General features: G+C 46.2%; 2 protein-coding genes across 3 annotated transcripts; one reads left to right on the forward strand and one right to left on the reverse strand.

Annotated features, from left to right (window-relative positions):
• Positions 1 to 418: 418 nt before the first annotated feature.
• On the reverse strand, positions 419 to 70,799 carry SPHK1 (sphingosine kinase 1). Of its 2 annotated transcripts, none has more exons than XM_073563177.1 (5): positions 70,722 to 70,799; positions 30,532 to 30,678; positions 19,765 to 19,859; positions 19,563 to 19,678; positions 419 to 4,837 (listed from the first exon to the last, which is right to left on the reverse strand). In XM_073563177.1, exons 1-5 carry the CDS (start codon positions 70,729 to 70,731, stop codon positions 4,072 to 4,074), a joined length of 1,134 nt encoding a protein of 377 aa, XP_073419278.1. In that variant the 5' UTR covers positions 70,732 to 70,799; the 3' UTR covers positions 419 to 4,071. The 2 variants fall into 2 exon arrangements, with proteins under 2 accessions (XP_073419278.1, XP_073419277.1); XM_073563176.1 differs by lacking the exon at positions 70,722 to 70,799 and adding an exon at positions 44,021 to 44,596.
• LOC141075970 (uncharacterized) lies at positions 70,779 to 95,847 on the forward strand. Its single transcript, XM_073563178.1, has 4 exons — positions 70,779 to 70,947; positions 71,084 to 71,357; positions 84,597 to 84,781; positions 95,103 to 95,847. The coding sequence occupies exons 1-4, from the start codon at positions 70,914 to 70,916 to the stop codon at positions 95,408 to 95,410; spliced, it is 801 nt and encodes a 266-aa protein (XP_073419279.1). The 5' UTR covers positions 70,779 to 70,913; the 3' UTR covers positions 95,411 to 95,847.
• Positions 95,848 to 124,844: the final 28,997 nt, after the last annotated feature.

Here is a 124,844-nt window from a genome sequence, read left to right on the forward strand (position 1 = left end):
TGGGTACACATCGCTTTAGGTGCCATCCGTTTAACGGATCAGTTACTAAGCGGCACTAACGCAATGTAATGGATCTGTTAATGCACCCATTGCGATCCATTATCGTAACGCATGTCAAAATCGGCATGCGTTAGCGATGGTAGGTTACTTTGTGACGCACCGTTGAACGTGATCTACCGCGTTTTCGGGTACATTCGGTCTAATGCACAGCAAACGGACGAATGATGATGCAATTCTACCATGCGTTAGCGCATGCATTAACGCGATAGTAGAAAAAAAAAGATTTTGTGCATCATCATTAGCGCATCCGTTTAATGCAGGGGTCTCAAACTCAATTTACCCGGGGGCCGCTGAAGGTAGAATATGGGTGAGGCTGGGCCGCATCAGGTTTTCCACAAGAAAAGCTCCCACAAAAATATTCCAATGTTATCAAATGGCTTTATTTTTTCATCTTATTTTGTGTTAAAAAATAAATTAACAAAATCATAAGAAAAAAGTAAATCATTCAGTAATAAATAAAATTAAAATGATAATACAGCAGACATAGAAGACTGAAGAAACCACATATAGTTGCTGACTAGAGAAATGCAATTATTCTTCAGATTCAGATGACTGTATTAACAGTTCTTTAACATTTAACTATCTGAACATGAATGGAACATTGAACATAAACTATTTTGAACATGGCTTCTTCTGCCTACTTCTTGCTGCTAGAGATCTGGCAGTGCTCACTCTCGCATAGCCGAGCCACATTTGGCTTAAGGGAGGAAGCAGTTGAGACCCTCAGTAGGGCTTGAAAATGCTCATCAGTAAGTCTGGACCTTTACTTGGACTTATTGAAGTTCATGGTAGAGAAGAACTTTTCGCACAAGTATGTGCTCCCAAAAAGACACATGGTCCACTTGAACATTCGGGAAAGCTCAGGGAAGATGGGGGGCAATTCTCTCAAAAATTGCCCGAGCTTGTCTGCTTTTCCACTCACCTCCCTGAACTTGGCTTTGAGTTCAGAGTTGCACTGCAGGTCAATGAGCTCCATTTGAAGCACAGGAGGGGCATCATGCACATCAAAGGAGAAGGGGTCCGCAAAAATTTGAAATGTGGCTCTGTGCGTCTTGAAGTCTGCAAATCTGTGATCAAATTCCTCCTGTAGCTTCAAAATGACATCCATATACTCCTCACCACTGAATGGTGTGCCTGCTTCCATGAGTGCCTTGCATGATGGGAAATGGCAAAGGTTTGTCTGAGAAAGCTGGGCTTTCCATAACATAAGTTTTGTAGAGAATGCTCTCACGTTGTCATAGGCAGCACTGACAAGTTGCCCTTGGCCTTGTAACTTCTTGTTCAGTACATTAAGCTCATGTGTGATATCAACAAAAAAAGCTAAGTCCATGAGCCATTTTGGATCACTTAGCACAGGAACAGCAGCCCCATCTTTCTCCATGAGGCTTTCACTTCCGCTCTCAACTGAAAAAATCTCTTCAATATGTTTCCCCTGCTGAGCCAACGTACCTTGGTGAAGTAGAGGACATCCCCATATTCTGACTCCATTTCCTCTAAAAAGCACGAAACCTTCTGTGGTTTAAGCCCCTGGATCTGATTGGGTTGATGCATTTCACATCGAAAGACATCATTGTCAAACTTCAGGCATTTGCTGCAAAGGGCCTGCTGATGGATAATGCAGTGCAGAGCAATGACCTCCTTTTTTTAACAAGTGCCACCAGTCCATTTTTCCTCCGTCATTGATGGCGCTCCATCAGTTGTTATTCCAACAAACCTCCTCCAAGGTAAACCAGCATTCTCAATGGCATCACACAGCTGGTGAAATATCTCCTGAGCGGTGGTCTGGCCATGCATTGGAATCACTGTGAGCAACTCCTCTATGACTTCAAAATTGTCATCAACACCACGGACACAGATTGTGAGCTGGGCAGTGTCGGTGATGTCTGTGGTCTCATCAAGAGCGACTGAGTATACACGGAAACATTTTGCTTTCTCACACAGTTGATCATAAATGTCATTTCACAGGTAGAGATGCGCTCTGCTACGGTGTTGGCAGAAAGGTTGATGTTGCTAAACTGACCTTTCTTTTCTGGACAGACAATACTTGCAGCCTGTAGTATGCACTTTTTTACAAATTCACCTTCTTTGAATGGCTTTCCTGCTTTAGCAATCATCTCACAAACCACGTAGCTAGCTTCCACTGCTGCATCATTCTCTTTGGTTGCTTTCTTAAAGAAATCTTGTTGCCTCAGTAGATATCTTTTAAGATTAGCAAAGTTTGGCTCTTTCATCTCCCTGGTATTTTGCATCCTCCTCAGCATGTCTAGTTATGTAATGACGTTTCAAATTGTATTCTTTGTGCACTGCAACTTTCTCTGTGCAAATAAGACACGTTGAGATGCCCCTGTGCTCAACAAAGAAATACGATGTCCCGCCTCGGAGAGTAATATACCGCACCACCCCACCACTCATTCTGAACCCGGCGCACCCGAGTCTGTGGCGCGGTACGGTCCGGTGCCTGCTCGGCTGCTCCTGCTGCATGTGTTGTGAGTGTGACTCATACGCCTTGCCTGCTGACAGCAGGCTGTTGTGACTGTCTAGCCATCATCACTCACCTCCTCCTGCTGCAGCTACGATGGTCCAGCGCCGACATCATCTTCCTGTATGAGCGCGCGGTCACACATCACGTGGTACCGCTCATTAAGCTCATGAATATGGGTGCCACGCCTATGAGAGTGGCGTGGCGTCCATATTCATGACCTTAATGAGCGGTACTACGTGTGACTGGGATTTCACTTGCGAGACTTGGCCATGTTTCTCGCATGTGTGATCCCAGCCGAGGTGAGGGCCGCAAACTATTGTCCCGAGGGCCGCAGTTGGCCCGCGGGCCGCGAGTTTGAGACCCCCTGGTTTAATGGATCCGTTAAACGGATTGCACTAATGCGATGTGAACCTAGCCTTAGAAGGAGCTTCATAGACATACATTGAGAAAATGACCTCCAGTGTCCACAGAAGACTGAGTCGGCAAGTCACAAATACGGTCATGTGAACCTGGAGCGTCACTGAAAATGGCATAACACAGACCAGTAATTGCTATACATTCTACGCACACACACACACTGCGGATCGCTAACAGAAAGGACAATAAAAGTGGTTCTTTAAATTATAAAATTATATTTTCTGTTGCCGCCACTAGATGGAGCTCATTATAATACATTTACATATTGAATGTAATTTATATATATAAAAAAATTAAAAAAAACCACTAGTCATAAGCGGTAGCTGCAAACAGAATAGAAGTCCATTATTTAAAGGAGTTCACCCATGCACGAACAACTTGTGGCCCATGAATTGAGTGGTAGTCGCTCATGAGCACTACATAGTTATGTATTGTCTAGAGGACTAAGGAAGATGGCAGAGTACAGGGTTAGCCATTTCTGTTAGTACTATAGACAATGCAGTGGTAATGCACATACCTAACCACCACTCTATTAAAATAGATAGAAGTCATTTTAAATTTTAACAAAGATTGTATTAAAAAGCCTTAAATTAGAATGGTCTGTGCCAAAAGTAAAGCAGGAATGCCTTCCCACAATTAGTATTTCATCCTATATCTGTAAAAAATACTCCTGTTCATGAGACATTTCTGAAACCTAGACTGTGACGGGCTATCTGTAGAGAGGTTGGAATGGTGACTCCACTTGTAATTTTCAGGGGCACTTATGGTGCATGAATGCTGATTGGCTGTTTTAAGTAACACATCCGTGTGTGTCCGTTGCACCAGTTTTGGTAATTCTTCTCCTTGTGCCTTTAGTTATTAAAGATGTTCTGAAGTTTCCCTATAAAAGTCAGTAAATGGCAAACTAGACGGGTACTTGCATTGTCTACTCAAAGTACAAATTACCACCCACTCACAGCTATTTTATGTATCATTCTCCCTATAATTACTACTTTGTGGGTGAACATGGCAATAGAAGAAAACCTCTTCCTTTTTGTAACCTCATTCCCTTTATAGTAGTACATCTCTGGGGAAAAAAAAATATCTGAGTGTTATAGTTGTGAATCTATACATTATGCATTTTGTCCTATGGATATCACATTCCCCAGCCCCCGATGAATTTGCCCTTGCACTGGACTACATTCTATGACCTCCCCATCTACTGTCATAACACCAGCGCTTTCTGATGGCTCTATCCTAAATGAAACCACAGGTATATGGGTCAGGTGAGGTATCTCTTGGTCTAGATGAGTTCCTTTCTCCATTGCCATGAATAGTTTGATAAGAGATGTCCGTGATATTCTGGAGGTGGCATAGAACAAGTGAATATTACCTCCTGCTGGACCTTTGACCATAGGGGCTGTAAAGTGTTCAGCCCCTAGATGAGATTGATAGAGAGCAAGGACAAGAACAAATTGGTCTTCAATGGTGTGCCAGTGACTTGGGACAGGTTGGTCCAGTGGTACCAATAACGAGTCTTCCAGTACCTGTGGCTCTACCTTGTCTGATGAAGGACTATTTCCAAAGTTACTAGCCTCAGGAATGTTAGAGGCAGAGTCCTTCTCTTCTGAAACGAGGTATGAAAGTCGTCCTCTGTATGTTCTCAGCGCTGTCAGACGGACGAAAGTGCCAACAGAGAAGCGTGCATAACCCATAAACCTATACTTCTCACTTTCTATGTCAACATCTGAAATAAAGCCCCATGCCAAGCTAAGGAAAGAGAAGATCCTCTGCTGGGAGGCGGTGGTAATGGAGACAATGTCCAGGGGCATGGGATGACCCTTACATAATATGAAGGCACAATTAGTCAGAAGTTTGGTTCCTGTTACTTGCTGGTGCCTGCAACACAAAAGAAAAAAAAATGAAGGTAATATTAATTGAGCCAACTTATAAATGGGCTAGGCTGCAAATTCTAGAACATAAATTAATAGTCAATATTAACAGAGACCAGTCATTGGCATATAATATATATATATATCAAAAAAAAAAAAAAAAAGCAGCACCAAAATAGTAGTGGTATGAACTGTTTAATAGCCTAGTGGTGTGGCGACGTTTCGGATATGGCAATCCTTTCTCAAGCAGAAAAGATTGCCATATCCGAAACGTCGCCACGCCACTAGGCTATTAAACAGTTCACATCACTACTATTTTGGTGCTGCTTTTTCTTTTTTTTTACTATTATCTAAGGACATTGAGGTGTCTGGAGAAGCGTGCACTGCTTCAAGGTATTTTGTGCTGATCCTATTTTTATACACCAATATACACATACATGTATGTGTTAATTCATAGTTTTGATGCCTTCAGAGTGAATCTACAACTTTCATAGTCATGAAAATAAAGAAAACTCTTTGAATAAGAAGGTGTGTCCTAGCTAGATAGCTAGACAGCTATCTCCTCACACTGCATTGTAACAATGGCTGGTCAGGGCCCCCAACGTACCTTCTGCCTAATCTAGAGGGCACAATAGTGTATCTACTGATGTTTATTTCTCCAGAATAACAAGCAGGGATCACATACAGGAAGGAAGGTCCTCTACTGGTACTGGTTAACATCATTGCATCTTTAACCACCAAGGACAGAAGGACAACAAGTTCATCAAAATTCACACCACAAAAATGGTGTAAATTACGTCAGAAATGTACACCTTGTACTGAACCTGAGTACATTTCTTGCAGTGGTGCAAATTAACGGAAAAAAAGAAAAAACTAAAATATTAAAGCGGTGCACTGTTCTTTCATCTATGTTTTTCTCTAAAATGCTGCAGCATTTCAGAGTTTACCATACAATGGCTGGAATTATACAGCCAGTGCCTGATACATGCTGTCCGTAGATCAGACAGCATGTATCAGCCGTCAAATTCACTTTAACATAATGGAATACAATTAACCAACTACTACATGCAACATGTAAACTAGAAATGTCATCCATGTAACCCCAGTAAGTAACTAAGGCTGTGTCTACCATTGAGGCTTAAGTTTATGACAAGGCAATTGTACTCTGCTTGATCCTTGGTATGATGGCTTACATTGACTTATAAGACAGCCCATCATTTTAAGTAGAAGAAAAGTGCTGTGTGAAGTGATATTCTTTGGTTAAATGGCATGGGATTGGTGATAACTTGCTGTTTGCTGGGGGTCTGAGCACAAGGGCCACCACTGAGCCCGAGAATGAGGCTATGCCAACATGTGAATAAAGCCCCCATTACACACTGCGATATCGCTAGCAATATCGCTATAAAGTCACCGATTTTGTGATGTTGCAGCGATATTGCTAGCGATATCGCTGCATGTGATACTTATCGCCGACCGGCTCCCCCGCTGGTTATCGCTGATCGCACGAGAAGCTCCTGGATCATTTCTCGTCAGTCACTTCCTGCGGTGCTTCCTGCTGTGACAACGAGCGACGCGTGGAGCCGGGCGGGAGGACACAGGATCGCCGCGTCTGACAGGTAAGTAGCGACCCCCGTCCCCAGCGATGTTGCTGGTGAGATCTGCCTGTGTGGCAGCTCACTAGCGACTACCTAACGATGCACCAGCAATCCTGACCGGGTCATATCGCTGGTCGGGATCGCTGGTGCATCGCTAGGTGTAACGGTACCCTTAGTCTTTAAAAACAAAGACTGCTAGGGTGGAGACTCTCGAAGCCTATTACAACAGTATGAACAGAGCCTAAAGGAGATTTATATAGCTATCAAAGAATGAAGCTGTACCCAGTAAAGTGTAGGTATGTAGATAGATGACTAGATAGACAGATAGATGCCCATCGCCCTGCACGGTGTTGGGCTGTGAGCACAACACCCACTTGTGGAGGGTCAGGTCCTTAGTCTGTTTCTGACAGTTTGAGCAGACAATTGGATGTTCATGGCCTCGCTAGTGGTCATTTTGCAGGGCTCTGGCACTGTTCCTCCTGTTGCTCCTTGCACAAAGGAGGAGGTAGCGGTCCTTCTGCTGGGTTGTTGCCCTCCTACAGCCGCTTCCACATCTTTTGGTGTACTGGCCTGTCTCCTGGTATCTGCTCCGTGATCTGGACACTGCGGTGACAGACAAAGCTACCCTTCTTGCCACAGCTCACATTGATGTGCCGTCCTGGATGAACAGCACTACCTGAGAAACTTCTGTTGGTTGTAGACACCGCTTCATGCTACTGTACCTCTAGGGGTGAGAACAATGACAAAATGCAAACGTGACCAACCCAGCCAAAAAGGATGAGAACAGAGAAATGGTCTGTGGCCGTTTCTCGTCGGCGGCTTCCTTCTGGGCTTCCTGCTGGCGCCGATGGACACGGGCGGGAGAACGTCTTCATCGCCGCGTCTGACAAGTAAGTAACGACTGCTGCTACTTCGCTGGTGAGATCTGCCTGTTTGGCAGCTCACTAGCGACCATTTAGCGATGCACCAGCGATCCTGACCGGGTCGTATCGCTGTCGGGATCGCTGGTGCATCGCTAAATGTAACAGGACCCTTACATTGTGTTGTTTAAGTGTTCCGTTTATTTTTTGGAGACTTACATACATATTTCTGTGTGGCCTTGATTGACCTCAGACCTGCTCCTCGTCAAACCAACTCATTAGATAGAAATAGACATACAGCAACTATTGTTTGAATTAGTTTAGTAAGATTAACATTATATTCAAACATGCTGTACCTGTTTAATTCCATTTAGTACTGTTAATACTATGTACTAAGTATGTATACATTGCATATATTGAACACCAAAATCTTGTTCATTTGCCATATTATATATACTATATATATATATATATATACACACACACACACACATACACACAGAGTATATGTCTATATATCGCTGCTTATATAGGAGCGTGAACAGGAACATTGGATCAATTGTATGGTACATACTTGGCATATTTTCTTATAAAATCAGATTTTAATCCACCATTAACGACGCATCTAAAAATATATAAGCAAAAAAAATGGAGGATGTGATAGCTGTCAGTGCAAAAGTAAAATAGTCAAGCAGCACCATATTGTAATTGAAAAAAGTACAGTCCAAGCATTTCGAAAATCTGTTATAAGGTTAGAAGAAGGACCATATATTATGCACAGATGAAGAACATGCTGTAGAAGTGACCGGATTGTAATCTGGACACATACATTGTGAATCATATGATAAACCCTCAGTACTTTAAGATTATATGCTGTGTGTATAATGACCATCTATGTGTCAGATTCCAGCCATTATGAACATGGTGGTAAGGTGAAGAGTTCACAAACTGCTCAGTGATCAAGATTCAGTTGTCCCATCTGTTGTCAGCCACTTGAAGATCTGTCTGGGGATTTAGAGGAGGGAGGTATAGCCTTCATCTGGGAACGGCCCTAGAAGTCTGAAGGGGCTTTGTGTTCCTTATTGACTCAATATTAATAATGAATATTATATGGAGGATGCCGCAAACCAGGAAACAAAAGCAAATATGCCACCAAAACTGCCAAATGCTTTTAGACTTTTCTAATTATGTTAACTTCTAATCATCAGACAACATGGAAGACCCCAAAAAAGCATCCTAGTTACTACGTAGAAAAAACGCACCTCTTATTACTAAGAATAGCACCCCACTCACATAATAGTGCCTTCCTGTTATTTATTAATAGAATATGTTATAAGTTCTCCATCATCAACTAAGCTAAAAATTACTCATTTCAATTATATAGGTGGTTTGATTGCAGGTTAAAGGCAATTTGTATGTCAAACATCACAGCTTGAAAAGAAAAACCGTATTCCTTCAGTATCGATGGATAACAAACAGTCTTTTTCTTCAGGCAGAGTAAAATATAAATTTAGCAGCCTCACCAATCTCTGTATTCCCAGCCGCAGCTCACACTTGTATTAAACGTGTTCACCAAATAAGCACCTCTCTGGCTCTAGCACCCCTCTCTCATAACTCTGCCTTTCTCCAGTATCAACACACTCCACACTGCTGAGCTAAACCAGCGGCTGTTAATAGGCCTGTAACCCCCGGAATGGATCATAACTTTTCCCAGCCAAGTTCTTTTGGGTCCTCAAGAACCCAGACTCAAAATCCAGTCACATTAAACCCTCTCAGTAACCTAGTGTTACTGGTACAGTTTACATTACCAACACATATCTACCAACCATGACCTTACCTTCGGCTTTCCCACACAATATAATGGAGGGTGATACACTGAAACTGAACTCTGTTCAATGCAACAGTGCACTACCACTTGTGAGAATGAGAAAACCTTGCATTATGCACAGGGCCGCCATCAGGGCATTACTGCCTTTACTGGCACATGGGGTCCAGTGATCGGAGGACCCCCTTTCTTCTGCTCACCGGGCCCCTGCCGGCACAGTAACTGAACCTGCATCCGAGATGCAAGTTCAGTTAAAATCTATTGCGGGCCCGCATGATGCAGGATCATGGTGGAGGATGGAGACAGATGGGGCGATCATATGGACCAGGATGGGACATCATATGGGGCAGAACGGATACTCATGAGGGCAGGATGGGAGAACATATAGGGTCAGGATGGAAGGACAAATGGCAGGAGCCAGGAATGAGACACAAGGGGGCCAGGATGAGGGATATTACTGTAGGGGCTAATTAAGGGATATCATTACTGCAGTGATGCATTTTAATTTTGGAGGATACGGTTTTCAATGTGTGGGGTCCTGTTACTGTGCAGAACAACACAGTCACCTTTCTTTCTTCATCTGGTGTAGTGTATAAATTGGGAAAAAAAATAAGTAGTGTGTTCTGCAAGCAGTGCTCTAGATAACTTATTTCCTGCAAAGACTAGCACTGGCTGGAAGAAGTGATGGCGTTCTGTGTCGGATGAAGATGAAAAGCAAAGATGAAGGACTTCACATAGAGACGTCACTGGCAAGTCAGTGTATTACATGTACACGCACAGTATACACTGTATATCATGTACAGAGCTCCTGTGTACAATGCCACCAGTGACCACTGTATTACCTGTACATTGACACTGTATACAGCGCTCCTGTGTATAATGTCACTGGTGTTCACTATATTACCTGAACACAGACACTGTATACTAAGTACAAATCTCCTGTGCATAACAGCACTCATGGTCATATTAGTATTTTTTTTTTATTGATGATCAGTATTGTATTATTCGGTCACTATGTGGTGGTAGTATTTGTTCCTTGTATGTGGTATTATTCGATCACTATATGGTGGCAATATGTGGTCGGGTCATGGTGCGGTGGTATTTGTTCCTTGTATGTGCTATTAATCGGTCACTGTAGTGGTAATATGTGGTCTGGTCATGGTTCGGTAGTATTTTTCCCTTGTATGTGATATTATTGGTCATTTTAAAAGTTGAAAAATAAAAATATACCATATTGTATTGGACATTTTAACAAATAAGTTACAGTAGAGTAGAGCCCAGCCAAAAAAGAGTCTACAAAAGCTGCTGGCTATCTATGTGATCTGGTGATGGGAACTGTTAATGTGTGATTGCTGAGGATGTGGTGCAGAAGTGGAGGATTTATTCCAAGAGCGGTGGGACTATGGACAAATCGAGGGGTGGAGGCGGGGATGGGGTGGAGCCTGGGCGGAGTTTCAAGGGGGCCCCAAAAATGTTGCCAATATGGGGCATCGAAATTCCTAGTGGCAGCCCTGATTATGCATCAGGCTAGGTCTAAATTTCTACATGCATTCCGGGGACAGCAATTTTTGAGGCCAAATGTTTGTAGTAAGGTGGAATGGCTGTTGGCCTGTCTGCCCTCTGAATTGTTGACCTGCATTTTCAAATTGAAGTTCAGTTTTAAACTTGGCGAGTGCTACATCTTGTTAATTTCAGATGAGGTGTGTTGAACTTTGTACTGTCAAGCACCTCTGGAACCTGCCTTGCTGCTTTATTCCAGTTTGACACCAGCAAGATCAAATGGCAGCTTTAAAAATCTGTGATCAAAAATATTTTTGCAGCTTGTCTGTGGCTTTTTCGCAACTACTTTAGAACTGTGATAACTGACTCTTAAATATAAAAAAAAAAAAAAAAACACTGACCGGTCGCAGGTTACCCACCATAACAAAAAAGTCTACAAAAGGCAAAGTCGCTTGCAGATTGTGTATAAAAATGAAAACTATGAATGGATACCAGTCACAGTTGGACATACTGTAGGTTGTAGTGTGACCTTATTTACAATTCATTAGACACCATGTTGCGTATCATCTACAATGAATTAATGAGGTAACTGAATGAGAAGCCACAAGACACCAGACTAGCTACTGCAGGACTCTGCTGTCAAGAGAAGAGCGGTGATAGAGTGAAAACTGAGTAGAGACTGTGCCCAATTCAGAAGAAGCTGCTGAGCAGATCCAGCAGACTGTTACAAGTGCCAGTAAAGGGTCACAAAAGACCGTAAAGGGTCAGCATACTGTTGTATATACCAATTAACTACCTCTGTTCAAGTCAAGCTGTTACATCTTGTAATAATGCAGAAACTTCCAAGCGTATGGTCTCATGTGAGACTTTGTAACCATCAAGCTCATTGCCTCCGTTTGTGTAAAATTGTGAACTGTCTGTTTACACCTGAGTGTGGAACCATGGTACTGCCAAGTCACACTACATTCTATTATTTTAGGGTTACATCACCACCAAACCATCCCTTATAGTCTCACTTTGCGATAGTGGAAATCCATATCCCCTTTCATAGAATACAGTTCTATTTGCAGTAATAAACCTCGTACATAAACTCAGTCTGCATTAGAAATATATTTTTCTAGCTGAAGAGCCCGGCGCTGCCCGGGCATAGTAACTAACTACGGTTAGTTATAGCAAATGATAATATCCATCTATATATCTAAAATATCTATATCTACTGCTCAAAAAAATAAAGGGAACACTATTCCATTTGCAACAGGCTGTGTTTCCTTTATTTATTTGAGCAATATATATCTATATACACTCACTGGCCACTTTATTAGGTACACCTGTCCAACTGTGTGTTAAGACTTAATTTCTAATCTGCCAATCACATGGCGGCAACTCAGTGCATTTAGGCATGTAGACATGGTCAAGACAATCTCCTGCAGTTCAAACCGAGCATCAGTATGGGGAAGAAAGGTGATTTGAGTGCCTTTGAACGTGGCATGATTGTTGGTGCCAGAAGGGCTGGTCTGAGTATTTCAGAAACTGCTGATCTACTGGGATTTTCATGCACAACCATCTCTAGGGTTTACAGAGAATGGTCCGAAAAAGAAAAAAAATCCAGTGAGCGGCAGTTCTGTGGCCGGAAATGCCTTGTTGATGCCAGAGGTCAGAGGAGAATGGGCAGACTGGTTCGAGCTGATAGAAAGGCAACAGTGACTCAAATTGCCACCCGTTACAACCAAGGTAGGCAGAAGAGCATCTCTGAACGCACAGTGCGTCGAACTTTGAGGCAGATGGGCTACAGCAGCAGAAGACCACACCGGGTACCACTCCTCTCAGCTAAGAACAGGAAACTGAGGCTACAATTTGCACAAGCTCATCGAAATTGGACAGTAGAAGATTGGAAAAACGTTGCCTGGTCTGATGAGTCTCGATTTCTGCTGCGACATTCGGATGGTAGGGTCAGAATTTGGCGTAAACAACATGAAAGCATGGATCCATCCTGCCTTGTATCAACGGTTCAGGCTGGTGGTGGTGGTGTCATGGTGTGGGGAATTTTTTCTGGGCACTCTTTGGGCCCCTTGGTACCAATTGAGCATCGTTGCAACGCCACAGCCTACCTGAGTATTGTTGCTGACCATGTCCATCCCTTTATGACCACAATGTACCCAACATCTGATGGCTACTTTCAGCAGGATAATGCGCCATGTCATAAAGCTCGAATCATCTCAGATTGGTTTCTTGAACATGACAATGAGTTCACTGTACTCAAATGGCCTCCTCAGTCACCAGATCTCAATCCAATAGAGCATCTTTGGGATGTGGTGGAACGGGAGATTCGCATCAGGGATGTGCAGCCGACAAATCTGCGTCAACTGTGTGATGCCATCATGTCAATATGGTCCAAAATCTCTGAGGAATGCTTCCAGCACCTTGTTGAATCTCTGCCACGAAGAATTGAGGCAGTTCTGAAGGCAAAAGGGGGTCCAACCCGTTACTAGCATGGTGTACCTAATAAAGTGGCCAGTGAGTGTATAAAGCTGTGTGTATAGCCCCACCAACTCCACATAGCCACATTCACTATAATATCCCACATCATCCCATCAGCCAGAGCCACCGGACTACTACCCCTAATATCCCACATCATCCCGTCAGCCAGAGCCACCGGACTACTACCCCTAATATCCCACATCATCCCATCAGCCTGGGGTCAGAACCAGAGCGCTGAGTGGAACAGTAATAATAATCTTTATTTTTATATAGCGCTAACAAATTCCGCAGCGCTTTACAGTTTTGCACACATTAGCATCGCTGTCCCTGAAGGCTCACAATCTAAATTCCCTATCAGTATGTCTTTGGAATGTGGGAGGAAACCGGAGTGCCCGGAGGAAACCCACGCAAACACGGGGAGAACATACAAACTCCTTGCAGATGTTGTCCTTGGTGGGATTCGAACCCAGGACTCCAGCGCTGCAAGGCTACAGCGCTAACCACTGAGCCACCGTGCCGCCCAGTCCTAACTTCCATACCGGAGATCCCTTTAAGAGAGGCCTGGCGTCAGAACTTGAGCGCTGAATGGATTTTCCCTGACTTCCATACCAGGGATACCTTTAAGAGGGGCCTGGGGTCAGAACCATAGTGCAGAGTGGATTTGCTGTGACTTCCATACCAATAAACCCTTTAATAGAAGCCTGGGGTCAGTATCAGAGCGCTAAGGGATTTGCCCTAACTTCCATACTGGAGATCCCTTTAAGAGGGAAGATGTGCCTATGGGATGGAGGATGTGTGATGGGGATATGGGCATGGGAGGGGGTGATTCATTTCTGTCATGTGCTCTCTGCTCCTTTCTGGGGGGGGCAGACAATGGCTGGGAGCTTATGTTCCCGGGGATGCTAGATTTCTCCCACCTGGTCAGTGTCTGTTGTGGAGTGGAAAAACTGTTGCTCATAGCAACCAATCACAGCTCGGCTTCTTTTAAACAGCTCTGGTGAAATGAAAGATGCTTAGTGATTGGCTGGGGCTATGTGGAGTGGGTGTGGCTGATATTTATATATTTTAGGGTGTTTCATTTTTCCGAAGTTATGATTTTCGTACGACTTTGCTTGAATCCTTGGTCTAAGTCATATAAGAGATCCATGTTAAAATTTTAGCTAAATCGATTAATATTTAGGGGTTGCACACTTTGATCACTTTTATCTGAAAGTACTGAAATTCATGAAAATGTATCATCGACATCACACCAATGTGTATGTTGTGTTTCTATTATGTTTTGCAGGTAGTTAAACTGAAAGTGAGTACTAGAAAGGGAATTTGGTTACTTGAAAAGGTGCCTGGTGGTGAATTTTTGGGAGCTTGACTCCTTTCCAAGGAACCAGTGCTTTTAGTTTTTATTTACCATCACAAGGAAATGAAAGAAACACTCTCGTGTGCTGCTAAATCCACAAGGATTGTTATGGCAAGGATGCAGGAGAGGTTTTCTTGTGATGATTCTTCCATGAAGGCCATATTTGTGCAGGTGTCTCTGAACAGCAGAACAATGTACTACAACTCCAGAGTTTTCTGAGCACACAAATCTCCAAGGGTGCTCAAACTTTTGCTTTGCAATTTAAAATGAAAAAAAAAAAAAAAAAATATGACAGTAATTTTTCCCGGACTAAAATACAAAGGAAATGTGTCATCTTTAACTTTAGGCCTTTTAGAGATAATTTCATCTTCAGCTTGCTTAACTGTTCACAATAACAGTAACTTTGACCAGGTGTGCCCAAACTTTTGCATGCCACTGTATATTTTTATTGGGTTTTTTTCATGCAAATCTTAAACTATAGCAACTTTACATAGGCCAGAAAAATGACAATATATCACACTATCCTCTTATTGACACTTTTTATGCCACATTTGGACATGGCCCAAATTTTGCAGCACGTTTTTACCTCTTACAAAATGTGACTTTTTAGACAAAATTTTGCAACAACTCAGCATGACAAAGATCATACTGCATATAGAAAATCCACAGCCTTCCCCACCGTCTGCACAAATGTCTCCTGCCACCTAGAAAAGGGTTTTCCTAATACCTGGGTTACTAGCCTTATGATGTACTTGGGGGGACAATCTGAATATGGCCTCGGTGTCGAGTAATCAATATTTCCCCTTTCTTTTCTTTCCTAAAACAGATTCATACTCTTGTTCCCATTTAGCAGCTTTTATTATCCTCTCCATATCTTTTCAATTTTCTTTTTTTTGAACAAGGATGCAGGAAATAAAAAAACAAACTGGATTTTTAAAGGTGCTATAAAACGCGGAAGTTAAACAGAAGTCCTTGTACACAAAGGGGGATTGCATTAGAGTCAGTGTGTCTCCGGCAGAATTACGGGTGAAAATGAAGAACAACGCGTGAAAATGGTGGACTACCTCAACAATGTCTTGAAAGATGGCAGTCATCCAAGAGAAGATTACAAAGAGCCATTACAACTATCACTTCTATATCTTGGAGGTTGGGATGAAAACGATTTCGAATTTAGTGTTCCAGGGTGAAGCAAGGTGGATGGCAAAGGCCATATATGTCCTCAAAATTGTGCTCTTCACTAAACAATGGCATATGTCTAATACCGAATGGAAAGGAATAAGAAAAGCAGCATGTTTTGTCTGTCGGATATATGTCCACTTTTGGCACGAGGCAGTGGTAAGACGATGGGCTCCAAAGAATGATTTGGAGATGCTTCTGCAATATGGGCGGCACGGTGGCTCAGTGGTTAGCGCTGCAGCCTTGCAGCGCTGGGGTCCTGGGTTCGAATCCCACCAAGGACAACATCTGCAAGGAGTTTGTATGTTCTCCCCGTGTTTGCGTGGGTTTCCTCCGGGTACTCCGGTTTCCTCCCACATTCTAAAGACATACTAATAGGGAATTAAGATTGTGAGCCCCATCGGGGACAGTGATGATAATATGTGTGCAAAACTGTAAAGCGCTGCGGAATATGTTAGCGCTATATAAAAATAAAGATTATTATTATTATAATATTACCCAGATAAAGCTGTCAGAGAACGGGCCCTCACAGTGGCTAAGAGACACATCTGGTATCTGTCAGAAACTAACAGGAGTGGCATTTTTGGATGAACGTATCGGTCAGGCTCAGAAGGAGAAGATGTTGGAAAATTTAAGAATGAAACCTGAAAAGAAAAAGGAACTGAATCGATTGGAAGGTAAAAACCTCGTTTTTGAAGGAAAAGACCTCAGCGATTTTGTTACAAGTAAAACAAAGAATTCTTTGAATTATTTGGGATCCACGACATAGAAGAATATTGAAGTGATAGCCTTCTTAGTGTATGTACCCACATATGCAGACAATTCCTGACTGAAAACCAGTCTCCTTCCCAGAAAACGCGCATTTTTTTATGCGTTTTTTTTCCGGAGCGTCCCGTCTCATAGAAAATAGTTAGAAATGTGTATTTTTCCGCGAAATTAATGAGCATGCTGGGTTTCTAACCGCGATGCGTTTATTTTTGCGGAAAAAAGCGCATCAATATGCACAAAAAGTGCAGAATTCATTAACATGAATGGGATGCTTCTTTTAAGCGTTTTTAAAGTGTTTTTGCCGGTAACAACGCTTAAAAAACGCGAAAAAAACCGCTTACGTGTGCACATACCCTTAAGGTGGTGAATGGCACCGCAGAAAGGGGCAATGCTCTGAGAAAGAAGTTTAATAATTCAGAGATGAACAACAGAAACAGTTCTTGTTAAGAGTTGTCGAGTATCATAGAAAAGCCGTCACCAAGCGAACAAAAGAAGGAGCCGCATCTTTCACAGCACATTAGTGTCAATCATTTAGTACGTATGATACTGCCTATCAATGTTACTGTTTGTTGTCACTATTATTCTAAGTTTTTAATTGTTTGAATTTCTAATAAAAAATACTTAACATTGAAAATCTGGTTTTTTTTTTGCGCACTTTTATTAAACTGATAAAAGTGTGCAACCTCTAAATATTGTTCGATCGTCTTGAAATTATATATACTTTTTACATTAGTGAGACTCGGGGCGTAAGCAAAGTCTGCAAAAATTTGACATTTTAATTTTTACCATACAAAATGAAACACCCTAATATATATATATATCTGCTAATAGCAACTGATTACAGTTAAGCAGTTCGATATAGAAACTCCACTTAAATATACCCTATCCTGAGGTAAAACAAAACTCATCTAGAAGTGAGCAAATAAACTGGCAGCGAAGAGCATCTCGTACTTCCTACGACCCAGCATGTCCATACATTGTGAAGAAAAGACAGATTTTAGTGAGATGCTTATTGGTTTAAAGGGGTTTGTCTATGGACAGTGTCACCACCGGATGTTAACACTTTGGATGAAGCTGCTCTTTGCAGTACCATTCAATTTGTAGCTGCCATTACAGAGTACTGTAGAGCGGCTCCTATCGAAAAATACCAGTACCTGGTCATCACAGCTACACATTGAATGGAGACGCAATTTGCAGTTCCACTCAAAGGGTTTACATCCAGCAAATAACAGCTGTTCAGTGGGGGTTCCAGGTGTCGGACCCCAACAATCTGATATTGGTGACCTATCCTATGGAAATGTCATCAATATGTTGTGCTGCTGTGAAATAAAGTACAAGCTGGAGATTCCCCCCTAAAATTACAGCTTATTACTAGGGGTCCAAAAGAAACATCCTTCTAACAAGATAGGATGGTCAAAAGGGGACACCTAGTGATGAGCGAGTATACTCATTACTCGAGATTTCCCGAGCATGCTCGTGTGATCTCTGAGTATTTGGCGTGCTCGGAGATTTAGTTTCTGTCGCCATAGCTGCATGATTTGTGGCTGCTAGACAGCCTGAATACATGTGGGGATTGCCTGTTTGTTGGGTTGTGGTTGTCAAAAAGCTGTGAGACATGTAGCTATGGGGACTCGAACATAATATACAAGCACGCCCAAGATATTCGGACAGCACCTGAGCATGCTTAGATACCACCTTATCCAAGAACGTTCGCTCATCATTAGCTTTAATGATTTATTGGTCATGATCAAGTCTTAATGATAAAGGTGCAGAGCTGGTACAATTAAATATTACACTTCTTTGTTAGAACAAAACAACAGTTTCTCGATTTAACACATTTTAAAAAAAAATGCTGTGATGACATGACGTTGCCGTTACATATGAGAACACAAAAAAGGGCACACCAGAACAAGTATGTAACAGAAATATATAGATATGGAAGCATTTTTTATTATTTTCACACATTTATTTTGCTTTATTAAAACAAAAAAGTGGAATCTGTATATGCGGCGCAAGTAGTTAACATGATCATAGAAATTCACGACAAGCAGAGATGAAGATCATAAATATACCTCTAGTATATGAACTAAGATTTGCTGCAATAATCCAGAAAAAAAAAAAAAAATAAAGATTTTGAAAAGAGTGGTTCCCAGACATTTGGTCTCCAGTTTTTAGAAAAACTACAACTCTCAGCATTCCTTGCAAAATTGCAAGCTCAGCTCGTGTATGACAACAACTGTGGACCCACGGGTTGGAGAGCAATGATGTACACTCACATGTTGGGCATCAGCACCCATTTCCCCTTTAAGGCCGGGGTCACACTGGCGAGGAATACGGCCGAGTGAGAGGCGCTAAAAGCACGCATTACACACGGACCAATGATTCTCTATGGGGCAGCTCCCATCAGCCGTATATTTCTCATCCGTATTCTACGCTCCGTGCCACTCGCAGCATGCTGCGATTGTCAGCGTACTACGCCCGTAATACGCCAATGCAAGTCTATGGGTGCGCAAAAAATATGGATTACACACGGACCACACATGTGACTTGCGAGAAATACGCACCAGGTGTCTTTTAGAAAAGCCGGGAATTCAGTGCGCTATACAGTAAACTCACACTGACAGGTTTAATAAGGAAACGAAAGAATAGATATATACACATAGAAAATATATATATATGTATTCTATGTGTCTATATCTATTCTTTGGTTTCTGTTAGAAACCCTGTCATAGGGCTCCATTATATGTCCATTTTGCAAGCCTGCGAGAAAATCTCACCATACGGATGCCATACGGATTCCATACGGATGCTGACATGCGCAAAATACGCGACCACACCTTGATTACGGATGACATACGGAGCACTGTTTAGGGGTCTGTCATCCGTATTACGCCTGTAAACTACGGACCGTATTTTGCGTCGGCTAGTGTGACCCCGGCCGAAGGTGCTTATACGCATAGCAATTCTTGTCCCTGGACTTTCTGCTCTACAGTGAGAGGTACAGTCACATCTCCAGTGTAGCATTGAGATTAGGAGTAGCGCCCTCTAGTGCTAGGGTATGTTCCTAGACATCCACAAACCTTCCCGTAGGTTGCTGACAGCAATCATGCATTATACGGACCAAATGACAACTCTGACAAAAGTTGCAAACAATCAGAAATTCCACCGTCACTTACCCGGAATAGTGATTGATCGATGCAGCCAGCCCGTTCCCTGAGCCGCCTGGCAGGATAGCGAGGGGTTTTTTAATGGCTTTCGCCCAATCTGATCGCTCCATTAACCCGTTAATCACCTGCAATCAATAACAAGCATGTAGACATACAGACTTGAAGACACTATGGTAATAAGGAGTAGAGAAGCTAGGTTTCAGCCACTTACCTCAAACACGAGTCCGTCTCCTGACATCACCACTATGGCATCCCAGGTCGCCAGATCTTGTTCCTGCACCAGTTCACGCGCTTGATTGGGTCTCTCTGCAGGTGTAGGCAACAAATAAGCAAGAATGTATGGAAACCTTGTAGGATATCAGATACTTAGGACATAGTCATTTCATGTTGGAGGAATGGTCACATCTCAGGAGTAGTCATTGACTTAACATGAGGCCTCAATTTGTCCAGAATTCCTAAGACTTACATGTCTTTATCACCTTCAATTACCATCAAATTCTTCTAGGAATCGTGCAAATCACTAGCTGTCCTCCCATCATACAACAATTGGCCTTATCACCAGTTACTCATTTATCAGATTTTGTGCAATGTCATCACTAGAGTTGAGCGAAACAGGTTGGCCAGATTCGTTCGTTAGCGAGAGATAAGGGCCCGTTATACATAGCGATATCGCTAAAGCGTCACTGGTTTTGTGACGCAGCAGCGATATTGCTACATGTGACACTTAACTCTGACCGGACTCCCCCGCTGGTTATCGCTGATCACGCGGGCGGGAGGACGTCTTCATCGCCGCGTCCAACAGGTAAGTAACGACGGCCGCTACGTCGAGGAGGGAGGGAGGGAGAGGGAAAGAGTTTTCACGCACTTTAAAAAAGCAGTCCGGCATGTAGGTGTGTTTACTGTCCTACACTCCCTGCCGACTTTTCTTCTCCATTGACTTGCATTGGGTTTCGTGTTTCAGTCAGACCTTCGACTTTTCCCTATAGTCGGCCGATTTAGTTTGCCTCGACTTTTGAGAAAGTCGGGTTTCATGAAACCCTAAAAAAGGCAAAGTCGCTCATCTCTAGCACTGCAGCCTTGCAGCACTGGGGTCCTGGGTTCGAATCCCACCAAGGACAACATCTGCAAGGAGTTTGTATGTTCTCCCCGTGTTTGCGTGGGTTTCCTCCGGGTACTCCGGTTTCCTCTCACATTCCAAAGACATACTGATAGGTAATTTAGATTGTGAGCCCCATCGGGGACAGTGATGAAAATGTGTGTAAAGCGCTGCGGAATATGTTAGCGCTATATAAAAATAAAGATTATTATTATTATTATTATCTCTAGTCATCACTAAGACCATGGCTATATTAATCATTACAAGACCAACCTTAGTGGTGATCCTAGACCACAGTTACAGGAGAGGGTAAGAGGGGCAGTTCTGGGATGTGCCTCTGTCATGCTCACGTGTGACTGGACACACCGCCTCCAGCAGGGCGAATTTATATGACAAGCGTGACCCTGGATACATCGCCTCCAGCAGGGCGAATTTAAATAATAGAATGCGCAGCTGGATACACCGCCTCCAGCAGGCGAATTTCAGTAGTACACGTATGTCTGGATACACCGCCTCCAGCAGGGCGAATTTCAGAATAAAGGGGAAAACCAGGAAAACAATTACAATGGTGGCCCTGCGATAGGGAACGGGGACGTGGAGACCTCCTGCACTCCCCTGAGTCAGTGTCTCTACACTCCTAACGATCCCTAGGCCGGTTCCGCACCGGGCGCCGATCAGGATACTTGAAATCCCTAGCTCGCCCTGAACCAATCCCTTACTAGTGAAGTGGACGGTGCAGAAACTAATCCCACCACTGCACTAAAACACACATTGAAGAAAGTGACAAACAGGGAAACACCACTTAGCTTTGCTCTGTTGCTAATGCTCCAAGCAACAGAGTCCGACACCTGAGTGCATCTTTTCCTCCAACCGGATCCAACACCTGAGTGCAGCTTTCCAGCAACAGAGTCCCGCATCTGAGTGCAGCTTTCCAGCAACAGAGTCCAGCATCCGAGTGCAGCTTTCCAGCAACAGAGTCCAGCATCTGAGTGCAGCTTTCCAACAACAGAGTCCAGCATCTGAGTGCAGCTCTCTTCCAGCAACAGAGTCCAGCATCTGAGTGCAGCTTTCACCATAGCTGCCACTCCACCAAGCTTTGCCAGAACTCCTCGCTGACACCATAGCTGCCACTCCAGGATTCTGACTGAGCTGCCAGGAACTCTCTCTAGCTCCTTCCTTCACCAAGGATGGTTGGAAAACACCAATATCGCCAACCGTGAGTGAGAACACCTGACACACCTTTATAGTTAGGAGCCAGAGTCTCACACCTATTAGAAATTCCTGTGCAATAACGCTCACCACTACCGGGGGCAAACTAGAACAAAAGACACCACTGTGCAATAACCCCAATGACCACCGGGGGGCAAAACCAACTCCAAGCAACCAGCTCAATGGAAAAAAAAAGGTTACTTATTCAAAACCTGTCATATCCAACCTGGATCATGACAGCCTCTCTCAGGTCACAGTACCCAATTCCAAAATTGACATCTGAGGAGAGGTACACTGGCACTGAGACTTCTAACCTGTTTCCAACAGCTACAGAATTGGGAGGGTACGGACACCCTTTAGCACTGCAGGCAGAGAACAAAATCTAGAGCGTTTAGGTGGAATGCAAGTTTGAAATGAGCAACTTTGGGGAGTCTTAAAAAGGGATACTTCCAAGTTTAGCTAGGGGTCTGACCACTGGAACCCCATCAATCCTGGGAACTGAGTGAATGAAGTAGCGGTTGACAGGCCCGGATTGGCAATATAACCAACCGGGCATTTTCCCGCTGGGCCGCTGTCATGTGGGCTTGCCAGCTGCTGCGGCCACTGTTGCTCCTGCCGCCGGCCCTCTGCCGGCATGGCGGTGATAGTTTCAAGTTCCTCCCGCACTGCAGGGAGATAAGCCGCCACGCCCCCATCCTCACCTTAGCATGAGACCCCCTCCCCCCCGCAGCCACTCACAGCGTCACACTCGCTTGCCTGCTCGCTCTGTTCGCAGGACCTGTGATGAGGTCACAGGAGGGGAGGAGTCAGGGGGTCACATGATCAGGAGCCTTTGTCCAGACCCCCCGACATGTCACCCCTGACTCCGCCCCTCCTGTGACCTCATCACAGGTCCTGTGCGCTCAGCCTTGCCTCTACCGTCTGCAAGACTCTGCTTTGCTGTTGTCATGGTGCTGGTTGAGGTAAGTATGTGTGGGGTCAGGATTTACAGTGTGGATGTAGCAGAGCTGTGTACGAGGTGTACGGAGCGGAGCCGTGTGTGTACGAGGTGTACGGAGCGGAGCCGTGTGTGTACGAGGTGTACGGAGCGGAGCCGTGTGTGTACGAGGTGTACGGAGCGGAGCCGTGTGTGTACGAGGTGTACGGAGCGGAGCCGTGTGTGTACGAGGTGTACGGAGCGGAGCCGTGTGTGTACGAGGTGTACGGAGCGGAGCCGTGGGTGTACGAGGTGTACGGAGCGGAGCCGTGGGTGTACGAGGTGTACGGAGCGGAGCCGTGGGTGTACGAGGTGTACGGAGCGGAGCCGCGTGTACGAGATGTACGGAGCGGAGCCAAGTGTGTACGAGGCATACAAAGCGGGCTTTTCCCACGGACACAGGAGTACACGGCGGAGCCCCGAGGAGCATTTTAAAACACACACACATGACGTTCCACCTGAAGTAATGTGCTGGAAGCTGACCGGAAATGAGATAATTTCTTGAGGAGATTGTGACGGAACTAGGAGTGCTTCAGATCCATCACCGTGTCCTCCTCCGACAGCGCAGACAGCAGGATCGCCTTGGAATCGGGGATGCCGGCCATGTGAGCGGATCATGATAGGTCCTGCACCGGGAGGCTCAGGTGGGCACTACAATGGGAGCCGGGCTTCTATAGTATCTTTGTAGAATCTTTCTTTATTTCTTTCTCTCTTTTTCTTTCTTTCTCTCTTTTTCTTTCTTTCTCTGTTCTTTCATTCTCTGTTCTGTCTTTCCCTCATTTTCTTTCTCTCTCTGTTCTTTCTTTCTCTCTCTGTTCTTTCTTTCTCTAATCTTTCTTTTTTCTCTCTCTGTTCTTTCTTCCCTCTCTTTCTCTCTGTTCTTTCTTTCTTTTCTTTACTTTCTTTCTCTCTCTGTTCTTTCTTTCTTTCCATTTTCTTTCTCGCTCTCTGCTTTCTTTTTTCTCTCTCTCTCTCTCTGTTTTCTCTCTTCCTTAGTGCCAGTCAGTGTGCCCATAATGCCAGCCACTGTGCCCTTAGTACCAGTCAGTGTGATCAGCAGTGCTAAATGGGTGCGATTAGGTGTGGACATTGGTGTGACTAGTTGTAAAATGGGTGTGGCTGGGCGTGGCCAAAAATTTGCTTGCCAGCTGCTGCGGCCACTGTTGCTCCTGCCGCCGGCCCTCTGCGGGCATGGCGGTGATAGTTTCAAGTTCCTCCCGCACTGCAGGGAGATAAGCCGCCACGCCCCCCCACGCACCCCATCCTCGCCTTAGCATGAGACCCCCTCCCCCCGCAGCCACTCACAGCGTCACACTCGCTTGCCTGCTCGCTCTGTTCGCAGGACCTGTGATGAGGTCACAGGAGGGGAGGAGTCAGGGGTTCACATGATCAGGAGCCTTTGTCCAGACCCCCGACATGTCACCCCTGACTCCGCCCCTCCTGTGACCTCATCACAGGTCCTGTGCGCTCAGCCTTGCCTCTACCGTCTGCAAGACTCTGCTTTGCTGTTGTCATGGTGCTGGTTGAGGTAAGTATGTGTGGGGTCAGGATTTACAGTGTGGATGTAGCAGAGCTGTGTGTGTGTGTGAGGTGTACGGAGCGGAGCCGTGTGTGTACGAGGTGTACGGAGCGGAGCCGTGTGTGTACGAGGTGTACGGAGCAGAGCCGTGTGTGTACGAGGTGTACGGAGCAGAGCCGTGTGTGTACGAGGTGTACGGAGCGGAGCCGTGTGTGTACGAGGTGTACGGAGCGGAGCCGTGTGTGTACGAGGTGTACGGAGCGGAGCCGTGTGTGTACGAGGTGTACGGAGCGGAGCCGTGTGTGTACGAGGTGTACGGAGCGGAGCCGTGTGTGTACGAGGTGTACGGAGCGGAGCCGTGTGTGTACGAGGTGTACGGAGCGGAGCCGTGTGTGTACGGGATGTACGGAGCGGAGCCAAGTGTGTACGAGGCATACAAAGCGGGCTTTTCCCACGGACACAGAAGTACACGGCGGAACCCCGAGGAGCATTTTAAAACACACACATGACATTCCACCTGAAGTGATGTGCTGGAAGCTGACCGGAAATGAGATAATTTCTTGAGGAGATTGTGACGGAACTAGGAGTGCTTCAGATCCATCACCGTGTCCTCCTCCGACAGCGCAGACAGCAGGATCGCCTTGGAATCGGGGATGCCGGCCATGTGAGCGGATCATGATAGGTCCTGCACCGGGAGGCTCAGGTGGGCACTACAATGGGAGCTGGGCTGCTATAGCATCTTTGTAGAATCTTTCTTTATTTCTTTCTCTCTTTTTCTTTCTTTCTCTGTTCTTTCATTCTCTGTTCTGTCTTCCCTCATTTTCTTTCTCTCTCTGTTCTTTCTTTCTCTCTCTGTTCTTTCTTTCTCTCTAATCTTTCTTTTTTCTCTCTCTGTTCTTTCTTCCCTCTCTTTCTCTCTGTTCTTTCTTTCTTTTCTTTACTTCTTTCTTTCTCTCTCTGTTCTTTCTTTCTTTCCCCTTTCTTTCTCGCTCTCTCTGCTTTCTTTTTTCTCTCTCTCGCTCTGTTTTCTCTCTTCCTTAGTGCCAGTCAGTGTGCCCATAATGCCAGCCACTGTGCCCTCAGTACCAGTCAGTGTGATCAGCAGTGCTAAATGGGTGCGATTAGGTGTGGACATGGGTGTGACTAGTTGTGAAATGGGTGTGGCTGGGCGTGGCCAAAAATTTGCTTGCCAGCTGCTGCGGCCACTGTTGCTCCTGCCGCCGGCCCTCTGCGGGCATGGCGGTGATAGTTTCAAGTTCCTCCCGCACTGCAGGGAGATAAGCCGCCACGCCCCCCCACGCACCCCATCCTCACCTTAGCATGAGACCCCCTCCCCCCCGCAGCCACTCACAGCGTCACACTCGCTTGCCTGCTCGCAGGACCTGTGATGAGGTCACAGGAGGGGAGGAGTCAGGGGGTCACATGATCAGGAGCCTTTGTCCAGACCCCCGATCATGTCACCCCTGACTCCGCCCCTCCTGTGACCTCATCACAGGTCCTGTGGACATGGGTGTGACTAGTTGTGAAATGGGTGTGGCTGGGCGTGGCGCGCCGCAGTCTTTGTCCATCTTTCCCTTCTTCAAAAGTTGGGAGGTATGATAGGGGCGGCTATGACCAGGGGGTCTGGTTGCCCAATAGAGAGCAGTTCTGCCAGGAATTCTGTAATCATGCATACAAAAGGGGACAGAGATTTGGGAGGAGTACTGTACCTAAAAGCAATAAATAGGACTGAGCTGAAATACTGGGCGCAGCTCTGACTACATGTTATGTAGTCGTGTTAATCTCGTCTCACTTCTTGTAAACTACAAATGTACAAAGATATTATATAGTCACCATGTGACGAGTGGGCCTGTGTAACTTCAAATGCCAGGGCTGAATTTTAGTCCCAGTCCGGCCCTGGCGGTTGATCATGCAAACTGCTGGTCCATTTATTCTTATTGAACTGCTGACTACTGGCCCAACATGCCCACTGGACGGCCACGTACCCGCTCCATACACTTGTATGGAGAGAGGCCACGCCCACTAGACGGACGTGTACCCGCTCCATACACTTGTATGAAGAGAGGCCACGCCCACTAGATTGCCACGTACCCGCTCCATACACTTGTATGGAGAGAGGCCGCGCCCACTAGATGGCTCCTGCTTGGGAGTACACACATCACAGCCATTCCCGGCTCAGAAACCAGCGAGGCCTCGCAGCGCACAGTAAGTGCACTGGGGGGATTCAGAAGTCTGCAGTCACAGAGTGACTGCAGACTTCATTTTAGACCGGAAAACCCCTTTAAGCATATAAATTGTGATTCAGTGACTTCGGATTCGGGGAGTTCAGAAGGGAGAAATTTGCACCGAATCAGGGTTTGCATTTACTTGCTTATTTGCTTATTAATATTTCTGTCTTGTGCAATCCCCATTAGGAAAATGTGCTCAGTTATTGACAATGCCATCCAACGTACATCTTGTTGCATGTAGACAATCCTTGATGTTTGAGGGGGCATACTGCTGTGCGACATTGGTGCACGTTGTACATTTGGAAGCCAAGGTACTGGATCTAAATGAACAGTTGACAACACCGATTCATAGACAACAAGGAATGGAGTCTGCTGCTCACTGAGGAGGTGCTCAGGTAGATGTGGGGGAGGATCAGAGTATGGAGGCCAGGACAGTGAGGCAGCTAGCTGGGTGAGAGAAGGCAGGAAAGAGGAAAGAGTGCCAGGGAGGCTAGTCCTAATCTGGCACACATCAGCAAGATTGCTAAATTGGCAGATGAGGGGGTTTAAGTACTGTTGGCATATGCAACAGAAATGGACTTATTGTTTATGTAAAGGAGGACTTTACCCTAGCCTGACAGCAGATGGCGATGGTGTGAAGTTATATGTTTGCTGTATTGTGGGGAGGTGTTGTGAGTTCATTTTCCCCTTCGTCACTGAGGTCTGGTGAACTCCCTATTCTGGTAAAGGAAGGTAATGAGCCTGATTATCAGGCACCTGAAGTCTAATGAGGATGACTGGCTGAGTGGAGTCACTGACTGGATATAAGGCTGCCGACGCCCTTCTGCCCTGCGGGTGATTTCTCTGTGGACGTCTAGGACACCAGTCTGATTCCTGCTTCCCTAAAGCTAAGTTTCTGCTTTGCCTGTTTGCATTTTTGTTTTGTGTTTGTTTTCCTTGCTTTTCTGGATTCTGCCATTCCCTGCTGGGATGAGCTGAATCTCCTTTTGCCAGTTGCTCTGTCTTCAGAATATTCCTGAGTACTGACATAGCTTTTTGAAGCCTAGCGTCTTCAGGGCCTTTTTCACTGTCAGTCTGTTGGCTCTTATTTTCATAGGGTTTTTCACAGATTGCAGATAGCAGCCTTCCTGTCCTTTCCTATCTAGGTAGTTTGGGCCCCGTCTTTGCTCAGTCTATCTTTCTGTCTGTGTTAGTGTTTTCATCTTGCTTCACCGTCATTATATGTTGGGGGCTGCCTATTGCTTTGGGGTCTGCTCTGGGGCAGTTTAGATTTCCCCTTTCTTTCTTTAGGCCTATTTAATTCTCCGGCTGTGATCGAGGGGTCTAGGGCATCGTAGGAACCCCCCATGGCTACTGTTAGTTGTTGTGATAGGATCAGGGGTCTGCAATCCGATAGCTGCCAACCTCTCTGGTTTTCTGGACTTAGCTAGCATTTTTGTTTTTGCCTCCTACGGTGACTCAGGGATGTTCTCTATTGTTGTTGTTACTTTTACCTTCGCTTTTGAGTGTATTATGCCAGCAGCACGGGCTGTGTGCTTCTGAATTCTTATCTCATGTTTACCCATATAAAGTAAATACTGTTTACTCAAGATAACTTGCTCTGTGAAGGTCTCGGTGGTCATACTCAGAAGATACACTCTGCTACAAGTACTAGAGTAGCACTGCTGCAGCAAATAGTAGGAGCGCAGTGCAGGCGAGACAGGTGCCTATAGTGGGGGACTGCATTAATAGTCACAAAAGATGGAGTTTAGCACATCGCTGATCAAATTGACAGATTACTGGGAGGTGATGATGAGGACTCAGAGGTCATAGTGGACATTCACACCAAACAAAGAGGTTAAAGGTAGGCGGAAAGTCCTGTAAGACGATTTCCGGGAAATAGACTGTAAGCTTAAAGCAAGGACTTAGTATTTCAGAAAATATTGCCTTCTGAGAGTACCACGTGCCACACCAGTGAGGTAGTGGGGGATTAGTGAAGTGAATATGGGGCTCTAGAACGAGGGTTCTGGGTTTCTGGAGACTTCTCTATTGGGTACAGTCTGTACGCTACTGATGGACTACACCACAAAGGGGCGGGGAAAAAAAAAACAACAAAAAGCTTGGAGGAGTGTTTAAACTAGGGACTAGTTGAGGGACACTTACTATACAGTTGGGGAAGGTAGTGGAGGTAGTGACCTGGGCATAAGTAATGAAATTGGTGTGTCATGGGAGGAGAGGTTGGACAGGTAATAGACTAAGCAGGAATAGAAGTACAAAGAAATACATAAAGTGCATGTACACTAATGTCTGAAGCCTCATCAGCAAGATGGAGGCATTATAATTCATAATGTTAGAAAAAAAATGATATGGTGGGGATAACTGAGACATGGCTGGACGACAGCTATGACTGAGCTGCTAACTTACAGGGCTATAGTCTGTTCATAAATGACATTCGTTAAAACCTCTCTCTATCATACGTCACACCAGTAACTCACATCTTAACCCCATTCTATTCACTGCGCTCACCGCTCTGCCCCCCTTAGTCTCAGGCCTTCACGCACAGACTCTTGCAGCAATTCCAGCCCTGCTGCATCCTCCTCTTGCTGTTAATCTTCACATGGATATAGGGAGGCAGTCTGTACAGGGATTTAACCCTTGTCTCCTGCAGAGTTTAACTCCTTGGTCCATCCTTTGCCAGCAGGGGTTATATTGATGATGATCTTTATTTTTATATAGCGCTAACAAATTCCGCAGCGCTTTACAGTTTGCACACATTAGCATCACTGTCCCCAATGGTGCTCACAATCTACATTCCCTATCAGTATGTCTTTGGAATGTGGGAGGAAACCGGAATACCCGGAGGAAACCCACGCAAACACGGGGAGAACATACAAACTCCTCGCAGATGTTGTCCTTGGTGAGGTTTGAACCCCGGAATGACCACTGAGCCACCGTGCCGCCCTTTTGAAAGCTCTGCTCTCCATGTCGTGCCTGAACTTAGGATCCTAGCGGGAGTATGTCTAAGCGAAAGTTTGTATTGACTCTTATTGACCTGGTTGCATACCTGTTCTGTCTGACCTTGGCTGCATATTTAGATCCTATTACACAAATCCAAAACTGTCCAAATAACTATGGCACTTCAATAAACACATAATCCAATACGGACTTACAGTTGTGGCCAAAAGTATTGACACCCCTGCAATTTTGTCAGATAATACTCAGTTTCTTCCTGAAAATTATTGCAAACACAAATTCTTTGTTATTATTATCTTCATTTAATTTGTCTTAAATGAAAAAACACAAAAAGAATTGTCCTAAAGCCAAATTGGATATAATTCCACACCAAGCATAAAAAAGAGGGTGGACAAAAGTATTGGCACTGTTTGAAAAATCATGCGATGCTTCTCTAATTTGTGTAATTAACAGCACCTGTAACTAACCTGTGGCACCTAACAGGTGTTGGCAATAACTAAATCACACTTGCAGCCAAATTGAGCATGCATGTGTATATTAGAGAAACAGCTATTAATCAAAAGCTATCTTTGGTGGATGGGCATCATGAAGGCATTGGCACTTTTCACCACTTATGAGGGAATCTGCAAATTTCTCCTAGGCTGCTTGGTTTGGAGATGTCAGAATGCTTGTTCAAATTTGACATTCCTGTGCCATTTCTCCTGATCAAATTCTAAAGATCCTGCAGTCACACACATCAGCATGCTGACATGATAAATGCCCAAATGAGCAGCATTGATTAACGTGGTCTTAGATGCTGGAGACTCATAACAAGTGGAGATGCAACATTAGTGATCTTCATGATGACCTTACTGTCATGGTGTGTACAAAGGTATCTATACCCCCAGCACAGGAGTAACAAACTAACCTCAAGGTCTTTCACCCTGTTCCAGGTCAATGTCCAAAAATGCAATGATTTAACCCGTGAGTCACCCACCACAGCCTTGTAAAAACCTTACCTGTCACCAGCAGAGTGAAGTGGGCATTGGCCTCTGTTAACATGGGCATCACGTGGGTCTCAAAGAGATTGAATGCTTTTCCAGTTCCTCCACGGGGATTGAGCAGCACTAAAAAGCGAGCTGGGGAGGGTAATAGGGGTGGGTGATCTGTGATAGGAAATAAGGACATGATCAGTTGTTAATATATAACATTATCCTGTAGATACACTAGGATTGCAGTTTTTTAGATTTTAAAGCCCAACATTTTCTTTTTTTTTTTGAATCAGATCTTTTTTATTAAACATTCAGGAATCAATACAGAAAGAATATGACATCTTATATAGCTAGTAAAATTTACATTGAGAGCAAATATTATTTAAAGGGTAAAACTCTTCCTGTGTAAGAATAAATAAAAAGAAGAAATCTCAAAACACAGATATTTGCATAAAATTGAGCCTATAAACAACATGGCTCCACAAATAAACAAAAATCAAAATTATACATCAGTGCCTCATTTCAGCGGGAAAACCATCCCCGCCAGCCGCGCCACTCCGCATCATATTTCGCCCCCCCCCCCCGCCCCCCACGGATATCAGGTCCAATCCACCCCAGCTCCCTCCCACCGCGCCACTCAAAATCTACTTCGCCACAAAGGGCACTAGAAAGCCCAACATTTTCTAATCAAACGTTGTAATATACTTTATATTTCACTTTCTCACTGCTTTGCATTGGGGATGTTTCGATCACAGATCATTGCCTAGACTTGTTATCACTTTACCCACTTCTCTGATAACAGCAGGACTAGGTCAATGAGGAAAGTATATTCCTATCCCAAATCTTACATGTATTTACAGAAGGTTCAGGTGTAAAAAATACGCAGCAAATGCGTCCCATTCTGTAAGACAATTTGCCTCATTGTGATCCAATAGGGGTAACCAGGGGCTTTTCTGGGCAGATTCTGAAACAAGATTTGACACAAATTTTATTCTCCTAGATGATTTTTTCCCAAGGCACAGACAAAGCTGTACAGATTTCTTTCCCCTGAGCAGGTGAATGGGGTAAAGAATTTGACTAATTTATCCAAATTATGCACTGGATACAGAACATTAGCGGATTTGAGGAGAGCTTAGGATTTGATAAGGATAATCTGCACCTGAAGCCTACTCAAATGCTAACCGTGTCAAGATGGACCTTAGGGGTGGGGGGGTATGGTGTTCAGCCTCTGCATGTATACAAAAGTGTAAACTAATATGAACATGGAAAGTACGGTAATTGAGAAACTGGTTATTAAAAAGTTGTAGCAGATTTCATATACACAGTAATTAAGGGGTCATTCCCAGCTTGTCGGCCCTCAAGAACAGGACTCTGAAATGTGCCATAGTCCTGATTGGGGGCTGTACATACACCCCATTCAAAGTCATCTCCAGCAGTCCCAGTGACTGGAGTACTGGTCACTCTACATTTCAGGACCGCATTCGCAGCTCTAGGTTAGAGGATCTCTCTCTGTAGGACAGGTGATAGTTGTATAATATCATTATCTAGTTATTATATGCTATATAATTCTATTTAATTTATGCACGGACGCACACATGCATAAACTTACAATATATATTAAGTCCTTTTAATTGCATATAGAGACTGTTATTCAATATTATTTTTCTTATAACCTAATGGCAAAGCTCTATGTAGCCCCGGGAAGCTTTATCTGGTTTCAGACTATGTTCTTAGGCCAAGCTCACATATCCAGTAAGCGGAAAAAAAAAAAAAAAAGACAAAACTGATCTGTTAAATGGAACAAAAATGTATGACTGTTTACTGGATCTGTTTTCCAAAGACTCCAATATTAAAATAGGATCCAGTTGCAGTAGGTTTTTTGTTCAGCTGGACAAAAAAAAAAAAAAAAGTTGTGTCTGTGTATAAGTGGACAGCTATACTGTTGAGTCCCTGCCCCTGAAGACAACAACAGCACCAAAAGAGGACTTAAAAATATATGTATTTTCTGCTTTTCATTTTTCGAGATGCAGTTGGGCCCATTTGATCTTGTAAACTGTGGTGTCTGTTCACATGGCATGCATTTTGATAGCGCTGGGCAGCCCGCCTGATCGAATAGTATGGGCATCACTAATAGGCTTGTAACTTGGATGCTATGCATCACCTGTATGTGAACAGTGCCCCATACAAAACTTTATTGTGCATTAATATACCAAGCAACCGCCCCCACCATATATTGGCAGTGGTTGTCTCATCGGTATTTTTGCACCTGTGTTGCCGCCATCTTAACTCATGGGTCCGCAGCATCCTGATAGTGCATTTGTTTGGAGGCCTGGGCAGGTAAACATCTCTGCCTTTTTTCTGCCCCTGAAGACAACAGTCGATGATGTTACGCGTTTCTAACATATGTTGCGTCATGTGAAGTGTGAACTGTGTACTCCAGTTTTAGGTGTATACGTTGTTATTATAATATGTAATGTATGTGTGGCGCCCCCAGGGGTATGGTCGCCACACTGGCCTTGCCTTCCTCCAGGGGAGGGTAATGCCAGGCTTGGAAGCAGTGATGGGTCTCTCCAGCAGTTAACCTAATGCATGCAACACAGTTCCACTCCAGGCCAGCAGGGGGAACTCTGAACCAGGATGAAGGGGAGGGGGTGCTCCCTGAGGGCCAAGTGGAAGGGGTGGTCATATAGTCTGCGGAGGGTGAAGTGTGCAGACGGGTGGAAAGAAGCTGAAGGTGTTTGAGCTAGGAAAGAGAGCTCCCTGAGCTTGAGAGCGCACGAACTGGAGCCTGGTCTCCACAGCTGTACGGATACTAAAGGTCCTACAGCAGATACCAGAAGAGTACTCGGGTGAGTCGCATACCCTGAGTGAATTTAAAGAGAGACTGTGCAGTTTGTTTAAAGTATACCCTTTAACTGAGAACCAGAAAGTGAATATCCTGATTGGACAGCTAACGGGTGCAGCACAGAGAGAGGTGAAAGCCTGGCAGGACACTGATAAAGAGACTGTTGCAAAGGTCCTGGCCAAACTGAAGAGTACCTTTGACACTCGCACTGCAGCTGAAATCAAAATGAGGTTCTTTGGCTGTAAACAGAAGGCATAGGACAGTATCAGGGACTATGCTCTCAACCTGCAGGAGGCGCTGCGAGCAGTCAAGCAAGTTGATCCTGACAGCGTAAAGGAAGAAGATAAACTGTTGAAGGAGCAGTTCATTGAAGGACTCCTGTCCAGTACCCACAGAGGACAGTTGCGTATCATCACCTTGCAAAACCCTGATCTGGACTTTGCTGAATTTAAGGACAGGGCGATTCGGGTACTGCAGGAGTCCACTGACAGCCATCCAGCGCCCCCTAGGCGCCTAGCGATCACCTATCAGGAAGCAACATCTTTTCCTTCCATCCCTGTGGAGGCTGATGCACAGACTCTGGATAAAGATCCAACCGAGGAGCTGCGTCTTCAAGTCCAGGAGCTGACGAACGGGATGGCTGCACTTACCAAAACTGTGCAGTCCCTACAAGTGTCCTCCAAAGACAAGGTCCAGCTTGCTTCCAGTCCAGAGGGTCTCCCGTGGCTCCGGAGGAGGAGAACGCCACCACTTCGAGGAAGGAACAACGATCGCTATGACCAGGACGGACGTCCCATCTGTCGGCACTGCTACAAGGCAGGTCATCTGGCCAGGTACTGTCCTTTAAACGAGCAACCCCTGGGGCAAAGGGCCAACCCCCAGGAGTAGGTTCAGCAGGCCCAAAGAACTGGAGAGCCATGTATGTGGGAGGGAGACCAATCCTTCCTGTGGTGATTGACGGCATCCCCATGAACGCTTTGCTGGACACTGGCTCCCTGGTGACCACTATGCCGTACATTCTGTACAAGAGATATTGGGCTGATTCCGAGCTTACCCGTGGCCCAACTGATGAACTAACAGTAGTTGCTAGTAACGGTCATACCTTGCCGCAGATTGGGTTAAAAGAAATTACTGTTAAGGTGGGGCGGGTAGAGTTAAAGTTTCAAGGTTTAATAGTTGTTGATATTGACCGACGTGAATGCAATCCCATGATGACTCTTGGTACAAATGTAATTGAAAACTGTCTGTCCGAGGTTATTGTCTTGTTGCAACAGGTGGCTGAGACTGCTGGTTCCGGAGAACAACGAGTCCTGCAGAAGGAGATCCGAGCCCTGATGCAAAGGCAACAGGTAGAACTCTCTGGCGGAGAGATTGGCAGCGTCAGAGTGAGTGATGCTTTTCCCATTGTAATACCCCCCAGGAGTGAAATGTTGATATGGTGTCGGGCAGCTATAGGCCTTAGAGGGAGGGATTACCAGGCATTGGTGGAACCGGTACACTCCGAAAGCAGGCCCACTGTCCTGACAGCCAGAGGGGTGGTTGATGTACAAAATGGGAGAGTACCTGTACGCCTTTTAAGTTGTGGGGAGGAGGAAGCCACAATACCTCGGTACGCCACAGTTGCAAAGCAGGCAGCAGAGCCCTTTGTCTCATCCGACCTGGGGAAGGACAACGGCTCTGGAAAGCAGCTAGAAGAGTGGTGCCAGCAACTGCAGGTGGGAACTGACTCTACACCTTCATACCAGAGAAATGGGGTCTACAGAGTGACACAAGAGTATGAGCAGGTATTCAGCAAACACCCACTAGATTTTGGACAGGCAAAAGGGGTTCAACATCATATCCCCACGGGAGACCATCCACCCATAAAAGAGGTACAGACCTATACCCCCAACACAGTACCAATGTGCTAAGAGTATGCTGAAAGAGATGAAGGAAGCTGGGGTTATCAGGGACAGTTGTAGCCCATGGGCAGCTCCCATAGTTTTTGTAAAGAAAAAGGATGGTACCATGAGAATGTGTGTTGATTACAGAAAAATTAACAGCATTACACATAAAGATGCCTACCCATTACCTAGGATTGAGGAATCCTTAGCTGCACTTAAAACTGCTAATTACTTTTCCACTTTGGATCTCACCAGTGGGTATTGGCAGGTTCCCGTAGCAGAGGCAGATAAGGAAAAAACAGCATTTACTACCAATGGGTCTCTGTGAGTTCAATTACATGCCATTCGGGCTCTGCACTGCTCCAGGAACATTTCAACGGCTGATGGAGTGTTGCCTGGGACACATGAACTTTGAGACAGTCCTGTTGTACCTGGATGATGTCATTGTTTTCTCCAAGACCTATGAAGAACATCTGGAACACCTGGCTGAAGTATTTGAAGCTTTGTCCAATTTTGGCCTGAAGGTGAAGCCTTCCAAATGCCACCTCCTGAAGCCTAAGGTACAGTACCTTGGTCACGTGGTCAGTGCAGAAGGTCCAGATCCTGACAAGGTCACGGTCATCCGGGACTGGAAGAAGCCCAGCAACCTCCACGAGGTACGCCAATTCCTTGGACTGGTAGGCTACAACCAGAGATTCATCAAAGGCTTTACTGAGATAGCTACCCCGATGCAAAACCTTCTAGTGGGGCAGTCCAAGAAAGGCAAGCAGAAGAATTCCACGTTTGAATGGACTGAAGAATTGGAGAAGTCCTTCACCAGATTGAAGATGGCCTTCACCGGTGACGAAGTTCTGGCCTACCCAGATTATGACCAACCCTTTGTGCTGTATACGGATGCCAGCAACGTGGGATTAGAAGCAGTACTGTCGCAGGTACAGAATGGAAAAGAGAGCGTGATCTCCTACGCCAGCAGGAAGCTGCGTCCCACTGAGAGGAGCCCGGATAATTACAGTTCTTTCAAGCTGGAGTTCCTTGCCATAGTCTGGGCTATCACCGAAAGGTTCAAGCATTACCTAGCTTCGGCCAAGTTTACAATCTTCACGGACAAAAATCCGTTGACCCACCTGGACACTGCAAAACTGGGTGCCCTGGAGCAGCAGTGGATGGCTCGGCTGTCTAACTACGAGTTTACTATCAAGTACCGAGCAGGGCACAAGAATGCCAATGCGGACGCGCTATCCAGGATGCCTAATTTGCCAGATGCAGGAGAAGACCCAGAGGCTCTGGAAGAGATAGAGTTGCCTCCCTTCCACCGACCACTGGAGGCCCAGCGTGCTCAGGGGGTGAGAGACAGGTGGTCTGGCTTGAAGGAGGTCACTCTGAATCCATTGCCCCATCATGACTGGGCTGAAGCGCAAGATAATGACCCTGCAGTCCACCTGGTGAAGGAGCTACTGCTACAAGCTGACTCACGCCCAGGTTCGAGTGCTCCTGAAGAAACCCAGCAGTTGTGGAAGGAGAAAGGTCGGCTGTTATATATGAAGGGAAGCTATGTCGGAGGAGTATCAATGCCCGCACTCATGAGCTAGTCTGGCAGGTGGTGGTCCCAAAGAGAGATGCATCAATGGTCCTGGAAGCATACCACAATGGAGCTGGACACTTCGGATGGAAGAAGTTGGAAACGTTGCTCCGAGAGAGGTTCTACTGGACTGGCATGAGGAAAGCCATTGAGAGGTGGTGCTGGGAGTGTGGACAGTGTAACCTGCGCAGACAGGATAGAGACCCTGGACCATGGACCATGTGAAGCTGGTTCCTAGCCGGTCAGGTTACCTCTATGCCCTTACCATTGTGGACCACTATTCAAGATTCCTGGTGGTTGTGCCTGTCAAAGATCAAACTGCCAGAACAGCGGCCAGAGCGTTCCAACTGCACTTCTGTAGACCACATGGGTACCCTGAGAGAGTGCTTACTGATCAAGGTCCGGCTTTCGAGGCAGAAGTGTTTCATGAATCCTGTAACCTGTATGGTTGTAAGAAGATCCGGACAACACCGTATCACCCACAGACCAATGGCATGTGCGAGAAGATGAACCAGGTAGTGATTGACCTGCTGAAGACATTGCCCTTTGAGGAGAGAAATCTGTGGCCCGAAAAGTTGCCTGATCTGGTAGACCTCTACAACCATATTCCCGTGAACTCTACCAACTGTACTCCAGCATACCTGATGAGAGCCAGACCTGGTAAGCTGCCTCTTGACTTGGACATGGGAGTCCTGACACCTGAAGTGGCATCCCCAGATGCTGATTGGGACATGGGGAGGCAGCAACAGTACAGAAGAGTTCAGGAATGTGTGGAGAAGAGTTTGACCCAGGTAAGACAAAAGCAGGAGAAGCTTTACAACCAAAATGCACCTGCTGTCCCTTTGTCGCCGGGAGAGCAAGTCTTGAAAAGAAAGAGAAGATTGCACAAATTGGATGATCAATGGGAAGCTGAACCTTATACCTTTCTGCCCTCAAATTTCGATAATACTAAGGTGTGCCTTGTGAGTAAAGATGGAGGAGAGACCTCAGCAGCGGTATCAAGAGATCATTTGAAGTTGTGTCTTGACCAGTTGAAAGAAAGAAGAGAAGAACAAGATAACATTCAGCCCATCGTGGAAGAAGAGAAGGTCAGCACAGTGCTTGGAGAATTCCCTGCGAATTGGACTAAAGTGAACGATGCTATAGTGTGCCAGTGTTTCCCCAAGCGGTAGCACAGGAAGATGTGACTCAGGAGAATCGGGTAGCAGATGCCACACCAGCAGTGGAGCCAGAGAACCCTCGCCCTGCCAGTGGTGAACCTGTTGTACCCATGGTGAGTCTAAGAGTCCATAGGAGAATGCTACCCAGTTTACCCACATTAGAGTTACGCAGGTCTACCCGCACCACACAAGGCATACTACCAGTTAGATACCGTATATAAAGTAATGTAAATGTGGAAATTGTTGAAATTATGTAAATATGTAACCGTTTTTCAAGTTTTGTGCCAACAGGTAACCTGTAAGAGTTTCCTTTGGAGATTTGTTTCATGGACACTGAACCACAGGACTTGTGTGTGGTCAAAAACTTTATTTGTAAATAATTTACCATTTGCCAGGAATGGACCATGGACATTGATGCTGGACTTATCATCATAGGACCATTTTTGAGCTCTTGGTTTTTGTACATTTTTTCCCTTTTTCAAATCTTGTACAAATTATTATTGTCCAATTGTTTATATGTTATTCAGGTTTTTCTTTTGTTCAGCCCAGGAGTGCTGACTTGCACTAGGGGGGAATGTGGTGCCCCCAGGGGTATGGTCGCCACACTGGCCTTGCCTTCCTCCAGGGGAGGGTAATGCCAGGCTTGGAAGCAGTGATGGGTCTCTCCAGCAGTTAACCTAATGCATGCAACACAGTTCCACTCCAGGCCAGCAGGGGGAACTCTGAATCAGGATGAAGGGGAGGGGGTGCTCCCTGAGGGCCAAGAGGAAGGGGTCCCCGAGAGAGGAAACAGCTGTCTGTCATACAAGTATAGTTCTAGGAACATCCGAAGAGAGGCATTCCGGAGTAACTAAGTACTGGGGTGCTTCACACCACAAGGCGCTAGGAAGGAGACTGCACAGCCCTTCTGCTGAGAGAGAATCCTGATCTGCTTCCAGGCTAAACTGCTCCAACACCATCTGTAATCAGGACCCTGGACTGCATATACTAAGTAAAGGTACAGAAACTGCAACCGCTGTGTCTTGTCTGTTCCCTACGCTTCCAGCACTACTACATCCCCGTGCTGGTTACATCTACACTGCCCTGGGACTACAGCTCCACCTGTGGGGAGCTTTTACATCTTTGCTGCACCCTACCATCAGTCCCAGCGGATCTGTATGCAGCGTTGGCCTAACACCATACTTGCCAAACACCACGGGTGGCGTCACGAACTATTCTACCATTAACTACATTTCTCCATTGCTTGGGCGCCCAGGGCCACGGACCGGGTCACTGCTGCTGTGACACATCCCCCTGACACCGGCCCGGTACCGAGTACCCCACAGCCCTGGGAGGATGACCCATATAAGTAATGATTTGTGTAAAGTATAGAGTAAGACATACTGTAGGTTAGGGCAGCTCGGGAGCCACATGTGGCTCGCAGTCCCATGAATTGTGGGTCGCGGCTATCTGCCAAAATAGTGATTTACTTGAGTAGCCCTGCACAGAAGAGCAGATCTGGATGCACATATACTGGGGGGGTTAGAGAGAACTTAAGTGGTACGCTGGAGACAGGGCGATACTACCTGTGAGAGGTGGTGCCTGAAGCTGGATGAGACAGTGTGGAGGGAGTGCTGGATGGGAGAATACTGAATGGCAGTATTGTGGGAACCCCTGGATCTTGTTATACTGCTTCGGCGTGATTTCTGTGGAAAAGCTTTGGCTATCATACCCATAATGGGGACTTTGGTTGCCACTACTGTGAGTGGAGCTGAATGTGGCTCGCGACAATCTCTCAGAGCTGAATGTGGCTCTCTAGGTAAAAAAAAGTTGGGGACCACTGGGTTAGGGCATAAGGTAGTGATTATAGGGAATGTGAAATATAAGATAAGTGACATAATATATAGTGTTATGAGGGTGATCTGCCAGCTACATATTGTAGAGACAGACATAGGTAAAGTTGAGACTAGCTCCAGTAAAAAGGGACTGCTTCCCAATAGAACCTCAGATAGGGAAGTACAGGAACTAAGGTCAAGTTCAAGTTGCAGTGGGTGAGCATCTATCGTTCCGGGCAGTGGGAAGCCTTACTGGAATCCCTTGCTGACGTTCCTGCAATGTCCAGTGCTCAAGGTTCGGTACAGGTACTACAATGAGTGCCTGATCCTCTGTCATATAAGGTACGTTGGACTTGGAACTGCGTGAAGGGAAAGTAATGGATCACGAGTGCACTGGAGGACTCAACAGGGAATCCCTGGGGCTGACAGGAACAGTAAATATAGGGATAGTCCAAGAGGAACGGATAGTAATGCTGAAGATCTACTATACTAAGGAAACAAGGAATAAGTGTTGTGCCCAATACTGTGTGTTACAATCTGATGAACTTGAACTGTCCAATAAACGTTAGTTAAAACGAACAGCGTGTCCCCTGAATTTTGTGCGGCGGCTCCTGAAGATGGAGGCCTGTGGCCTACAAGTGAGTGTGATGCACCCTACACCTTGTAGCACATTGGGGCTGGGACCTGATTTTTCTGTAAAGTACCAGGGCTTTAAGGAGAAGCAGCTCGTCCACGACTACCGCCCTTGGTCACTTTACATCTACACAACTTTTATTTTAAGATACTCTATTGCTGCTCGATGATAGATGCAGATGATTACTGGACATGTGAAATTTATATCTTGTCATGTTCTAAACACGTACAGTATATAATCCCAATGTCTGTGACACAAGCTGGTCAGTACAAATATTTCTAATAAGGTACACAAATATTATGCATTGAAAATCTTAAGTAAGGTTTGGGGGATCTGCAAAGTCTACTTTTCCTTATCAGCTGCACACAGCTTGGTTCTTGCCATGATCAAAACAGCCCCTGCAAACCTAAATGGGAAGCCCTTTCTATTCCCTCTGAAAGAGCACTTCAGCCCAAGGTATCGTTACATACACGTTTCCACAGGGTGTCCTGCCGAGCAGTTTTCTCCCACCATTGTAAACCATCATTTGGATCTGCACAACAGCCCCAGCTCCCAGTTTCCTTTTGCGTTGAAGATATGGAGACATGACCAAAATATCTAAATGGGTGAATGCTTCATCGAGGTGCAGAATTGGATTATTTCCCAAAACTAATTAAAAGATCTACAATGGGGAGCAGTGTTGCGGAAAAGCAATGCCTGTACTATTACTGTAGGCAGCATTATGTTGCTGGGAAGAGGCAGATGCTTAGAACAAAGTCCCTGAACTGAGAAAAACAACAAAAACTTTAAAGATCAGGTTTAGACAAGTGTGTGAAAGATCATCTGATGGGCATACTGTTTCCTATGTTAAGAATTGCCATGTATCTGGAAAAATCAGACGCTATATGGATGATACATATGGAATCCAGGTGTTCAATGACTAGGTTAGTCTCATCCAATATACAGAAAAGACGAGTGCATGCTGTGATTATTAGGCCTCTTTCACACATCAGTATTTCATCAGTATTTGTATGCCAAAACCAGGAGTGTCTCCAAAACAAAGAACAGGAGTCAGTCTTTCAATTATATTTTTTCTCGATAAGTTCCATTCCTGGTTTTGACATACAAACACTGATGCAAAATACTGACCAAATACTGACGTGTGAATGAGCCTTTATTATTATTTTTTGTCATACGGACACTAGATCTAGGTGAAAAAAACAAACTGATCTCAACAGCCCAATTAAATAACATTGGCCTGTGCTGTGTACATGCTATCTGATTATAACAAGCACAACACTCGTACGTACAATACACTTTACTTAGCACTTAACATAGCAATTTACTGGGCGATTTTACCGATTAGCAAGAACAGGTCCCATAGAATACATCGAGGAGTTTAACTTTCTTTAAAGGGAACCTGTCACGTCACTATTAAGGGGACTGTCAGCATTGAATGACTGTGCAAACCAAGTCTTGCCACTCGTTGCATCATGGGATGGCCAATCTTTTAAATACATCTTCCTTCTATTTCCACCCTTCCCAGGCTCTATGAAGCCAGACCTGTCAATCAAAGAAGGGGAGTGGAGATAGAGGGGAAGCCAAGCAGGTGGAAAGGTATAGTTAAATATTTGGCCACGCCATTATGCACCGAGTGCCCGTACTTGGTTTGAACAGTCATTCTTTGCCAACAGAGGCCCGTCAAAAAAAAAAAAAAAAGTCAGGGACCATGTGTCTTGGATGTCAAATCCAATTGGCTGGTCCCTGGCGATTTCTCCCAGTCCACTCCGCGTGACCGACAGGTCTCTCCCTCTGCATGTGTATATATGATAACGTGTCAGTTTAGGCTGATTCTGGACAATTGTTCTATCAGACTCAGTATGTATGAAGCATTGCTCCTAGGGGAGATGATCTTTGTACACAGTCCAGCAGAGACTTTATGGAAGTGCACCTAGGCTAGAGATCTGTTTTACAGGTGCCATAGCGTCCCCTGCAGTGTGTGCGCGAGTCCCAAGGCGGCCGGCTGAACAATGAAATGTCGCTCTGCTTGGAATGTGCTCGAACCTGTCCCACCTGTCTGTTGTCCACTTGATACAAGTTACACCTGGTGTTTGTTACCAGCGCACAGGGCAATGATCGGGAAGCAGGTCATTGATTCACTGGTGTGCAAACAAAGCTGTCTGTGGCGGTGTGACACAACACATGACAAGCTAGTGCGGATTTGTCATTGTTTAATATTACATGGAAAACAACAGTTCAGCATTGCAAAAGTGCATCCAAATGAGAGATAATATACCTATTATAAAAACACGAGCTTGTCTATAGTGACCCTCTCCCAGTTCTCCTAGAAATATCTATTAAAAAATATTGGACACCGATAAATAACTCCGAAAGCTCATCGTTTCAGATTTGCTGGATAAAATAAGCCACATATACTGTAATATTCATCAGAGTTTCTAGACCCGACCTTTGAGCTGCGGGATAGGTGATAAATTGCAGATCGGTGGGTGTCCCACTGCTGGGATCCACAATGATTGGCATAATGAGGGAATCTTTTTTTTTTTTTTTTTTAACCCTCATAAAATGGAGCGGCAGCCTGGCAATTCAGGACGAGATGGCTGCTCCATTCATTCTCTAAGGGGCTGCCGAATAAAAAACAAAACAAAACAAGTGCATTCTCGGAAGCACAATAGAGAATGAATAGAGTGTCATTACTGATCCACTCTACCATTATAATGGGGATACAAGTACCCCTTTCTGCAGATTTGTGCCGCTTCCAGCAGTCACCCCCCAATCAACAAGTTATCACCTCTCCTGTGCATAAGTGATAACGTCTTCTCACCAGACAACTCCTTTGAAGTCCACAATTTCACTTGTGTTTACGCAACTTTTGGCACCGAGGAAGCGTTTAGGATTATGGAAAAGTGTCACTAATCTACACATGGGGCCCATGAGGTGGCCTCTGATAAGGCGGCCTACTCCCATACAGGAGTGTATCCATAGCAACCAACCACTTTATAGCTTTCCTTATTTTTATATTGGATTACGATATTATAACATGGATTATTAATGAGACTAGACATAATTTGATAGGGACATCTCTAATTCTTAATCAATCTTACATTTGTAACGCTATACATTGGGATGGGCAGATAAATGATTTAGACTTGAAGGGACTTTGGCTACCATTCCATGTATCTACAGGAGACTGTGGCATCTACAGCTGGCGACATGTGGCAGATGTAGCAAAACTGGGTAAATGAAAAGTGGACTGGTTGCCTATAGCAACCAATAAGATTTCAGTCTACAATTTCCAAAAAGGCATTGGAGAATTGAGAGATGGAATCTTATTGGTTGCTTTGGGCAACTCCATCGCTTTTCCATTACCATACTGTTCATAAATGACTATTATATAAAAAACATAATTATCTTAAATTTCAGATCTGTACGATTCCTCCGAGAGGCATTTTATTTACGATGTATAATATTGGTCCCATATATTTCCTTGATATGTAGCACATTTGGCTAATAAGTCGATCTCAAAACCAGGTGACTCGTTTGCTACACACCTGGCACAACTTCTACATCCTGTTGGCTTATGCCCTATGTAAGTAGGACTTACCATGCTCATAAGACAGCTGGCATATCTTCTGTGCCCAGGTCTTTGCCAGGTTCAGGTTCTGCTCTCTATCCCTTGATGCCACTGTCCGGAATGTCCTGGATATTCGTTGCCGGTAGGCGGTGGCCCCCAACATCCCTCGAAGAGGATAAAATATGACTTTGCAGTAGCCTCCTATATCTTTGGGGTCTTTACCCCTGAAAGCACGACAACTAATGCAGTCAGAAAGCTGGAAGGTGGTCTGCATGGACCCCGCGGAAGCAGCTGACAGGCTCTGGATGAACAGCTGTGTTCTGGTCAAGAGCAAAGATAGGGCATTGCCATCCTCAGGCACCTGAGTGAAGGTGTCACAGAGGAGAATGTCAGTTGGGACATTGGATAAGTCTGGGGCTTCTCCCATATTTTTTTGGACCCTAAATAGACTTAAAGAGCATAGGTAGAAAGTATATAGTGCTCAGGCAATGAGCTTAATAGAGAATCAGAGGGAAAGGCACCAGTATGGCATAGAAAAAGAAAAGCAGACTGCAGAGGAAAGCGAGCACACCCTACCCCTCGGCCTGTCAGTTCATATCTGACTCCTGTGTGCCTCTGAGGTCGTAGTTGTAGTCTGCACCTTCTGCTCCCTGCTGCCCCCTAGTGCCAGTATTGCAGACCATCCAGTGGGCACACAGAAGACTCTCACCTGTGCTGCAGGCGAAGCTTAGCTCATTGCACCATGGTGGTAATGATATAGTAGTTTTGCACGGCTATATTTGCATTCTTTTTTCCTATTTGTCTTTCTTCAGTTTGTCAAATAAACACGTTGAGTTAATAGTAGAAAAACAAATATGGACTACAAATACAAATATACACTTTAGAGCATCGATCTTTAACCTGTGGCTCTCCAGCTGATGCACAATTCCACCTAACAGCATGTACTAGCAGCTTTGGGGTATTTCAAACATATTTTATTGGATGGGTCAGATGCCGTCGGATTTTTTCACAGACCCATAGACTTGAATTGCCAATTTATATCTGACACTCGGCTTAAAATCGGGCATTTTAACTGTGGATTTTCCCGATCTCATGCAATTCTTTGGGGAAAATCCTCACATAAATGTCAACATACCCACAAAAGAAATTGATGTATTACAGATTGAAAAATGCACCACAGCTCAGTTTATACTGTATTAAAAAAAAGCATGTAAGGAGGAAGACCGGGCTGCGGGTACATGCGTTATGCCGGGTCCGGAACTGTCGAGGCTGCGTCCAGTGTTGCCGAGGGGAAAGAATGGGGGACTGGACAGGTCCCATGACCTGGGAAGAGTGGGCGTGGCTAAGCCGGGCAGTGAGCAGGAAGCGCGGGAAAGAGCCCTCAGTTTCCCACCGGCGGTGAGAGTAGAGAGAGGAGTGCGGTGCGGAGCCGTGCCCTGACAGAACTTGCGTGAATGCTCTGGTGAGACAGTGTGTGTGCAGAGCGCTGTGCGCCCGGCTAAGCAGATTGCAGTGCCAGGTGCAGGACCCTGAGGTGCATTCCCCATTTCTGATAGACGCGCAGCAGCACGTGTGTTGGACAGAGACTCTTGTAGCGATCCTCACTTTGGCTTCATAGATTTATGGACTAGGAGCGCAGCGGGTTAAACTGGTGACCGCACGTTGCCGCCAGAAGCTGTACCATGATTCTTTGGGATCCATCTGAGGACACCACACCAGCTGTTGCCGGTACTCCAACTCCCATCAGACTGTATGTGGATGAAGATCAGAAAAAGCTACAATAAGTGTCATTTAAATATCAGACTGTCTTGTTAACACTTTACTTCCCTTGAGTCTTGTTTATTAACTCGGGGTTATCAAGGAGCCTTACAAAAGCATAGATATATGATAAAATATAACCTTTATTCACATCTAAATAAAAAGACACCACAACCACACATATGTAAACATATAACCGTGCCACCTACTAGGCCCTACAATGGGACCTACTAACAGCCCTACCTCACAGCGGAGGTTGGCACCCTAAACAGATACGAGATTGGCGCTCCTCGGCGGCTGTTCCCTAAATCTCCTAGATGCCCCTGGATATGTGCAACAAGCAATCTATCATTTAGCCAGGCCCGTGTAATACATTACCTTTAGCCGCTCATGTGACCGGAAGGCAGAGGGAAATCCCTCATGACGTCAAGAGCCTCCCGCGCCACTGCCAGCCGCCGGGGAAATGTAAAAAGGACCCTGCCGCACTGGGCATGCGCGCGCGCTGGGAGCACCATCTTAAATGAAGGCAAAGAAAGGGGCAAACACACTGCAGCGAAAAAAAGGGGCAAAATTGAATATAAAATATTAATATAGATGCAAATATAATACCTTTGCAGGAAATAAAGTAACATGTGCAAAAAAATTTTTTATATATATATAAATCTTAAACGTGCAAAAAAAATATTAAAACAAGTGACAATAAAAAATACAAAAAAATAAAAATATAATGAAATATTTAAATATTATAAGACGCTGCAGAGGGAAACCCCAATAAATAGAGATAGATGAGCTTCATCATTAGGACGGAAAGGTACTTTCAAGAAGATACAGCAGCATCACACATCTTTATAGGATTATTATCTCTCTGTTCCGTCCAAAGTTCTCCAATTATGGACAAAAGACAGCCAGGACATCAGACATTGATGGAATAAAACGATGAGCAGAAATAACTAATAAAAAACAACATAAACACACAGGATTAAAATCCAAGACCAGGGACATAAATATAAATATTTAAAGAAAAGACGCAAAACTTAATTGCTCATTCAAACCGGATGGACTCAGGCTAAGTGCAGACGTACTTTTTTGCCCTGCGGATTTTTCCGCGCAGAATTGAAGAAATCCGCAGGTCAAATGACCTTCATTTTTCCTGCGGATTTCTTCCTTTTTTCTTGCGGTTTTCCCCTGCGGATTTGGAGAATGGAGCACGTGGAAAACCGCACAAAAGAATTGACATGCTGCATATTTTGAACCACAAGAAAACTGCGCGGAAAAATCCGCAGCGTCTGCACAGCATTTTTTTTTGTCTAGTGACTAACATGCTACTGTACATCACAATGCGGATATGCAGCATTTCTGCGTGGTAAAATCCGCTGCGGATCCACTGGATATCTGCATCGTGTGCACATGGCCTCATAGTTCCCAACACTGTTATCCAGCGACATTCCAATTGCGCCAGAATACGCTTAGTGTCACCACCACGTGTGCCACACCTAACCCGATCAATTCCAAAGACCTGTAGGTCCTTTGGATTACATCTATGGTGCAGCCTAAAATGACGCAGTATGGTTTTTAAAATTGAAATGTCCTCCACATCCTTTGCCACCTGAATGTCTCTGACATGTTCATGGGTACGTACCCTTAGTTCATGTGAAGTCAGACCTACATAACAGAGATTACATGTACATTTTGCCAGATACACCACAAATGTGGTGCTGCATGAGATATAATCCGTAATCCTAAAATTTCTACGGCCATCAGCAGAGGCAAAGGATGTGATCCGAACATGATTCCGGCATGCAAGATAATCACTGCAGGGGTTAAAGCCCAATTTCCGTTTACCAGCTCCAAATGGATCAGGTGTTTTGGCAACAAAATGACTTTGTACTAAAATATCCCTCAGATTCTTGCTCCTCTTAGCCGTCATAAGGGGCGAATCCGAGAGATATTTAGACAGAGTATGATCTTTTTTTTTTTAAATAGAAAAAATGTCTATTAAGAATATGTCTCATAGTCCCCCATTAGTGATTGAATGGGCAGCACTCATTGCTATCCGGCTATGACAACCTGCAAACCCTGGGTTGTCATGCCATCCCATTGGCGACCCGCTATCATGTGATATGGGCGCTGATGGGAGGAGGTAATGACTAGAGTTGAGCGACTTTGGTCGGATCGGGTTTCGTGAAACCCGAATGAAACAAAATAAGTTTCAGATGAAACTCGTCCGACTAGAGCAAAACAAAGTCGGAGTTTCGTCCGAAACCCGACCCCAATGCAAGTCAATGGGAAATAAAAGTCGGACGAAACTCCGACTTTTTTTGCTCTAGTCGGACGAGTTTCATCTGAAACTTATCTTGTTTCATTCGGGTTTCACGAAACCCGATCCGACCAAAGTCGCTCAACTCTAGTAATGACGCACTACCTGTGTGTGCATGTTAAATGCCGCTGTCAGAGTTTGACAGCGGCATTTAACTTGTTAACAGCCGCAGGTGAATCACGATTTACCCGCGGCTGTTCCGGGCACATGTCAGCTGATCAGATCAGCTGTCATGTGCTGGAAAAGGTGCAGGCTCATCACTGGAGCCCGCACCAAACGAGGAGGCGTCCAATGACGGATTCTGTCTGTCATTGGATGTTAAGGGGTTAAAAAAGAATTAGAAGCAAATGAAACACAGGCGGATAGATTTAAAAAAAAGGCTCAAAGATAATAGACAATGCCCTTCCCTTAATCCAGGGTGCCGTAATTTTTGTGGGGATCTAAATGTTACTCTTGACACGATGTTGGATAATTCTAAAGGTAGATCGCATCTCTCTTATGTGGTTATCAAGCGTATCAGTAGAGCCTTTTTGCGAATGCAGCTTTATGACATCTGGAGGCTCCAGTACCCACCCATCAGATAGGGACTATAGTTATTACTCCCATCCGCATGATTCTTATAGTAGGTTAGACTATATCCTCCTCCAACAAAATGCCTTACCTTGGCTTTCAGATTTTAGTATGGGTAACATAATGTAGTCAGATCATGCCCCTGTATATTGCTCACTAAAATATTACAATCATTTAATTCCATATCAGAGTCTGCTTTCTTTCCTTTCCATTCCACAATGACACATGTTGCAGTCATCCCTAAACCAGGGAACGACTCCAGCTCATGTAGTAGCTATATGCCTATATCTTTATTAAGGGGAACCTGTCAGCAGGAGTGTGCATAGTAACATACACACAGAGTCAGATCGGCGCCTTTACACTGAATAAAATGGTACTTTGATTAAATCCGTCTTGTGCCCTAAGGTGTGGCTGTGGTATGTGGTGCTCTGATTAGGTACACATAATGCAGACTGCTGACAGGTCGCTGATCCCTCACTGATCTGCCCCCTAGTTTACATAATGAATACCATCACATGCTGAATAAAAAAAAATGCTTCTGCAGGCAGGTTTCCGGCCGTGGCACCTGCTCTGCAGTATAATCGCACTAGATGGTGGCCCGATTCTATCGCATCGGGTATTCTAGAGTCTCTGTTAAAATAAAAATAGTGATATACTCACCTTCCGACAGCCCCCAGACTCTGTCCCTCCTCTCACCACGCTCCCGGCATCTTCCAGTCCCAGTAATGCTTAGCGCGAAACACCGCTAATGACGTCGCGCTCTCGCAAGAGTGACGTCATCTTCGGCCCTTCTCACTAATCATTACTGGGACCGGAAGATGCCGGGAGCGTGGTGAGAGGCAGGACAGAGTCCGGGGGCCGTCGAAAGGTGAGTATATAACTATTTTTTTTTTTAACAGAGACTCTAAACTACCCGATGCGATAGAATCGGGCCACCATCTAGTGTATTATACTCATGTTACACCCGGAGCTTCTGTCACCTAATGCATTGTTCTCCAGTTACAGCCAGAGCTGCAGTCACTGTTCTGCTGTTACCTAATGTATTGTACTCCAGTTACACCCAGAGCTGCTGTCACTGTTCTGCTGTTATCTAATGTATTGTACTCGTTACTCCCAGAGCTGCAGTCACTGTCTGCAGTCACTGTTCTGCTTTTACCTAATGTATTGTAGTCCAGTTACACCCAGAGCTGCAGTCACCGTTCTGCACTTACCTAATGTATTGTACGTAAGTTACACCCAGAGCTGCACTGTTCTGCTCTTACCTAATGTATTGTACGCAAGTTACACCCAGAGCTGCAGTCACCGTTCTGCTCTTACCTAATGTCCTCCTGTTACACCCAGCTCTGCAGTCACTGTTCTGCTGTTATCTAATGTATTGTACTCCAGTTACTCCCAGAGCTGCAGTCACAGTTCTGCTTTTACCTAATCTATTATACTCCTGTTACAGCCAGAGCTGCAGTCACTGTCCAGATCTTAGCAAATGTATTGTACTCAAGTTACACTAAGAGCTGCAGTCACTGTTCTGCTCTTACCTAATGTACTCCTGTTACACCCAGAGCTGCAGTCCCTGTTCTGCTGTTACCTAATGTAGTGTACTCCAGTTACACCCAGATCTGCAGTAACTGTTCTGCTGTTACCTAATGTATTGTATTCCAGTTACACCCAGAGCTGCAGTCACTGTTCTGCTGTTACCTAATGTAGTGTACTCCAGTTACACCCAGATCTGCAGTCACTGTTCTGCTGTTACCTATTGTATTGTACTCCAGTTACACCCAGAGCTGCTGTCACTGTTCTGCTGTTATCTAATGTATTGTACTCCACAGTTACACCCAGAGCTGCAGTCACCGTTCTGCTCTTACCTAATGTATTATACTCCTGTTACAGCCAGAGCTGCAGTCACTGTTCAGATCTTACCTTATGTATTGTACTCCCATTTACACCCAGAGCTGCAGTCACTTTTCTGCTGTTACCTAATGTATTGCACTCCAGTTACACCCAGAGCTGCAGTCACTTTTCTGCTGTTACCTAATGTATTGTACTCCAGTTACACCCAGAGCCGCAGTCACTTTTCTGCTGTTACCTAATGTATTGTACTCCAGAATATGTACAGGACTGTGCCTGTGTAATGAGCGATGCAGCAGTGATACCTTTAACGGCTGTAATGTGCCTGTACAATAAGCAATGCAGCCGTGTTGCCGTGACGACTAAGCAACTGTCGCTGATTGGTCGCGGCCTAACTGCCGTGACCAATCAGCAAGGCAGGATTTCCATTACAGACAGACAGAATTAGACAATTATATAATCGCATAGTTACTTTGCACTTAAACTCTTTTGCAGGTTTACTTGAGCGAGGAAAAAAAAAGAAGTCATTTTTAAAATGGCACCCACCGCGCTTGCACAGTAGCAGCTACCGGTTTGTACAGAGATCCGATAGCTGCTGTCACGCAGGTGCCGGTGGCGCCGTCTTGCTGGAGAAAAAAAACATGTCCTCCACCAAGATGGCACTGCCCGTGCCTGCGCAGTAGCAGGTCTCAGAGATCGCCAACAGCTGCTAACACTTTGAAAATATTAGATATTATTAATCATGTACACACCCAAAAAAAATGTTTAACCGCTTAATGATTGCCAATATGCCTTTTAACAGCGGTAGTTAAAACGGCGTAACGGCGCTGTGGAAAATGTGTATAGCACCCCCTAGAGTCGGATTTTCTTTGGAGTCTCGGCTGCCGGATGTAGCCGAGACCCCACAGTGAACATGATTCGAGTCGGTTTTTACTGATCCCGCTTTTGCCATCGTCGTTATTAACCGTATAACGGTGACCGCAAAAAAAAAGCAGCGATTTTGCTTTCACTTTCTCTTCTGATGTGATCGCACATCATACTAGAGAGAAATAGGGTCCCTGATCCCCCCGGTACCTCACGGTGGTCCTTGGGCCCTCCTGCCTCCTCCGGTGGGCGCCGCCATCTTGGTCCGGGAAGAAAATGGCGGGCGCATGCGCAGTGCGCCCCCCAAATCTGCCAGCTGGCAGAATCCATTCATTCATTGTACATTTTGATCACTGTGATAAACCCTATCACAGTGATCAAAATAAAAAAATACGAAATAACCCCCCCCTTTATCACCCCCTTAGTTAGGGAAATGCAGTATAATGAAATAAAGAAAATATATTTATTTTCATTTTTCCGTTAGGGTTAGGGTTGGAATTAGGGTTAGGGTTGGAATTAGGGTTAGGGTTGGGATTAGGATTATGGTTAGGGATTAGGGTTAGGATTAGGGTTAGGGGTGTGTTGGGGCTAGGGTTGGAAGTAGAATTGAGGGGTTTCCACTATGTAGGCACATCAGGGGGTCTCCAAACACGACATGGCCCCACCATTGATTCCAGCCAATTTTGCGTTCAAAAGTCAAATGGTGCTCCCTCCCTTCCAAGCCCAGACGTGTACCAAAACAGTGGCTTACCCCAACATATGGGGCATCAGCGTACACAGGACAAATTGCACACCAGCTTTGGGGGTCTAATTTCTCCTGTTACCCTTGGGAAAATAAAAAATTGGTGGCTAAAAAATCACTTTTGTGGAATTTTTTTTTTTATTTTCACGGCTCTGCATTGTAAACTTTTGTGAACCATTTGGGGGTTCAAAGTGCTCACTACAGATCTAGATAAGCTCCTTGGGGGTCTAGTTTCCAAAATGGGGTCACTTGTGGGGGGTTTCTACTGTTTAGGCATATCAGGGACTCTGCAAACGCAACATGACTCCCACAGAACATTCCATCAAAGTCTGCAATCCAAAACAGTGCTCCTTTCCTTCCGAGCTCTCCCATGCGCCCAAACAGTGGTTCCCCCCACATATAGGGTCTCAGCATACCCAGGACAAATTGCACAACAACTTTTTTAGTCCAATTTCTCCTGTTACCCTTGGGAAAATAAAAAATGGCAAGCTAAAAAAATCATTTTTGAGGAAAAAAATGATTTTTTATTTTCACAGCTCTGCGTTTATAAACTTCTGTGAAGCATTTGGGGGTTCAAAGTGCTCACCACACATCTAGATATGTTTCTTAAGGGGTCTAGCTTCCAAAATGGGGTCACTTCTTGGGGGTTTCCACTGTTTAGGCACATCAGGGGATCTCCAAATGCGACACGGCATCCAATCTCAATTCCAGCCAATTCTGCGTTGAAAAAGTCAAACGGCGCTCCTTCCATTGTGAGCGCTGCCATGCGCCCAAAAAAGTGGCTACCTCCACATATGGGGTATCGGCGTATTCAGGAGAAATTGCACAACAAATTTTGTGGTTCATTTTCTCTTTTAACATTTGTGAAAATCAAAAAAATTGGTTCTCAAGTAAATTTTTTGCAAAAAAAGGTAAATGTTATTTTTTTCCTTCCACATTGCTTGAGTTCCTGTGAAGCACGTAAAGGGAACGTAAACTTCTTGAATGTGGTTTTGAGTACCTTGTGGGGTCCAGTTTTTAGAATGGTGTCACTTTTGGGAATTTTCTGTCATGTACACCCCTCAAAATTACTTAAAATATGATGTGGTCCCTAAAAAAATGGTTTGTAAATTTTGTTGTAAAAATGAGAAATCGCTGGTCAACTTTTAACCCTTATAACTTCCTAACAAAAAAAAATGTATTTCCAAAATTGTGCTGATGTAAAGTAGACATATGGGAAATGTTATTTATTAAGAAATTTGTGTGACATATCTCTCTGATTTCAGGGCATAAAATTTAAAGTTTGAAAATTGCAAAATGTTAAAAATTTTCACCATATTTCCTTTTTTTTCAAGTCATATAGAAGAAATGTTACCACTAGCATGAAACAAAATATGTCATGAAAAAACAGTCTCAGAATCAGCGGGATCCATTAAAGCGTTCCAGAGTTATAACCTCATAAAGTGACAGTTGTCAGAATTGTAAAACTTGGCCTGGTCATTAAGCTGCAAAATGGCTCTGTCACTTAATGATCCTATTGCTTGATGCCGTAAAGGCTTTTGATAGTATCTCATGGTCTTCGCTCTCTCAAACCCTGAGCCACATCGGTTTAGGTCCTGTATTTACTTCAAAAATCTTAGCCCTCTACCACTCCCCTTCAGCCCAGCTAAAAATTAACAGCTCCCTTTCGGCGCCCTTTTCTATAAAGGTTGCCCCCTCTCCCCAATGTTGTATATCCTGATAATGGAGCATCTTATGGAGGCCATGTGTGCTAATCCTGAAATACGGGGAATCAAAATAGCGGGTTCAGAGTATAAGTGTTCTGCATTTGCTGATGACCTGCTAGTTTTTTTTAACTGATCCACATACCTCGCTTCCTGTCCTGATGTCTGAGCTGGCACATTTTAGTAGTTGGTCCAATTTTAAAGGGGTTGTCCACTACTTTAAATTAACCCCCCAATGTATCCACCGGGGCCCCTAATGAATTTTGTAAATACCTCATGTTGCCTATACTGCCTGTGAGCGGCGCTATCGCTGGCCGCTCACAGGCAACACGTGACCCCCGGCTGCAGCCAGCTCTTGCTTCCGACAAGTGCTGGCAGCAGCCAGGGGTCCCTCTTCCTCCTTCTGCGCTGGCTGCCAGTGTGACGTGGGGGTAAACCCGCCCACAACCCAGCAGCCACCGTGGGGACCCAGCGCTGAGTCATTCCTCATTTGTCGTGACGTCAGTTCTGGGTCACGTGCTGCCTGTGAGCGGCCAAGGATAGCGCCACTCACAGGCAGTATAGGCAACTTAAGGTATTTACAAAATTCATTAGGGGCCCCGGGGGATACATTGGGAGGGTTAATTTAAAGTAGTGGACAACCCCTTTAAGCTCAATCTCAAAAAATCTGAAGCTATAAATATTTCCCTACCCTTGCAAATGGTGAATGTTCTGAAATGTAATTGTCTATTTAAATGGCCCTCAAATAATCATACTAAATACTTGGGCACCATTATTTCAGTAGAATTGTTTGACTTGAACCTTGGTTGACTTTTGTCCATGCGATGTTGTCCTCCTGCTTGCTTCGTGTCACGCTCCTGCGCAGGCATACTGTTCTACCCTGTTGAAAGTTATTTTTCTTCTCTTGCAGGTCGGACCGGGGGCTTATCTACAGCATTATAGCATGCTGTAAATAAGCCCTGAAAGGCGGTGGCCGTATCTTAAGGCCCCGTCACACACAGCGAGATTGCTGATTTTGTGACGCAACAGCGATCTTGCCAGCGATCTCGCTGTCTGTGACACACATCAGTGACCGGCCCCCCTGCCGGGTATCACTGATTGTGCTTGAACGTCCTGGGCCATTTTTTTATCGCATTTTTTGATCGCTGTAAGCAGACGCTGGGAGCTGGTATCTTGTGGCATGTTCACATTCCTTTTCTTTGTTTGTCTTTCTGGCATAGATCTCATAAACTGAACACAGTTCTCCTAGGTCTCCCTCTAGTGGTAGTTCCAGAGAATCAGGCTGGGAGATGCTGTTTAGTGACTCAGCAATTTTTGCCATAAGACTGATAGAGCACAAGAAAGTTCATTTTTAAAGGGAACCTGTCACCTGATTTGGCCGCTATAAAGGCCCCGTCACACTATACTATGCACCAGCGATCCCGACAACGATACGACCTGGTCAGGATCGCTGGTGCCTCGCTACATGATCGCTGGTGAGCTGCCAAACAGGCAGCTTCACAAGCGATCAGGACCAGCGAGTAAAGATCGGGTAACTAAGCATGCGCGTCACTTAGTTACCCGCTGTGTACCTTAGATACCTGCGTGCTTGCGCTAGAAAGCTGGTATATAAGGTAAATATCGGGTAACTAAGGGCGCAGAACTTAGTTACCCGCTGTTTACCTTGGATACCAGCTCCCAGCGCGAGCACGCAGGTATCTAAGACCTCTTTCACACATCAGTTTTTTGCCATCAGTCACAATCCATTGTTTTGTGAATAAAACGGATCCAGCAAATGATGCTGCTGGATCCGTTTTTTTCTCATAGACTTGTATTAGCGACGGATCGTGACGGATGGCCACACGTTTCATCCGTCTTTCGACGGATCCGTCGGAATTTCTGTGTCCGTCGACTGGATACAACGGACATAGCAACGTTTTTTGTGTACGTCGAAAAGTTGGTCATCTACGGATCCAGCGCCATCCGTCGTTGACTATAATGGAAGCCTATGGGCGCAGGATCCTCGCTCTCTCTCGACTGATGTGTGAAAGAGGCCTAAGGCAACAGGATGCAGATCGTTCACCAGAATCCTGTATTCAAGGTCAATATAACACGTTGTCAACCTCCATCCTGAATCTCCTTCATGCACCAGAATGTACCAGGCCCCTGAACTTCACCATCCCTATACACAGAAGCGCACATGCAAGCACGTTCCAGTCAGCCATGCAGTTCCAACTCCATGCTTGGTAGAAATTATGCACATTAAATCGGTAACTGGACTAAATGCCTATGCTGCGCCTTTCTGTCCTGTGTTCCTAGGTCAAAACGCCACAGACGATATGAACAACACTACACAACAAGCAACAGTCTTTCCAAAATCGGCAAAAACTGACATGTCTGACTTTAGAAGGTACATGGTTCACTGCAAACTTACTAAGACTGGTCACACAACGTTCGATGATCAACCTGAAAACTACAGAGGTTGGAAATGTGCCTTGCCTTTAGAACCGTAATTAGTGACCTTGCATCACTGCTGCAGAAGAGCTATATCTGCTGATCAAGTGGCTAGGGCCACAATCCACTGAACGAGTCAAGAGACTTGGATATGTCCACATTAATAATCCAGCGGTTGGTCTCATGGCTGCTTGGGAGAGACTACAAGGAAGCTATGGAAGTCCTGAAGCCATAGAAAATGCACTGTTCACGCTGGATTTTCCAAAAAAATCAGTAAGAACAGTTCAAAATTCCAAGAGCTTAGTGACCTCCTGTTAGAGCTCCAGTTCTAAAGCATACATATATGGGTCGCCCTCCCTGGGCTGTGGGGTACTCGGTACCGGGCCGGTGTCAGCGGGATGTGTCACAGCAGCGGTGACCCGGTCCGTGGCCCTGGGCGCCCAAATCGATGGGGGAATGTAAATGGTGGAATGTAGTTAATGGAATAGTTTGTGACGCCACCTGTGGTGTTCGGCAAGTAGGATGCCAGGCCGACGCTGCATGCAGATCCTCTGGGGCTGGTGGTGTGTTGCAGCCTAGATGGTGTAGCTCCCCACAGGTGAAGCTGTAGTCCCAGGGCAGTGTGGATGCAATGGAAGAGGAGAGGTGCAGGCGGTGTGGAGAATGGTACCCAGCTGTAGCGGTGCTGAATGTGTTAGCGCACAAATGAATGGAGGACACCGGGGCTTGTAGTTCCAAAGCTTTACTCACAGTCCGTTGTACACACACACAGGTGCCTGCCTCTGGGCCGTGTCCTCTGGGTCAGAGACTCAATCAACCTCCGGGCAAGTTAGGATTCTCCCCTCCAACACTCCGCCAACATGTACCTTTCTGAACGACTCCTCTATAGCGCCTTAAAGTGTGAAGATCTCCTAGTACTGAGTTACACTGGAGTTCCTCCTGACTGATGTTCTTAAGAACTCTACTTGAACGGCAGACAGCTGTAGCCTGCTTCGGGGACTCCCTTCTCTTGAGTCCCGGCTCTCTATCCAATTGATGTTGTGCCCCAAGTCTTAGATGGGAGTAGTGCATTTACAGCCAACTACTCCACCGGTGTCTGCTGTAGAACCATAAGTGTCCATACAACCTCGGGGACTGGGCCCCGGCCTTGCGCTGAGAGCCTATAGGCAGGGTTCCTCTTCTAACCCACGTCCTCTCTGTTCTCTCTACTCCTTCGTTCCTTACTTGTCTCTCTTTCTTATGGAAGCTTAGGTTTCAGTCAGTTCTACGTCTTTCTCCTTCTTTTCCTTTCCCGTGCCAGCTGGCTCAGATCACTGAGGCAGCTGCAGCACTCCTTCCTCCATCCCGTCTTCCTGGGATCCTCACTCCTGTCTGAGTGACTTCCTACCCGACTGACCTTCTGTCAGACTGCCCCTGTCAACCTACACTTTCCCACTCTTTTATGTATCTTAACTCCACCCACCTCCCAGCATGTCCAGTGTTCCAAGCAGGGAACCACCAAAGGTGCTCTGCTACCCTCTGAGCAAGGAGCCGCAATGTGGTTGTGCAGAACTACCCTGTTGTGTGGGGTGCGAGTGTTGGAGTGTGGAAAGGAGCTTACCCGGATGGTGGGGCACTACACCATAGGAGGTGCAGTACCTCTGTGGCGACTGAGCCTCAGGGGCGCCACATATACCTACCTAGCTTCAGCTAACTGGACACTGCCTGTGAGGTAAACCCAATTGTTTCTAAGCTACAGTACAATATTCAAGAAAAGTGGACCACACTTGGGTCAAGGTACAAAATAGAAAACCAAGTCTCCTTTCCTCCATTTTACTACTTCTGTGACTTTATCAAAAAATATTGCAGAGTGTAAGACTGACCTAAGCTTTTCCTACGGAGAGCCCAGTGACCCTGGTTTATCATCTCCTAAATATGAAAGTCCACATCCTAATAACAGAAATCGCAGAGGTCCAGTGTCAGTCAAGAAGACTGATGTTCTTCCCACACCACCATCATTTCCAGACAAGAGCAGCAAGTTGAAAAGGTTGAAAACCCTAATCGAATGTGTCCCATTCACAAGAAGCCACATACCCTAAAGAAGTGCATCGGCTTCAGAAAGAAACCATTCCAGAAACGCACAGAGATTCTAAAGAACTTTGGGGTATGTTACAGATGTTGTGCTTCTACTGAGTACTTTGCTAAAGACTGTAAAATTGCTATTAAGTGTTTGGAGTGAAACAGTGAGGACCACGTACAAGCGCTCCATCCATCCTAACTTAACTCTGCAGCGTCTACACCTTCTCACACCACAAGGCATGGTGAAGAGGATGCAGATCAAGCAGTGAGTCCTACCACAATATTTTCTTCATGCACAGAATGTCTGCAGAGATTGCCTCGGGGGAAAAATTGTGTGCAAAGATATGTCTGGTGAACGTACCGGGGACTGGTTAAAGCTGCAGCGAAACGCGCGTTGGGCAAGGCGGTGAGAGCGAGAAAGCAGCACTATATCACCCTATGTCACTTTATTCTTTGATCATCTAGTTTTCTACCTCTTGCAACTTGGCACTTTATTATTATTTATCTTTTTCATTACTTGAATAAGCACAGGCCACTTTAATTGGCACTACAATTATTTTATTTTTGTGCATTACTGGTCAGCTGGTTATATATGGTTATATAAAGAAGGTGCTTTTATACTATTGCCCAAATATCATTTTTATGTTAAACCACTGCGGACCTTGACATTTTTTATTAGAAATGTTGTGATGCAGTGACCCCTGTGACAGCTAGGGGGTGCTGTATGGGACATGCATGCAGGTGTTCCTTCATTGTAATAGGGAAAATGGTGAGATGGGTGGGACCAGTCACCTACAAACCCACCCAGGGGCGTGTCTGAACGCCCAGGATAAAGCCTGTGTGTGTGTGGCTGTGTGAAATAGGACTTTTAGTGAGGTCATAACCATGTGATCCATACCTCACTTGTGGGTGTAGTTATGGACCATATAATGTGCCTGAGGTCTGGTCACATGGGGAGAGTGTATGGACCTGATTGGTTCATGTGGAAGGTCCTGGAAGGCCTATGTGTTGGAAGGTGTGCTACCTCCCTGAAGAGCACATGGAGGCTTTGGACCTGGTGGCCTGTGTGTTGGACTGTTCCAAGTGGGGACAGAAGTCCTGAACAGCAGACAGAGAGGCCGTGTTTCCAGAGTCAGTGACGGCTCTGCATTGGGAAGCTACCGCCCGGCTGAGAATCTGAAACTGTTAGGAGGCCTAGTAAGCAAGGCGTTGTCTGGGATGGTGATCCCAGTTCGGCAGCTTCCCTGACAAACGTGAGTGATACTGACTGAGGTCAGAAAGAGACTGGGTTCAGACTATGGAGTCGGCATCTGGAGCAGGAGCTCCTAAGGGTATGTGCACACGCCGCGGATTCTGCTGCGGATCCGCAGCGGATTTGGCTCTGCGGGTCCGCAGCAGATTCTGCTGCGTTGAATAGTACCTATATTTTCTATGGAAATAAAGAAACGCAGTGCACATGCTGCAGATTTGCTGCGGGTTACAATCCGCAGCATGTCAATTCTTTGTGCAGATTTTGCTGCGGTTTCCTACCTTCACCATTGTGAGGTGAGAAACCGCAGGGCAAAACCGCAGGCTAATCTGCAGGTAAACCGCAGGTCTTTTGACCTGCGGAGTTACCTGCGGATTTTACAAAATCCGCAGGGAGAAATCCGCAGCACTAAAAACTACGTGTGCACATAGCCTATGAGTTAAACCCGGACAGGGGGAAATAACTGTGTTGAGGCTATAGAGCCTGTTTACTGGACATGGCACAGCCTGTGTGGCCACAGGTCTGAGAGAGCGGAGCCCTAATATGAACACTGACCTGTCTGATGTAAGATTGTTGCGTTTTATGGTTTATGCTGTATAATAAATCACATAGATTGTTTAAATGGAAAGTGTTCCTGTGTGCCGTGAATCCGCTGCCAAGTGAGTGTTCCCCAACACTAACAATAAGCGCTACCTTACAATGTATACAAACATCTATTTTTGTTATTAATAAAAAATTACTTTATCATCTAAATATTTGATAATTATTAAATATGAGGCGTCAAGGTTCACACTGGGTTCACCTATGGCATAATTCCTGAATATTGATTATTATATTTTATTATTTATATAACTTTTGATACTTGGACATTCTTATTATTATGCTGCCTTTTACTTACCTTAAAAAACAATCATGTACATCCTTGTAATTCCCATTCTGTTTCTTGTTGAGAGAAGTTTTTGTTATTTGTCCTGTTATATGTTGTATTTTCAATAAATATTAAACATATATTCGGTTTTGCACTGTTGGTTTGATAATTTGATTAGTGTCTCTTTTGGGGGATCAGAGTCCCCCCAAAAAAATTTGCGGACACGGTTGATACTTTTTGATTTGTTAATTTTTATTGAGTCCAAAATCTGATCGGGAAGTATTGGATCTTAGTGGTGTTCATAACATAATAAATCACGCACTAAGATCCAATATACACCAATAGTGGGTGTATGGTTATTAATTTTCATAATTGCACGATTAATAATAAAATTTAATTTTTAATTCACATTTCCTTCCCCTTTTCCCCCCTTTGTCCAAAGCAGGAAAAAAAAACAAAACGGTATACAGTCTGTTAAGCTGCGGAAATCCACCCACTCAGGATTAGCAAAACACACGGTTCAGTTTAGCACAAAAATGAGAACCACTCTGGAGTTAGCCTCTCCAGACAAACTGAACACTTAATGACTCAAAAGCTGGCTATTTATATCCCAGACCACACCCTGGGTTGGAAATATGGAGAACAACCTCCCACCCGCTCTATGGTTGTTCACAAAAAGCTAGCCCTTTAAATGGCGGATTAACCTCGGTCAACACATAGTTTGCTGTAGCAAACTTCTAGGTTTCAAATCACTGAAGCTAACAGCCTCAGTGAAACATATCTCCTCCACTACCTTGACAGTGACTTTGTGAAATGTAACCCCCCCCCCACACACACACACACACACACTCGCCACATCTGCCCAAAGCCTGGGGTTTTGTCGCCTTCAGTCACCAAACTGGGAAATCTAATCTGGGTATCTGCATTACCGTTTAGCTTCCTGGGCCTGTGCTCAACATGAATACTAAAGTCCTGGAGCGCTATAAACTGCATAGTCACCCGGGAATTCTTCTCCTTTCTTTCCCTCATCCATCTCAGGGGCGCATGATCTGACACAAGCCTGAACTTCTGACCTAACAGGCAAGGACTCTTTTTCTACATTGGTGTAGTGTTTCTCACAGGTAGAGAGTTTTTCTGCTTAGATATAGGATGAAATGTTCCTCCACATTTACTTCTTTGGACAACACGGCTCCCAACCCAACCTCAGAGACGCCTATTTGGACCCCAAATTCCTTACTGAAGTCAGGTTGCATCAGGACTGGCTGCTTACACAGTGCGAGCTCCAACTCTTAGAATGCCATCTCGGCTTCAGTAGACCACATGGCTATCGATGTCTTTGTGCCCTTCAGAATGTTGGTCAGGGATAGTGTTATCATGGCGAAATTCATGATAAATCTCCGATAGTATCCCACAATTCCCAGAAAGGCCTGAACCTGTTTCGTGGGAGATTGGTTGTGGACAATTTTGGAATGCCTCCACCTTATTCACTTGCAGCTTTATTTCGCCCCTTTCAACAATGTAGCCCAAGTATTTTGCCTCTTCTTTCCCCATGGCACACTTATTTGGGTTTATGGTAAACTCTGCCTTCCTTAGCGCATCCAGTACTGCCTGGACCTTCTGCACGTGACTTCACCAATCCGGCCTGAAGATCACAATGCCATCCATACTTTTTGTGAGAGGCTAGGATCCGGTCCATGGCCTTTTGGATGGTAGCTTGGGCTCCCTGCACACTGAACGGCATCTTGGTATCCTGAAAGCACCCGTCAGGTGTAGAGAAGGCAGTCTTCCCCGGCAATTGGGGACAGGAGAATTTGCCAGTGCCCTTTCATTAGGACCAGGGTGGTGATGTATCTGGCTGGCCCTAGCCTCATAATGAGTTCATCGGCCCCGAGCATCAGATATGCATTGAATTTGGACAACTCATTTAGCTTCGTGTAGTCGTTACAGAAGCGTCACTCTCCATCCGGCTTTGGCACAAGGACAATGAGGCTGGACCAGCTACTCTTTGACTCTTTGATGACACCCAGGCTCAACATTCTCCACACCTCCTTCAAGATCACCTTGCAGCGGGCTTTGGGGATTCGATGTGGCTTTTTTTTCACACGTACATGCGGTTTCATCAAGATCTTATGCTCAACAACCTGTGTATGTCCTGGCAACTCCGAAAACAGGTCTCGGTTTTGCGGAAGCAGTTCTTGGCACTGTTCTTTCTGGGCCAGTGACAGTGTCTCTGTCACTGTGATATCTTCGACCTTAGTTTCAGGATTGGCCCCCAGGCACTGAGCTTCATCCGGGTCCCTGTCTCGCCACGTTTTAAGCAGGTTGATGTGGTATACCTGGTATGGCTTTCTTCTCACTGGCTAGTGGAGCTTGTAGTTGACATCACTCAACTTTTCAACCACGTCGTATGGCCTTTGTCAGTTGGCCAGGAACTTACTTTCCACCGTGGTGATCAACACCAACAACCGGTCTCCAGGGCTAAACTGTCTCAGTCTCGCAACCAATTGTAGACCCTTGTCTAGGCTTCGTGTGCTTGAAGGAGGCTCTCCCTCACAATCGCCATTACCTTCACGATCCTGTCTTGCATCTGGGCCACATGCTTGATGATGCTCCAGTGGGGTGTTACTTCGACTTCCGAGGTCTCCTTCACAATGTCCCTGAGGGTGCCGTCCATATAGCAGCTTGAACGATGAGAATCCCTTAGAGGCCTGTGGAACTTCCCTAATAGAGAATAACAGGTATGTGAGTAGCCAATCGCAACCTTGGCCATCGCTCTCCATGACCTTCTTAAGCATTGACTTTAGGGTCTTGTTGAATCTCTCCATCAGGCCGTCCATCTGCGGATGGTACATTGACGTCCTGAGTTGAGTGTTCTGGAGAGACTTACACAACTCTCTCATCACTTTGGACATAAAAGTACCGTATATACTCGAGTATAAGCCGACCCGAGTATAAGCCGACCCCCCTAATTTTGCCACAAAAAACTGGGAGAACTTATTGACTCGAGTATAAGCCTAGGGTGGGAAATGCTCCATAGATTGTTCCCCCATATGGTGTCCCCATAAGAAGCTCCATAGATTGTTCCCCATATGCTGCCCCATAAGAAGCTCCATAGATTGTTCCCCCATATGCTGACCCCAGAAGAAGCTCCAGATTATTCCCCCATATGCTGACCCCAGAAGAAGCTCCATAGATTGTTCCCCCATATGCTGACCCCAGAAGAAGCTCCAGATTATTCCCCCATATGCTGCCCCCATAAGAAGCTCCATAGATTGTTCCCCCATATGCTGAACCCAGAAGAAGCTCCATAGATTATTCCCCCATATGCTGCCCCCATGCTGCTGCTGTTGCATGTAAAAATAAAAAAATGACATACTCACCTCTCCGTCGCTGGGTGTCAGGTGCCGGTGTCACTGCTGGCACCTGAGATACTCACCTGTCCTGCGTCCATGGCTGCTCACCGCTATCTGCCACGTCATCAGTCAGTGACGTTCAGACTGCAGGGGGCGCGGCGCGCACTAACCACGTCACCGCGCCCTCTGCTGTCTGAAGTCACTGACCGATGACAGACAGCAGCAAGCAGCCATGGACGCAGGACAGGTGAGTATCGCTATACTTACCCGTCCTGACGCTGTGTCTTGAGCCCCCAGCTTCTCCCCGTGCTCTCTCTTCCTGCCTTCAGCGGTCATGTGGTACCGCTCATTAAAACTCATGAATGTGCGCATATTCATGAGTTTTAATGAGCGGCACCACGTGACCGCTGAAGGCAGGAAGAGAGAGCACGGGGAGAAGCTGGGGGCTCAAGACACAGCGTCAGGATGGGTAAGTATGACCTGACACCCCCGCCCCCCCTCCCCCTCTGACCCCCTTTGTATATGACTCGAATATAAGACGAGAGGGGGACTTACAGCCCAAATTTTTGGGCTGAAAATCTAGGCTTATATTCGAGTATATACGGTAGTTCTTTGGTATGTTAGAATCTCCTTTGGCAGGCCCGTCTGGGAGAAAATATGGACTAGCTCTCGAGCTATACTCCTGGCAGAGTAGTTTCTCAGTGGTACTGCCTCACATCTCTTGAGCAACCTCGTTTATCACAGTAAACAAGGAGAAGAACTGTGTAAACATGGTAAGCATCACTGAGAAAATGTAAAGAAAAATGAATTTATTAACATGCACATATACAAAAAAGACATTTACAATTTAAAAACAATTAAAAAACCAAAAGGCTAAAAAATGTGTGATTGCTGGAAATCCGTATAGGGATCATCCAGATTCCTCCACTGTGTAGACTGGGGGGTAAACCAGATATGGTAAGCAATCAAGTAACCCTGGGAAGTCAAGTGTTAAGGCGAACCTGTCACCAGGTTTGGTCATTACAATTTTACGGCCACTGCCTTTAAGGGCTTATCTACAGCATTCTATAATGTTGTAGATAAGCCCTCAATCCCGACCTGCAAGAGAAGAAAAATAACATTTATTATAGTCTCCTGCGGGGCGGTTCGGTCCTATGGGTATTGCAGGTCTTGGTCCAGCGCCTCCCATCTTCTTGCGATGCTCCCCTCCTGCTTGCTTCATGTCCCCCCGGCATCGCGCTCCTGCACAGGCGTACTTATCTGCCCTGTTGACGGCAGAGCAAATTCCTGCAGTGCGCAGGCGATGGGCCTCTCTGACTTTTCCCGATGCCTGCGCACTGCAGTACTTTGCTCTGCCCTCAACAGGGCAAATAAGTACGCCTGTGCAGGAGCGCGATGTCGGGAGCCTGCGTGGATGACACAGGGACGCGTCATCCACATGATGCAAGCAGGATGGCGGCAATCATAAGAAGATGGGAGGCGCCGGACCAAGACCTGCGACACCCCTCAGACCAGAGTGCCCCACAGGTAAGTATAATAAAACTTATTTTTCTTATCTTTAAGGTCGGATCGGGAGCTTATCTACAGCATTATAGAATGTTGCAGATAAGCCCTGAAAGGCAGTGGCTGTAACTCGTATCAGCCAAACCTGGTGACAGGTTTCCTTTAAAGCAGTATTGCAAACAATGCACAAATATAATGACACAGTGCTTGAGTGAATAGACAGGCACAAATAACTATGACATCTCCAGCAGCGCAATTCTTTATCTGCAGCCAGGGTCGGACTGGCCTGGCGGGGTGTGAGCAGGTTGTGGGATGCAGTGACGGACAGGAGGCAGAGCAAGGGTTAACAGATTTATTAACAGAGGTATACTCCATGCAGCGAGATAATGGGTTAAGCAGGGGGCCATTTTACTATGTGCGGATATGAGGAATCTTTATTTTTTCTCAATCTCTGTGTGCATGAAGCCAGGACAAGGGGCCAGGATGGATATATGGGGGGCAGGACAAAGGACCAGGATGGATACATATGGGGGGGCCAGGATGGATACATATGGGGGGCCGGGATGGATTTATGGGGGGCAGGACAAAGGACCAGGATGCATATATATGGATACATGTGGGGGGCCATGTTGGATATACAGTATGGTGGAGCCAGGATACATATATATGGGGGAGCCAAGATGCATATATATGGATAGCTAGGATAGATATATGGTAGAGCCAGGATGTATATACAGCTCTGGCAAAAAATTAAGAGACCACTGCACAGTTTTATAAAAATCAGCTTCTCTACATGTCTGACAGCCATTCCATTCCAGTGTCCGTTGAATTCCAACCATAGCACACCTCATTCTACTTGATGTGCTTCTGATTAGGTGATCACCTGAACCAAATCTTATTTAACAAAAGGAAGTATAAAAAACCCTGCTGTGGTGTTCACAATCCTCTTGCAATAGGACAAGCTGGATGGCAAAACAAGTGCTAGTGTCATGGCTGAGGACAGGATTTCTTTGTCCCGTCCTCTCAGGGTTAATTTTGTGTGGCCTCCTTTTGCTTTGGGGAGGGCTATATTTACCCACCTATTTACCCACCTCTGTCTGGTGTGCTTGCATACTGTTTAGTCCGTTTGCCTTTCAGTGTATGACCCATTCTGTTTCCTCATTCTGTGCATTGACTAGCGACTCCATGCTTATTGTCTGTCTCTGGCTCTGACCTTTGGCTTGGTAATCGTACTTCTCACCTGTCTGCCCTATTTGTACTGTACCGCTAGTTTCAACTTTCTGACCTTCGGCTCGTCCTTATCATTCTCTGCGTCTCACCCTTTGGCACTCCATCTACCTTCCTGGCTTGACTTCGGCTCGTTAAGACTACTCTCCGGCATCGCCAGTCACCGCCGCTACTCGGTGTCTGGCTCCGCCTCCAGTCATCTCCCCAGTGGTCACGTGCTTCAGGTCCTGCGCGCCGGCAGGTACGCTTTCCGCATCTCCCCTCACACGCTCTCGGAACACGTGCGCAGACTCCTGTTATATGTCTGCAGCTAGATTCTTGATAGCTAGTAATATCCCAAAAGTAATAGAAATTAAAAAATAACTTTTAACCATGCCAAAGGAGTTGAAAAGAAATGTCTTGAGATATTATGGACAACAAAGCTACAGACCGGCAGAGGGCGCAAAACAACTCTCCACTGACTGAGATGACCGTCATCTTATTCGAATGTCACTCAGCAACCGCAGGATGACATCAAGTGACCTACAAAAGGAATGGCAAATGGCAGCTGGGGTGAAGTGCACGGCAAGAACAGTTCGTAACAGGCTCCTAGAGGCAGGGCTTAAGTCATGTAAAGCTAGAAAAAAGCCTTTCATCAATGAGAAGCAAAGGAGAGCCAGGCTGAAGTTTGCCAAAGACCATAAGGATTGGACCATAGAGGACTGGAGTAAGGTAATCTTCTCTGAGGAGTCTAATTTTCTGCTTTGCCTAACACCTGGTCGTCTGATGGTAAGATGGAGACACAGAGAGGTGTACAAGACTCAGTGTCTTGCACCCACCGTGAAATTTGGTGGAGGATCGGTGATGATCTGGCGATGCTTCAGCAAGGCTAGAATTGGGCAGGTTAATCTTTGCAATGGACGTATGAATCAAGCCGCATACAAGGTTATCCTTGAAAAAACCGCTGATTCCTTCTGCTCAGGCAATGTTCCCCAACTCTGAGGACTGGTTTTTCCAGCAGGACAATGCACTATGCCACACAGCTAGGTCAATCAATGTGTGGATGAAGGACCACCACATCAAATCCCTGTCATGGCCAGCCCAATCTCCAGATCTGAACCCCATTGAAAACCTCTGGAATGTAATCAAGAGGAAGATGGATAGTCACAAGCCATCAAACAAAGAAGAACTGCTTAAATTTTTGCGCCAGAAGCAGTGTGAAAGACTGGTGGAAAGCATGCCAAGACGGATGAAAGCTGTGATTAAAGATCATGGTTAGTCCACGAAATAATGATTTCAGAACACTTCCTGAGTTAAAACATTAGTATTGTTGTTTCTAAATGATTCTGAACTTGTTTTCTTAGCATTATTTGAGGTCTGCAAGCACTGCATTTTTGTGATTTTGACCATTTCTCATTTTCTGAAAATAAATACAAAATTTAGTGCTTGGAAATTCGAAGACATGTTGTCAGTAGTTTATAGAATAAAAGAGCAATTTACGTTTTACTCAAAAAATATGTCAATAAAGAGAAAAATCAGTCAAACTGAAAATATTTTGCACTGATCTCTTAATTTTTGCCAGAGCTGTATATGGAGGGGCCAGGATGGATTTATGGGGGAGGCTGGGGGGCAGGACAACGGACGAGGAGGCATATACAGTTGTGCTGAAAAGTTTACATACCCCAGCAGAGTTTTTGCTTTCTTGGCCTTTTTTCAGAGAATATGAATGATAACACCAAAACTTTTTTATCTGTTTCCTGGGGGCTGGCCAATTGGATCTGAGCATGCGCAGACTTAAAAAAAACGGATCCGGTGGCTGGATCCGTCTTTTTCTGGATCCGGCGCATTCCGGCGCCCATAGACTTTCATTGTGGCAAAAAGCCGGAAGCATCGGACCCTGCGCTTCCGGCTTTTTCGCCGGAGACAAAAAACGTCACAGTAGCCGTTTTTTCCAGACGCCGGAATGAGACAAGTAGCCGGATCTGGCAAAAAACGGATGAAACGCAATGCCATCTGGCGCGATCCGGCGCTAATGCAAGTCAATGGGGAAAAACTGGATCCGGCATTGCATTTCGCCGGATCCGGTTTTACAAAAAAAAAGCCGGATCGCGCCTGACGACGAAAAACTGATGTGTGAAAGAGGCCTAATCTGGTGACCTACCTTCTTCAACTACCTGCGTATCTACGGATTACAAACGCCCTCCATGTTTTGCTACAGAAGCCAGTGGTCTTGAACCTCAAACTACTTCTGCTACTGCTTGTTCTAAGGGTCCCTCGGATGTCTTCAAGGTTAAGGACATCCTAGATACAAAAGAGGTTCGGGGGAGGACCTTCTATCTGGTGGACTAAAAGGGCTTTGGACCTAAGGAGAGACGCCGGGAACCTGCAGAGAATATCTGTGCCCCTGTCCTGAAGAGGTTTCTCCATCGGAGCGGCTGAGAAAGAAGCAAGTAGTATCCATCTAGCCTTAGTAGGCGTGGACGGCTTCTGCAGGAACTTAGCCTGCCACGTCCTGCAGAGATTAGGTTCCCTGGCCTATCCTATCCTGGCAGGACCTTTATTAGGCAGCTCCGCCTACCACTTCCCACGTGAACATTGGTTCGTATTACTATAGCACTCGTTCTTGCCTTGTCTGTATCTCGTTAATGACCCGGCTTGCATGACCACTCTGCTCCTGACCTCGGCTACAAGTATTGAACCTGTGTTGCCTGCTGCGACCTTGTACCATCTGACCACGTTTTGTCTTTGCATTCCTGTACCGCGTACCCGTGCGTCTGCCCCTCCGGTCAGCTGCTGCAGCTCCTGGGACTGTCCTGGAGCATTAACTGACGACTACCTGTGCATTTGCATAAACCTGTCAGACGATTTGTGCTGTCCAAACCACGGACTATTCCTATGGTCCACGGATGCATTTCTCTGGGTTTCAGAAAGAAGCCTCTGATGAGAGGTGATAGAGTGAGGCTTCACAAATTAAATTTTGTTATTAAAATATATCTTGTAATTTACCATAAAAAAGAGACACAAAAGACTACAACGCTCAAAAATGACAAGGCACACAAAATCACAAAAATCTCCGCTGAATGGTGGGATGTGAGGATAAGAAGGAATGGCAGGTTATGCCAACACTGATTAATGGAAAGTTTACCAACACTCTGTAATTATATCACAAGTGAAAAATGTACGGTAAATCTTTGGAGTTCTTGACATTTGTGGGAGATCTTAATGGTAACGCACTGGGACTGATATTTACCTATAACATGGGGATTGAGCCTCTGCCATTTCTGGACATTTTAATGATGAAAAGGAATGAGGGATGGAAGGCCCAAGGTAAGAAAACAGGCCTCTGCCTATGCGCCAACTATTGGTGGCTCTGGCCAACCAGCCATTCAGGCACCCTTCTACCCTGATGCCTCCATATTGGAGGAAACGCGTAGGAACATGTAGGGTAAGCTATGTATACAGTCAGATGTGGATGACCCTTGTGAGGGGGTGGAAGTGATTTGGGCCTATAGGGATACAAAAAGCTCCTACAGGGTGTGATGGGGCATATGACTATCTGGGTGCCCCCCGGTGAAAATAAGCAAGGCTGTGGAGTCGGTAAGCCAAACCTCCGACTCCACCAAAATGGCCCCGCGTAACCTCCCATTCCTTCTCATCCCCATGTCGCCTCACACCGCTGAGGGGAGATTTCTGGGATTTTCTGTGGCTTGTCGTTGCGAGCGTTGTAGTCTTTGTGTCTCCTTCTGGTAGTGTTTTCGTATTGTTGAGCCTCACTTTACTGCTGTCACTAGCTGATGTACGGCGTCGTGCTCACTTTGTGGGGGTCTATCGGTACGACCTCTGGCTGTGTACACAAGCCCCCAATGGTGGCAGAAAAGGAGGCGCTAATGTGGCGTGCAGCGAGTAGAAGTAACAGCGCTGACTGCTGCACTTGCATTTCGGATAACACAATGGGAGCCTAATATAAATCCAATGGCCCCTGTGTAACACAGTCCGAGGGGCGCACAGCGTCATGGGAGGGGTCTGTTTCCTGCATAAATTCCATTTTATGTGTCAACCTATTGTAAAACATGTCAAATTGTTTATTATTGTTTACATCTTCTTTAGGCTATATTCACACATCACTAATTTACAGTGGTAACACATTCCGCACCTGTAGGCCCCCCCCCTTCCGAATCCGGTCCTGTCCCTGTAACCACATCTACATGCTCTGGAAAAAAAGACTTCAGCTAAGGCAGAGTTAAGAGTAACAAGGCCATACTGACTATTCCCCATCCCAGGAATGAGCCCTCACTCCACCACGACCCCCGTGACCTGGGGCAGGCAGCGTTTTCACGTTCCGCTTTCCAAGATTCTGCTCCAGCTCTCTGCCGCCCCTAGTGGCTCGCGGTGGGTATTACCAGTGTCAGACCGATTCGCTTCCTGTGCGGCCACAGAGGGGGAGCCGAGGTCACAGGATGGAGTCTCAGGGACCAGTGCAGAGCAGCGCAGGTGAGAGGGGACGGAGCACTACGGGGGACAGGCGCCATTACCGGGGGACAGACGCTATCCCCACAGTGCCTGTGTTCTCTAGCGACAGCTCTGATCACGTGACCGTCAGTATAATAACGGGGTGTTCTGTCCGTAGTGCGGGCGGATTTCGGGGCTTATTCTCCTCCCGGCTCCACGCGGAAGCGGCACATCCGGTTCGCAGCGCACCATGACATCCTCCTGCTGCGGGAGGTCATCCACCACAACCCGTTCTGGGTGCGGGAGTTCGGCCAGGTGTGGGCGGCGGTGGCCGAGAGGATGAGCAGTGCCCTGCACAGTGAGGGCTTCGAGGTGGACGGCAGGAGGTGCAGAGAGAGGACGGCGCTGCTGCTGGACTACTACAAGAGGCAGAACTACGCCATGCTGCGCAGGTGAGCGCTCTGCCCCTGTGTCACTGCCCGTACTCCCATCACTACCTCCATCACTGCCCGTACTCCCATCACTACCTCCATCACTGCCCGTACTCCCATCACTACCTCCATCACTGCCGGTACTCCCATCACTACCTCCATCACTGCCCGTACTCCCATCACTACCTCCATCACTGCCGGTACTCCCATCACTACCTCCATCACTGCCGGTACTCCCATCACTACCTCCATCACTGCCGGTACTCCCATCACTACCTCCATCACTGCCGGTACTCCCATCACTACCTCCATCACTGCCCGTACTCCCATCACTACCTCCATCACTGCCGGTACTCCCATCACTACCTCCATCACTGCCCGTACTCCCATCACTACCTCCATCACTGCCGGTACTCCCATCACTACCTGCATCACTGCTGGTACTCCCATCACTACCTCCATCACTGCCCGTACTCCCATCACTACCTCCATCACTGCCGGTACTCCCATCACTACCTCCATCACTGCCGGTACTCCCATCACTACCTCCATCACTGCCGGTACTCCCATCACTACCTCCATCACTGCCGGTACTCCCATCACTACCTGCATCACTGCCCGTACTCCCATCACTACCTGCATCACTGCCCGTACTCCCATCACTACCTGCATCACTGCTGGTACTCCCATCACTACCTCCATCACTGCCGGTACTCCCATCACTACCTCCATCACTGCCGGTACTCCCATCACTACCTCCATCACTGCCGGTACTCCCATCACTACCTCCATCACTGCCGGTACTCCCATCACTACCTGCATCACTGCCCGTACTCCCATCACTACCTGCATCACTGCCCGTACTCCCATCACTACCTGCATCACTGCCCGTACTCCCATCACTACCTCCATCACTGCCCGTACTCCCATCACTACCTCCATCACTGCCCGTACTCCCATCACTACCTCCATCACTGCCCCTACTCCCATCACTACCTCCATCACTGCCCCTACTCCCATCACTACCTCCATCACTGCCCCTACTCCCATCACTACCTCCATCACTGCCGGTACTCCCATCACTACCTCCATCACTGCCCGTACTCCCATCACTACCTGCATCACTGCCCGTACTCCCATCACTACCTCCATCACTGCCGGTACTCCCATCACTACCTGCATCACTGCCCGTACTCCCATCACTACCTCCATCACTGCCGGTACTCCCATCACTACCTCCATCACTGCTGGTACTCCCATCACTACCTCCATCACTGCCGGTACTCCCATCACTACCTCCATCACTGCTGGTACTCCCATCACTACCTCCATCACTGCTGGTACTCCCATCACTACCTCCATCACTGCCCGTACTCCCATCACTACCTGCATCACTGCCCGTACTCCCATCACTACCTCCATCACTGCCGGTACTCCCATCACTACCTCCATCACTGCCCGTACTCCCATCACTACCTCCATCACTGCCCGTACTCCCATCACTACCTCCATCACTGCCCGTACTCCCATCACTACCTGCATCACTGCCCGTACTCCCATCACTACCTCCATCACTGCTGGTACTCCCATCACTACCTCCATCACTGCTGGTACTCCCATCACTACCTCCATCACTGCCCGTACTCCCATCACTACCTGCATCACTGCCCGTACTCCCATCACTACCTCCATCACTGCCGGTACTCCCATCACTACCTCCATCACTGCCCGTACTCCCATCACTACCTCCATCACTGCCCGTACTCCCATCACTACCTCCATCACTGCCCGTACTCCCATCACTACCTGCATCACTGCCGGTACTCCCATCACTACCTCCATCACTGCTGGTACTCCCATCACTACCTCCATCACTGCTGGTACTCCCATCACTACCTCCATCACTGCCCGTACTCCCATCACTACCTGCATCACTGCCCGTACTCCCATCACTACCTCCATCACTGCCGGTACTCCCATCACTACCTCCATCACTGCCGGTACTCCCATCACTACCTCCATCACTGCCGGTACTCCCATCACTACCTCCATCACTGCTGGTACTCCCATCACTACCTCCATCACTCCCATCACTACCTCCATCACTGCTGGTACTCCCATCACTACCTCCATCACTGCCCGTACTCCCATCACTACCTGCATCACTGCCCGTACTCCCATCACTACCTGCATCACTGCCCGTACTCCCATCACTACCTCCATCACTGCTGGTACTCCCATCACTACCTCCATCACTGCTGGTACTCCCATCACTACCTGCATCACTGCCGGTACTCCCATCACTACCTCCATCACTGCTGGTACTCCCATCACTACCTCCATCACTGCTGGTACTCCCATCACTACCTCCATCACTGCCCGTACTCCCATCACTACCTCCATCACTGCCCGTACTCCCATCACTACCTGCATCACTGCCCGTACTCCCATCACTACCTGCATCACTGTCCGTACTCCCATCACTACCTCCATCACTGCTGGTACTCCCATCACTACCTCCATCACTGCTGGTACTCCCATCACTACCTGCATCACTGCCCGTACTCCCATCACTACCTGCATCACTGCCCGTACTCCCATCACTACCTCCATCACTGCTGGTACTCCCATCACTACCTCCATCACTGCTGGTACTCCCATCACTACCTGCATCACTGCCGGTACTCCCATCACTACCTCCATCACTGCCGGTACTCCCATCACTACCTCCATCACTGCCGGTACTCCCATCACTACCTCCATCACTGCCCGTACTCCCATCACTACCTGCATCACTGCCCGTACTCCCATCACTACCTGCATCACTGCCCGTACTCCCATCACTACCTCCATCACTGCCGGTACTCCCATCACTACCTCCATCACTGCCGGTACTCCCATCACTACCTGCATCACTGCCGGTACTCCCATCACTACCTCCATCACTGCCGGTACTCCCATCACTACCTCCATCACTGCTGGTACTCCCATCACTACCTCCATCACTGCCCGTACTCCCATCACTACCTGCATCACTGCCCGTACTCCCATCACTACCTCCATCACTACTGGTACTCCCATCACTACCTCCATCACTGCTGGTACTCCCATCACTACCTCCATCACTGCCGGTACTCCCATCACTACCTCCATCACTGCCCGTACTCCCATCACTACCTGCATCACTGCCCGTACTCCCATCACTACCTGCATCACTGCCCGTACTCCCATCACTACCTCCATCACTGCCGGTACTCCCATCACTACCTCCATCACTGCCGGTACTCCCATCACTACCTCCATCACTGCCGGTACTCCCATCACTACCTCCATCACTGCCGGTACTCCCATCACTACCTCCATCACTGCCGGTACTCCCATCACTACCTCCATCACTGCCCGTACTCCCATCACTACCTGCATCACTGCCCGTACTCCCATCACTACCTGCATCACTGCCCGTACTCCCATCACTACCTCCATCACTGCTGGTACTCCCATCACTACCTCCATCACTGCTGGTACTCCCATCACTACCTGCATCACTGCCGGTACTCCCATCACTACCTCCATCACTGCTGGTACTCCCATCACTACCTCCATCACTGCTGGTACTCCCATCACTACCTGCATCACTGCCCGTACTCCCATCACTACCTCCATCACTGCCCGTACTCCCATCACTACCTCCATCACTGCCCGTACTCCCATCACTACCTCCATCACTGCCCGTACTCCCATCACTATCCACCATCACTGCCGGTACTCCCATCACTACCTCCATCACTGCCGGTACTCCCATCACTACCTCCATCACTGCCCCTACTCCCATCACTACCTCCATCACTGCCCCTACTCCCATCACTACCTCCATCACTGCCCGTACTCCCATCACTACCTCCATCACTGCCCCTACTCCCATCACTACCTCCATCACTGCCCCTACTCCCATCACTACCTCCATCACTACCCCTACTCCCATCACTACCTCCATCACTGCCCCTACTCCCATCACTACCTCCATCACTGCCGGTACTCCCATCACTACCTCCGTCACTGCTGGTACTCCCATCACTACCTCCATCACTGCTGGTACTCCCATCACTACCTGTAACTCCATCACTGCTGGTACTCCCATCACTACCTGTAACTGCATCACTGCTGGTACGCCCATCACTGCCTGTAACTCCATCACTGCTGGTACTCCCATCACTGCCTGTAACTCCTTCACTGCTGGTATTCCCATCACTACCTGTAACTCCATCACTGCCTGTAACTCCATCACTGCTGGTATTCCCATCACTACCTGTAGCTCCATCACTGCTGGTACTCCCATCACTGCCTGTAACTCCATCACTGCTGGTATTCCCATCACTACCTGTAGCTCCATCACTGCTGGTACTCCCATCACTACCTCCGTCACTGCTGGTACTCCCATCACTACCTCCGTCACTGCTGGTACTCCCATCACTACCTCCATCACTGCCGGTACTCCCATCACTACCTCCATCACTGCCGGTACTCCCATCACTACCTCCATCACTGCCCCTACTCCCATCACTACCTCCATCACTGCCCGTACTCCCATCACTACCTCCATCACTGCCCGTACTCCCATCACTACCTCCATCACTGCCCCTACTCCCATCATTACCTCCATCACTGCCGGTACTCCCATCACTACCTCCATCACTGCCGGTACTCCCATCACTACCTCCATCACTGCCCGTACTCCCATCACTACCTCCATCACTGCCCGTACTCCCATCACTACCTCCATCACTGCCCGTACTCCCATCACTATCCACCATCACTGCCGGTACTCCCATCACTACCTCCATCACTGCCCGTACTCCCATCACTACCTCCATCACTGCCCCTACTCCCATCACTACCTCCATCACTGCCCGTACTCCCATCACTACCTCCATCACTGCCCGTACTCCCATCACTACCTCCATCACTGCCCCTACTCCCATCACTACCTCCATCACTGCCCCTACTCCCATCACTACCTCCATCACTGCCCCTACTCCCATCACTACCTCCATCACTGCCCCTACTCCCATCACTACCTCCATCACTGCCGGTACTCCCATCACTACCTCCGTCACTGCTGGTACTCCCATCACTACCTCCATCACTGCTGGTACTCCCATCACTACCTGTAACTCCATCACTGCTGGTACTCCCATCACTACCTGTAACTGCATCACTGCTGGTACGCCCATCACTGCCTGTAACTCCATCACTGCTGGTACTCCCATCACTGCCTGTAACTCCTTCACTGCTGGTATTCCCATCACTACCTGTAACTCCATCACTGCCTGTAACTCCATCACTGCTGGTATTCCCATCACTACCTGTAGCTCCATCACTGCTGGTACTCCCATCACTGCCTGTAACTCCATCACTGCTGGTATTCCCATCACTACCTGTAGCTCCATCACTGCTGGTACTCCCATCACTACCTCCGTCACTGCTGGTACTCCCATCACTACCTCCGTCACTGCTGGTACTCCCATCACTACCTCCATCACTGCCGGTACTCCCATCACTACCTCCATCACTGCCGGTACTCCCATCACTACCTCCATCACTGCCCCTACTCCCATCACTACCTCCATCACTGCCCGTACTCCCATCACTACCTCCATCACTGCCCGTACTCCCATCACTACCTCCATCACTGCCCGTACTCCCATCACTACCTCCATCACTGCCCCTACTCCCATCATTACCTCCATCACTGCCGGTACTCCCATCACTACCTCCATCACTGTCGGTACTCCCATCACTACCTCCATCACTGCCCGTACTCCCATCACTACCTCCATCACTGCCCGTACTCCCATCACTACCTCCATCACTGCCCGTACTCCCATCACTATCCACCATCACTGCCGGTACTCCCATCACTACCTCCATCACTGCCCGTACTCCCATCACTACCTCCATCACTGCCCCTACTCCCATCACTACCTCCATCACTGCCCGTACTCCCATCACTACCTCCATCACTGCCCCTACTCCCATCACTACCTCCATCACTGCCCCTACTCCCATCACTACCTCCATCACTGCCCCTACTCCCATCACTACCTCCATCACTGCCCCTACTCCCATCACTACCTCCATCACTGCCGGTACTCCCATCACTACCTCCGTCACTGCTGGTACTCCCATCACTACCTCCATCACTGCTGGTACTCCCATCACTACCTGTAACTCCATCACTGCTGGTACTCCCATCACTACCTGTAACTGCATCACTGCTGGTACGCCCATCACTGCCTGTAACTCCATCACTGCTGGTACTCCCATCACTGCCTGTAACTCCTTCACTGCTGGTATTCCCATCACTACCTGTAACTCCATCACTGCCTGTAACTCCATCACTGCTGGTATTCCCATCACTACCTGTAGCTCCATCACTGCTGGTACTCCCATCACTGCCTGTAACTCCATCACTGCTGGTATTCCCATCACTACCTGTAGCTCCATCACTGCTGGTACTCCCATCACTACCTCCGTCACTGCTGGTACTCCCATCACTACCTCCGTCACTGCTGGTACTCCCATCACTACCTCCATCACTGCCGGTACTCCCATCACTACCTCCATCACTGCCGGTACTCCCATCACTACCTCCATCACTGCCCCTACTCCCATCACTACCTCCATCACTGCCCGTACTCCCATCACTACCTCCATCACTGCCCGTACTCCCATCACTACCTCCATCACTGCCCCTACTCCCATCATTACCTCCATCACTGCCGGTACTCCCATCACTACCTCCATCACTGCCGGTACTCCCATCACTACCTCCATCACTGCCGGTACTCCCATCACTACCTCCATCACTGCCGGTACTCCCATCACTACCTCCATCACTGCCGGTACTCCCATCACTACCTCCATCACTGCCCCTACTCCCATCACTACCTCCATCACTGCCCGTACTCCCATCACTACCTCCATCACTGCCCGTACTCCCATCACTACCTCCATCACTGCCGGTACTCCCATCACTATCCACCATCACTGCCGGTACTCCCATCACTACCTCCATCACTGCCCGTACTCCCATCACTACCTCCATCACTACCTCCATCACTGCTGGTACTCCCATCACTACCTCCATCACTGCCTGTACTCCCATCACTATCCACCATCACTGCCGGTACTCCCATCACTACCTCCATCACTGCCCGTACTCCCATCACTACCTCCATCACTGCCCCTACTCCCATCACTACCTCCATCACTGCCCCTACTCCCATCACTACCTCCATCACTGCCCCTACTCCCATCACTACCTCCATCACTGCTGGTACACCCATCACTACCTCCATCACTGCCGGTACTCCCATCACTTCCCCTACTCCCATCACTACCTCCATCACTGCCCGTACTCCCATCACTACCTCCATCACTGCCCGTACTCCCATCACTACCTCCATCACTGCCCATACTCCCATCACTACCTCCATCACTGCCCATACTCCCATCACTATCCACCATCACTGCCGGTACTCCCATCACTACCTCCATCACTGCCCGTACTCCCATCACTACCTCCATCACTGCCCCTACTCCCATCACTACCTCCATCACTGCCGGTACTCCCATCACTACCTCCATCACTGCCGGTACTCCCATCACTACCTCCATCACTGCCGGTACTCCCATCACTACCTCCATCACTGCCCGTACTCCCATCACTACCTCCATCACTGCCCCTACTCCCATCACTACCTCCATCACTGCCCGTACTCCCATCACTACCTCCATCACTGCCCGTACTCCCATCACTACCTCCATCACTGCCCCTACTCCCATCACTACCTCCATCACTGCCGGTACTCCCATCACTACCTCCATCACTGCCGTTACTCCCATCACTGCCTCCATCACTGCCGGTACTCCCATCACTACCTCCATCACTGCCCGTACTCCCATCACTACCTCCATCACTGCCCCTACTCCCATCACTACCTCCATCACTGCCCGTACTCCCATCACTACCTCCATCACTGCCGGTACTCCCATTACTACCTCCATCACTGCCCCTACTCCCATCACTACCTCCATCACTGCGGGTACTCCCATCACTACCTCCATCACTGCCGGTACTCCCATCACTACCTCCATCACTGCCCGTACTCCCATCACTACCTCCATCACTGCCGGTACTCCCATCACTACCTCCATCACTGCTGGTACTCCCATCACTACCTCCATCACTGCTGGTACTCCCATCACTACCTCCATCACTGCCCCTACTCCCATCACTACCTCCATCACTGCTGGTACTCCCATCACTGCCTGTAACTCCATCACTGCTGGTACTCCCATCACTGCCTGTAACTGCATCACTGCTGATACTCCCATCACTGTCTGTAACTGCATCACTGCTGGTACTCCCATCACTACCTCCATCACTGCTGGTACTCCCATCACTGCCTGTAACTGCATCACTGCTGGTACTCCCATCACTGCCTGTAACTCCATCACTGCTGGTACTCCCATCACTATCTGTAACTCCATCACTGCTGGTACTCCCATCGCTACCCATAAGTCCATCACTGCTGGTACTCCCATCACTGCCTGTAACTCCATCACTGCTGGTACTCCCATCACTACCTGTAACTCCATCACTGCTGGTACTCCCATCACTACCTGTAACTGCATCACTGCTGGTACGCCCATCACTGCCTGTAACTCCATCACTGCTGGTACTCCCATCACTGCCTGTAACTCCATCACTGCTGGTATTCCCATCACTACCTGTATCTCCATCACTGCCTGTAACGCCATCACTGCTGGTATTCCCATCACTACCTGTAGCTCCATCACTGCCTGTAACTCCATCACTGCTGGTATTCCCATCACTACCTGTAGCTCCATCACTGCTGGTATTCCCATCACTGCCTGTAGCTCCATCACTGCTGGTACTCCCATCACTGCCTGTAACTCCATCACTGCTGGTACTCCCATCACTGCCTGTAACTCCATCACTGCTGGTATTCCCATCACTACCTGTAGCTCCATCACTGCTGGTACTCCCATCACTGCCTGTAACTCCATCACTGCTGGTACTCCCATCACTGCCTGTAACTCCATCACTTCTGGTACTCCCATCACTGCCTGTAACTCCATCTCTGCTGGTACTCCCATCACTATCTGTAACTCCATCTCTGCTGGTACTTCCATCACTACCCATAAGTCCATCACTGCTGGTACTCCTATCACTATTTGTAACTCCATCACTACCTGTAACTCCATCGCTAGTACTCCCATCAGTACCTTTAACTCCATCACTGCTGGTACTCCCATCAGTACCTGTAACTCCATCACTGCTGGTACTCCCATCACTACCTGTGACTGCATCACTGCTGGTACTGGCATCACTACCTGTAACTCCATCACTGCTGGTACTCCCATTACTACCCATACCTCCATCACTGCTGGTACTCACATCATTACCCCCGTCACTGCTGATTCTCCCATAACTACCTTTAACTCCATCACTGCTGGTACTCCTATCACTACCCGTAACTCCATCTCTGTTGGTACTCCCATCACTACCCTAAACTCCATCACTGCTGATACTCCCATCAGTACCTGTAACTCCATCACTGCTGGTACTCCCATCACTACCTGTGACTGCATCACTGCTGGTACTGGCATCACTACCTGTAACTCCATCACTGCTGGTACTGGCATCACTACCTGTAACTCCATCACTGCTGGTACTCCCATTACTACCCGTACCTCCATCACTGCTGGTACTCACATCATTACCCCCGTCACTGCTGATTCTCCCATAACTACCTTTAACTCCATCACTGCTGGTACTCCTATCACTACCCGTAACTCCATCTCTGTTGGTACTCCCATCACTACCCTAAACTCCATCACTGCTGGTACTCCCATCACTACCTGTAACTCTATCACTACCTGTAACTGCATCACTACCTGTAACTCTATCACTACCTGTAACTGCATCACTACCTGTAACTCTATCACTACCTGTAACTGCATCACTGCTGGTACACCCATCACTGCCTGTAACTCCATCACTGCTGGTACTCCCATCATTACCTATAACTCCATCTCTGTTGGTACTCCCATCACTACCTGTAACTCCATCATTGCTGGTACTCCCATCACTACCTGTAACTGCATCACTGCTGGTACGCCCATCACTGCCTGTAACTCCATCACTGCTGGTATTCCCATCACTACCTGTAACTCCATCACCTCTGGTACTCCCATCACTGCCTGTAACTCCATCACTGCTGGTACTCCCATCACTACCTGTAACTCTATCACTACCTGTAACTGCATCACTACCTGTAACTCTATCACTACCTGTAACTGCATCACTGCTGGTACTCCCATCACTACCTGTAACTCCATCATTGCTGGTACTCCCATCACTACCTGTAACTGCATCACTGCTGGTACGCCCATCACTGCCTGTAACTCCATCACTGCTGGTATTCCCATCACTACCTGTAACTCCATCACCTCTGGTACTCCCATCACTGCCTGTAACTCCATCACTGCTGGTACTCCCATCACTACCTGTAACTCTATCACTACCTGTAACTGCATCACTACCTGTAACTACATCACTGCTGGTACTCCCATCATTACCTATAACTCCATCACTGCTGGTACTCCCATCACTGCCTGTAACTCCATCACTGCTGGTATTCCCATCACTACCTGTAACTCCATCACCTCTGGTACTCCCATCACTGCCTGTATCTCCATCACTGCTGGTACTCCCATCACTGGCTGTAACTCCATCTCTGCTGGTATTCCCATCACTACCTGTAACTCCATCACCTCTGGTACTCCCATCACTGCCTGTAACTCCATCACTGCTGGTACTCCCATCATTACCTGTAACTCTATCACTACCTGTAACTGCATCACTACCTGTAACTACATCACTGCTGGTACTCCCATCATTACCTATAACTCCATCACTGCTGGTACTCCCATCACTACCTGTAACTCCATCACTGCTGGTACTACCATCACTACCTGTAACTCCATCACTGCTGGTACTCCCATCACTACCTGTAACTCCTTCACTGCTGGTACTCCCATCACTACCTGTGACTGCATCACTGCTGGTGCACCCATCACTCACATACACATTGCCCCTAGACCTCTATATTATTGCTCCCAGCAGAAGATCTTGTGTGCTGATTAGTCAGTGTTAGAGCTCTGTATAGAGATGCCCCTATTCGGCACCTGAAAGTTATTGGGTGTCACTATCTATTAATTTGGTTATGGGTTGCTGAAATTAATGGCGGCCGTAATAGAGAGAAAGAAACACAGCAAGACATTAAGTAGTGCCCAATAATGACATACAGAACATAGGAATAGATTAGCTCAGCGCTGTGGGAGGACCCCCATAATGCTCCTCGGTACCCTGCACTGCCACATACAGATGCATTGCACCTGGCATTCAGTACTTTCACATTTAATGACATGATATGCCAGGCTTGCCAGGGCGGGAGTTTGCGCCATGACCATGTGCTCTGATGGGCTGGATGCTCTGACAGTGTGCTCCCTTTAATAGGATGTTCTCAAGAGTCCAGACATAGGTGATGTGTTTGGACACGGCGGTCATGTGACCCGAAGTATCCACAGTCTGATTAGACACTTGCATTGTAGCGGCGTAGCGCATAATTGAGGTCAGATGACAGCTGTTCCCGGCACCAGAGAATCCACACAGCGTGCATGATGTGAGTGACTGCATACTTCTAGCTTAAAGGGAATCTGTCACCCATTTTTAGTGATATCATGTAAAGATATCATTCAATTGCGCGTCCCATAAGGATTCTGTTATTACTTTTGATTCCCCCCTGACTCTGCACCTTTGTTGCGTAAACACCTTTTTTATCTGTGGTTGAGATGTATGTAAATTGCCGTGGTTCGGTTTGATGGGCGGGGCTTATTCGCCTCCCCCCCTCCCTGTCTTGCTCTACGCATTTCTTCGTTCTTCTTCCTGCCGTTCACGTAGTGTTTCCGCACTTGCGCATTGAAAAGACCTCTGGCGCTTGCGCAGTATGCTTTTCCCAACTTTGGGCGAAGCATATAATCGCTACTGCGCATGCGCCGGTATTTTTCAGCACGATCTATGCCCCGGAAGTCTTCACATGCAGGACACACTTCCTGGCCACCGGATGCATTGTAAAGCCCTGCGCAGTGCTGAGGAAGCTATACTGCGCAAGCGCCAGAGGCCTTTTCAGTGCGCAAACGCGGAAAACTAAGGCATCTGTGATGTTCACAGATGAAGTTATGTTCAGCAAGCTGAGGAGGGGGGGAGAAGGTGAATAAGCCCCGCCCATCGTACCGACCACGGCAATTTACATACGCATCAAAGGTGCGGGGTCAGGGGGAATCAAAAGTCCTAATAGAATCCTTATGTGACATACAATTGAATGATATCTTTACATGATATCACTAAAAATGGGGGACAGATTCCCTTTAAGGCCAGACAACCCCTTTAACCAGGGGATACAGGACCCCCACGCTCGTGATCAAGAAACCTCAGCGATCAGATAGTAGTTTCTGGATTAATACCACTAAACGGGGCTACTCTGCATACAGGTCCACAGAAGTTCAAACCACCATTTTTCAGGGGTCAGCTATGGATTTTCTTAAAAAATAAATTTTGGATTTTTCTAAAAAAAAAAAACCTAACTTAAAGGGGCTGTCCAGTGAGACGCGTCATCACCTCCTCCCAGGATAGGTGATAACTTTCTGATCAGTGGGGTCCTACTGCTGGCAGAATAGGGAGCTTTTATCCCATTTACAAAAAGGAGCGTCAGTGTGCAATTTCCATCTCCACTCCATTTATTCTCCATGAGGCTGCTGGAATAAATCCAAGAGTAGAGAATGAATGGAGCGGCGGTCGGGCATGGACATTACTGCTTTGTTCTAACAGGATAAAAGTGCCCCATGATCAGTGTGGATCCCCACGCTAACAAGGTGTACATAGGGAGCGAGGCACCGGGCAGTGAGTTTAGTAGTAGGTCCTATATCGCCTTAGTGTTGGGTCATACGTCCCCATCAGCTTCTGGTGGCAATACTGTGGTTCGGCCCATGTTTGTGCCCTTGTCTCCATCCTGCGCTCTCTGTCTGCATCCCGCTGCCCGCTCCACATAACCATTGCATTGTATAGGACGGCCAAGATCTACTCTGCCTGATCTGGTACCCTCTACGCAGGGGTGGCACAGAGGCCATGTATATGGAGAAGGAGGACTTGCTGCAGAAAATTCTCGAACTTGAGTCTGAGAAACGGGAAGTCGGCTCCGATCCACGATACAGGGACCCGATCAGAGAAACCATGTGTGTCACCGTCACTGAGGAGACCCTGCGCAGAGCCCAGGAGGAGGCCTCTATCCCACCCGGTCTGTACTTATGCCAGCCCTCATATATAGAGCAATAGTAATAATACTTGCATGACAGATGTCTCCTGCACCTTTAACCCGAGCCTAACACAGGCCGTGCATTGCTTTTTGGACCCGATTCATCACTCAAAGTCTTTTTTTTTTTTGTCTTGTGGTATTCATTGATGCTTTTTTGTGCCAAATTCATCAAAATTTATGGTTATGATTTGTGTGCAAAATAGAAAAAAACTAAGTTCTTTATTTTTGCCTTTAATATTTTTATTTTGTTTTTTTTTTGTTTAGTGCTAAAAGCCGCACGTTCCTTTAAAATGTTTCAAAATTTGTGCTAAAATTTCAGGCAGGCATAAAATCCCCCCAGGGTACACTATAAAACATAAAATTAACCATTTGTTATCTGTTAAATACCCAACCGCACCAATGCCAATCAAGCCGTGAGATAACGTGGTGATCATCCACGTGACCACTGCCGCCAGTCACCTGCCTGACAGGTTATGCTGGCACTTAGAATCATAGAATCATAGAATCGTAGAGTTGGAAGGGACCTCCTGGGCCATCTGGTCCAACCCCCTGCTCAAAGCAGGATTCGCTAAATCATCCCAGTCAGATGTCTGTCCAGCCTCTGTTTGAAGACTTCCATTGAAGGAGAACTCACCACTTCTCGTGGCAGCCTGTTCCACTCATTGATCACTCTAACTGTCAAAAAGTTTTTTCTAATATCTAATCTGTGTCTCCTCCCATTCAGTTTCATCCCATTGCTTCTAGTCTTTCCTTGTGCAAATGAGAATAAAGTTGATCCTTCTACAATGTGACAGCCCTTTAGATATTTGTAGACAGCTATTAAGTCTCCTCTCAGTCTTCTCTTTTGCAAACTAAACATTCCCAAATCCTGCAACCTTTCCTCATAAGACAGGGTTTGCAGACCGGTCACCATTCTGGTCGCTCTTTTCTGAACTTGCTCCAGTTTGTTGATGTCTTTTTTAAAATGTGGTGCCCAAAACTGGACACAATATTCCAGATGAGGTCTGACCAAAGAGGAGTAGAGGGAAATAATGACTTCACGTGATCTAGACTGTATGCTTCTGTTAATACATCCTAGAATTGCATTTGCCTTTTTTGCTGCTGCATCACACTGTTGACTCATATTCAGTCTGTGATCTATTAGTATACCCAAGTCTTTTTCACATGTGCTGTCACTTAGCCCTATTCCTCCCATTCTATATATGTTTTTTTCATTTTTATTGCCCAGATGTAGTACTTTGCATTTCTCCCTGTTAAAAACCATTCTGTTAGTTGCTGCCCACTTCTCCAGTTTATTTAAATCTTTTTGAATCCTCTCTCTCTCTTCTCTAGTATTAGCTATCCCTCCTAGCTTTGTGTCATCAGCAAATTTAATCAGTTTACCCTCAATTCCTTCATCTAAATCGTTGATAAAGATGTTGAACAATACAGGGCCCAGGACAGAGCCCTGTGGTACCCCACTTGAGACATTCTTCCAACTGGATGTGCAGCCATTTACGACCACTCTTTGGGTCCGATCACTAAGCCAGTTATGAATCCACCTAACAGTTGCCTTGTCCATTCCATACTTAGTCATTTTTTCAATAAGGATTGTATGAGAGACTTTGTCAAATGCTTTGCTGAAGTCAAGATATACTATATCTACAGCATTTCCTTGATCCACCCAATCAGTGATACCGTCATTGAAGGAAATTAAGTTAGTCTGACATGACTTATTAGTTACAAACCCATGCTGACTCTGTTTAATCACTTCATTCTTATCCAGGTATTGACATACATGTTGTTTAATAATTTGTTCAAAGATCTTTCCTGGTATAGAAGTCAGACTCACCGGCCTATAGTTGCCTGGGTCCACCTTCTTCCCCTTTTTGAAGATAGGAACAACATTTGCTCTTCTCCAGTCTTCTGGCACTTCTCCTGTTCTCCAAGAATTTTCAAAGATTATGGAGAGGGGTTCAAAAATTTCTTCTGCTATCTCCTTCAGTACTCTGGGGTGTAATTCATCTGGACCTGGAGACTTGAATTCATTTAGGTTAGCTAAGTGTTTCCTCACTATCTTTCTGTTTATAGATATCCTGGATTCTTCTATTCCCTTAATAGGACAGTGAAGAACAGTTGATGTTACATTTCCTTTCTGAGAGAAAACAGATGCAAAATAGGAATTTAAAAGTTCAGCCTTCTCAACATCCTGTCTTACCATTTCATCATTTTCATCCTGTAAAAATCCTATAGTATCTTTGACTTTTCTTTTACTTTTGACATATCCCCAAAATCCTTTATTATTGCTTTTGACATCTCTTCCAAGCCTCAATTCATTTTCAGCTTTAGATAATCTGATTTGTGCCCTGCAGGTTCTGCAGACAGCATTATATTCTTCTTTAGATATGCCTCCCTCTTTCCATTTTATAAACATTTTTTTCTTCCTTTTTAGCATGTGCTTAAGTTCTGTGTTCATCCATCCTGGTTTCCTTAAATGCTTCCTATTCTTCCCTCTTTTCGGAATTGTTAACAACTGTGCTTTGAGAATTTCATTTTTCAAGATTTCCCATCCTTCCTGGACATTTTTGTCTTTAAGGATATCCAGCCATTGGATCCCTCCAATTCTCTTTCTGAATCCCTTAAAATCTGCCTTTCTGAAATCTAACCTTGACGTCTGAGTCTTCACAGGTCTTCCGCCTCTAGTTATCCAAAATTCTAAAATAGCATGGTCGCTACCTCCTAGGGTCCCAGCCACTTTTACCTCCTCAACCATTTCCTCCCTGTTTATAAGGATTAGATCCAAGGTAGCAGTTCCCCTTGTTTTCTCCCTTACCTTTTGGAAGATAAAGTTGTCAGCAAGAGAGGATAAGAACTTCCTTGACCTGTTAGTTTTGCCTGAGAGAGATTCCCAACAAATGTCTGGATAGTTGAAATCTCCCATGACAACTATGTCATATTTTTTGGAGAACTTGGCCATTTGATGCATAAAGAGTTCATCCATATCTTCAGCTTGCACAGGCGGCCTGTAGTAAATGCCTACAATGGTGTCCTTTCCATTGTTCTGTCCTTGTATTCTTACCCAAACAGATTCCACAGAACTCCCAGTCTCTGAAGCTTCAATCTCTGTGCAGATATACGTGTTTCTAACATACAATGCGACACCTCCTCCTCGTTTATCAAGTCTGTTTCTTGCAAATAAGTTGTATCCTTCTAGTCTTGTATTCCAATCATGTGTATTGTCCCACCAAGTTTCAGTGATTCCAATGACATCATATTTCTTTTCCTGTGTTAGTAGTTCCAATTCTCCTTGTTTGTTGCCCATGCTTTGTGCATTAGTATAGAAACACTTTAGTTTGTGATTGGTTTCTCTTTCTCCAATATTTTTATTAATTAGATTCTTTCGTCTTTGTTCTTCCTTTCCACTTCTAATAGCAGAGTTCTCAATAGCATTTGTCAGGTGTATGGCTTTTTCTGGTCTTTTGCTTCCCTTCCCATGTTGTTCTAGTTTAAAGCTCTCCTTACAAGTGTAGCAAGGCGACTTCCAAATACATGCTTTCCAGTCTTCGTAAGGTGCACCCCATCTCTAGCAAGTAGTCCATTGTATAAGTAGTTCACTCCGTGATCCAGAAATCCAAATCGTTGCTGACGGCACCATCGACGTAGCCAGTTGTTCACCTGCAGAATCTTATTCCACCTCCTTGTTCCATGGCCATCCACTGGGATGATGGAAGAGAAGACCACCTGCGCTCCCAGTTCTTTCACTTTCTTGCCTAAGTCTTCAAAGTCTCTGCAGATGGTTTCCAGGTCGTTTCTTGCGGTGTCATTTGTCCCCACATGTAGTAGCAGGAATGGGTAGTCATCTGTAGGTCTGAAGAGTCCTGATATCCTGTCAGACACATCTTTAATTTTTGCACCTGGAAGACAGCACATTTCTCTTGAAGTTATATCCGGTCTGCAGATAGCGGCCTCTGTTCCTCTCAACAGGGAATCCCCCATGACCACCACTCTCCGTTTCTTCTTCACAACATTTTTCTTTCTCCATCCAGGAGGACTCTGAAGGCGTACAAGGTTGCTGTTTGTTGGCAAAGTCTTATCCTGATGTATTTCTTCATCATTTTCCTGCGTGAGAGCCTGGTACTGGTTTCTGAGCAGTATGGGTGCTGACTGCCTCCTGATCCTCCTGCTTCTCTGGGTCACATGTCTCCATTCCTCTGTTTCTTCAGGTGCACTTCGAATTTCTTCTCTTTCTGTAACATGAAGAGATAATTCTGCTCTGTCCAAGAACTCTTCACCTTCCTTAATGATCTTCAACGTAGCTAACCTCTCTTCGAGATTTTGCAACTTTTCCTCCAACAGGGACACAAGCTTGCATTTGTGGCATGTGAAGTTTGGCTTTTCCACTGGTAAGTCTGTGAACATGTAGCAAGAAATGCAGCTCACCAAATGGCTCCTGGCCTCTTCCATCTTGAGATTTCTTAAAAACGATGAAAGATGAGCCAAATCACTCTTCACTTATCCCAGAAGGCACTGGGAATATGCAAATGATCTCCTCAAGACTCTTCCCCTGGTTTTCCGATTTCCTCTTTTCAGCTGCAACGGCCAAAACCCAGTGATCGTTGAGCTCGCGGAGACTCTTCACTTATCCCAGAAAGCACTGGGAATATGCAAATGATCTCCTCAAGACTCTTCCCCTGGTTTGATTGAGCAGGCTTAAAGGCAGGCGACTAAAGTAATACATACAATGGGTGTACTATAGTACCCAGAAAGGTTATCGAAATTCAATTTTATTTATTTTTTTAAAAAGGGTCTGAAGGGGTAACCTAATATTTATGTTTAATATCAAAGGTTTCGATTCCTATTTATACCCTGGACTGTGGCTGTGTCAAGAAGAACAGAGGTTTATCTACCAGAAAAGTTTGGGATTCTTTACTGTAAGAGCAGTGATTCCACAGAACTCTGCCAGAGCACAGTGTTATAGTGCACCTGCCAAAAGGTTTCAAAGGGGCCTGCATGTGTTTTTCAAGTTGGAGATGGGTCAGATTTACCCATTTTATTAACAGCTGGATGTATACCGTCCTTTTTTAGACTATAATCCTTGTTAATTAGTCCTTGTATCTTCTAGTTTGCAGTTAAAGATGGGGCAGAGCCCAGTCATTGAATTAGGTGCTGCTGACTCAGGGGAAGTGTGTGATCTTGTGAACCTCCTTGGAGCATCAGTGCATTTTGTGCCATGTCTCGCTATCTTGCCCATGCCGCCAGTTTCTGTCATGCCCACTATCATTTGTGTGTCGTGGCCTGCAGCTCAGCACTGAGATGAGCTCCCTCTGATCAGGGATCATGGGAACCATTGGGTACCGTCGCTTTCATGGAGGCCTCAAACACGGTCTTGTCTGGCCCGCAACTGTACTATCTTCAGCCTAGCAGCCAGTCAGGACCGCAGCCTGCATTATCCGCCATCCCAAACCTCCTGGCGATGCAGACATTTAACCAAGGAGATGACTGCCCTTTGGCACAGCACGCCATGGCTCCTCAAAGAGAAACAAGGCCTCATTTACACGTCTGTCATATATATATTTATTTTTTTTTACTCAAAAAAGACCATTTTTCCTCAGTGTTGTTGATTAGATTTTTATCAGTTTTTATCAGTTTCATCCGTGCATGCAAAAAAAAAAAAAAAACAACAAAAATTGATATACGGTAGGTTTCTCAAGATCCTCCTTTCAAACAGTCCGTGAAAACAGATGGTACATGGATGATATCTAAGTGCTGTCCTTTCTTTTTTTATGGGCCCATAGACTTGCATTGGCAAGTTTGACCTTTGACTTTGGTTTGTCTCCCTGTCTGGCATCCCCATGGACTAGAATAAATGTGAGTTCTATCCATGAAACCCACAGATGGCACTCGTACGTGATAAACTGGCGTCTGAATGAACCCAAAACTGATAACTACATGGTGATATTTTTTTTAGTTGTGGCCTCATTCACACATCAGTATTTTTGATCAGTATTTCATCAGTATGCCAGAACTAGATGTGTCCCCAAAACACAGAACATCTGTTAATTATACTCTGTAAGTTCCACTCCTGGTTTTGGCCTACAAGCACTGATGTAAAATAGTGATGTGTGAATGAGGCCTAACTGTTTCACTACCAGGTCGTGTTTTTTCAGTCTATACATGAGAGCTGCTCCTCAGCTCTGATCCCTCACATATTACACACATCTAGTACATAGGTTAATAAATGCGCCCATATTGTGAGGATTTGTGTATGAAATATTAGGCCTCATTCACACGTTCAGTATTTGGTGAGTTTTTTACCTCAGTATCTGTAAACCAGGAGTGGGACAATCAGAGGAAAAGTAGAATAGAAACCCGTCACCATTTCTGGATTTATCACCCACTCCTGGTTCTGGCTTACAGATACTGAGGTAAAATACTGACCACATACTCACAGTGTGCACGTGGTCTTAGGGGTCAGAGTCCTGGTAAAGGCTGGTATAGTGATGGCTGAAGGTGTGAATGCCGCTGACATCAGTCAATCCCTCACACGCCACCAGTTTTAATTAGTATGATACATTTTTCCCCTTTCTTCTCATCTATATCTGGGGTGCGGTCAGGTGCATCTTGTACCCTGAAAAATCCAGTATATTCAGTTAGGTATATTAGTACAATTACACAAGCAGGAAATCCTGCGTTATCGTTTTATGGGTCTGTAAGCAGGTACATGATGGCACAGAACAAAGCGATGGCTGAGTCATTGTCCACATGAAATGCCAACAGCAGGATTCCTGGACTCTGAATGGATCTTTAACCCCATCACAACCATATAATGTAACTATATGCCATATACAGCTGGCAGGAATCAGAGTAAGGCACCATCTGTGTATCGTGCGCATTAAATTAAAAAAATAAAATAAAAATACAACAGCTGGGGGCTGATGTTAATATTCTGGGAAGTGGCCAATAGCCAAGGAGGTTGCCAGCATATTAGCAGTTGTTTGCTTAGTCTTTACTGGTTATTATAGAGAGTATTCCCCCCCAAAAGTCACATGGGGTATCCCCTATTTTTACTTACCAACAAAGGCTAAACAGACATTTGTGGGCTGATATTAAAGGGCAGGGACAGAGCCATGAATCTTGGTCCCCTCCCAGACTAAGACCATCAGCCCTTAGCCGCCCCAGAAATAGCACATCCATTAGATGTGCCATTTCTGGAGCAGGCCACCGCTCTTTCCACTAGCCCGCTGTGGTGGCAAGTAGGGTAATAGTTGTGGGGTTGGTGTCAGCTGTTTTATGTCCGCTGACATCAAGCCCAAGGGTTAGCATTGGAGATGTGTCTATTAAACACCTTCATTACTAACCCCATAGTTAAATTTAATAAAGACACACACAGAGTAAGGTCCTTTAATTGAAATAAACACTCCCCGACCCTCTTTTATCCATTTATTAACCAAAAACTCAAAGTAATCTTCACCTTTCCGCCGATAATCCATAATGCTCATGTCCCACGATGATCCCCAACTCTGCCACATCCAGATGGTGTGGTGAGTGGTCACATCAGTGAGTGAGCTGTTATTTATACTCTGGTACCGCTATGGCTATTAGCATTTCCCAGAGTATTGAAACCAGCTGTCGGCTTTTCCTCAGCTGGTTAGTTGGAAAGATGAAGGGGGGCCCCCACGCCGTTTTTTCATTTAGTGATTTATTTAATACACGCAATACACAAACGGCTGATGCTGACTACAAGTCTCATCAACGTTGCCTGGTCTCGCTGATCGCAGGGATGCCAGGCGTCAATGATGAGAGCTGCACCCGGCTCCTGGCAATACCGCTAATTGTACTGGTTCTCCTAGGTGCCTGTACTTGTCACACTGATGACATCCGAGTGCACATGTGCCGGACATATTGTGGCCTGTCCTACTGGCAAAAAACGGACATGTCAACATGTTTTGCACACGGACACAAGGTCCGTGGAAACACACTGACTTGTGCAGATCCATACATCTGAATGGGTCTACCTGTGTCAGGGTCTCCCGTATGTGTGGAAACTGTCACCACACGTACCGGAGACACTGACGTGTGAAGGGGGCCTTATGTTCTTCTAAAAGTCAAATAATTGCATATACCCTAAAATGGTTCCTATGAGACTCATACTATAAAAGTATACATACAAAGGCGTGGGTTAAAAAGATCTATTGTGCTCTTTTGTGACCACCTTATGACGCCATTATGTAGCCGAGTACACAAGAAGTGATGTGGGATCATGGAGCTAAGGTGATCTGAAGTTTAGCAAAAATAAAATAACATTCAAGATTAAAATGGAAAATCATCTGAGTTTGAAAAAAAAAAAATCAAGATTTAGTTTTTTGGCCATATCAACCAGCCCTAATTGCAGTCTATTGTAGAAGTGGTCGACTGAGGTTCAGGTTCCCTATAGGGAGCTAAATAATATGGAAATAAAAAGTCCGAACATTCACATTTATTTAACCCATACAGTAAACGCAGGTAAGATTAAAAAAAAAAAACAACTAAACATGCCAGAATTCTGTTTTTTTCAGTCACCTTGCCTCCCAAAAAAATGAAATAAAAAGACATATATACTCCAGATTAGTACAAATAAAAACTTAGCCTACTAAAAACAAGCCATCAGACAGCAACTTTCACAGGGAAAATGAAAAAAAAAAAAGTTATGGGTCGTAAAAAATTGGAGGCAAAACAATTGACTTATTTATGCAATTTTTTTTAACCTTTTAAAGCTAGAAATTACAAAAAATAGTAATAATAAAAAAGTGCATACATTTGGTATCTCCATAATCAATCTGAATAGGAGAATCAAGGTGCCAGCTCATTTGTACCGCACAATGATCAACGTATAACCAAACCCCCCAAAAAAGCAATAGCGGTATTGTATTTTAGCCATCATTTCACCCTACATAAATAGTTGTTTTCCTGTTCTTCAGTACATGATATGGTACAATGAATCGGTGCTATTGAAAAGCCAGGACAATAATGGCACATAGACATGTAATAAACTATTACACTTTTATGACCTTTTCTACAAGAGAACACTACAAACTTCCAGCAATCCCAGCCCGTCCCTTACTGAATGTGTCGCTGTTCCTCCCTACATATGCGCTCCCTTCTCTAGGTTTAGTAACCTATTAATTTAATTAACAGCTTCCATGTACATGGGCGTAACTCACTGTGCGTGCCATGTGTTGCATGTCGTATGCCTTTTCACTGTAGGGCTTGATGTTGCGTTTTCTGTATTTCTTCTCTGCCTTTGTGAAATTTATGCCAATTTATAATCTTTTTTTTCTACAATGCTGAGTATCAATAATTCAATAATTTTCCTTAAATTGAAGAACCGCTGTTCTAGTGGACCTGGCGTTGTAATATGCTGCCCTTAAAGGAGTATTCCAGTATACACCAGTTATCGCTTATCCACTGGATAGGTAACTATTAGATCTCTGGTTCCCACCACTGGAACCCTCTCCCCCATTGATCTACAAAACAGGGGACTTGCTTGTTCGCGCTAGATGGTGGCAAGTTGGAGCTGCTGGCCATACATGAGCCTCCATGTTCAGACTTGTGGCACTGTGATACAGCGCACGGTTTGGCTATCTTGGTCAGTGCCACAGACTCGAATGCAGCAGGACTGCTCACGCGGGACCATATAGTTCCAACAGTGATCACTTATACATGAATTATTTAGATTAGAATGTCTCTAGAAATGCACATGGATTCACACTTGCAAGGAGATGGACAAGTTACTATTTTTTATATTAATTTGCTTGCTAAATGAAAATGACTACATTGATGACCTACCGAATTAGATCAATGGGGGTTCAACCCAGGCACAGCGCCTTACATCTTGTAGTGGCTGCTCCTGGTATTACAGGTCAGTCCTATTCATGTGAATGGGATTGAGCAGAAAAAGCTGCAATACCAGGTGTGGTCACTAGAATATGTACCATGGAGGTCGGTGGATCTGCTTTCAGTGGTCAATGAGGTGCTGGGAGCTATGGCGTCCATGCATAGGAGCGGTTGCTTGGCTTTATGAGACAGCTCTGGCGGCAGCTTATCTCAGGGAGATCTAAATGTTTGGCGGTCCGAAATCAGACATGCTGGATCCTTATCTCCCTCGACGTCATATGTTGGTGGCCCCCATACATATGTTGGTGGTCCTGTCGGCTCAGCTGTCGATATCAGCATTTTCGGATGTCAGTCTAATGTGTACGAGGCCTTAAGAATAGACCATCATTGTGAATATTCAGCCGTACCTGATCTTCCATTTATATTAACCAAACACATACTTGTCTTCCAGTTCTGGAGTCCAAACCAGAAGATAACAACGTGGGCGAGAGACTGGTGAGGAAGCAGGAGTGTGAGGGATGCTGCAGCGCGTATGCCCGCATCCTGCAGCACCTGGAGAGGAGGGCAGAAGCGGAGCAGAGGCTGCGGGAAGAGGAGCTGGCGCTCCGACGGGAGGAGCTGCAGCTGCAGAGGGAGCGGGCTGCGCTGGAGAGGGAGAGGCAGGAGGCTGAGCGCAAGGAGAGGGAGAGACGGTTCGAGCTAGAAAGAGAGGAGAGGCAAGTCATATTGGAAATACTGCGCGAGAAGATGATTAAGTGACAGTGGGGACGGGCACTCAGTGGGTGCGGGACATTCACAGGTACTATTACAAGCACAAGGAACGTGTACCACAAGGCCATCCATAGGCAATTCACTGGGTATGGTGGAAAGGAACGTCTTGGGAGGGGGACATCATGAATAATGTCAAAAAAGGGAAGTGACATACAGCATACACCTGAGAGAAGGAAGGCTGGTGGTGCTGCAATGCAGGGGGTGCCCTCCTGGTGCCCAGATCATGCCAATCTAAGCGCCATTGTTATCAGTGGTTGTGCCAGGAAGAGCAGAAGGCTGTTTCACTCTTTCACTGCCAGGATAAACAATACCTCCTATAGTTGTTTCGCAGTCCTGGAAAGGAAGATTCCTCTGGACGGTGATAAGCGTGTACAGACAGGCGGTTTACTGCGTGTAAATGTTTCTAATAAACTAATGACTGATGAGGTCTTGTTTGTTCTCACGTAAGTGGATCTGGTCATTGAGCCTGACAGCCATTTAAAGGGATCCTGTCATGTCTACTAACCTGCAGATACGTTCTGACATCATGCGGCTCCCGCTCTTAGACCCCCGCTGCCGGGAGGAAATTAACTTTACTTGTTCGGCTTCCAGTCGTAGGGTTGACGCCTGCTTGATTTTACTCAATATCAGTAAAATACTTGGCACTCAGAAGGAGTCGTGTTGGAAGAAAAAGCTTCCAATTTATTTTGTATTTAGCGGTATGTTTAAACGTTTTCAAACTAGGTATAGATCTTCATCAGAAACTATGGAGATATATAAAAGAAATATGTAAAAAAAAAATGACAAGTGAAAATACAGCAAAATAAAGTAATGGTGAAAAGCATAAAGAGTGATTAACATAAATGTACATATAATTGAGAGATGTCATATTTCAGTGCAATTCAAATAACAGTACAACTGGGGAGCAAATATATAGAGTCACGGCTACAAAATCATTTCTCTGTAAGGGCATGTTACCACAGTCAGTAAACACAGCGGGTTTGAAACTCTACCTTCGCAGCGTCCAGATGTTGCAGCATAGTGGATGGGATTTCAAGAAATCCCATCTCCACTGTGTGTTCAGAGACGCAGGTGGCAGACTTGCGTAACCGGACATGCAGCGCGTCTTTCCAGATGCTCAGTCTCCGTAGCATAAATTTCCCACAGGATTAAACATACCGCTGTATGCAAAATAAATTGGAACCTTTTTCTTCCAACACGACTCCTTCTGAGTGCCAAGTTTTTTACACATATTGATATTGGGCCGGACACCCTACTTGAGCACCTACCTCAATGACTTTATGAGTGCCGTATATAATCCATTGGTTGATTTTACTCATCGCTCTGTGTATAGAAAGCGGGGGCTGAACTGCATCTCGGCACTAACCAACACCCGGCCCTAATGCTGAGCTGTCAGTTAGTGCCGGGGTGCGGTTACAGCCTCCGTTCTCTATACACAGAGCGGTGAGTAAAATCGGTGCCAACCTATGATTGGAAGCCGGAGTCTGCCAAGGGGAATAAAGTTAATTTCCTCCCGGTACCGGGGCTCTCAGTTGCCAGCACTGCCCAGTGTCAGAGTGCTATTTACCTGCAGTGTGATTTTTCAATGACAGGTTCCCTTTAAATAGACTACACCAGTTTTTTTTTTCTTTTAGCCAAAGTTAAAAACTGATCCTATGGAGATTAAGAATTGAAAAGGGAACTCAATATTTCTCTTCTCATTGAAATTCAGTGCTGGATCTGCATCTGCCCAATGTGCACGTAGCCACTTCTCATATTAGTCGTACTCGTATACACGTCGGCACATGTGGGCGCCATACATAAACTGACGTCTGTGATTGTATAGGATGTGTTCACGCCCATTCTAAGCCTCCATTGCAGATTCCATCAAAAATGTTAGAGGAAAATAAAGCAGCCACGATATACTTTTTCCAATAAAATGACAATAACCTGCCGGACTCCACTGAGGTCAATAGGGTCCGTCTAGAGCCATTACAGTTTGTGACGTTGACACTGCTGTTATTTTTGTTTTTCCAATTTTATAAGAGCCTGGAATATGAAAAATCCGATGCAGATGTGAACATGGGTTAAGCTGGAATGGACTTGTGTGTGTAAACAAGTAAGGACACCCCAGAGCCAAGATCAACATACGTCTGATCCATTGATGGCGCTATGCCCTAGTTAGACACTGACTGTGTATTTTTGGTGTGAGCAGCAATCTCTATTTAAACTGGTTTCTTGGCATACGTGAATAGCAAGATAAGACCTCAGATTGAAAGGGCGTTTTCAAAAAATTGTTATATTGAACAGATATTTCCAATCACGCTCCAATATATACAGTATGTGTAGCAAATACATGATCAGTGAGAATTTGTGTGTGTTGCTGATCATATCTGTTATGATGGTGTAAAAATGATCTGTAGTCGGTATTGTGTTCTCTCGGACAAACAGACATCTGCTGAAGTACGAGAAAGGAGACCACAAAAGTGATGAGAATGACCAAACCCATCTGGTTCCTGTTTCATATATTAAAACTCGCTGGATGGTGCATTGTTTTTACAAATTTAACGTTCCGTGTAAAAGGACTGTCAGATCAATGTCCCAGTTAGGTTCAGTGCCACCTTGCCCAGGACATATCATGTGTACTCAGAATGTTAAGTAACCGGAGACATATTTGTACATAGCAACGTCAACAGATACGGAAATGTCAGGGTTATTGCAGTCCCAACTCATGTGCGCGTCATATGTTTGTATACATACCCCACTGCGGACATCTCTCATCGGAATTCCACCAAGTGAGATTGTAAAATAAAAAAAACCCGTTACTGTCATCATAACTGAGATACCTAGACTTCCAAGACGTCATTGTTGACATGGTAGAGAAGACGCCATCTGACACCAGGACTTAGGTTTCCAGAACAGCTGCTGGTTGTCTGTCTCTCCAGAGATGATGTGATGTGTAGAAGATATACAACCTAGTTTATGGGGTGTACAAGAGACGAAAACAAAAAAATGAGCAGATATGGATGAATCCCTTAGTGACAGAGCCAATTTGGTATTAATGATCGGGCCAATTTTTACAATTCTGACCACTGTCACTTTATGAGGTTATAGGTCTGGAACGCTTCAACTGATCCTGGTGATTCTGACATTGTTTTCTCGTGACATAGAAACAGATATTAAGGTTGAAGGAAGACGTTAAGTCCATCTAGTTCAACCCATATCCTATCCTAACTTACCCTAACATGTTGATCCAGAGGAAGGCAAAAAAAACCCATGTGGCAAACAGTAAGCTTCATATTGGGGGAAAAAAATTCCTTCCCAACTCCACATACGGCAATCAGACTATCTCCCTGGATCAACGCAATATTAAGGAAACTAGTGTATATACCCTGTAATATTATACTTTTCAAGAAAGGCATCCAGGCCCTTCTTAAATTTTAGTAGGGAATCACTCATTACAACATCATATGGCAGAGAGTTCCATAGTCTCACTGCTCTTACAGTAAAGAATCCGCGTCTGTGAGTATGCTTACAGTCTTCAAAAACTGACCGTCACATTCAAGCATAAGCATAGTGTGAACAGGTGCTTAACCTAGAGTCACCAACTCTTATACATTCAAACAAAAAAGGAAGCCAATCCTCGCTTAGACAGTAATGCAGTTCATTTTTCATAGTTCATGCTTGCATGTTATGGTGCTACAGTGTGCTTCCTTTTTTGCTTGAATGTATACGAGTTGGTGACTCTAGGTTAAGCACCTGTTCACACTATGCTTATGCTTGGATGTGACGGTCAGTTTTGAAGTCTGTATTCATTAACCTTCTGACTGAGCACGCCACCTGTTAGCCGCAGGCGTTTTTAATTAAAGCAGGGCCACTACCCCTCCACAGAGATATAGACTTCAGTCTAAACAGAGGATTTGTATAGGTTCCCATTCAGATGAGGACTTCAGTCTAAGGCTAGTTTCACACTAGCGCTTTTGAGCGCAGCGACGGCTAAGCCCCGCCCCCTGCCGCGCCTCCGCCGGTAGCTCCGCCTACCGGCGCATGACGCTGCATGCGTCCTGCGTCCCCTATCTTTATCACTGGGGGCGCAGGCCGTGCACAGTATGCGTTTGGCGGTGAATGTGTCCTTTTGAAGGTGCGCTGACCTGCGGCAAACGCAACCTGCTGCAGTTTGGTTGCGCTCTGCGCACCGTCAAAAAGACGCATGCGCCGCCAAACGCATACTGCGCACGGCCTGCGCCCCCAGTGATAAAGATAGGGGACGCAGGACGCATGCAGCGTCATGTGCCGGTAGGCGGAGCTACCGGCGGAGGCGGGGCTTAGCGGCGGCCGTGCGCAGGCCGTCGCTGCGCTCAAAAGCGCTAGTGTGAAACTAGCCTTAGCGAGGGTTGGCATAGATAGGGTCCTGGAAAATGAGAAATGCCTTACTGTGGATTCCAGGTACACATAAAATTAGCCATTTTATGCGCTAAACTTTCTCAATTTTTCATACTTCTAATGCAGTAATGCAATTCATTTTTCATATTTCATATTTGCATGTTATGGCGCTACAGTGTGCTTCCTTTTTTGTTTGAATGTGATTATGCTTAAACCTTCTTTCCTCCAGACGTAGAGGATGCCCCCTTGTCCCCGTCACAGGTCTAAAGGCCCTGTCACACATAGCGAGATCGCTAGCGAGAAATGTCACAGATTTGGTGACGCAACAGCGATCTCGCTACGTGTGACATATAGCGGCGACTGGGCCCCCGCTGCGATGTGGCTGATCGTGCTCGAATGTCCTAGGCCATTTTTTGATCGTTGGCGTCCCGCATGCATCGCTGTGTTTGACGCCGACGAGCGACCTTGTTGGCGACTCAGAACTCGGGGATGCAAGCGTGAGTCGTCAGAATAGCTGCTGCGTGACAAGGTACCAACGACCGCCGAGGTCGTTATATGGATCGCCGGATCGATGCTGCGTCGTTGAGTAGATCTGCTTGTTAGACAGCTTACTAGCGACCATGTAGCGACGCACCAGCGATCCTTACCAGGTCGTATCATTGTCAGGATCGCTGGAGCGTCGCTATGTCTAACGGTACCTTAAAAGTAAAAAGATCATTAGAAAGGTCTTTCTACTGTCCCCGCATATATTTATATATTGTAATAAGATCACCCCTAAGCCTTCATTTTTCCAAACTAAATAACCCCAAGTGTAATAACCTGTCTTGGTATTGAAGACCTCCCAGTTCCCTAATAACCTTGGTCACTCTTCTCTGCACCCGCTCCAGTTCAGCTATGTCTTTCTTATACACCGGAGACCAGAACTGTACACAGTACTCTAAGTGTGGTCGCACTAGTGACTTATATAGAGGTATAATTATGTTCTCCTCCTGAGCATCTATGCCTCTTTTAATGCATCCCATTATTTTATTTGCCTTTGCAGCAGCTGCCTGACACTGGCCACTAAATGTGAGTTTGTCGTCCACCCATACACCCAGGTCTTTTTCAGTGACAGTTTTGCCCAGTGTTTTACAATTAAGCACATAATTATACATCTTGCGAGCAAGGAGAAACAATGAGTTTATGTTGCCAAAGTTATATTAAAAAAATTATGTAATTTATTAATTAGCAGAATATTATCCAAAAATGCATATAATACCTATCACAAGTTACATGGGTTTATTTTCAATCTTGTGACTAAATCCATAGGTTAAAGATGACCAAAGGATACAAGACAGAGTAAAAATATGACACATGCAAATGAATAACATCATTGCATACGGATTCCATATCCCTCCAAAATGGAAAAACATGTGCCAACCAATACAGTGAAACAAAGTGGATTAAAGTTTCCAGTGCTGTGACTACCGCATATCCACCAAACACTATACCGCTTCATGTACATAACATAAACATGTGAAAAATAAAGTTTATAAAGGTAATTACCCATAAGTGTTCAGTAGTCCTGTCCTGACCCAGGTCACATACCCCGACGCACATTTCGCGTACACAAGATGTCGCTTCCTCAGGGGGCGTGGCCTAATGTAGGCCTCAGTCCGGTTTGTATAGTGATCCGATCCGGTCACGTGACCGCTAAATAAAGTGAGCAGTGCGCAAGCGTGGAACGCGGAAATACTTCACCCATATAATTCAAACCTCAGTCTCAGCACACAACTCCCGGTCACGTGATGGGGCCGGCACCAAGCACACCACCACGCAACACAGGTGCGGTGTCACACCAAGTATGAAGGAAATGGGACTGTAGTTCCGTGACTCTGTATATAAGTGACCGATTAAATACAAAAATGCATCATACAAATAAATAATATGAATATATTAAGTGCATGCATCTGTGTATCCGTGACTCTGTGTATAAGTGAGCAATTAGAAACAAAAATGCATCATACAAATAAATAATATATATATATAATAAGTGCACACATCAATATATCCTCAAAAGGTATGACATATTAATTCATCTGCAAAAATTATTATAATACGTGCATATTTACCACAGAGATAGGGAATGCATCTACAAAACATTCAATCAATATTTTATACAACAATAAAAGATATATATAAATATATATGCATTGGACAGTAAATTTTTTGCAGTTCCACAAATGTAATCCTAAATTCCTCTCGGTCAGGGGGATTGATCGTGTCCAGTGTGGTATCGGAGGAGATGATATCCAACGCCTCCTTGCACAGAGGGAATGTAAGTGGATTACCACACTGGACACAATGACCCCCATGGGGATCAATGAAGCTCAGGGATTTTCCTCCTTTTTATAAAACCTTATTTTTCTTAAGGGTCTAAATTTTGTCTCTATCCAATACCATTGGTGTTTTAATTTGTGTCTTAGGGTACCGTTACACTAAGCGATGCACCAGCGATCCTGACAACGATATGGATCGCTGGTGCATCGCTAAGTGGTCGCTAGTGAGCTGCCACACAGGCAGATCTCACCAGTGACAGAGCAGCGGTCGGGGGGTCGCTACTTACCTGTCAGACGAGGAGATCCTGATGTCCTTCCGCCCGCATCCACGCGTCGCTCGACGGCGCCACAGGAAGCCCAGCAGGAAGCTGACGACGAGAAATGGTCCAGGACGTTCTCACGCGATCAGCGATAACCAGCTGTAGCGATATCGCTAACAATAACGCTGCTACGTCACAAAACCAGTGACGTTACAGCGATATTGCTAGCGATATCGCTATGTGTAACGGGCCCTTATGTTTTTTTTTTTATTTTTATTTGTCAGTGTGCGATGGATGTGTATATCATCAGTTTAAGCAATGACTGAGGAGATTTCACGCTGTTGAGAAGATTTACGGGCATCTGAAGAAAGAAAGAATATGTGGCTGTGAAAACTACTAATATCTTGAGGATTAACTGTTTTTTTATAGTATTATGTGAGATTTAGTTTAATTTGGAATGTGACAATTCTCTGATATAAATTTGGTATTATATGCTCCTTTGGCATTTGCTATAACTTAGATTTTTACTGTCCAATGCATATATATTTATATATCTTTTAGTGTTGTATAAAATATTGATTGAATGTTTTGTATATGCATTCCCTATCTCTGTGGTAAATATGCACGTATTATAATAATTTTTGTAGATTAATTAATATGTCATACCTTTTGAGGATATATTGATGTGTGCACTTATTATATTTATATTATTTATTTGTATGATGCATTTTTGTTTCTAATTGGTCACTTATACACAGAGTCACGGATACACAGATGCATGCACTTAATATATTCATATTATTTATTTGTATGATGCATTTTTGTATTTAATCGGTCAATTATATACAGAGTCACGAAACTACAGTCACATTTCCTTCATACTCGGTGTGACGCCGCACCTGTGTTGCATGGTGGTGTGCTTGGTGCCGGCCCCATCACGTGACCGGGAGTTGTGTGCTGAGACTGAGGTTTGAATTAAATGGGTGCAGTATTTCCGCGTTCCACGCTTGCGCACTGCTCACTTTATTTAGCGGTCACGTGACCAGAACGGATCACTATATAAACCGGACTGAGGCCTGGATTATGCCACGCCCCCTGAGGAAGCGACATCTTGTGTACGCGAAACGCGCGTCGGTGTATGTGACCTGGGTCAGGACAGGACTACTGAACACTTATGGGTAATTACCTTCTATAAACGTTATTTTTCACATGTTTAAGTTATGTACATGAAGCGGTATAGTGTTTGGTGGATATGCGGTAGTCACAGCACTGGAAACTTTAATCCACTTTGTTTCACTGTATTGGTTGGCACATGTTTTTCCATTTTGGAGGGATATGGAATCCGTATGCAATGATGTTATTCATTTGCATGTGTCATATTTTTACCCTGTCTTGTATCCTTTGGTCATCTTTAACCTATGGATTTAGTCACAAGATTGAAAATAAACCCATGTAACTTGTGATAGGTATTTTATGTATTTTTGTATAATATTCTGCTAATTAATAAATGGCATAATTTTTTTATATAACTTTGGCAACATATACTCATTGTTTCTCCTTGCTCGCATTGCTATATTTGAGTCGCCATATAAAATGGGTATTTAATTAAGGACCCTTGCTGGCACATTTATTTGTATATAATTATACATCTTATTAAAAATAATGGTCTGTCTATGACTGTGTGCATAAAAATGAAAGAAGAAACGCTGACGGCACCGCTGTTACCGTATATCCTCAGATGGTGTGCGGCATTCGGACCGCTGATGACTGGCAGCTTCGGGTGCTGGACCTGGGAATTCACAGTACTGTATGAGTCCAAGTAGAGATAAGGTCGCACTCAATGAGCTGATGAAAATATCGCTGGTTTATTGGCACAAGTTACACATGTCAGGCCGGGGGAGTGATATCGGGAGTGCAAAGAGAGCTGACAACGGCCGTTTCACGCTGTCCAAGCGCTTCAGCGGGTCATATAGTGGAAGGAAGTGACGAGTTCATATAGAAATCAAGTCACCTAATACCTCCTCCTTCCACAGCTGCTGTCTAAATAACGTGAGTGAATTAAAGACAAACAATAGTACATCAAATATACAAAAAGGCACAAATACAGATAAATACAAATACATATCAATATGGACAAAAAGAGAGAACTAAGAAAGAAATAATTGTTACAATCATCTTGTCATTGTGACATAATTATGTGACATTATATGGACTATATAAATGTCAAACAAATATAATAGCCATATGTACACTCACTGGCCACTTTATTAGGTACACCATGCTAGTAAGGGGTTGGACCCCCTTTTGCCTTCAGAACTGCCTCAATTCTTCGTGGCAGAGATTCAACAAGGTGCTGGAAGCATTCCTCAGAGATTTTGGACCATATTGACATGATGGCATCACACAGTTGGCGCAGATTTGTCGGCTGCACATCCCTGATGCGAATCTCCCGTTCCACCACATCCCAAAGATGCTCTATTGGATTGAGATCTGGTGACTGAGGAGGCCATTTGAGTACAGTAAACTCATTGTCATGTTCAAGAAACCAATATGAGATGATTCGAGCTTTATGACATGGCGCATTATCCTGCTGAAAGTAGCCATCAGATGTTGGGTACATTGTGGTCATAAAGGGATGGACATGGTCAGCAACAATACTCAGGTAGGCTGTGGCGTTGCAACGATGCTCAATTGGTACCAAGGGGCCCAAAGAGTGCCCAGAAAAAATTCCCCACACCATGACACCACCACCACCAGCCTGAACCGTTGATACAAGGCAGGATGGATCCATGCTTTCATGTTGTTTACGCCAAATTCTGACCCTACCATCCGAATGTCGCAGCAGAAATCGAGACTCATCAGACCAGGCAACGTTTTTCCAATCTTCTACTGTCCAATTTCGATGAGCTTGTGCAAATTGTAGCCTCAGTTTCCTGTTCTTAGCTGAGAGGAGTGGTACCCAGTGTGGTCTTCTGCTGCTGTAGCCCATCTGCCTCAAAGTTCGATGCACTGTGCGTTCAGAGATGCTCTTCTGCCTACCTTGGTTGTAACGGGTGGCAATTTGAGTCACTGTTGCCTTTCTATCAGCTCGAACCAGTCTGCCCATTCTCCTCTGACCTCTGGCATCAACATGGCATTTCCGGCCACAGAACTGCCGCTCACTGGTTTTTTTTCTTTTTCGGACCATTCTCTGTAAACCCTAGAGATGGTTGTGCGTGAAAATCCCAGTAGATCAGCAGTTTCTGAAATTCTCAGACCAGCCCTTCTGGCACCAACAATCATGCCACGTTCAAAGGCACTCAAATCACCTTTCTTCCCCATACTGATGCTCGGTTTGAACTGCAGGAGATTGTCTTGACCATGTCTACATGCCTAAATGCACTGAGTTGCCGCCATGTGATTGGCTGATTAGAAATTAAGTCTTAACACACAGTTGGACAGGTGTACCTAATAAAGTGGCCAGTGAGTGTATCTAATCTCTGATACCGTTTCTTGTCACTGGAAACAGAAAAAAAGTAAATGCGGCACACACGTACGCATAAAAACATATACGGACACTGGATGTACTAATCTAAACATTCTGTGCCCGAGTAATTATGACTGAGGCAATTAAGTGTATACCAAAATATATCAAGAATATGTCACCACAACTAGACAGATACCGCATGCTGGATTGACCAATCATTCTGGGAATGAAAATTGCAGATATATGCTGAAAAAATCATGAATAAAATCAGTGATTTAAATATATCCATGAAAGTTCCAAAATGATATAACCAATAAATGGAATAAACACATTAATAAATGCAAGACTATAGTATTCTGTTCAATCGTGTGGTAATTTCAAACTGACAACTAATTGTATAAAACATGGGATCCAAAGAATGGTGAAACCTAAATACATACAATAACATCTTTATGTGAATAGTAAAGCAATCCTGAAGCCGAGTACACATATGTATATCAGCTTATTCCTCACAAAAAGACAGCCATGTCTATTCTATCATTGAATCCAGTCGGACCCATGGCACGGGTGTCCATGATCCACCTGGATTCTCGTCTTAACAAAATCCTGTGTAAATTACCTCCTTGAGGGGTAAAACCACCTTTTCAATTCCAGGAAAAGAGGACAGTTGGATCACCTCCATGTGTGTCCCTAACATGACTGATTAAACGCAGGACCCCTTTCCCTGTTCCAATCGATTTATAGTGCTCCCTAAAACGGATATATAAGGGGCGTATGGTTTTACCTATGTAGTAAAAACAGCACGTGCAAAAAATAACATATACCACATGATCTGTCTTACATGAAATGAAATCAGAAACCGTGTGACTGATCGCACCCATACGTATGGTGCGGTCAGTACAATGAAACTTGCAATACGGGCAGTGGCCGCACTTGAAGTTACCCCTAGGGATTCCTTTGCTTAACCAATTATCATGCTCTGTGACCATGCGATTTTTCACCAAGACATCCTTAATTCTTGTGCTACGTTTACATGAAATAAGGAGCCCTCTGGATACTATATCACTTAAATCTCTGTCCTGCTCTAAAATATGCCAGTTCCTTCTTATTGCAGATTGGATCTGTTATTGCAGATCGGATCTGTCGATCCATAGAACTGTAACGAAAACAGAATGTAAACCTTTTCTCATTCTTGACCTTCTTACTGCTGCTAGATATGTCCTTATTATTCTTAGTCCTATGTTGTTGTTCCACTTTTTACATCGCTGTATCTAATATGGTATTTGGGTACCCTCATTGTCTGAGCCTGTTGTATAAATCCTTGGATTGTGTTTCAAAGCCCCCTAAGGTATTATTAAGGTGGCCTACTCGCAGGAACTGGCTGTATGGTAGTGAGTTAATAGTGTGTGGGGGGGTGGAAGCTATCATAATGCAACACCGAATTGGTTGCGATAGGTTTCCTGAAAACTGACGTACATATTGTCATGATCCATGCTGGATCAGGACATATAAAAAGCACAGGTAACCTTTTTTTTCCCTAAGCTGTGCTTAAGGTTGTTTTTTGCCCCCGGTGGCCATTAGGATTATTGTACTGTGGTGTCGTTTGTTCTGAGTTTGCCCCGGTGGTGGTGAGCGTCATTGCACTCTAGTTTCTTTAGTTAAGTGCACATGATTATAATGCAGGTGTGATTGCTGGCTCTGCTATAAAAGAGTCACAGGTGTTGCAATCAGTGTTGGTGATAGTGTTCATTTCAACCATCCTTGGTGGAGGAAGGAACTGGAGAGCGTTCCTTGCAGCACTGTCTTAGCCCTGGTGTGGAAGGAGTCATAGGGGATTTCCTTGTAGCTCTGTTTGGTGGCAGCGATTCAGGAGGAGAGCTGCATGCTGGAGGTGGACTCTGTTGCCAGGAGCAAGTGCAACAGAGTAAAGCTAATTGGTGTTTCCCTATTTGTGTTTTTCCTTAGTGTGTATTAGTACAGCGGTGGGGCCAGTGCCTGCGCCACCCAGCTCCTTAGCAAGGAATAGGTGTAGGGTGTGCTAGGGTGACAGGTTTCTGATTGGCGCCCGGTGCGGAACCGGCATAGGGAACATTAGGAGTGTTAGGGACACTGACTCAGAGGAGTACAGTAGTCTCCACGTCCCCTTTCCCTATCGCAGGGCCCATCGTTGTAACTGTTTCCCTTCCCTTTGTCTTGTTTTAGCTACCAGCCTGCGAGCCGCGTCACACAGGACAGTATCACTTGCCTGTGTCCTGTTGTTCTAGTTACCGGCCTGCTGGTCGCGTCACACAGGACGGGTCCACGTGACACATATGTTATCATCTTTAATCTCCACTAGGACATCCAGGAACTCTAAACGAGAGCCTCCATAAATGGGTGTGAACAACATGTTCATCTGATTGACATCATTCAGCTGGTTGACAAATCCATTAAAAAGTTCTCTAGAACCATCCCATACTGTATGATGAACACGTCATCCACATATCTGAGATATAGCTTGATGTGTTGGAAGAAATTGTTATTATTATAAATATATTTTTCCTCAAAAGCGCCAAGAAACAAATTGGCGATAGTACACGCTGCCGGAGTTCCCATCGCGGTCCCCACATTATGAAGGTACCATGTAGAATCGAAAGTGAAGGCATTGTGTGTAAGTATGAAACAAATAGCTTCACACACAAAATCAATAAAGCCTTGCTCTTTGTCTGTAGTGTCGAGAATTTCTCTAATAATATCAACCCCTAATTTTTGAGGGATCCTCGTGTATAAGCTCTCCACATCTATAGATGCCAACTCAAAACCTGGTTGCCAAGTGAAATTTTGAACCACACATTAAAAGGCATTGGTGTCCTTTATATAAGAAGGAATGTTTTTCAACATAGGACGTAGCAACCAATCAATATACTGGGATAGGGGTTCCGTGATGGATCCTATCCCAGATACGATTGGGCGTTCTGGAGGGCAAGATAGTGATTTATGAATTTTAGGTACATGGTACCAGTGGGGTCGCGTGGGGAACTCCGGCAGCAATTTCTCTGATTTACTCTGAGTGATGACATTCATCATAATATATTTTCTGAGAAGGGACCTCAAATCTCTAATGTTTCTTGGAGTGGGATCAGCTCTTAATTTGGTGTTAGGAGTCAGGTTTCTGCATCTGCTCTGCAGGAATCCAGAGCCTCACATTCTGCGGTCTCCTGCTATCTACTGCAGAGGAGATCACTTTGCAGCAGATCGCTCCAGAGACTAAGTCCCTCTGTTCTCCTACTGGGCATGCTCACGAGACGATCTCCCATTGGAGATCGGGAGTCATGTGACCAGGTCCTGCTCCAGATCTCATTGGTCCATCTCGGAGATCTGGAAGCTTCCGAAGGTCCCGGCTATAAAAAGCGCTCATGACCGTTCGGCCATGCGCTAGTTGCTACTGTGTGAATGATGATGGATGTATGAACCTGCGAATGACTCATTAAGATCCCCTCCCTCTGATATTACGAATGTGTACAGGGACTCAGATTAGAGTCAGCTCCAGCGTGTGGCAAGCCTCAAGCCACTACAGCATCATCCACAGTGCTAGCGTCCGACATTGCGCCTGCTTCCTTGCTTTGTCGACCAGCGGCAGTGTCCTACGCCGCGCTGCAGTTGCAGCCCTCTTTGGTGTCTGCAGTAGCGACGCCGCACGCACGGTAGGTCTAGACGGACGCAGCTCCTGTGTCTTGGGTCCTGCTCCTGTGACCTGATACCGTGTGTGCATTTACCTGAGACCTGTGACACTAACAGGCTCAGCCTTTTGTGTTTACCTCTGCTGACATCTCTGTGGGCAAACAGAGATTGCTTAGCGCACTTGGGTGACGTTCAACCCGCATGCGCATTTCCGCCATATTGCTCGTCTGTCACTACTTAGCAGCAGTGTTTACACCTACTGCACAGTGGACCCCGAGCGGCGAACGCACTTTATTATTTATTTTTATTTAGTGCGTTCTGCCGTTCCTAACAATTTGGTATATGTCACCGAATCTGATAACTGTCTGTACGCTTCAGAAAAATACATAGTTCTCGGTAAGAACACTGTGTTGCCTCCTTTATCGGAAGGCCTCACAATGGTGTCTGACCATTTCCTGATTTCTTTCATTGCTTTGTTTGACATTTATATAGTCCATATAATGTCACATAATTATGTCACAATGACAAGATGATTGTAACAATTATTTCTTTCTTAGGTCTCTCTTTTTGTCCATATTGATATGTATTTGTATTTATCTGTATTTGTGCCTTTTTGTATATTTGATGTACTATTGTTTGACTTTAATTCACTCACGTTATTTAGACAGCAGCTGTGGAAGGAGGAAGTGTTAGGTGACGTGATTTATATATGAACTCATCACTTCCTTCCACTATATGACCCGTTGAAGCGCTTGGACAGCTCTCTTTGCACTCCCGATGTTAGGAATCTGTGTCCTGCCATACATATGCAGAGATCCAGATCCTCACATTTGTCTCCAGAGGCTAAGTCCTTTCAGCCAGCTTCTGAGCATGCTCGTGGAATGAGTTCCCATTGGAGTTCAGGAGTCAGGTGCTCAGGTCCTGCTCCTGATTCCATTGGTTCAGCTCAGGGCTCTGGAGATTTCCGGCAGGTCCTGTACGCTATAAAAAGTGCGCATGGCCGTTCCGCCATGCGCTAGTATTTTCATACTGCTGCTGTATGTATGGTGATGGATGCTTGGTCTGGTGACTGACTTATTATGAAACCCCTTCCCTCTGATATTACGATTGTGTGAGTAATTGGGCAGTCGCCAGTAGCAGCGCCAGCGCGCCTAGCTCCATCTTAGTCAGCAGTTTAGCGTCTGCATTGCGCCAGCCGTTTGCAGCGTCTTGCCTGCGGCTCTAGCCGCGCTGCAGTTGCAGCCTATACCCGCGTCCGCAGTTGCGACGCTTCGTGTCTTATCAAACGGTAGGTCTAGAGGGAGTAGTTCTGCCTGCCTAGGGCTACTTCTGTGACTGTAAATACCGTGACACTTTCGCTGAGACTCTGTGAGTCTAAAAACAGACTCAGCGTTATTACACATGTATGTATGCTTGCAGCTCTGTGGGTGAAACAGAGCTTGTCTATGCTTGCAGCTCTGGGAGTGCAACAGAGCTTGTCTTTGTGTTTGCAGCTCTGTGAGTAAAACTGAGCTCGCTCCAGCATTACTTTATATGTCTTTATGCTTGCAGCTCTGTGTGTGCAACAGAGCTTGCTTTTTGCATCTGGGTCTCGTCCAAACCCTGTGCACTTCACCGCCTGATGGCTCTGCAACCATCTAGCAGCGGTTTTTCCAACTACCGCACGGTGGACCCCAAGCGGTGAATGCACTTTATTTATAATTTTATATAGTGCTTTCCACCGCTCATAACACCCGATATCACTCCCCTGGCCCGACATGTGTAACGTGCCAATAAACCAGCGATATTTTCATCAGCTCGTTGAGTGCGACCTTATCTCTACTTGGACTCATACTATCTATGACTGTACTTAATTCCTGCAGTACTCGGGGTGTGTATCCCATCCGGGCCCAGTGATTTGTCAATTTTAGTGATTTTTAGACGCCGCCATACTTCCTGCTGGGTTAAGCAGGTGACATTTAATGGAGCATTTTTGTTATCACTGATCATGTTATCCGTCATGGGATTTTCTTGTGTTAATAGTGTTGAAAAAAAGTCATTTAGCATATTGGCTTTTTCCTCATCCTCATCCACCATTTCACCCAGACTATTTTTAAGGGGCCAACACTATCATTTTTTAGTTTCCTACTATTTATGTAGTTAAAGAATATTTTGGGATTATTTTTACTTTCTCTGGCAATGAGTCTCTCTGTCTTAATCTTTGCTGTCTTGATTTGCTTTTTACAGAATTTATTTAGCCTTCTGTATTTAGTTAATGCCTCATCACTACCTACTTGCTTTAATTCAGTAAATGCTTTATTTTTGTCACTTATTGCGCCCCTTACAGCTCTATTTAGCCATAGTGGTTTCCTCCTATTTCTCGCATGTTTATTCCCATACGGTATATATTGTGCACAGGTCCTATTCAGGATGCTAATAAACGTCTCCCATTTTCCTTGTGTATTTTTATGTCTCAGGATATCGTCCCAGTTAATTGCACCAAGATCATCTCTCATCCGTTGGAAATTTGCTTTCCTGAAGTTTAGTGTCCTTGTAACCCCTCTACTACACATCTTATTAAAGGATACATGAAAAATAATTATTATTAATATTGTACTTCATGTTAGTGGTAAAATTTCTTCGATATGACTTGCGTTTATTTGTGAAAAAAAACGGAAATTTGGCAAAAATTGTGAAAATTTTGCTATTTTCAAACTTTTACTTTTCATGCCCTTAAATCACAGACTTATGTCACACAAAATAGTTAATAAATAACATCTACTTTACATCAGCACAATTTTGGAAACATATTTTTTTTTCTTAGGAAGTTATAAGGGTTAAAAGTTGACCAGCGATTTCTCATTTTCCAACGAAATTTACAAAACCATTTTTTAGGGACCACCTCACATTTGAAGTGAGTTTGGGGGATCAATATAACAGAAAATACCCAAAACTGACACCATTCTAAAAACTGCACCCCTCAAGGTGCGCAAAACCATATTCAAGAAGTTTATTAACTCTTCAGGTGCATCATGAGAACTAAAGCAATGTGGAAGGAAAAAATGAACATTTTACTTTTTTCACAAAAAATTTACTTCAGATCCAAACTTTTTTGTTTTCGCAAAGGTAACAAGAGAAAATGGACCACAAAATTTGTCGTGCAATTTCTCCTGAGTACACCGATACCCCGTATGTGGGGGAAAGTGTTATGAATGGGTCACCGAGAAGAAAAAAGCAAAACAACCTAAGTCACAGAAAACCAGAGAGGTTGGTAATGTGACGTTCAGGAGCGGACAACGTCCAAGAGTGGACCCTCTGGGTCGCGGATCTGGAGCCCCTGGGCCGAGCACGCCAGGTGATGACCGACCCCTATACAGGGATCGTTAGGGGCAGGACCGCAGAGGTCAGAACCACGACAGCCGGTACCAAGAGGGACGGCTCACAGGAGGTACGGATGAGTGAAAGGTACAGGACTGAGGATAGAATGCAGAACGGGGTAGGAAGTGCAGGTCAAGGTATAGAACGGAGACACGGAGTACAGGACTGGGTGCTGGAGTACTGGACAGAGATACGGAGTACAGGACTGGGCACTGGAGTACCGAGTGAAGACACTGAGTACAGGACAGGGCACTGGAGTACAGGACGGGGATACGGAGCACAGAACTGGGCACTGGGGTTCAGGACGGAGAAACAGAGTACAGGACAGGACACTGAGTACAGGACGGGGCACTGGAGTACAGGACGGGGATATGGAACACAGAACTGGCCACTGGGGTACAGGACGGAGATACAGAGTACAGGACAGGACACTGAGTACAGGACGGGGATACGGAGCACAGAACTGGGCACTGGGGTACAGGACGGGGAGCAAGCACCAGACGGGAACTAGGCAGGAATAGGAGGAAGGTTACAGGAAGGCTCCTGCAACCCGGCCAGAGCACCGCAGGCAAGGCACACAATAATCAGGCGTCTCCACCATCTTGGAGACGCCTGATATAGCCTGTGCACAGCTCTCATTGGTGGCCTCACAGCTCTGGGCGGGCGCTGCAGGGTTAAGGAACCCTCAGGGCGCGCGCCCGCGCCCTAGAGCGAGTGCACATGGCCCGTCGGTGCCAGGAGGACGGGAGAGAGGAGGAGGCGGAACCAGCGCGAGGGGAGGACGGGTGAGTGCTGGCAGCGGCGGGCCCCGCCGCTGCTGGAGCGGCGGCGGCTACCGCCGCAGCCGTGACAGTACCCCCCCCTTTACGTCTTTCCCTCCTGAGGTTGGACAAAAACTTTAAAAGAAGAGGAGCATTAACATTCTCTCTGGGTTCCCAAGACCTCTCCTCAGGACCAAAACCCTTCCAATCAACAAGGAAGAAGGTTCGCCCCCGAACTCTTTTCATGGCCAAAATATCTTTTACTTCAAAGATATCATCGGCCCCTACAGGTTGAGGAACAGGAGGTGGAAGTGGGCGATACCGATTAAGAACAACAGGTTTAAGGAGCGAGACATGGAAGGCGTTAGGAACCCGGAGTGAAGCCGGCAACCTCAATTTGTAAGACACGTTGTTAATGCGTCCAAGAACCTCGAATGGACCAATGTACCGGGGACCCAGTTTGTAAGAAGGCATCCTCAGGCGGATATGCTTAGTTGACAACCAGACTTTGTCACCAGGTTGATATGGCGGAAGGTCCCTGCGTCTCTTGTCTGCATGTTTTTTAATCCGGATGCTGGATTTTTCCAGTGCTTCTCTGGTCTCCCTCCAGACTTGAGAAAACTCAGAAAAAAGGGCATCCGCAGCGGGAACACCAGAAGGCGAGGAGAGCGGTAGCGGAACACCAGGGTTCTGGCCAGAAACTACGAAGAACGGTGTTTTGGTGGTAGACTCGTTGGGGTGGTTGTTATGGGCGAACTCTGCCCATGGCAGAAGGGACACCCAGTTGTCCTGATGGGCGTTGGAAAAATGGCGCAGGTAAGCTGCTAGTACCTGATTGATCCGCTCCACTTGCCCGTTGGACTGAGGATGATAGGCAGAAGAGAAGTCCAGAGATATCCCCATGAGCTTGCTGAGTGCCCTCCAGAACCAGGAGGTAAATTGGACCCCTCGATCGGAGACAATACGTCGAGGGAGTCCATGCAGCCTGAAGATCTGGTGGATAAAGACGTTGGCTAACTCGGATGCCGTGGGTAAACCAGCCAACGGGATAAAATGGGCCATCTTGGAGAAGCGGTCGACCACCACCAAGATAGTGGTACATCCAGAAGAGCGAGGTAAATCGGTAATGAAGTCCATACCAATCTGTTGCCAGGGGGCGTCAGGAGGAGGCAGAGGATGAAGCAGGCCGGATGGCAGACCTCTTGGTACTTTGTTCTGGGCACAAGTTGTGCAGGAGGCTACGAAATCTGTCACATCCTGATGAAGAGAAGGCCACCAGTAGTAGCGAGAGAGAAGGCAGAGAGTTTTCTTGACCCCAACGTGGCCCGCAATCTTGGAGGAGTGCCCCCAGTCTAGGATTTCCGACCTCTTACTCAATGGAACGAAGGTCTTGCCTGGCGGAGCGTGGGAGAGCGTCACGGGTGCCACGGTGATCACTTTGGCAGGCTCAATGATATATGAAGGAGCCTCCTCAGACTCTGGTGATTGTAAGGACCTGGATAGGGTGTCCGCCTTGGTATTCCTATCCCCAGACCGAAAATGGAGTTCGAAGTCAAAGCGGGAAAAATACAGCGACCACCTGGCTTGCCTGGAGTTGAATCTTTGTGCGGACTGAATATACGCCAAATTCTTGTGGTCCGTGAAGATTGTGAATGGATGGACTGCCCCTTCCAGAAGATATCGCCACTCTTCCAATGCCATCTTAATGGCCAGTAATTCCCGATCTCCGATAGAATAGTTGCATTCTGCGGGGGAAAAGGATTTAGAAAAGAAACCGCAAGGCACCAAGTGACCAGAAGACGACCGCTGAGAGAGGACCGCCCCGGCTCCAACGGAGGATGCATCCACCTCCAAGGTGAAGGGCCTATTAGCTGTCGGCCTATGTAAAGTCGGGGCGGAGGCAAAGGATCGCTTCAAGGCAAGGAAGGCCTCTTCGGCCTCTGGTGGCCAGGCATTTGCTTTGGACCCTTTTTGGGTCAGGGCAGAGATGGGCTTGGTCACAGAAGAAAAGTGGGGAATGAACTGCCTGTAATAATTTGCAAAACCCAAGAACCGTTGGATAGCTTTTACTCCGACCGGACGTGGCCATTTGAGTACTGCCGACAGTTTCTCAGGGTCCATCTTCACCCCGGAGTCCGAAATAATGTACCCTAAGAAGGGTAATGAGGTTTGCTCGAACCGGCACTTCTCCAATTTAGCATAGAGTTGGTTCTCCCGTAGGCGTTGCAGAACCAGTCGAACACTCCTCCGGTGGGTGGATAAATCAGGTGAGAAAATGAGGATGTCATCAAGATACACGACGACACAGGAGTATAGTAGGTCTCGGAAGATTTCGTTAACGAACTCCTGGAAAACCGCCGGGGCATTGCAGAGACCGAAAGGCATAACCAAATACTCGTAATGGCCGTCCCGAGTATTGAACGCCGTCTTCCACTTGTCCCCGGCACGGATTCGGATCAAGTTATAGGCTCCTCACAGATCCAACTTGGTGAAGACCCGGGCTCCTCTCAGACGGTCAAAGAGCTCAGGGATCAGTGGAAGAGGATACCTATTTTTGACTGTAATGCTGTTAAGACCTCGGTAATCAATACATGGTCGAAGGGATCCGTCTTTCTTCCGGACAAAAAAGAACCCTGCTCCGGCAGGGGATGATGACTTCCGAATGAACCCTCGAGCCAAGTTCTCCCGAATGTAGTTCTCCCGAATGTAGTCTGACATGGCCGTGGTCTCTGCTGGAGATAATGGATAAGTTCTCCCCCTGGGGGGATTAGCTCCTGAAATCAGCTCAATTGGGCAATCAAAGGATCGGTGCAGCGGTAGGGTCTCTGCCTCCTTCTTACTGAAGACATCGGCGTAAGAGTGGTAAGCCGAGGGAAGCCCCGGGAGATCGAGAGGAGCATGCCGAGGTCCAGGACGAGGTACCGATAGTAAATAATTCTCCTGACAGGAGTGTCCCCAGCGTAGAATCTCCCCGGAACGCCAGTCCAGAACAGGCTCATGAGAACGTAACCATGGTAGGCCGAGAAGCACGGCATGGGACAGATTAGGCAGGACATAAAAAGCGATCTTTTCCCGGTGAAGAGCTCCAACTTGTAGTTCCACTTCGACAGTGGCCATGGTGACGGGTTCTGGTAGCGGTTTGCCATCCACGGAGGCGATAGTGCGAGGATTTTCCAGAGTCACCACCGGAATTCGGAACTGGTCCACTTCCCTAAGCCGGATGAAATTACCTGCCGCACCTGAGTCCACATACACCTCCACAGATCTACGCTCCCGACCTGCAACAATTAGAACAGAAATGGTAAGGGGCAGAGAGGAATCGGTATCACCTAGGGAGGCTCTCCTACCTGGCCTAGGTGGAAGCGTTTCCCGGCTTCACTGGGCAAGTACGCACAAAATGATTGGCCCCGCCACAGTAAAGGCACAACCCTTGCGTCCTTCTCTCCCGGCGTTGCTGCTCGGTCAACTTTACACGGTCCACCTGCATGGGCTCCGGGACGGAGCTACTAGGAGAGACCGGAGAGCGGGGAATAGGCGCTTGGTATAGCCTAAAGGGTCTCCTCTCCCTAACTGACTCCCGAGAGCGTTCTTGAAACCGTAAGTCAATACGGGTGGCTAGAGATATGAGATCCTCCAGGGTGGTAGGAGTATCTCGCCCGGCAAGCTCATCTTTTATTTTGCCTGAGAGTCCCCTCCAAAAGGCCCCAACCAAAGCCTCATTATTCCACCCCAGCTCCGAGGACAGCGTGCGGAAGCGAATGGCATACTGTCCTACGGTGAGAGGACCCTGACGGAGATTGAAAAGAGCCTCGGTGGTGGAGGCCACGCGTCCAGGCTCATCAAATACCTTGCGGAAGGTGTCGAGAAAGTTCTGTATGTTAGACACCACGGGGTCATCTCTCTCCCATAAGGGATTGACCCAAGCCAAGGCCTCCCCTTCAAGATGAGACACAATAAATGTCACTTTGGCTCGATCAGATGGGTATTGCTGAGGCAGGAGCTCAAAGTGCAACCGACACTGATTCAAGAACCCCCCGACACAACTTGGGGTCTCCGCTGAATCTGGGAGTTTTTCCCAAGCGGGGTGGCGGGTGAGATACTGGATCCCGTGGTGGAGCTGAAGCGGCTGCAGCAGACTGCAGGGACAGAAGGCGATCATCCACGGATGCCATATAGCTCAGAATATGGGACTGGGCGTCACGCTGCTGCGCGAGCTCCTGCTGGAGCCCAACTAGCAACGAGGCGTTCCCTGGGTCAGCAGTTTGTAAGGCGGAGAGACGAGTATCCATGGATTTCATGAAGGACATTATTCTAGTCTGGTTCTCATGTAAAAAGAGCAACTATTTTGTGTGGCCGCCGAGGCACTAGTGGGGTCCATGGCCTGATTATACTGTGATGTTCAGGAGCGGACAACGTCCAAGAGTGGACCCTCTGGGTCGCGGATCTGGAGCCCCTGGGCCGAGCACGCCAGGTGATGACCGACCCCTATACAGGGATCGTTAGGGGCAGGACCGCAGAGGTCAGAACCACGACAGCCGGTACCAAGAGGGACGGCTCACAGGAGGTACGGATGAGTGAAAGGTACAGGACTGAGGATAGAATGCAGAACGGGGTAGGAAGTGCAGGTCAAGGTATAGAACGGAGACACGGAGTACAGGACTGGGTGCTGGAGTACTGGACAGAGATACGGAGTACAGGACTGGGCACTGGAGTACCGAGTGAAGACACTGAGTACAGGACAGGGCACTGGAGTACAGGACGGGGATACGGAGCACAGAACTGGGCACTGGGGTTCAGGACGGAGAAACAGAGTACAGGACAGGACACTGAGTACAGGACGGGGCACTGGAGTACAGGATGGGGATATGGAACACAGAACTGGGCACTGGGGTACAGGACGGAGATACAGGGTACAGGACAGGACAGGACACTGAGTACAGGACGGGGATACGGAGCACAGAACTGGGCACTGGGGTACAGGACGGAGATACAGAGTACAGGACAGGACAGGACACTGAGTACAGGACGGGGATACGGAGCACAGAACTGGGCACTGGGGTACAGGACGGGGAGCGAGCACCAGACGGGAACAAGGCAGGAATAGGAGGAAGGTTACATGAAGGCTCCTGCAACCCGGCCAGAGCACCGCAGGCAAGGCACACGATAATCAGGCGTCTCCACCATCTTGGAGACGCCTGATATAGCCTGTGCACAGCTCTCATTGGTGGCCTCACAGCTCTGGGCGGGCGCTGCAGGGTTAAGGAACCCTCAGGGCGCGCGCCCGCGCCCTAGAGCGAGTGCACATGGCCCGTCGGTGCCAGGAGGACGGGAGAGAGGAGGAGGCGGAACCAGCGCGAGGGGAGGACGGGTGAGTGCTGGCAGCGGCGGGCCCCGCCGCTGCTGGAGCAGCGGCGGCTACCGCCGCAGCTGTGACAGGTAACTATGCAGATTGCAGATCCCTGATCCTACCACACAACTAGCAGCAGCCGTGGAGCGTCCCTACGATGTTCCTAGACACTTCATCACAGCCGAAGGACTAAATAAGCCTGAAGCATGAGAAGTTGAAAACTAACTGCCCCAGAGCATACCCCAAAGGAATAGATAGCCCCCACACATGTATTGACGGTAAAAAAAGATGAAGGCACAAACACAGGCAGGAAAATAGGCTGAGCAAATGATGGGGCCCAAACTAACTAGAAAGGAAAGGAAAGACACTGTCTGCAACCTGCAAAAAACCCTACAAAAATAATGTCCAACACTTCTGATAGCAAAATTAACCCTGAAGTCACTAGACTTCTCCCACTATATCAGCACTCTGAAATATTCTGAGACAGAGCAAAAAGAGACCAAACTAGTAAGGGACAAAAAGCAAATTGGCAAAATACTGATAAATAAGAGTGGAAATTCAGCACAGCCCCCAGCCAGGGCTGGCTGACCACACAAAAAACTGAATAGACCAACAAAATCAAGTGTGAACATTAGCAGAAAAACTTAGCTGTGAGTAAAGTGAGTGAGTAAAAACAAGGGCACCAACTCAGCGGAAGATGGCAACTTTGGGAGTGGTACAAGATGGACCATCTTCGAAAATCTATCACAAATCACCCAGATAACAGTCATTCTCTGAGAGACAGGAAGATCAAAAATAAAATCCATTGAGATATGGGTCCATGGCCTCTTGGGCACCGGCAAGGGCATCAGCAACCCACTAGAACGAGAACAGGGTTTAGACCGAGAACAAGTCCCACAGGACTGTACAAAATTCCTGACGTCACAAGATAAGGCAGGCCACCAAAAGGACCGACTCACCAAATCTCTGGTACCAAAAATACCTGGATGACCAGCCAATGCGGAGCAATGAATTTCAGACATCACTCTCTTTCTCCACTGGTCAGGAACATACAATTTTCCCATAGGGCAACGCTCAGGTTTATCCTCCTGAAATTCCTCCAGGGCGCGTCTCAAATCAGGCGAAATGGCAGAAAGAACTACCCCCTCACCTAGGATGGTAGTAGGCTCGGTCACACTAAGAGAATCGGCAAAGAAACTCCTAGAAAGGGCGTCTGCCTTAACATTCTTAGTGCCCGGAAGAAAAGAGACCACAAAATTAAAACGTGTGAAAAACAAGGCCCATCTAGCCTGTCTAGGATTCAAGCGTTTGGCCGACTCCAGATAAATCAAATTCTTGTGATCGGTGAGGACCACAACTTGATGTCTAGCTCCCTCCAACCAATGTCTCCACTCCTCAAATGCCCACTTCATGGCCAACAATTCCCAATTCCCCACGTCATAGTTGCATTCAGATGGGGAGAACTTTTGAGAAAAGAAGGCACAGGGATTCATCTTAGAAGTCACAGGGTCTTTTTGGGACAAAACAGCTCCTGCACCAATCTCAGAAGCATCTACCTCCACCTGAAATGGAAGTGAGACATCAGGTTGCCGTAAAACTGGAGCTGAAGTAAATCTCTGCTTAAGCTCCTGAAATGCTGAGATAGCCTCAGGAGACCAATTCAGCACATCAGCGCCCTTCTTGGTCAGATCAGTCAGTGGTTTGACAATACCAGAAAAATTACCTATAAATTTACGATAGAAATTAGCAAAACCCAAAAACTTCTGGAGGGCCTTCAAAGAAGTAGGCTGAACCCAATCATAAATGGCCTGTACCTTGGCCGGGTCCATTTCAGTAGTCGATGGAGATAAGATAAATCCCAAAAATGAAATCCTCTGTACACCAAAGAGGCATTTCGATCCCTTAACAAACAGGGAATTCTCCCTCAAAATCCGGAACACAGTCCGGACGTGTTCCACATGAGAATCCCAATCACTAGAAAAGATCAAAATATCATCCAGATAGATGATCAAAAACTTATCCACAAAGTCACGGAAAATATCATTCATAAAGGACTGGAAGACAGAAGGGGCATTAGTGAGCCCAAAAGGCATCACCAGGTACTCAAAATATCCCTCCGGAGTATTAAATGCCGTCTTCCATTCATCCCCGTGCTTGATGCGAATAAGATTATACGCCCCTCTGAGGTCAAGCTTAGTAAACCAGCAGGCACTCTTAACTCTGGAGAATAAATCAGACATCAGAGGTAACGGGTACTGATATTTAACCGTCATCTTGTTAAGGGAACGATAATCAATACACGGTCTTAATGAACCATCTTTCTTGGCCGCAAAAAAAAACCCAGCACCTAAAGGTGACGAGGATGGAGGATGGTCTAATATGACCCTTCTCCAATGACTCCTTAATATAGGATCGCATAGCATCATGTTCGGGTACTGATAAGTTGAAAAGCCGACCCTTGGGAAATTTACACCCAGGCATCAACTTAATTGCACAGTCATAAGTCCTATGAGGAGGCAAAGACGCAGACTTGCTCTCACTAAATACATCAGAAAAATCGGCCAGATAATCAGGAATATCATGAGACTGAGGAGAGGTGGAGAAAACAGGAGCGTCCCTAAGAACGCACTGACAACCCCAACTCACCACAGACCCAGATTTCCAATCCAAAACTGGATTATGAGTTTGCAACCAAGGAAAACCCAGAACAATAGTATCATGCAAATTATGCATCACCAAAAATTTACAATTTTCTTGGTGGTCTGGGGCAACTCGCATTGGCACCTGGGTCCAAAACTGAGGTTTATTCTCCGCCAAAGGAGTAGCATCAATACCCCTCAAAGGAATAGGCGTCCGCAGAGGCATCATGGAAAAACCACAACGTTTAGCAAAGTCCAAATCCATCAGATTCAACGCTGCTCCTGAATCCACAAAAGCCTTCGTGGAAAACGTGGATAAGGAGCAGATCAGAGTAATTGCCAAAAGAAACTTAGGTTGTATACTGCCGACAGCAAATGTGTGTGCAAAACGTTTCTCTCGTTTTGGGCAGACAGAAATAGTATGAGAGACGTCTCCACAGAGAAAACACAGCTTATTACGCCTTCTAAACTCCTGACGTTGCGCCCTAGACAAAACCCCATCACATTGCATAGGTTCAGACGTTTGTTCAAAAGGTGGCAGCGCCTCCTGTGTAGTTTTACGTTCACGTAAACGCCGATCAACTTGAATGGCTAATGACATAGAATCATCCAGACCAGAGGGAACAGGAAATTCCACCATAACATCTTTTACGGTCCCAATCCTGGGGATCGCCGCGCAGCAAGGAGATGACAATTTTAACCTGCTGCACAGAGCTCCCCGATGAGTTAGGCTTCAAGGCCAGAAATAATTTACAATTATTCTTAAAATTCAGAAATTTAGACCGATCCCCAGAAAACACATCAGGAGTAGGGATCTTAGGTTCAGCAGCATGTGACTGAATGAGGTAGGTGGAAATTCCCTGCACTTCAGCAGCCAGCTGCTCCACACGATCAGACAATTGCTTAATCTCCATTAGGAAAAAGGAAAAAAAAATCCTCCTACGGCCCCAGAGAAAAAAGAGGAAAAAATATATAAAAAAAAAAATTCTGACACTTTTTTTCTTTTTTTTTACCAACTTTTTCCTGCTTTTGAGTACCCTAGAATCTGCGGTATGGCTGGTGATTCTGTTATGAATGGGTCACCGAGGAGAAAAAAGCAAAACAAGCTAAGTGACAGAAAACCAGAGAGGTTGGTAACTATGCAGATTGCAGATCCCTGATCCTAACCACACAACTAGCAGCAGCCGTGGAGCGTACGTACGATGATCCTAGACGCTTCGTCACAGCCGGAGGACTAAATAAGCCTAAAGCAAGAAAAGGGGAAAACTAACTTCCCCAGAGCAGACCGCAAAGGAATAGATAGCCCCCACACATGTATTGATGGTGAAACAAGATGAAGGCACAAACACAGGCAGGAAAATAGGCTGAGCAAACGATGGGGCGCAAACTAACTAGAAAGGAAAGGAAAGACACTGTCTGCAACCTGCAAAAAACCCTACAAAAATAATGTCCAACACTTCTGATAGCAAAATTAACCCTGAAGTCACTAGACTTCTCCCACTATATCAGCACTCTGAAATATTCTGAGACAGAGCAAAAAGAGACCAAACTAGTAAGGGACAAAAAGCAAATTAGCAAATTACTGATAAATAAGAGCGGAAATTCAGCACAGCCCCCAGCCAGGGCTGGCTGACCACACAAAAAAACTGAATAGACCAACAAAATCAAGTGTGAACATTAGCAGAAAAACTTAGCTTTAGATGACTGGAATAGAGCTGAAAACCAAGAGCTGACAAGCCAGAAGGAATCACCAGCAACTGAATAGGGCGTCGGCTGTCTTAAATCCAATCTGAGACTCCTGAGGTCCAATCGTTATCCTCATTCTCAGGTGGCAGATCTCCACCGATCAAATCAGCCTCACTACCTCCTGTTACCACCAGAGGGAGTCTGGAAGGAGAACTCACAACTGGTGAACCAGAGAATGAACTCACAACAGGAAAGCCACTATTTGGGTGCACAGCAGGGCTCAGAAGGGAGGTATCACCGTTTGACTTTTTGAACGCAAAATTGGCTGGAATCAATGGCGGGTGCCATGTGGCGTTTGAAGACCCCTTGATGTAACTAAATAGTGAAAGCCCCCCAAAAGCTAACTCCAACCCTAACACAGCCCTACTCTGGACCTTAATCCCAACCCTAACCCCAACACCGCAACACAACCGTATCCCCAACACAACCCTAACCCCAACACCACAACTGTAGCCCCAACACCACAACCGTAACACCAACACCACAACCGTAACACCAACCGTGACCACAACCCTAACCCTAGCTCTAACCTCAACCCTAGCCCCAACCCTAACCCTACCTCTAGCCCCAACCCTAGCCCCAACCCTAACCCTAGCTGTATCCCCAACCCTAGCCCTAAACCTAACTGCAAAGAATGGGAAAAAATACATTTTTTTTATTTTATTATTTTTACCTAACTAAAGGGGTGATAAAAGGGGACTTGATTTACTTTTTTTTATTTTGATCACTGTGATAGGGTCTATTACAGTGATCAAATTGAACCAATAGGAAAAAACTCCTATTGTTGCCGGGTGCCGGCCGGCAGATCTCGGCGGGCGCCTACGCATGGAAGAAAACGCCGGGGGACAGGCTTGGGGGACCCCATTTCTCTCCCCTCTGGTATGCTAGATCATATCAAAGGAGAGAGAATTAATGGGAAATCAAACTTTTTTTGTGATCGCTGTTATTCACGACACTGGGGACTGTAAAAAACGACCCGAATCATGTTCTCCAGTGTCTCAGCTAACCCTGGCTGCTGAGAACCTGGAGATTTTCCGACGCTGGAGGGCGCTATAACCTTATTTTTCAGCTCTGTTAAAAAGTGGCGCTGAGGAATAAGAACCCTTAACTACCGCCATTAAAAGATTAAAACCGCATGGGACATGCACAAAAATGAACAGGTTAGGCCTCTTTCACACTTCAGTTTTTTGTGTCAGTTAAAATCCGCCAAAAAGGCGGAAAAGCGGATCCGTTCCTAACTGATGTGAACGGATGCAACAGGATCCGTAGAATTTTAAAGGAACCGCTGGCCGGGAAGGAGAGAGAGAGAGAGAGAATGAGATTTTTTTTCGGCCGCCAGAAAGGATTTCAGGGTTAATTTTCTCCCTGACTTCCTTTCTCCGGGCATGCGCAATGGAAAATGCGGATCCAACAACAAAAAAAACGTTGCAAGGTCCGTCCGGGCATGCCGGCGGACGCAAAAAATGTGGCGGATCCTCACAAAAATGGATCCAACGGATGGCCATC

Source organism: Dendrobates tinctorius, unplaced genomic scaffold, assembly GCF_039654945.1.
Source record: "Dendrobates tinctorius isolate UK_male_01 unplaced genomic scaffold, ASM3965494v1 ptg000383l, whole genome shotgun sequence".
NCBI classification, from domain to species: domain Eukaryota; kingdom Metazoa; phylum Chordata; class Amphibia; order Anura; family Dendrobatidae; genus Dendrobates; species Dendrobates tinctorius.

Coding starts and splice junctions, on each gene's coding strand:
- SPHK1 (XM_073563176.1), bottom strand. CDS start 44,417: ATGGGAGAAGCCCCAGACTTATCCAATGTCCCAACTGACATTCTCCTC. Junction 19,860..30,531: donor CTTCACTCTGCTGGTGACAG/GTAAGGTTTTTA, acceptor CTACACCTGCAG/AGAGACCCAATCAAGCGCGT. Junction 19,679..19,764: donor GAGACGGACTCGTGTTTGAG/GTAAGTGGCTGA, acceptor TATTGATTGCAG/GTGATTAACGGGTTAATGGA.
- LOC141075970 (XM_073563178.1), top strand. CDS start 70,914: ATGGAGTCTCAGGGACCAGTGCAGAGCAGCGCAG. Junction 70,948..71,083: donor ACCAGTGCAGAGCAGCGCAG/GTGAGAGGGGAC, acceptor TTCTGTCCGTAG/TGCGGGCGGATTTCGGGGCT. Junction 84,782..95,102: donor GGAGGCCTCTATCCCACCCG/GTCTGTACTTAT, acceptor CTTGTCTTCCAG/TTCTGGAGTCCAAACCAGAA.